At 35.8% G+C, this 144179-nt stretch overlaps 5 protein-coding genes across 12 annotated transcripts in view; 3 read left to right on the forward strand and 2 right to left on the reverse strand.

The window, feature by feature from the left end:
* The first annotated feature begins 11736 nt into the window (after positions 1-11736).
* Positions 11737-73674, forward strand: tnca (tenascin Ca). Of its 6 annotated transcripts, XM_026240546.1 has the most exons (29): positions 11737-12051; positions 23629-24175; positions 25237-26550; positions 28206-28469; positions 30215-30330; positions 32744-32897; positions 35197-35466; positions 35554-35739; positions 36102-36191; positions 37216-37482; positions 45466-45858; positions 48039-48470; positions 49607-49882; positions 57091-57363; positions 58416-58688; positions 59294-59566; positions 60830-61108; positions 62573-62845; positions 63654-63776; positions 63886-64029; positions 65372-65491; positions 65740-65883; positions 67216-67346; positions 67596-67728; positions 69852-70003; positions 71019-71115; positions 71204-71365; positions 71788-71951; positions 72920-73674. In XM_026240546.1, exons 2-29 carry the CDS (start codon positions 23701-23703, stop codon positions 73028-73030), a joined length of 7089 nt encoding a protein of 2362 aa, XP_026096331.1. In that variant the 5' UTR covers positions 11737-12051; positions 23629-23700; the 3' UTR covers positions 73031-73674. The 6 variants fall into 6 exon arrangements, with proteins under 6 accessions (XP_026096331.1, XP_026096332.1, XP_026096335.1 ...); XM_026240547.1 differs by lacking the exons at positions 45466-45858; positions 48039-48470 and having other exon boundaries at positions 11739-12051; XM_026240550.1 differs by lacking the exons at positions 58416-58688; positions 59294-59566; positions 60830-61108; positions 62573-62845 and having other exon boundaries at positions 11740-12051.
* Positions 73675-76334: 2660 nt separating this feature from the next.
* On the reverse strand, positions 76335-87236 carry LOC113068008 (TNF receptor-associated factor 2). Its single transcript, XM_026240553.1, has 11 exons — positions 87095-87236; positions 82400-82610; positions 81663-81741; positions 81472-81570; positions 81213-81374; positions 81062-81136; positions 80896-80970; positions 79529-80056; positions 78180-78357; positions 77937-78085; positions 76335-76921 (listed from the first exon to the last, which is right to left on the reverse strand). Exons 2-11 carry the CDS (start codon positions 82585-82587, stop codon positions 76703-76705), a joined length of 1752 nt encoding a protein of 583 aa, XP_026096338.1. The 5' UTR covers positions 82588-82610; positions 87095-87236; the 3' UTR covers positions 76335-76702.
* A 901-nt stretch (positions 87237-88137) lies between these two features.
* LOC113068009 (rab-like protein 6) lies at positions 88138-116693 on the forward strand. 3 transcript variants are annotated; one of them, XM_026240554.1, is made up of 17 exons: positions 88138-88544; positions 89813-90207; positions 91323-91457; positions 93356-93403; positions 93665-93694; positions 96225-96277; positions 97295-97386; positions 98307-98447; positions 99278-99383; positions 104956-105059; positions 106195-106508; positions 109585-109732; positions 109951-110154; positions 110577-110778; positions 111220-111406; positions 112078-112136; positions 115055-116693. In XM_026240554.1, exons 2-17 carry the CDS (start codon positions 90078-90080, stop codon positions 115253-115255), a joined length of 2154 nt encoding a protein of 717 aa, XP_026096339.1. In that variant the 5' UTR covers positions 88138-88544; positions 89813-90077; the 3' UTR covers positions 115256-116693. The 3 variants fall into 3 exon arrangements, with proteins under 3 accessions (XP_026096339.1, XP_026096340.1, XP_026096341.1); XM_026240555.1 differs by lacking the exon at positions 93665-93694 and having other exon boundaries at positions 96222-96277; XM_026240556.1 differs by lacking the exon at positions 93665-93694 and having other exon boundaries at positions 88139-88544.
* On the reverse strand, positions 100386-102875 carry LOC113068010 (zinc finger BED domain-containing protein 1-like). The gene is made up of 3 exons (XM_026240558.1): positions 102173-102875; positions 101333-101937; positions 100386-101242 (listed from the first exon to the last, which is right to left on the reverse strand). Exons 1-3 carry the CDS (start codon positions 102642-102644, stop codon positions 100811-100813), a joined length of 1509 nt encoding a protein of 502 aa, XP_026096343.1. The 5' UTR covers positions 102645-102875; the 3' UTR covers positions 100386-100810.
* Positions 116694-138845: 22152 nt separating the features above from the next.
* LOC113068011 (apical junction component 1 homolog) overlaps positions 138846-144179 on the forward strand; it is a 13945-nt gene continuing 8611 nt past the window's right edge. Inside the window, exon 1 of the mRNA XM_026240559.1 lies at positions 138846-139045. The gene's annotated coding sequence lies outside the window, so the exon portion shown is untranslated. The remainder of the gene's footprint in view (positions 139046-144179) is intronic.

The raw sequence follows: 144179 nt of genomic DNA on the forward strand, positions 1-144179 counted from the left end.
AAACGAGCATTTCACCCCCCCCCCCCCCCCTTTAAAAACCCATTCTACATAATCTACTACTGTTCAGTACATGCCTTCTGTTGTCTGACTGATAACATTTAGCAAGTAAAACACTTATTAACAAAAATCATATCAGATGACCAAACTGAACAAAGGATAGACCTTATTTTGGTGTCTTGATGAGGGTAGCACAGGTGAGGAGGGTTAAATAATAATGAAACAAATTAACTAAACAAAATGATAAACTAAACAAAACAGGAACTCAAATACCAAGTTTGATGCTGATTATAACATGCATTTATTTGGATAGTTTAACATCCTGCCTAACAGATTAAATTCTGTCTCATTTGGAATGTTAATGAGGCATATTTATTACATTATTTTAGCAAGACAATATTTCTTTCAGCTATTAGGGACTAATTAAACGAAACAACTTTTTAATGCTAGAAAGTTAATTTAGGTTTATTAATAGATATCCTGCAAATGTAAATGCATGTGGCCTGTAAATGCACAAATGTATGAGTGGAAAGTGAATATATTGACTTACGGTAGCAGAACAGATGTTGTTTAGACTGTGAAGCAGCTGCAGGCAGCGAGTGTTAACATACTTTAGCTTTACAAGCAACTCACATCTCTTTGGCGAACAAAGGTCTTCAGTGATCTTCCAAAGAAAAGCACTTGTTCAAATCACGATTACTATTGTTTATACTGGGGGGGGGGGGGGGGGTTAATTCCCTCACACTAAGTATTAAACTTTGTTTAACTTTCCTACACCACTCCAGACATGATTGATGACTTAAATCACTTGTCTTTTTGAAGAGAGTGTTCTGTTACTTTACTGAAAGTACAATCAATTCACTTTACTTGAACAAATAATAATAAAATGAGGGCCTTGAGGCATATACTGTAGAGGACAGAATATCACAAAGACTTTAGGGTGGACAAAAAAAAACAACAACAAAAAAAGATTTGTTCAAAATGATGTGGAAAATGGGTTGAATTTAGATTTCTTGTTGACTATATAAGTAGCTGTGGACTTTTACCTATCAACTAAGCAGAAAAACAGTTCAAAACAAAATGCTTTGAACATGACGGGAGGGTTAGTGCTGTTCATTTCATACATCAGCGCATGGATCACTGTACTGTTTTCATAAATATTTATGCTGACATCAGTGCCGTGTTTTCTGTCAAGACTTTCCTCAGTGAAGAGGTATGCAAATGACTGTCTAAATACAAAGCCATGTCTTTTGTCTGATAAACAGCTCAAGTCCAGCCAAAGATGTTGCATTTTCAGAGTTGTTTGTCTTAAAGGGAGATGAATCAAACAGGGACACAACGCTTCAGAGTTTACTCATCCCATAATCAAATGGAAAGAGATTACAAAGCCTTTTTTAGAGATCTCAATCAAATTAAGATTTATTATTATTAGTAGTAGTAGTAGTAGTAGTAGTAGTAGTAGTAGTAGTATTTACATTTGGAATAATACCAACTAAATAATATGCTTTAGAATTTATTTGTTGACAGTTAAAAATATTTCTGAAACAGAATTAAAAATCAAATTTCATAATTAAAAACTAGTTTTCAAAGGAAGTGAACTCTCATTCTGACGGCACCCATTCACTGCAGAGGATCCATTGATGAGCAAATGAGGTAATGCTACATTTCTCCAAATCTGTTCTGATGAAGAAATAAACTCATCTACATCATAAATAGATATAAATAGACTGAGGTTGAGTAGATCAGTAATGGTAATGAACTAATGTAATTTACATTGACAGAAGATGTAAATCTCTTTGAAGAAGCTTGATTTTAAAGTTAAGAGGCCATTTGAATCCTTATGAAATTGCAATGATGGAAACAACCACAGGACTTTTAGGATGTATATGCAAAATGATTCAAATGTGCAGGTGAATGTTTTCTCCAGGATGAGTTTGGCAAATTGGTAGGAATGAATCGTTTTTCTGCTCTATAAATCTCGATCTGTTTCTGGAAACGTACTGCTGGCAAGAGAAAGCTCTGTTTTGCTTTGCTTCTGGCTGTGCTACAATCAATCCCGCCGTTTTCCAGCATGTCCAAAAAAAGCAATAACATAAAAAAATCACACGTCAGAAATGCTGACATGTGAATGACTATGAATCTTTTTGAAAACACATAGACCCCAACTAGCCTACAGAGTCATATGAATACTGAAAGATATGGCTTATTTGATAAGTGTTTGTGATTTCTCAAAATGTATTTCAGAAAGAGTAAATGATGAAATTTTGCTGTTTTGTCACCAGTGTTTTTATATTGAGAAACACCAGTGTTTCAACAGTTGTTCAATATTGATGTTAAGATCTCATCCTTATTATGAATTTAAATATGAATGTTTGATTATTGTCAATGTTATTGATGTGAGTAGTGATTAGTTCTGCATACAAATGCTGCACATGTTATCTTCGTAATGCAAGATAGGAATATCGCTGCTGAGATACAGACACAATGCATGCTTTTTTGGTTAGTTGGTTAGACTGGATTAACAAAGAGGTAATGGAAAGACGAGACAAATGGTGCAGTAGGCATGGTACTGTTTGAAAAAAAAAAGTGTCATCATGGGTTATGCAGTAAACTGGCATGCCTTACATACATTGCTTATGAAAAGGGAGAGAGAGCTGACTTGAACTGTAGATTTAAAAATTAATTATTTATTAATAAATAAGTAATTAATAAGAAATAAATATTACCTATCTCTTCTATTACACGAGCGGAGGATACAAGTGTGTGTGTTCCTGAGGAAACGAGACGCTGTGTCTGTAAATTATTTGGGAACACCCCTGTGTGCCCACGCTCTGAATCACGTGTGAAATCATACACCTGACTTTATTTTATTTTACTTATGTTTGCAGACACAGGTGTGATTTCTCATGACACATATATATATATATTTTTTTTCTGCTTTATTGAGGCATATTTATGCCTACTGTTCCAAAGAAAACCCTTAAGTCATTTTTGTATGTATTTAAATGTATTTTAAATGAGTGGATTGCTGGCTGCTTGTATTTGGAAGCACCAGTGTTCGCTTTAGTCCACGGGCCACTGCTAGTTCCATTTAGGGTAGCATGACAGACAAATCTCTAAACCCCTGTCATGTGGGAATGACACAGAATGAATAGCCCTCTTACTGTTGCACGTAAACCAGATGCTTCAGATGACTGAGTATTATATCCTTGTATGACGAAAAGGAGCATTGGAAGCACAGCAGTATCTATGACAATAATAATAGTGTACGCAGCTCTTCACGGGCCTTTCGGGAACCGGGGATATTTTGGTGGAAAAAAGAAGTCGTTCTCAGTTATGCAATCTGAACTTAACGCCTTCAGGAAACTTCAAGGCTGTCTTTGGAGGAGATGTCCGAGAACTAGCCGTTCATTTCCATTGAATGCCAAGCATCCAAGTAATGACTCAGATCTGCCGCCAAATGTTTTTTTTAAAAAGCTGCCATTGAGCTTTTGGCTGTTTGGCTCGAGCCTTCTACAATCGGAAACCGCTCACATCTGTTTTTCCTGCTAGTATCATTAAATGACCCCAAAAAAGAAGTCAATGCAATATTTAAAAGGCTGGAAGAAGGTTTAGTATGGACATTACTGAAATACATAACCATATATCAATCAGCAATGGATTCAGCGGTACTTTTTCTTTGCGTTGTCCTCTCCATTTGGATAGGAGGTTGATGTGGATTAAAACTGCTTTTGAAATACTTTATTTTATAAGTCACGTACATTTTAGTGAGTAATTTAGATGCATATTGCACACAGAACCCAGGTAAAATCATTTCTCAGATTCAAGGGTAATCTGTTTACAGCTTGATTTGAGCATTTTGCACATTTCTTTAAAAACTTAGTGACATATATACTGTACAATCACCACCTGAACATCATCTGTGGGAATTTTAACATTCTTTTTTATCTTATCATTGATGTAACTAACAGCTGTAGCATTATTTGTCTGTATTTTCACAAGAAATTGTGTCTGTAATCACTGTCTTTCTTGTTTATTACATTTTTTGTAACTTAAAGAAACTGTGAGTGAAATAAGTTAAAATATTTGAAAAAGCTAGTTTAACTTGACGTACTAAACTAAAACTAAAATAAACATGAATAAAAAGAATGATTACGCTAATGAGGAAGAATACAGAACAAAATTACTTAAATTAATAAATTAATATTTCAAAATGAATAAAACTGAAATTAAAATTAAAATAAAAACAGTTTAAAATATCATTACAAAATAGTATCTCAATTATACCAAAATACACTGTCTATTTATCCACTTGCTATGCAAATATGCTATAAAATTGCATGCTACTGTTGAATGTGTTTCAGTATGTATGTGTGTTATATTCATAATCAAAATTACAATTTGACAATATATGCAAAACAAAACTAAAAAGGACTGTATTCGTTCAGTAGTTTGGCAAGAATTGGCCAGCGTTACCTCACTTAAAGCGTTTCTAAAGCATTTGTAATCATAACAGAGTTACTGTTTATCTTGTTTATGTGGTTTTTGCCAGATCCAGTGCGTTGAACCAGAAGTCATTCTCAGGAACCTCTTGGGTGGTGCTCCCGCTGATGTGATGGTGGTCCAGCACATGATGGCTGATTTAGGACCGCCACTTAGAAATACTGGACCACAGGGATGAGAGCAGTGACGTTATATACCATACAACGATAGGAATGTGTCAAACGGTAGAGATATTGCTGTTTTTAGTCATTTGGTCAAGTTTGGGGTCAGTATATATTTTTTTTAATAAGTCTCTTATGCTCATCAAGGCTGCATTTATTTAATCAGGAAATACAGTAAAAATAGTAGAATTGTGAACTTGTATTGAAATTTAAATTAATATATATATATATATATATATATATATATATATATATATATATATATATATATATATATATATATATATATATATATATACATATCACATGTGTGTGTGTGTGTGTGTGTGTGTGTTTGTTAAATGTATCATATTCCTTACATGTATCATATTCATGCAAAGCTGAATTTTCAGCATTATTACTCCAGTCTCTGGTGTCACATCATCTTTTAGAAATCATTCTAATTTTTTCCTTATTCCTTGATGAATAGAAAGTTCAGTAGATCAGCACCAAAATTTAAATGTTTTGTATCATTAGAAAGTTTTTACTGTCACATTAATTTAATACATTACTGCTGAATAAAAGTATTTATAAAGAAAAAAAATTATCTGACCCCAATATTACATTTGACAGGTGTTATAGTGCATGTATGACAAAAATAAAACTGACAAACTACTAAAATAAATAAATATTTCTAAATTAATTAAACTAAAATTAAATAACAACAGAAAATACAAAAAAAATAATACTTAACTAAAAATAAAAAATAAAATAGTAATTATAAAATATTTTTTTCCATATACAATTTAAATGTATACATTTATTTTAGTATTTTTGTTGTGTTTTTTTTTGTGAATTAAAACTAGAAAAAATAATATCTCGGTTATACAAATATATACTGTATATACATAGATAGAGAAAGGGGGGGGGGGGGGGGGCATAATTAATATAAAATGTAGCCTTTTTAACAGTGACATTGCCAGCAGAAATTTAATAGCATAAAATGACTCATAGTTTAATATTAGATCACAGTCTGCCCATCTCTACTCATCTCTGTTAGATCCAGTGTTTAAATTGAGTTTGGGAACCACATCTTTAACCACATATATGTATTTTTTCATAATTTTCTGAGTTATGAGTTTTCTGTGGAAGGATGGGTTATTTCGTTTGACTTCTGTCAAAGTGCATCCATGCTTCAACCGTCCAAAATCACATCTCTGTGAAATACATATGGCTTTCATGAATATCTCCAGTCACGCTCATGTTTTTGTAATGTGTGAAGAGCTCAGTGGACTCTTGGTCAATTGTCCTGTTTCAGTTTTTCAGCAAGGGCCTCAAGGCTGCGTAACCTTGCTTTGACCTTGTTTAATTTATCACTGTCTGGTGCCTTCTTTCCATACGATCCTTTCAAACCAGTCTCTCCATGGAGAAAACACAAAAAACATAACATAAATAAGTTATATTGCATATATTTCTGCATTTTTATGGTGTATCAACAAAGCAAGGCGTGCAATTCATATGATACATGACACACTTCATGTACTATGTATAGTTTTGGTTGTAATTTTGCATGGAGGACCTTCATCCCAATCATCCATTGAAAAAAAGTGGGCATTTATTTAATATCTCATTTGTTAGTTAGACTGCAATGAGGTCAGATTGACAGCAAATGACAAATGGAATTTTTTTTTTTTTAAATGCCTCAAACTGCTCAGGTTTGATACCAGCCTAAAAAGTCTGTATTTATTTCTCATCATGAATGACCCCACCTTCACCTCAGCTTCATACTCTTACTGTGTCAACTTTTGACTCGTTTGTGTCTGTTTTTCAGTGAAACATCTGAGATGCAAGAGACTGAAGGCTCTTTATTTAATCTCATTGCTATCTGAGAGAATTAAAAATCTCAGTCATGATTTATATTATTTTATTTAATAATTTTGGCGTGTTGCTCAAGTGTTGTTCATCATTGCTCCAGAAGATGTGAAATGAAGTTTTCATTTAAAGTATCATCATATTCTCATTGTCTCACTGTCAATAATTGATGAATAACAGGAGGATAGATGAATAAAAATCAACGAAGAACAGCTCAGATTAATTGTTTTTCCTGAAAAAATTTGCCTTGAAATTGAGTTCATATTGTGATCGATGGTTTTGATTTCTAACTTTGTGTATTGGCAAATCTGAGCACGGTTTGAGACATTATTGAGGTATTTTCTGAAACTAGTTTTGTGAGATAACTGGGCATTTTTTTCTTTTAAGAAAGACAGATATTCAAAAGATTTTGTTGGTGAGTTATTCATGAGAACCGTAAACCGTAAAAATTTGAAAAAATTGTTTCTCATGTTGAATCGAATGCAACAGTTTGCACATGAACAATATTATGAGCAATTTACACAAATGAATCCTGCTCGTCTTTCATGAATGAAGCACTTTGCCGTCTAGGAAGGACAAAATCAATATGTTAAGGAGATCTAGGAGATCTTTTCCTTTGCAATGGGCTTGAAACCATCTGCTCATGACAATCACACACACTCAGCTGTTTTAAATGTTCCTCAATTATGCAGACAACATTTGTGGATCTGGGTGTTTTCAAGCCTGGTTCACTAACTCAGACACCATCTCAGGCCAGCGAGCGTCACAGGGAGTGTTTAGATCCATCCCTCTCCATCGGAAGGTACCGTGGCTGAAATCCCATATTTGTTCATGTTTATGTTGAGTGTGACAGATCTGCTATATGTCTGAGGAGTGATGTTTGTTAATTCTCTAGCAGTTTCAGTGACTCTTTGTCTCGCTGAGGACTTTATTATAAGCAACATACACATTCTGTGTGTTTTAATGCCAAAATAAACTATTTCACACTGGATTCTTGATACTTGAATCATATTTTTGTACCTGGTGACTTGGTATACAAGCATGTGGTGACTTCATTCTCCATTATAAACTTTTTGGTTACGCTGTTGAAAGACATACAGACTTATATATCTGCCACGTATAAAGCCTTGTTTAAATTTGTTAAACCAAGTGATACACGTATTGCATTGTATTTATCTTGCAAAGAATCTACAATATGTCCTATTGTGAACTTCACCTGAGTGGTTGAGTTTAAAAAAAGAGTAACTTAAAGTCAACATGGAGTTTGAATCAACACTACTCTTAATACACGTTTCAGGTCTTTTTGTGAATGATTCACGCATCGGTGCATTGATGCATATTTTTTTAATAATCTTCCATTCAAATGTAATTGCTCAGCCTCTTAAATGACTTTAATTTTCGGCTGATGATTCCTTGGGAAATTAATGTTAACAAAGATCTGAATAAATGATTAGTTGTCATTTTAAGCTGTTGTTGTAGGTCATGTAGCCTTCCTAAAATTTGGAAGCAGTGGTTTTACTGCTATTTAAATGATGGATGGATGGATGGATAAGTTTGTGGCCAAAGTTATTTTTATTTAGCAAGAACACATTAAATTGATTAAAAGTGACAGTAAATACTTTTACAGATTTATATAAAAAATAATAATAATAATAATAATACATTTTATGCAACATTTCAACATTGATAATAATCAGAAATGTTTATTGGGCAGCAAATCAAAATATTATAATTATTTCTGAAAGAGGATGTGGTACTGGTGTAATGATTTAAATTGTAACAAAATTTAGCTTTGATCAAAGGAATAAATGACATTTTACAATATATTCAGAAAGAAAACACTTTTTTTAAATGAAAATGTTTTTTTTTTTTTTTTAAGCAAACAAATACAGCCTTGGTGACACATTTGATTTTCTCCTGTTACAGTTACATTACAAATATTGTGTGCCACAATTTTGAGCAGTCTGCTTTCTATCGTCGGGTTACAGGCTACATACGTGAAGCACATTTCCTTGAGCTTAGTTTCCGATCTCTCATCTAACCTATCAATGACCCACCATTTTCATCCGGAGCTCCTCGTGTCAGGGTGATTAATGGAAACCGTGTGTCATTTGTGTACAGATGGGCTCAACAGGTGCTTACTGAACACACATCACTGTTCTGATGTTCTCACTCTAATAAATATTTAGACTGCACCTAACTAGGCATATCTTCTTGCATTTCAGATTAAGCTTTTGTGTTTTTATTTCTGTAATGTGATGTGTTTCCCTAATGAAAAAGGAGCAAGTTGTTCCGTTTGATGAAATGTTTTATAATAGCATGCACTGATTTGTGCTTTATTAAGACAAATGTTGTTGACTTTCTTCGTCATGTTGACCTCAGCAGATATTTGTGGTTTTGTGTTCATAACACATGTTGTATTGGATTGGTTTGCCCATGACGGTCTCGTTGGAGAATTTCCATATTTAGTTTAGCTTCTTTAGCAACGATGATGTCACTTCCAGACGTTCAAGTGCTCCAGCTTTGAATGGTTATAGCAACTGATACGTTGATTAAAGATGGGTTTATGAGTGAGAAACCCAAGTGAGTCTTAATTTTGATATTGATATTAATCAGGCGTGTCTGTAGAATCAACTTTGTTATGAAGTCTGTGATTATAGTCACTATGACATTATTCTGGATCTTGAGTTGTGTACGATCTTGACTGTCTCCATCCTCATTCCCTTACTGTTGGAGTGCTTTTAATAACACTTTACAATAAGGTTCCATTCATTAACATGAACAAACAAACAAAAATCTTAGAACGTATTTAGTAATATTAGATAAAGTTTTTTTTTTTTTTTTTGTCATTTTTAAATGTTGCCATTTATTAATATGTAATGTATATTTAATACTTGTATTTAGTTTTTATTTAATTTAGTGTTATTACAATTTTTGTACTTCAACTTATTTCGCTACCAATTGAAACCAAAATAGTATAGAAACAATGAAAAATAAGTAAATTTCACAATTAATGACAAAAAACAGCAAGTAACACATTTTTAATTAGAAATACTGACTTAGTATTTTCTTGTAAAAATACTACAATAATATTTGTTTTATTTACAACATAATAATTAGCTTCTTGTATGTGTTTCTTCTAATATTAGTTTTATTTCAGCTTTACTTCAAAATGTTCTTTTTTTTTTTTTTTTTTTTTTTTTTTTTTTTGTAACAACACCATTCACCATCCTTTATGGAAAAGTAAGGTAATGCTGTTGTCATGCAGTTGTGGGCTTTTTTTGGGTTTTATTTGGTGAGACAATGTGATGTAATTGGCAAACAATGATAACAAGCTGAAACAGAACCAATCCAACTCAGCCTGTGCAGGTTTCTACACAGGCCTTCGTGACTTAACTTAACAAGGGCCCATATCATGGAGAAAAAAAAAAACCAAATAATTATTGACTCATGCTCATATTAACTCATTGACACTTTTCTTTTTTTTGTGAATAAATTGTACACAATGGAAAGGTTTTATTGGTGCTTTTAAAAAAATCAAATGTAGTATTATTATTATTTTTATTTTATTTTTTTCTAAATCAGCAGATGTTTTAATTAATTTTATGCCGGGCTGTGTTTAAAGTTGAGTTTCAAGTCCTATTTGTGGAAAGTAGAGTGCCATATTCTTTTAGCAAAACTCTTCATGCACTTTTGACTGGGATTAACACATCAAAATATCAACTTGAATTTGATTGAGTCTTGAATGAAGTTAACATGCAAATTAACCATATAGATTAAAAAAATGAAGAATGAAAAATGAGATCTTTCCTCTGCGAATGAGGAAAGATTTCAAGCTACATGTGTGAGTTTGACACACTTTCTGAAGAAACAGCACAGTAGATTATCATACTTTGGCAGGGATTTCACCTTGATTGTCACTTAGGCAAAGTGTAAATGGTGAAATGGAGAGCTGTTGATGTGATAATTGCAAACAGGTGGCTGATTGAGCAGAAAGAAGTGCTTGTTGATGTTATGTGTCAGTTATAAAGTCATGTGCAGTGGCATCTGTTCAGATAAATAGTAAACACACTGAAAATACAAGTAAATTATCTGTAAAATGTCTCTTTCTGTCATTTTCCAACCTGTTAGAACTGGAAGGGAAAGTGCTGGACTGCAGTTGATAATTACTGCTACACCAGTCGATAAAACCGTTTTCAACACAACTTCTTAATGCTCTTTGTGTTTCTGTGTCTGTTAGCTGTAACTGAGCTCGGAAAATATTCCTGCTTCTGGTGCCAAGATCTGGTTTGCATCTTCATGCATCTCAGTATCTGCTACGGTGGGAAGGAAATGTTTTGTCATGCATGGGCATCAAATCAAACATATCTGGCCAAGTTGGTTTTCAAAGAGTTAAAAATATCCCATTCTATTATTTAATTTTAAAGTTTGCATGTCATTTGCAAAGGTTTTTACTTTTGTAATCTCTATGATGTTGAATGTCTATAAAAAAAAGAAGAAGAAGTTGAAAAATGCACCAAGGCTGCATTTATTTTTCACCAAGAAATCTAGTAAATACTGTAATGTTGGGAAATATTATTACAATTTAAATAAACAGTTTTCTAAATTTTATATATTTAAAAATATCATTTATTCCGATGAATTTTCAGCATCACTACTCCAGTCTTCAGTGTCACATGATCCTCTAAACCTCTAAAACAGTTGTGCCGCATGTTACTCCCATATCCAGGTGTTCTTTCTTAAAAATAAAGGTGCTTCACAATGCCATAGAAAACCATTTTGTTTCACAAAAGCTTCTCTGTGTTGCAAAAAGGTTCTTTAGATTATAAAAAGGCAAGAAAGAGACTGCTCTTTAAGGACCTTTGACTGAATGGTTCTTTGTAGAACCAAAAATGGTAAAGTACCTTTATTTTTAAGAGTGCAGTTTCCGTTTTTAGTTAATCCTCTTTATGTTCCTGTGCATATCTTCATAGCACACTCATATTAAAATTGTAGGATTATTCAATATTCTGTTTGCTCTTATGTCTCTGTATAAACTCTCTTGAACTTGTACATATAGGCGTATGTTCTCGCTTCAGGGAGAAGAGAGCATGGGTAATATATGCTGAGTGTGTAGGCATCTCAACACCTCAAAGCAGTAGGAGGGATGAACAGGAGGAGAGAGAGAGAGAGAAGGAGAGAGAGAGAGAATGTGTATGAGTTCTTGGAAAGGCTATTTAAGGGCAGTCCTTGTAATTCACAGTGCTCTGACTGAAGTCTCTCATACTGAAGAGGTGTAGTGTTTTTATCCTCTCTCTCTCTCTCTCTCTCTCCTTCTCGCACACTTCAGCCCAGAGGCTCGGTGGGTGGACGGGTGTGTGGAATACATCTCAGACGCTCTCAGATCTTCCAGCACGTGGAGAGACGGAGACAGACGGAAGCTGGAGGTCTGGAGTGCTGGTCATCCTCATCTCATCGCTCTTGTTTGATTCTTGTCTTGTTTCTGCCTCTGATCTGCTCGGCTGCTGGGAGGCACTGGACGCTCCATTCATCATCACAGGTATCTTCATCCACTTTCTCTGATTTCTAATTTCACTTGTTTTTTTTCTTCTTCTTATGGGTGCAGTGCTGTTTTCTTCTTCTTCTTCTTCTTTGCATTCACTCTGCTGTTGGAGATTTTCTGTTGCTTAGAGATTTCTCTTTCATAGCTCAGTAGGTTGAGTTCTTAATTATGCTACTTTTGGTATCAACTTGATCTCAGATGTTTCTTCTACTAAGACTTTGATTTCTTGGCAGGTCTGAGCACAGTCTGAGACTTTAAGATCTCCTCTGAAACTACAGGAGATGCATGTAAAATGAATAGGTTATATGTGACCCTGGAGCACAAAGGCAGTCTTAAGTAGCACAGGTATTTATAGCAATAGCCAAAAGTACATTGTATGGGTCAAAATTACACATTTTTATTTTATGCCAAAAATCATTTGGATATAAAGTAATGATCATGTTCCATTTAATATATGTTGTAAATATCAAAACTTCATTTTTGATTGGTAATATGCATTGCTATGAACTTAATCTGGACAACTTTAAAGGGGATTTTCTTAATATTGAAAAGAAATATATATATTTTTTGCCCACTCGGATTCTACATTTTTAAATAGTTGTATCTCGGTCAAATATTGTCTATTCTAACATACCATACATCAATGGAAAGCTTAATTATGAGCTATTTATTCAGCTTCCAGATATTGTATAGTTCTCAAAAAAAAAAATACACTTAGGTTTTGTGGTCCAGGGTCACATATTTCTCAGGAGACTCATTTTACTCTTCATGCAGAGAAACAGCTGAGTCATTCAAGAGATCATTTTTATTTTCTTCCTAATGTAGTGGAACCAAGAAGAAAAAGTTCTTTATCAGAGGTTCTGTTAAAAAGAGTTCTAAGTTGTTTGAAGGATCAACTTTGTCTGAAATGTTTCTCATAATCAGGTAGTCTGAGGGCTTAAGATCTCTTCTGATATTATAGGAGAAGCAGCACACTCCATTTACTCTCCATTTAATCCCATTGCTCTGTTGGAAAAACAATTGAGACATTAAAGAGATAAGATTCTTTATGGAACCCAGAGGAAAAGGGTATTTCTCAGAGTTCTCTGTTATTTAAGGTATCAACTTTGTTTCAGAATTTTCTTATTTTACTTACAGTATAAGAAATTATAAATAGAAATTAAAATGAGACCCAAATGAGTTGACTGTTATATGAATGCAGATAGCATGCATCAATTGGTTTTTAGTTTTGGAAATGTACTGAGAACTTTTTGAGTTCATATCGAAACTTTATTTTGGCAAATCTGGTCTTGTTGAATATTTCAACAATGAATATGTGCTGTATATGTGTACAGTGCGACTTTGGGGGACTTTGGGGGAAGTGCGACTTTGGGGGAAGTCGTGGCCTAATGGTTAGAGAGTCGGTCTCCCAATTGAAAGGTTGTGGGTTCGAGTCTCGGGCCGGGAGGAATTGTGGGTGGGGGGAGTGCATGTACAGTTCTCTCTCCACCTTCAATACCACGACTTAGGTGCCCTTGAGCAAGGCATCGAACCCCCAACTGCTCCCCGGGCGCCGCAGCATAAATGGCTGCCCACTGCTCCGGGTGTGTGCTCACAGTGTGTGTGTGTGTTCACTGCTCTGTGTGTGTGCACTTCGGATGGGTTAAATGCAGAGCACAAATTCTGAGTATGGGTCACCATACTTGGCTGAATGTCACTTCACCTTCACATACAGAGATTAAATAGGTTGTGAAAGTGTCCATGTTCAAGTATATATGAGATATCAAGGCATCATCTTCATGCAGTGAGCATGTACATGTGTGTTCATGTGAGAGCAGAAAGACTGATGAAAGGCTTTGATATCACCTGGCAAAAGGCACATATCCTTCTGTCAGTCTGTGCATGTCTATATGACATGAGTGAACATCATGAAAATGACATGGTCCTGTGGAAAGGAGAGAATGATCTGTGGGAAGCAGCTGCTCGGTGTGTATGTATTTAAGGGGAAGGCTCCAGGCATTGTGGTTTCTGAGGTTCAGGTGCATGAACAGACCATTACTATTTCATGTGTGGCTCTCGCTTTAGCAAATCATTATTATTATAGCTCGGCCCCATATTCACTGATTTTTTTTTACTCCGTGTTTAACTGTAGTGTAAACTCCTCCTGTGCTGTTTGTTACGGATATGAGTGATTCTTCAAATTGTGTGGTCTGTTGATGAGAGGTTTGCTTGGTGATTTCTGCCCAAAAGACAATAAAATGGTTAAAAAAGAGTCTTAAAGAAATAGTTGGCCCAAAAATGAAAAATAGCTGAAAATGAACTCAGACCATTCAAGATTTAGATGAGTTTGTTTCCTCATGGGACCAGATTCTGAGAAATTTAGCATTCCGTCACTTGCTGACCAATGGATTCTCTGCAGTGAATGGGTGCCGTCAGAATGAGAGTACAAACAGCTGATTAAATCAACACAATAATCCACACCACACCACTCCAGTCCATCAATTAACATATTGTGAAGCCAAAAGCATCAACTTCTGGCCAAAATATGAGTCCATAATCAATAATAACACTTACCTACAGTGCAAAAGCCAATTTCCTGTTTCCTATCACATCAAAATCCACCAACTGTTTGACTTATAAGCAGTGCTTGATCTGTGCATATTTCTCTCCTGATTCAGACTAGATGAATTTTCACTTGAGAAATCAATATTATAGACACAGGACGATCATTCTGGTTTGCATTGTTGAGTTTTATCTATGTAGATAAATTAGTTACTTATAAGGTTTCAGAAAGTATTTGCCTGATTTCAGAGAGAAGCCTTTATCATTGATACAACACATGCTTTTATATGAGGAAAATGTGCAGTACTTTTGGAAAGCAGAAAGTGGAGAATGTTTTGATGACACTCAGTGGCCCCATAAATGACAGTACACAGTGTTTTGACTTCTACCACACTATTAAACACAAGTGTGGTCTTTTTGTGGTTTAGAAATCATCACTCTGTATGATAATGCAGAATGTATTGGGAAAGAATTACTGTAATTCATTTGAATGTTCTAAAGCTCTTGCTAAAAACCAGATGGTCTTTTTTTTCACCCTGGCAGTTTTATCTGCAGCTTTATGGGAGTGCATCAGGTGAGCACATTGAGACGTTTGAGGTTTAAGACCTGAGGAAAGAGTCAAGCCCCCTTCTCCATCCAGCTGAAATGAAAGGGCATAAATTGTCGGAGGTCAGCGGCTGACGGGGGTTTATGATGCCTCTGCTATGTGCGGTTCCTCCTGTGATGGTGTGAAAAGAATGATGGGAATGGAGAGAAAGAGAGAATGGAAGGTGTGTGGGTCTGTCAGGACAGCTGGAGTGAGACTGACCCATGGCCTCAGGGCTTCGTTTAAGAACAACCAAAATAACATTGTATGAGTGTGAAATTTGAGAATCTTTTTTTTTTCTTCTTTTTTTGGTAGACCAAAAAAGACTAAAAAGGCGAAAATGTATTAACTTCTGGCAGTTTTATCAAGTAATGAGTCAAGATAGAAGTTTTAACGATTGTGGTTGATGATCTGGTTCATCAGTTAAACATTGCATTTTGTCACACAGTATTCTGCAGTGTGCTCTGGGTGTATATACGGCATATTCTGCACTATATCATACATGCAAAATGTTGTATACTTTCCACAGTGTAAATGCTGCATACCGCTAAAACAATGTGAGACGTACACTGTTCTGAACATTTAAGATGTCAACAAGTCTTTCCATTTTATTCTAGCATAAAAAACGACATCGAGTCAAGTACATTCAGGTGTTGCTGAAGAAAATGGATGTCAACAGCGATCTGGTCTGAACAGCTGCACTGCACACCAGTAATACGGTGTGTTCTAGGGTCTGTGTTCCCATCAGTAAGCTTTGATACAAGCGCCCACTTCCCATAAATCTCAGAGAGTCTAGACAGACAGGTCTGAGTCGCATATGGACCCATAGTGCAGATGGCCTGGTGCTGATGGATCACTTCCAGGCCCCATTTTTTTTTTTTTTGTGAGAATCACTCATTCGCTTTGGTAAGCGGCCACTGAAGACGAGAGAATTCATGTCTGGTGTATCCGTTTCATCGTCAAACTTAAGGGAAAGTGTCACGTAGGGGCAGTGCTCTGATGGTATCCTCATCACTGAAAACGTTCTGGAAGGATTCAGCAGGTCATTGAAATTGGAGATTTCTCGAGGTTGCCTTAATGAGGAAAGCATTTATTCGCAGGAAAATAAAGTATATTTCCATCCAGAATTATTCAGATATAACTGCTTGCAAAAAAACACAGTATCAGTTCTATATCAAACAGTATTTTATTGTTATTATTATTATTATTATATTGGTTTAGAATTAGGTGCTTCTTCATTGATGGAATGCAACTGGTGTTTGTCTTTCAGGATTATGACTTCGAACATATTTTCTGTGTGCAAAATGCATTAAAGTGTGACTGCATTTTGTCATGCATTTCATGTCACATAATTCATTCAGTTCATGAAATTGGTTACACTTGGTGGCCCATACAGATCAGCTCTGCAGAAACCTCTCATTCCCATGAAGCAATGCAAATTCACTATTTTATATACAACATATATTTCTATGTCTAAACTTAAAATATTTTGCCTATACTTACACTGAGTGTCTACATTTTTTTAAATGTATTATTATTATTTGTTTGCTAATTATTAGATCATTTGCAATGCTTCATGGCATTAGTTGTTTATTCACTCTTAAATATAATGCAAAAATTAAGCACACGTCTAACTCTGCCTCTCTTTTCATTATATACATACATACACATGGTTTTAGATCCATATATAATACAATTTAAAGTGATTAGTAATTATACATTGTGGCTAGTGTGGTTCAAGACTTAACCAACAAGAACTAACCATCCATTCATCCCTGAAGTCTTTATTGAAAACTACTTGTGGAACTAAGCCTAATTAATGAATTAATTAATAGCACACAATTTAGAAAGTGATATTATCTCATAAATATTAAAAAGCCACCAGATGGATCTAGTTGAACAATGATTCAATGACAATGCTCTAATGATTTAAATAACTTTAGACTAGCTATAAGATGTATTTATTGCAGTTAGAATAATTCCATGATATTAATGATAACAATACTTTTTCATGCTTTTTCTATAGAAAGCTTTTATTTAGGAAAACAGCATATGGCAGTGTGCTTGGTGTAGACATCAATCAAAGGCTTGTAATTGCCCACTGGCAGTGGACTAAACATGTGAGAGTGTTCACATATACAGCATACAGTCTGCTCTATACTTCATCTAGAGTGTGGACTGATACTTCCTGCCATAGAGTTACAGTGGATAGTTTATCTTTAAGCTATAGACTCTGTATACCACTGAATTGTATATTTGTTAGAGGTGGAATCTACTGAACGCATAAAACTTTGATGGCCGGAGCTCTTCTAGTCTAAACGCGTATGACACACACATGCACAGAGTCTTTACTGTGGACCAGGCAAAACAGATGGCGGAAAACAGAGGCCAACATTCCTAGTCCCTGTTTCCAGGTGGGAAAGTTTCCTTTCTGTTGCCAGTACAGGGGAAACTAATAAAGATAAAGTAATTCTGGATTATAACTTAAAGAAAGTGCAGATTTGTGTAGCAGGAGGAGGATTTCCCTTTATAATAATCTTAAATAAATAGCCTATTTATTCCTCAATGTCTTTATAAAAGGTTTTTTTTTTTTTTTTTTTTTTTTTTTTATTAAGTGACAAGCAGTGGTTTACAGTTTAATGTTTTTATTTTATATGGAAGTTATTTCTGCCACAAAAGAAAAAAAAATAATGCTTTGGTAAATCATTATGAGAGAAGACAAGATACTTTGTATAATTATACATTTTGACATAAAAGCAGATATTGGCAAAATGTCAAAATTGTCAGAAAGTTGAGTTCCCAATTATGAGATAAAAAGTCAAAGTTGAGACACCTTCATCTCAAATTATGAAATGAAAAGTCTAAAAAATTTGATAAAAACAAAATATATTACGCCCCTTATTATGAGATAAAATGTCTAAATTATAAATTATAAATAGTAAGTTTAATTAATGTTATAAAAAAAATCGAAAATTATGACTGTCTAAATTATGTCAGTCAAAATTGAGATGCTAAGTCATAATTATGAGATAAAAATCTAAATTATGATAGCAGATCATAATTATGAGAGAAAATTTTATAATTATGAGATAAGTCAAATTTTTTATAAAATATAATCTGAATTTTGATAATTTATGAGATAATTCTAAAAAATGTCAGTCATAATTTAGAGATACTAAATCATATTCATAAGATTAAATGTCTAAATTATGATAGAAACTCATAATTATTAGATAAAATGTGTAAATTATGACGACAATTATGAAAACTCATAATTATGAAGTGTAAATTAAAAAGTCAAAGTTAAGACTATCATATTATGAGAAAAAAAAGTCTAAATTATCTCACTTAAAAATCTGTCAAAATTATGAGATATTGTCATAATTATAAGATACAAAATTCTAAATGATGTCAGTCAGAATTCTAATGATACTAAATCATACTTATTATTATTATTAAAAAGTCTAATGAGATAAAAAAGTATATTATGAGATGGAAAAAAAATCTAGGTAGGTCAAAATGCTGAGATAACTAATAATAATAATAATAATTCCTTACATTTATATAGCGCTTTTCTAGACACTAAAAGGGCTTACGTAGTCAGGGGGTATCTCCTCATCCACCACCAGTGTGCAGCATCCACCTGGATGATGCGACGGCAGCCATATTGCGCCAGAACACCCACCACACACCAGCTTACTGGTGGAGAGGAGACAGAATGATGAAGCCAATCAGCAGATATGGGGATTGTTAGGAGGCCATGATGGTCAGAGGCCAATGGGCGAATTTAGCCAGGATGCCAAGGTCACACCTCTACTCTTTTCGAAAGACATCCTGGGATTTTTAATGACCACAGAGAGTCATGACCTCGGTTTAACGTCTCATCCGAAGGACGGTGCTTGTTGACAGTATAGTGTCCCCATCACTACACTGGGGCGCTAGGACCCACACAGACCACAGGGTGAGCACCCCCTGCTGGCCTCACTAGCACCTCTTCCAGCAGCAACCTAGTTTTCTCAGGAGGTCTCCCATCCAGGTACTGACCAGGCTCAGCCCTGCTTAGCTTCAGTGGGAAACCGGTCTTGGGCTCCAGGGTGATATGGCTGCCGGCCATACTCATATTTATGAGATGTCAAAATAATGTCGAACAAAATTCTGAGATTTGTAAATTACAATTATAAGAAAAAGTCAAAGACAATACCATGATTATGAGAAGAAAGTCTAAATTATGGAATACAGTCATTATGACAAAAAGCCTAATTATTTATCATATTTCTAATTATATTTATTATAAAAAATATATGTATTATTATTGCTCAAGTGTAAATTATAAGACGACAACTTCTAATTGTGACAAAATGTAAATTATGTCAGTCAAAATTATGAGATACTAAGTCAGAATTATGAGATAAGTCTAATTATGATATAGAAACTCAATTATGACAAGTCTAAATAAGGATAGTCTAAGAAAAAAGAAAGAAGTTTGAGAAGTCAACATCGAGTAAGTCATAATTATGACATTGAGTTCGACTTCATTTATGGTATTGCAGATCATCTACAGCCTATTACAGATCATCTACAGATTTCTGTTATGTGGTGTATACACCACCCTACCAATCCTAGTCACAAGTAGCAAAGCAAATCTGCAGTGAACTGTAGCTATATTAGCATTAGCCACACCAGGTATTTTCCAGAAACTTTCTCCAGATGTAGGAGGGAAAGCCTGTGAAATTCAATCTCAGGTTAATAATGTTCACATCCTGATGTTTTAAAAGAACGTGGGAGGAACTGTAATAGATCTAAACTGAATTCATACCTTTGTTCCTGAACCTACCATAGCGATTCAGACACTGGCGGGTATCTCATAAACTCGGCTGTTAAGGTGAAGATCCTTTTTGCATTAGTCTCGAGTGTCATTTTCAGCTGAACTTTAAGGTTTGTAGGGTCACAGGGTTATGGTTTGAAGGAATGGGAGAAACGTTGAAGTGCTCCGTGGACACTTCAAAGTGTGAGGATGAGATGATGTGGCTAAAGGTCTTGACAGGGAACCTCAAGGTCACAGGTTAGAAGATCAATAAACTGGACGGTTTCTGTGTCAGCGTTGTAACCTTATTCAAAGCACTTAACACCAGGCTAGGCTGCTTTGTTTTTTTAGTAATTTTTATTTTGTAAAAATATTTACATGTATTTAGATGCATTCATTTGTATTCTAATATTTTATATTATATAGAAATATATATGAGATATAAACATATTTTGTACATGTACATGCATGTGTTTGTATCTATACATATAATAAATAAACTCTATACATAAATATTATGTAAACAAAACTTTTATTTTATAAATTATTTTTTTATTTTGTTTATATTTAAGACATCCTAAAAAATATTTACTAATGACAGCAACATGTTTCTTTCTTAATCTCACATTTTTGTCATTATATTTGCGTCAAACTCTAAATGCTTTTTATTGCATTTTTATGTCTGGTTATACTTTTCTGTCTGGCCATGAATACACTTTTAATGCATTTTAAAGGCTGTCATTGCACTGAGAATGTGATGACTATTGCATGCTTTTTATTCAAGCATTTTTATGAAGCTGGCAAAATGTAAAAAAAAAAAAAAATGTCACATGAAAAGGATTCATAAATGGATAGGTTGAATATTATCATGCTATCCACTAAAACTTCTGTTTTCAATTTACAGTACATAATGTAAAATGTTTGGGCGCGTCATTTGACACTGAAGTTTGTAGAATTAATGACGCTGAAAGTTCAGCTTGGAATCACCTTAATGAATTACACAATTCCTGCCTTCAATAAAAACGTTTTTCATGCTGAATTTCTAGACTGTTAGATGTTTAAGGTTATTAGTCCAGAGTCATTCTGGCTGACTTAATGATTAGAAAGGACAATTGCAGGGTGTTAATAATTACTACCTATTGTAGATTCCAACCAGCAGTTTGTCTGTCTTTTATGAGAAGCGTTTATGTGGACATTTATAAACCAGGGATTTGACCATTAAAATGAACCAATGACCAGAGTCAAGAAATGCCAATATCCTGCACTTCAGATTCTCATTCAGTTTGCATTCAGTCTTTAAGACTTGACTTCTATCTACTTGACATCTATGGGCACAAATGTTTATTCACACTTTGCACTGCACTATAATTTGCTATTTGTTATAAATTGTGCTACGATTGATTAAAGGGGTCATTTGATGCTTTTTTTAATGATCATTATTTTGTGTATTTGGTGTAACAGAATATGTTGACATGCTTTAATGTTCAAAAAACATTCTTTTTCAAATACTCTACATTACTGTAGGTCCTCTATGCCCCGTCTCTCTCAAATGAGTTGTTTTCTACAAAGTCCCTCCTTCCGACAAGTACAGTCTGCTCTGATTGGCCAACTGACCCAGTGCATTGTGATTGGCTGAACACCACAAGCATTCGTCGGAAATGTAATGCCCCTTTCCATAATTGTGAGCTTCATCTTTCAAAATAAATGTAAAGAAAGTTAATAATATCCTTAGTTTAAACATCAGTTCAAGCACGAAAGAGGAACAGAGTCTCGTGACAGACACAGTGATGAAGCTCGGATGTGTTTGCAGTACACAAGCCACGGACGGTTAAGACTGACTCCACTGTGTGATCAACATGTATAATAATCAGAAATGTTTTTTGAGCAGCAAATAAGCATATTACCATGATTTCTGAAGGATCATACTGTTTGAAATGATTCTCAGAAATGGATAACTCCAGAGAAATGACTGACAGGCAGAGAACTGATTGGCTAGTTTCCTAACTGCTCCCTTGAGTCTTGTGTGTGTGTGTGTGTGTGTGTGTGTGTGTGTGTGTGTGTGTGTGTGTGTGTGTGTCACAGATGCAGGTGTGATTCCCTGACAGATGGTATGTATGCTATTCCAAAAAATGTGACTATTCTATTCTATTCTATTCTATTCTATTCTATTCTATTCTATTCTATTCAGTTTTCTAGCTACAGGAAAGTGTGGCCATCATTGAAGTGAGCAGGTCTTGTCTGGTTACTCTTATTAACATGATAAACGTCCTTTGACTCCAAGCATCTCATTATAGGCTGCTCAAATTATGCAAATGCAAATGCAAAAAATAAAAACCTGGAAAGTCATTCATATGCTGATCACAGAGACGACCTGTTATTCTAGTTTTTAGCTAGTATTTCTCTTCTAGAAAATGCAGTGCATGTTTTACACACCCCAACTTGTGGCATAAAGCTTATCACTGAACAGCTGGGAAAATAAATGGCTTTTGCAATCAGTTTCCTCCACGCTTGGAAGTGCTGCTCACTCACGCGGCAGAGACAGGAAGTCCCTGCGGCCGCGGTCGAGTAGGTGGTGAAATCTCTTTTGAATCGCTCTGAGGTCCTGCAGTCGAGTTTTCCTCTCCAGAATCGCACACACTCAGACATCTGAGACATGTGGAGGCAGTGTGGACATCCAGAACCAGCTTCAGATGAGTGTTCCCACGCTGCGGAGGAGACCGAGACTCTGGAACCAATCCACCGTCCACAAATTACACAGCTCCATGTCCAGATATGAAGTCATCCCAGATCAAGTGCGCAGACGGGAAAGGCAGATTTTATTAATATGCTCAAAGACATAAAGGGGCTATATTTTTAGCAATCTGGCAGAGTGTCTTAGAGGAATAAAAAAATAACTTTATAAAAATAAATAATATGATTCAACAATAATAATATTGATGTAGTGGCAATACAATCAGTATTTTTTTTTAACAGCTAAGTCACTCTGCCCCTTACATAATCCTTAATCAGTTTGCTAAAAAAAAAAAAACGTCCAATGGCTTTCAAGCCCTTTATTTTTTAGCTTGACAGCCGGGCTGTCCATGTTAACAATGACATGGATTTTTGTGGGGTTTTTTTTATTTTTTGTCATTTTTGTGTCAGCTATCACTTTAAAGATTAAATGGCTGCAATTAAACACAGCATTAAAAAAGAATGACGTTCTTGTCATTTAATGCATTTTACTCTATTTAGAGTGTGTACGTAATTATTCTGTGCTTGTTTTAATTTCTGTGAAACTTTCTGTTTACAAGTTTAATGCAATTAATTCAAATCAAGGTTATAGTTAACTAAACCCATAAAAATACATACTTGAAATAAAATGTACCTTAAATAAATTAAATAAAATAAACTTATAGTGATGTACTAAAATGACTTAAATTAAAAAAATAAATAACATTTTTTTTACTGAAATTAAAATAAAATAAGAAATCAAAAATAAAAGCTAATTCTAAATCCAAATAATTACCACAATTGTTTCTGAAACAATGGTGCTTCGAATGGGTTTCCCAAAATGATTCTGCATTTTTTTTATTTATTCTCGCAATTACAGTGACATATTTCTTTCTTTCTTTTTATTATATGCCTTGTGTGTTTGCTTTTTCAGAGGCAGCAGCACTTTGTCCAGACTCAGTAGGCAGGCCTTCTTGCCAAGACAAGCATCCATTAGTGCAGAAACATGGGTTCAGGAGGCCTGACACTCAGCTGTTTGGTTTTGGCAACCCTGATGACTCTAAATCATGCCGGCCTGGTAAAGAAGATGATCCGACACCGACGGGAAGCTCTGACGATTCCCGGCATACACAACGTAACCCTTCCGACCTCTTCCCAACCGGTCGTTTTCAACCACGTCTACAACATCAAAGTTCCCGGTAGCTCTTTATGCTCAGTGGATCTGGATTCTCCTGCCAGTTCAGATCTTGAACAGAAGGATGCGCCATCTGGCTCAGAAGTAACAGACCACACACTGGACAGCAGTAATCAGATCGTCTTCACCCACCGCATCAACATCCCCAAGCAGGCGTGTGGCTGTACAGAGGGACTGCCGGACCTGAAGGAGCTCTTGAATCGGCTGGAGATGTTGGAGGGCGAGTTGTCGACGCTCAGAGAGCAATGCACCACAGAAACCACATGCTGCAGTGCTCAGGCCACAGGTACCAGCTCGCTTTCCACACACTTTTCACATCTTTATTGAGGGTGGAATGTTTCACAGTGTTACAGACAGTCAAATTTGAAAGGTCTTTCAATTCTAAAATAATTCAAGTTTAATATGTAGAGATAAAGAAATGCATATGTTGATTTCTACAACAACATTAATCGCATCCAAAATAAAAGTGTTTGTTTACATAATATATGTGTGTGTGCTGTGTATATTTATTATGTATATATAAATACAAACACATACAGTATATATTTTGAAAATAATATTTGCATGTATATATTTATATTCATATAATTTATGTATAAATATTTAATATACTGTGTGAACATAACATATTTTTTTAAAATATATACATGCATGTGCATGTATTTATATATACATAATAAATATTCACTGTAGATTCACTTGTGGATGCAATTAATCATGATTAATCGTTTGACAGGAAGAATTTCTTCACAAACTGTAAACACCATTAAAACATTGATCGTTTTGTGCATTACGATCGCAATAAAGCCCAATCAATGGCATTAGTTATGTAATGGCATTAAAATGCTAATGGTGCATAAATTACAATCTTCAATCATTGACCTTTTGATGTTAACCTTATTTTTGGGCAAAGGTCGGAAAATGATCTACTCAAACTAAAATGACTGCTGTTCACAAACCCTTAGTAGGCTTCTACTGACATATAACTGGTCTCTTGTTTGTTTGTTTGCTTGCTTGCTTGTTTTCAATTTAACCTAGACGAAAGAATTTGGTTCATAAAGAAAAATATTATTTTAACCAGATAAAATCTAAATTATAAAAGTGTTATTTTAGTTTTAGTTCATAATAGTTTGCTTTTTGTAATTCATTTTAAGAATGCTAGAAAAAAATAGTATGTTCTTAAATAAAATTAAAAAGCCACTTTGTACAGCTTGACCCTTTCATGACCCTTTCCTTAGCAAATGCCATTCGACTGGCTTGGTAATTGAGATATTTCCATAATTGTAAATTCCACTTTTTTAGCGAATAGCATGTTTAATTTCTTACATGTATCTCCTGATTGTGTAGGTCCTATAGGAACGAAGCCTTACTGCAGCGGTCGTGGAAACTACAGCACGGACACCTGCGGCTGCATCTGCGAGCCCGGATGGAAGGGCCCCAACTGCACCGTACCCGAATGTCCCGGAGACTGCAGCGACCAGGGCCGCTGTGTTAACGGAAAATGTGAGTGTTTTGATGGCTTCACGGGTGAGGACTGCAGCTTGGAGACCTGTCGGGTTGACTGTGGTGAGAATGGCCGTTGCATTAATGGAGTGTGCGTTTGCAATGAAGGCTTCTCCGGAGACGATTGTACAGAGACGGATTGCCTCAACAACTGTTTGGGACGCGGCCGCTGCATTGATAGCGAGTGTGTCTGTGATGAACCCTGGACTGGATTTGATTGCTCCGAGCTTATCTGTCCACATGACTGCTACGACCGCGGACGATGCGACAACGGGACTTGTTATTGTGATAAAGGCTTCACCGGAGAGGACTGCGGCACAATCGCTTGTCCGAATGACTGCTCGGGACGAGGTTTTTGCATTGACGGCCATTGTGTGTGCATTGCCGGCTACTCCGGCGAGGATTGTTCCACCTTGACCTGTCCGAACGACTGCAACCAAAGAGGGCGCTGTTTCAACGGCGTTTGCATTTGCGAAACGGGTTATTTCGGAGAGGACTGTGGGAAGCTCTCCTGTCCAAGTAACTGCAATGGTAGAGGGCGCTGCATCGATGGGCACTGCGAATGTGACATCGGATTCCAAGGCCATGATTGTTCGGAGTTTAGCTGCCCCAATAATTGCAACAACCGTGGGCGCTGCATTAACGGGCAGTGCGTTTGCGAAGAGGGATTCGGCGGTGAGGACTGCAGCATCAAAACCTGCCCGTCGGACTGCTATGGCCGAGGCCAGTGCGTGGACGGAAAGTGCATTTGCTTTGCGGACTTCACCGGCCTAGACTGCAGTGAACTGAGCTGCCCAAGCAACTGCCTGAACCGTGGACGCTGCATCGGGGGACAGTGCGTTTGTGAAGAAGGCTTTACCGGAGAGGACTGCAGTCAGAGGAAGTGTCCCAACGACTGTCTCGGCCACGGACGCTGCGTGGAGGGACAGTGCATTTGCCAGGAGGGTTTTGAGGGCCTGGATTGCTCCGTTCACACCTGTCCTGGGAACTGCAATAACCGTGGACGCTGCATCAATGGGAAATGTGTGTGCGACGAGGGATTTGCTGGAGACGCCTGTGGAGAAAGAAGCTGTCCAGATGACTGCAATGGTGCGGGGCAATGTGTGGACGGCCGCTGCGTGTGTGATGAAGGCCACATTGGCGAGGATTGCTCAGAAGGTAATTGTAATCATTATTATACTATTTTTTTATATACTACATATTAACATTTTGAATTTGTTTATATTTTCATATTTACTATTTTTAATTTAGTTTTAGCAAAAAAAATTGTGATTTTGTTTCTTTTAGATTAAAAAAAAAACATGTTGCCATTTTTTTCATTTTTATTCATTTTCATTTCAGTTTTACTTGTTAATTTCTGGATTTTTTATATTTAACTAAAAGTAAAATAAAAATAAAGTTTTCAAATATGTAAAAAGTTGTGAAATTTTATTTTTGAAATAAACATTAACTGGAATAAAATAAGATACAAAAAAAACTTAAACATTGTTGTCAATACAGCATTTCTCATTGTAATTTAGTTTAAATTTGTGTATTATAATAACTAAAACTCAGATAAAAATTCATAAAACCTATATATATATAACATTCTAATAAATATGGAAAATATGTATACATATATTAAAAACATTACAAATATCTCAGTGATACTAAAATAACATGAATGTTGGGGGTAATGCATTACAAGTTAATGAGTTACATAATCAGATTACAAGTAACTAGTAATGTGACAAATTACTTTCAATTTCAATTAAAAAATCTGAGTTACTTTTTCAAATAAGTAATGCAAGTTACTTTGTTTTATCAAGTACTGTTTATTTTATTTAATAAAACAATATTTTTTATGGTTTTAATTAACAAAAACAACCCTTTAAAGCATTAGGTCTTATTTAGTACTGGTGATGCGAACACTTTTCAAGTGTTAGCCAGATGATTGGCATTTCTTTGCTTTTATGGTTGCAAATTAGAGGGACAGTTCAACGAGAAATAAACTTCTTTTGGCCTCATGTTATTCCAAACATTTCTTCCAATGAATTACTAAATGAAATGTTACGCAGAATGTTTATACACTTTTCCATACAACTCAGGGTTGTCAGACATCAAAAGACTCAGTAAAGCACTATAAACGCTGCCCATACGAATCACAAATGACTTACTGTACTGATGATATACAGTACACTACTGTTCAAGTAGCTTGGTCAGTAAATTAAATTAAAGAAATGAATACAAATCAGCATATTAGAATGATTTCTGAAGAATCATGTGACACTGGAAGACTGGAAATTGAAAATTCAGCTTTGCATCACAGGGATAAATTACATTTTTAAATATATTCAAACACAAAACATTCAGTTTAAATTATAATAATATTTCTATTTTTACCGTATTTTTTTGATTAAGTAAATGCATCCTCTGTGAGCATGAAAGACTTCTAAAAGTCTACTATATACTATACACACTATTTTATCTTTTTGCACAGAAAAGTGCTGAACATGCTCAATTTTTGTTCTTTGACAGTAAACTCACACCATATGTGTGCCTGTGAAATCCATTAGTTTAATATAGAGGACCATTAGTGGTGAAGGTCAACGCAGACAACAATTAAACTCATGTCAAAAGGTCTAAAACCTGCCATTAATAAGAAACTAAAGTTAATTTAGTCATTGTAGCCTGCTTCTAACCTCTCATCAGTTTGACTGGCTCTTTCCCAGTCGCCACAGTGGAGACACAGACAATTTTCCAAGTACTTGGCACCAAAGACCGTTCGCTCTCTCAACATCTGTGACGTAAATGACCCTTGATATCTTTCCCAGTCTCACCACCGGAAGACCTGACCATCACGGATGTGACCACGGAGAAGGTGAACCTCACATGGAAGAACGAGATGCTGGTGACGGAGTATTTGATTACGTATGTCCCGACGTCACCAGGCGGCCTGCAGCTCGACTTCCGTGTTCCTGGAGATCGTACGTCTGCCACCGTCTCTGAGCTTGAGCCAGGAATTGAGTATCTCATCAATGTTTATGCCGTCCTCAACAACAAGAAGAGCGTTCCTGTCAGTGCCAGAGTGGCCACATGTATGTTCACATGTCCTGATCAACCTTACACAAATACACTCACAATTGCACTTCAGTTTCTGTCACTGGAGATCTGGTAATTATGTGACCATCATCTACCCAATAATACTAATATCTGCATGGCATAAAATCATATTCTTAAGGAGTTTTGTTGTTGTTGTTGTTTTTAAGTAAATGAATGAATGAATGAGTGAAGGAACAAGCGAGCGAGCAAATGAGCGAACGAACAAAAGAACGAATGTACGAAAGAACAAACGAATGAATTAGTGAATAAATGAATGAATAGCAGGATAAATTCAAAATTGCATGAGACAAAAATCTGAAGAAAAAATGTGTTTCAAGCTTTTCTTTGTCATTTCTGTTTTTCATTTATTTAAGGATAAATCTGAATCCTGTCAAGAAAATAAAATTTAAATTAAATTAAATTAAATTAAATTAAATTAAATAATGTGAGATTAGCCATTTTTGGATCGTTAAGATTTATTATTATTATTATTATTATTATTATTATTATTATTATTATTATTATTATTTCCTTTATTTAATTTATTCATTTTATTATCATGACAATTATGACAAATAAGCTTTTCCTATAGTTTTTATTACTATAATATCAAAATAGTCTCATTCTTATATTGTAATTACTATAGTTCAAATTTCTGTATAATTACTGTATAATTCTAAATTACAAATTATTAAATGTTTTAACATCATGGTAGTATTTATAATCCTGTCAGGAAAATGCCTTGGTCATGGTTTACTCTATCATCAAAAATAATTATTGAAGTAATTGGGAGATTAGCCAGTTTTGTTTAACCATTAAGATTTTTCACCATTATTATTATTTTGAAAGATTTTTTTTATTTTTTTTATTTGTTTTTTTTTTAGTTATCAGTTATCTTTATTACCGTGTTTTTCGGACTATAAATCGCATCTGAGTGTTAGTCGCATCAGTCCAAAAATACGTCATGATGAGGAAAAAAACATATATAAGTTGTTCTGGACTATAAGTCGCATTTATTTAGAACCAAGAACCAAGAGAAAACATTACCATCTACAGCCACCAGAGGGCGCTCTATGTCTTCAGTGGTAGGCTACAGGAGCACTGAGCAGCATAGAGCGCCCTCTGGCGGCTGTACACGGTAATGTTTTCTCTTGGTTCATTTCTCTTAGTTCATTTTTCTTGGTTCATGTCATTTTAATAATAATAACTTATAGTCCGGAAAATACGGTAGTTGTTTATTAGTCAAAGTTATAATTGTTAGTTCTCATCACTATAATATCAATATAGTCCTATTTTTATATTGTAATTACTGCATAATTATATATGTTTTGTTTTTATGCAATATTTTTGCATCATAACAGTATTTATTCTGCTGCCTTTAGTTTGTATTTTCAGTGTCATTAGTGTCACCAGACAGGTTTCCCGATACTCCCTTGTCTTTTATTGTCATGTAGCAGAATCTTTTATTCAAAGCAATTTAAAAGTTCACATATTACAAGGAATGTCTCGAACCATCTTGCATGAACTACTAAGCTACACCACTCCATCCTAAGAACTTGTTGATAAACCTATTAAATGTATTATTTTAAGTAACACAGACAATGATTGCATTTTTTAATGTGCTACAGTATCTTACATTGCATATGCAAATATTTCGAAAAAGCCTGAGAAACTAGTCCACCATGCCACTTCATATTCAGATTTCAGTGAATATGGTGCTACACTGTGCTCTTCCCTGCAGATCTCCCGCAGCCCGAGGGCCTGAAGTTTAAGTCCATCAGTGATACATCTGTGGAGGTTTTGTGGGACCAGCTGGACTTTCCGTTCGACGCCTGGGAGCTCATCTTCCGTAACACAGTAAGTTTCAAAGGAGACAATGCTGAAGGCTCTTATCTAGGCACAAAATGAGCGAATTCAGATGCATCTGTAGAAATCTCCTGCACATTGTCTATGAGATTTCATACACATCACGTCGCAAAAAAATATGATTTTATATGGATCTCAAATAAAATGTGAATATGATTGTCAAAATCTGATTTTATCAGCCAATAATCTAGTTTATGATGAAATAATTCATTCATTCTTAGTCTTTTGTCTCTGATACGAGAGCAAGATAATTTCACCTAAAATGACAATGTGAGACACACATTTTTTTTTCATGGTTTTCAACTGTTTTATGTAAAAATTATCATTATTCTTTCTTCGTTTTTTGTCATTTTATTTGTAGTTATATTATTTATTATTTAAGTAATACATTTTATAATTATTACTTTATCGAGAAAAAAAAATATATATATATATATATATATATATATATATATATATATATATGTGTGTATATAGCCCCTCAGACTCAAACAATTTGAGTCACAAAATAAACTATATTATATTAATAATTTACAATATAAGTAGCAATAATCTAATCAATTATTTGTTCTATTTGTTTTACGTGTAAATATGAACCTATCAAGAAAATGGTAAACAAAATATTTTTGAAGAAATAAAAATTAATGTTTAGAAAATTATGTTTGCATAAAAAGCCTATTTGGATGGTTAATTTGTTTTTATTATTTTTAGTTTATTATTTTTTAAAGTGTTTTAATTTATTCGAGTTTTTTTAATGTTTTATATATTTGAATAATTATGACCTTATTAGTATTGAATTATTTTTCAAGCATTTGAGACAGAAAATACAACAAAATATATTTTTAGTGCCTTACTAGGCATTGGAATTTAGGTCAGTTTCATTAACTTCATAAAATCCATCTTCCCGCGATGTGGAAGCAATCAGAGCCGTATTCATGAAGTGCTATAAAGCAAAGTGTTGAAATACCCTAGATGCTAAATACTTGAAATGCTTTCCTCAGTTTAATTACTGGCAGTAAAACTAATAGTAAAAATGTATCTCTGTAGCAGCTGCTCAACCTATAGGTCAATAGATTTACTGCAGTAAGATGTTCACACGGCGGTTTATTCCTAAAGGCTGTCCTAGGTGCCAGGGTTAGATGGTCATGCAGCTTGTTTCAGATCCTCTCTCTCATATTTAAAGCAGAGTAATGGATAATTTAATCACCGTTCATTATAATGATGCGAAGGGGCATTTTCTCCATTTGAGTCAGAGCTGCAGGCGGCCATGAGCTCATACACTCATTTAAAAAACCATTCTTGAACCATAAAGTCTCCATTAAGACTCACTTTAATGGAGCTCCAGCAATCCCAGATGTTTGAACTCACTGCTGTTGTTTCATGCCACCAGCATTTAGGAAACTAATAAAAATTTAGATGATTACAACATTTTCTCAGTCATATCATTACTTTCAGTAATGGGGGTATAAATATAGACTTTATTATATTTATAGTATATATTGAGGTCATCTAGATCGGTGGTGCTCAACCTTTTTTGACTCCAAGGATTTATTTTATTTTATTATTTATTTATTTATTTTTACTTAATTTCCTCTCAATAAAATTACACTATAAGTATGTCCATGGAGTTTTAAGATTTTATTTATTTAAAAATAGGAGACTATTTTTGAACCGTTAATATTTTTTATTCATATTTTTTAAATATTTTTATTGAATTCGATTGTTTATTGGTTTGTTTGTTTGTTTGTTTGTTTGTTTAACGATAATAATTTGGGTCAGAAATACAACAAACAAATATTTATTTATTTGTATTAAAATGTCTCTGAGATGTTTTGTAAGTTAACTCCAAGGTATTTAAAAAATAATATTATTATATTTATTATATTCGGTTTATCTACTCTATTTATTATTATATTTTTAAACAACAGTTTGATTATATTTTAGATATATTCATCTATAAATATTTTATAACTTGGCATAATTACAAAAATGCATACTCGTTATATAAAAGTTCACATGGGGCTATAGATTTTAATTAATTAAGATGCCTTTAAAGTCTAAAAATCACTTTTTAAAATTATATTAAAAAGTATATTTTCAGGTTATTGAGGGCAGTGAATTAAACAGGAAATATCTAGATCTAAACATCTAAATATCTAGAAATATCTAGATTGGTTGTTTTGGCTTATTTTAAATCATTTTAAGTTTCCAAAAATTAGTGAGGAATCAGAAATACATATTTACAAAATTATGTTTGCATATACGAATAGAGGCCTTTTCTGGACAATAAAAGTTTGCAAACTACTGATGTAATAATTTTCTTAGTTAAATGCATCACAAGTTTTGCAAAACTATCAATATTAAATGAAGCTTAATGCATGTTTTTCTATCTTCTAAATAACAGAAGGAAGAAAATGGGAAGATAGTGAACAATCTGACACCTCCCCAGACCAACTTTGAGCAGCCGGGACTCGGGCCGGGACAGGAGTATGAAGTGACTTTGTCGGTCATAAAGAACAACACCAGAGGACCCGGAACAAACTCAACTGTAGTAACAAGTAATGCACCTTCTCTAAAGTAAACCTTTCCTCTTGTTTATTGTCTGTGTCGTGATCCGAATTAAACTGAAGGCATTGCTTTTGATCCGTCCGGTTACTGACTGGAGCGTTTGGCTTAATCTACATCTGCTAAACGTCTCTAAAGTGTCGGAGGTTGAAGGTGAAAGTAGCTCCGCAGTAAAGAATGTGAAGGCCTGCTGTTAAGAAAGGCCAAGAAGAATAGGCGTCATCATTTAACCTTATGAAACATCCCACGTGGGCCGGCCAATAAAGCTTTAACAACCCAATTCAGACCTTAACCGTGAGAAAACTGGACAATCTGTGTGTCTGGCTTGACATTTACAGCCTCTGCACACATGAGGTCCTTGATAACAACCAATTAGGCATTTTTATTTTCTAAAGGCCCTTGATTTCTCACAGTAGTTAGTTTATGTCCCCATTTTACTGCCTGTAAAAGTGCTCAGATTTCTAGATTTGGAGATCTCCATCACAAATTTGTGCTTCTCAGTGCATTAAATCTTATTTACCACATGAAAGAATTCCCTAGACATCGACTGACTTGAAAAGACCTAATCACGTTTATAAGTGCTGTTTGCTAAGTCAAGCATCACTGGGGTTTTTGCACAGACTTAGAGGGCAAAAAAATTACGCTAATATTTAGTTAAAAAGCTTGTTATCTTTGCTCTTTACCTCACATTACGCTATGGAGGCTTACTTAATTTTCTTATTATTATTATTTTATTTGATTTCTCAGTGTTTGCTAAACATTATGTACTTTATTAATACAGCACATGGTGTATGCCATGCCTTATCTTATTCATTTTTGTTAATAAAGGTTATGTAAGCTAGTTTGTCAGTATAGTCTACTGTTTTATTGTAGTTGTGCTTTTGAATTAATAATAACAAAGAATCAATCTATTGTTTTAGTTTAAAAAAATGTGTAGATATAACCAAAACAGACAATTATCTTTTCTTGTAAAATGTGACTCCAAGATCGTGAACGCGTCCAAAGTCTGGCTTATAACACAGCAAAAGAGTAATTCCCGTTCGCAAAACTGAATTCACAAATAATACTGCTGATGAAAAAGAATGGGTTGAATGTTGAACACTTTCCTTACCATATAACTATAAACTATGATAATAGTTCATCAGCATACATTGATCAATCCCATGTTGTAGAAAAAATACATTTAAAAAAATGCGACCAAAGGATGTGCTCATGCAACCAACAGAGAAAGTTAGTCACAAAAGAGCGACTAGAGTCTAGAGCCCTGATTTATAAAAAATTAACATACAATCTTCATATTAGGCAGTTTTAAGGATGATTATTGGTTCCGCTCATATTATTATCAATGCTGAAAACAGTTTTTAATCAGTGTTTAATATTAGTCTTATCAGTTCTTAAGTGATGCATTTTTATTTCAAGATTCTTTGATTAATAGAAAATGTCAGAAGAAACAGCATTTATTTGAAATAGAAATCTAAATGTCTTTACTGTCAGACAATTGAATCAGTTTAATGTCTCTTTGCTGAACAAAAGTGTGAATTATTTTACAGTATATAAGTACTGTGTGCATATATGTGTGTGTGTGTGTGTGTGTGTGTGTGTTTGTGTATATATATTATAGGTTCAGTTTGCTCTTTTTATTCCTTGCAATTTTGCATTAGGTTCAATTATCTGATTTTAGTCCTAGAAGCTTTCACAGCCAGTAAATATATTACAGTTGGCTTGTGTTCAGATGAAGTTTCAGTTTGCAACTTAACTTGCTTTGCTTAAGAAAAAGAAAGCAGTATTTGCAGTGTGGAAACTGATTTTTGCATCAGCCTCAGCTCATGTTGTCTGATGACATTAACACAGATGGATGATTAGATTGATTCCATACAGGGTTTTTTTGTTGTTGTTTGTCATTGCTTTTAAATGCATGTCTACTGCACCCACTGTGTACTGTATTTTACATGAAAAAAAAAGGAAATAAAAAAGTTTTTATAATAATAGCTTAACATTTACAAACTGATGAGAAACATTTGATAAAAAAAATAAGCTATTTTGACTATGCAGTCACAGCAGAATTAATTATACATCCTCATATGACCCAAACGTATACTGTGCCATGCATACACTTTATTTTAAGGTGTCCTTGTCACAGTGTAATTATGCATTTAATTACTGAGTAATATTACTTGCATGTAATTATGCATACTTTATTGTTAAGTAAGTACATGTAACGTGTAACAAGGACACCTTAAAATAAATTGTTACCCTTAATTTTAACTGAATAGTATTATCCTCTTGCTGCAGGAATCGATTCTCCAGGGCGGATTGATGTTGGCGATGTGACAGACCGGTCTGCAGTGATCTCCTGGTCCAGGCCCGTGGCTGAGGTGGACGGGTTCAGGGTATCGTACGGACCGAGCACAGATCCGTTAATCCATCGAGATGTCGACCTCCCGGCCACAGACACGCAGTACAGCCTGGAAGACCTGAAACCAGACACTGAATACAGAGTGTCTCTCCATTCAAAGAGGGGAGACGTGACCAGCAAGCCCATCTTTGAGAGTTTCACCACGAGTATGAAAGCTTACAGACTACATATATATAACGATGAACTCAAACAAATGTTTTAATGATGCTGTGGTGGTTTTCTGTGTGTCTCAGGTCTGGATGCCCCCTCTGACCTCAAAGCTGTTGATCAGACTGACAACAGCATCACACTGGAATGGAAAAACAGCCGCTCATCCATCGATGGATACCGTATCAAATACGGTCCGATCGCAGGAGGTGCTCATGGTGAAGACATGTTCCCCAGAAGAGCTGGAGACACGACACGGGCCACGATCACAGGTAAAACCATGCTGCTGTAATTGAGCAAAATGTTAAGAATTATACTTTATCTGCTAGTTGCAGAGCAAAAATTAATTGAGATATTAAGTCTTGTTTTCTAAAAATAAAAAATAAAAAATCGAAATACATATTTATATCCAGGACATTTTTTTAAGAAAGTGACCTTTGTTTGCTGATGTGCTTTTGATGCATGCAACCACTTAAAAAAATCCTCTGATTTACATTCTATAAAAAGAAACTCACATGAGTAGTGAAAAGATTCACATAGAGATATAAAACCGAAATGTTCCCCTCGTTCCCTGCTTGAAAATGCATCAGTTTAGTGTTTCATCTGCTGGATTAACGGATTTGGTGTGCCGTAGGCCTGAAGCCTGGAACGGAGTACGGTATTGGAGTCACAGCCGTTCAGAATGAAAGAGAGAGTGAGCCAGCGACCACCAACGCACTGACCGGTGAGACCCAGCTACAGACGCTAACTGTGTCACAGTTTGAGATCACTGGGTTTCTTTTGTTGTTTTAAAGAAGTTAAGAATTTTTATTCAGCAGGGATGCATTAAATTGATTATTATTATTATTATTATTTATTAATGACAGTAGATACATTTCTATTACCAAATACTTATATTTTAAATAAATGTTGTTCCTTTTCTGTACATGGAATTATTTTTGGTATTGATAATAATCATAAATATTTATTGAGAAGCAATTCATCAGACTGGAAACTGGAGTAATGATGCTGAAAATGTAGATTTGATCACAGAAGTTACATTTTAAAATGTATTAAATTATAATTATTATCACCATTTAATAAAATTGAATAAATATTTTATTTCATAAAATGATTACATTATTATTTACTTTATGAAAAATAACTGAGTGAATATATATATATATACACCACCATTTTTGAAAGATGAAATGAAGGAAATATATATATATATATATATATATATATATATATATGTGTGTGTGTGTGTGTGTGTGTGTGTGTGTGTGTGTGTGCGTGCGTGTGTGTGTGTGTGTGTGTGTGTGTGTGTGTGTGTGTGTGTGTGTGTGTGTGTGCACATTACTCTCCATATACGTTCATACTGTTGTTTTTTTTCTTGTAAAGATGCCTACTAAAAGTGAAACTAACAACAATAATGTGTTTTGAAAGAGATAATTTTCCCAGATATGTCTTTCTAAACCAGTATTACTTTTAAAACTTTTTTTTCCTTTTCCTTTTTCTTTTCTTTTCTATTTTTTTTTTTTTTTTTTTTGTAGTTTGACAACATCTGACATTCATCATATGAAGCACCACAAAAATTATCCTAAAATCTCAAAAAAGACACAGGTTTGGAGCGACATGAATAGAGAGTGAATAGATGATGACAGACTAGTCTTTATCACTTCAGTCTTTTCGAATGCCGACGCCATCACAGTTTCCTGGCATCAATGTTTCTTTTGTGCTGTCATTTTGAACCTCCGCCCACACAGATCTGGATGCGCCACGAGACCTGGAAGTGCGAGACTCCACCGAAACCACCCTGGAACTGGTCTGGAAGAGGCCCAGGGCCAAGTTCTCCACCTACAGGCTAGCATTCGTCTCTGCCGACGGTCGACGGGAAGAAGTGGAGCTGCCTGCTACCACAGCTACACCCTACACCCTGAGCGGCTTGAGCCCTGGCATGCGCTACACCGTCACCCTTGTGGCAGAACGTGGGCGGAGGAGAAGTGCTCCTGCCACCGTCACCGCCTCCACAGGTGAGCGATTCCTAGAGTCAAGTTGATTTTGTTTGCTTTTGTCCATCGTGATAATGTCAATGTTCTGCTTTCAGGTGTGGACAACAAAGATTGTGTTGTGAAATTTATCATAACTAACTTTTATATGCATTTTTCCCCAAATATCTATTTAAAATAATCAGTTTTAGGTCTGAAACATACTCTGTGCAAGAACATTTTCTATTTGCATTAAATTTTTATGACGTCTGTCAGAATGCAGTGTGTTGCATTCTTAACATGAATGAATTGCACACTGCAAAAACAATTGTCTGAAATTGGCATGTTTTTACAGTACACCTTATTTTCAATGTACTTGAAGAATGCAAGGTTTTCGCTGTTTCAGCCACTTCCAGTTATTTTAACTGGACAAAAAAAAAACAGTGCATTCACAGGAAATTGCTTATATTATTTAAAAATAAGTTATAAAACATAAGGAATTGTATTTTCATCACCAGTGCAATGCATAAGATGAAAATGTCCTCACCCTCAGGCCATCCAGGATGTGGATGAGTTTGTTTCTTCATCAGAATAGATTTATTCTAGCATTACATCACTTGCTCATCAGTGGATGCTCTGCAGTGAATGGGTGCCATCAGAATGAGAGTCCAAACAGCTGATAAAACATCACAATAATCCACACCACTCCAGTCCATCAATTAACATCTTGTGAAGGGAAAACCTGCAAATTCATAAAAAAAAAACCTGCAAACAAGCCTTTATTAAATTTTTTTAATAATATTGGTTTCTCCAGTGAAAAGGCAACTCATTTGAATCAGGAGAAAAATATGCACAGATCAAGCACTATTTGCAAGTTGAAACAGTCCAAAATATTTTTTTAAACAAATAGGTTGGTGGATTTTGATGTGTGAGGAAAACAGGAGAAACACGTTTTCACTGGATGAAACGTCATTATGGATTATGGACATTTTGGCCAGAGGTGACATTTGAAGTAAAAAATGCTTTGATGGATATTTTCTTACAAACATGCAGCTTTTCACTTAACAAGAAGTTAATTGATGGACTGGATTACTTACTTGAGTGGATTATTGTGATGTTGTGACACCGCCACAAAATAAAGGAATAAGGTCAATTTCAGATGTTTAAATCAATTCAAACATTTCTAATAATGCAGTGATAAGTGTTTTGTTTTGTTAAGATAATTTACATCTGTCTATATTATTTGTTTTGTGGATGGGAAAAGGTGATATATTGAGTTGGAATATGAGGGACTTTTATTCTAAAAGGCCCGGTTGAAGGAAGAAGAGGTTTGGCCATTTTGGGTTTTTTAAGGGGTGATAGCACATGGAGTAAAGGAGGGAGCTTGGAGAGGCTGACAAACAAACAGGCTGGAAAGCGGCTTGCTCTGACGAGGACCACTGACAATGGCTCTAAGAGACATCGGGACAGTGTTTGGAGGATTACTTGGATTGAGGAATTGAGGCCTAAATCAAATCAATGATCAAGGATGTTTCCTCGGAATGGGATCATTTGTGGATCATTTTTCCCTTTTTCCTGGAACCTTGCAGGTGGGGTCTAGAGATCCTTAAGAAGATAACGTGGGTGAGACTGAACCAGTTTTTTGTCCTCTTTTACTCCTTCCTATTCGTGGGGATTATAATATCATTTTTGGACTATTGCTTTGTTGTGGACTCTGATTGATGGTATTTGGATATCTGCACCTTAATAAGACTCTTGGACTTATCTGCCTTTTTTGGATTCAAATCAATCATGTAGCTCTCATTGTAGTGCTTATTGGGCTATAAGGTTTAACAATGTTTCTGGGAGAATATATGCTGAGTAATACAGGCTTTGATCATCAGAAGTATTATGGTTTGCACATCCTTTATTGAATTGATTGTGATTAACTGTTTATATCAAGATTAACCCCAAAAAAGAATTCTTTGGTAACAATTGGACTTAAAGGAAGACAGGTTTAAGTTGTTACAGATGGTGGCCAGTACGGGGAAATCTTGTGAATTGTAAATTGATTTTCACCTGTATTATTTCATTAAGGGCATATTGTTTTATATTCACAATGGAAACTGATCCATCTAATCCAGAGGGCGAAGTACTTTCAGTAGATAATGTGGGTGTAGCAGAGTCCCTTCCTATTGAGCCTGCTCCATGTAGAGACACTTACCGACACCCAGACTCGGTAGTGGAGATAAGCTCCTTATTAAGTGGAATGTATATTGACAGCCCAGCCGAAGACAGTGAGGATGATGCTCAACCAGTTGTGACTCCTATAGTGAGTGAGATGGGAAGAAGGACTTCTGAAACATCAAGTCTAGTTCAGTCAGTCCAGGCATTATGCGCTGAAATGAATACCTTGAAAGATAATCTTCGCACATCTAATGAGAGTGCATTGAACCGTGAAGCTGTTTTCAGAGATGCAATGAATCAACGTTTTGAAGACATTGAAAATTTTATGCAAAGTTCTTTGGTTAAACTTGAACAAGGAGTTATAGAGTGTCTTCGAAGGCGGGATGAGAAGTGGGAAAAGGAAGTTGCTCGCATTATGAAAACCAGCACTCCCAAGGCCCGTTTTTCATTTGGAACGGTCAGTACAAATAGTGAGAGAATGACTGTAGCTGTACCAGCGGCTTCCTATAATAAACCTCCGATAAATTTAGAATTTCCTCGGTTTGGAGAAATTAGAGAAACGCGTGATGTAATGGAGTTTGTGGAGCGTTGTGAAAATTTTTTGACACTCAGACCCTTGTCAGACATTGAATTGGTTGCCACTTTAAATGCGGTTCTTACTGGTCCTGCCATGAGTTGGTGGCTGGCAGAAAGGAACAAGATCCATAATTGGGTTGAGTTTAAAAAAGCTTTTTTGGGGGCATTCCTTCCCACGGATTACCTCATTGAGGTGGAGGAACAGCTTAAAGATATGATCCAGGGTCCAGATCAATGCATTCGAGATTTTGCCTATGACTATAGGGCATTGTGCTTGAAGTGGAAAGCTGACCTTCAGGAAGAAGAGGTGGTTCGAAGAATTCTGAATAACTGCAACCCTTCTCTTGCGGGAAGTTTAAGAGGTGCTGTGCATACTGTGGAGCAGTTAGTTAAAGTTGGATCAATGGTAGAAAGAGATCTTAATTCCAAAAGAGAATATTGGGCCAAAGTAAATCAGCTTAAAGTCGGTGAGAAAGGGAAGAAAAATCTGACAGGCCGTCAGGCTAATGTCACCAAAGTTATGACAGGACAAACTCAGCATCTGGCTCTAGTCCAATCTCACACACCTCCATTGTTGCGAGTGGTTTTGAAAATTCATGGCATGCAAGTGGAAGTTATCGTAGATACTGGATCCACTTTTACCTTAATGCAGAGACAAGTGTGGGAAAGCTGATGGCAAGGTGCAAACCTCAGAAGGCAGAGTACCTGTAACTTATGAGTGGCATGGAATGTTTTGGACGATTGATACTTATGTGATGTCGGACCAACAGCTTGCCTTTCCCCTTATTTTGGGTCTGGATTTCTTAAGTCAAACTGGAGTCCGGTTGCAGGTTGGGGAACATAGTTACGAACTAGGTGTGAATGGACGAATGGCAGTGTTTCCCTTTCTACGCCAGCCACCAGGAGGGCAATTATGGAGCCAGCAGGAAGAAAAGGTAGTTAATGTGTATATGGCTTTACCCCTTGATTCAGAAGTGATTGAGCCACTAACTGGGTTGGGGTCATCAATCAAGGGGGAGGGGATACATAATTATCCTGAGGAGATACAACCCCTTTTGCAGGCATGGCCTAATCTCTGTTCTGATAAGTTGGGGAGAACCAATGTGGCCACTCATCAGATCATAACCACAGATATTATTCCAGCAAGGTGCAGAGCTTATAGAGTCTCTCCTCTAAAGAAGGAAGTCATGCGAGAAGAAATTGAAAGGATGCTCAAAGATGGAATTATTGAGCCTTCACAATCTCCTTGGGCTTCTCCAGTTGTGCTTGTGCCTAAACCTGATCAAAGCCTACGCTTTTGTGTTGATTATAGACGGTTAAATGCCAAAACACCTCAAGATGCATATCCTATGCCTCTTATTCACGATATTCTAGAATCTATGCATGGAACCCAATATTTTAGCACTCTGGATTTGAAATCGGGATATTGGCAAGTGGAAATGGAGAAGAGTAGCCGGGAAAAGACTGCATTTATTACCCCCTTTGGCCTATATCATTTTTGTACTATGCCTTTTGGCCTTAAAAATGCAGGAGCTACTTTCCAGAGGCTTATGGAGAGAGTATTGGGAGAGTTGAGAGGCAGTATATGTTTTGTGTACATTGATGATATCATTGTGTACTCACCATCTAAACAGCAACATCTGCAAGATCTTGAAACAGTCTTTTGTAGACTCCACAATGCCAACTTAACCCTGAATTTAAAGAAATGCAATTTTCTCAAGACTGAGTTATGATTCTTAGGCCATGTGGTTTCAGGAAAAGGGGTGGAGGTGGATCCAGAAAAGACAGCTGCTATTACCACCTATCCCATTCCTTGTGATCTTTCTTCATTACAGAGGTTCTTGGGCCTGATTGGATGGTACCATAAGTTCATTCCGCATTTGGCTGAGATTGCGGCTCCTTTGTATCATTTGCAAAGAAAAAATGTTGCCTGGGCCTGGACTGAAGATTGCCAGCAGAGTGTGGCGAGGCTGAAAAATGCTTTGCAGAGTGCCCCTGTGCTGGCCCAACCAGATCTCCGACATCCCTTTCAAGTACAAACTGATGCCAGTGCTACTGGGCTTGGAGCCGTACTTACGCAGAAGATTGACAGTGAAGAATTTGTTATTGCTTATGCCTCAAGATGTCTAAGGGGAGCAGAACTAAATTATTCGACATCAGAGAAGGAGTGCCTGGCTGTGGTATGGGCAGTTGAAAAATGGCATCACTACTTGGAGGGGGTACCCTTTGTAGTATATACTGACCACGCAGCATTATCTTGGGCCTTTAATGCTCCTAAGACAACGTCTAGACTCACCAGATGGACCTTGAGATTGCAACGGTTCCAATTCCAGGTGCAATACAGGAAGGGGAGAATGAATGTGGTGCCTGATGCCCTGTCAAGGTCTAGTCAGGATCCAGCAATTGTGGCAACGTGTGTAGCAAAAAAAAACTCCCTTTGGAACTGTGAGTTGCCCACCTCACTGGCAGAGATAGCAGCCTCTCAAGATCAAGAGGAGTATATAAAAGAATTGATGGCTAAAGTAGATATGAAGAATGAGTTAAATGATAGGATGAGATGGGAGATCCAGCAGGGCGTGTTATATCGAGTTATGCCATATGCTGGTGGTGACAAATACCAGTTGGTAGTGCCCAAGTCGCTTGTTCTCCTGTTTATAGATTATTTTCACAATAATCCTTTAGGGGCTCATCTTGGGAGGATGAAGACCCTATTGAAAATCTTGGAGGTGGCATGGTGGCCTGAAGTTCGGAAGGATGTGTGGAAACATGTTAAAGAATGTATGGTGTGTCAGCAATATAAGCCTTCCAATACCAAACCTTCAGGTTTTCTACAATCAACTGAAGTAAATGAGCCAGGTTATATGCTTGGCATCGATCTTATGGGACCCTTACCAAGAAGTAAGAGTGGCCATATTTTTCTTTTGGTGGTGGTTGACTACTTTACAAAATGGGTGGAACTTTTTCCTTTAAGAGACAGTAAAACACCACGCATCTGTAAAATCTTGAAGGATGAAATTTTTAATCGATGGGGAGTGCCCAAATACCTCCTTTCAGATCGAGGTCCACAGTTCCTCAGCCAGCTTTTGGTTGATTTGTGCAAGAACTGGGGGGTGACCCAGAAGTTAACCACCAGTTATCACCCTCAGACCAACCTTACAGAAAGAGTTAATAGGACCCTGAAAACCACACTGGCTTCTTATGTTGGGGAGAACCACAGAGAATGGGATAAATGGTTGGCAGAGTTTCGATTTGCATTAAACAGTGCTAAGCATGAAACTACCAAGATGACTCCTGCAGAGCTCACTCTGGGAAGACCCCTGCAAGGACCCCTAGAGAGATTAATTCATTATGCACCAAACCCCTCTCAACCTTCTTATTCCATAATTGAAAGACAACACCAACTTGTTGAAGAAGTCAGAAGATCTATAAGTAAGGCACAACTTCGACAAGCCAGGTATTATAATACCCACAGGAGAGAGGTTCAATTTCAGGTCGATGACCTGGTCTGGGTGAGGGCCCATCCTGTCTCTAAAGCTTCGGAATATTACTCCTCGAAATTAGCCCCACGTTGGTCAGGGCCAGCCAGGGTGGAGAGAAAGCTGGGGCCAGTCAATTACAGAGTCAGATGGATTCACCCAAATGATAAAGAAGAAACAGTTAATATTGTTAATTTAAAGCCTTTCTGGGGAAACCTCCCTTAGTAGCCGCTGGCGGAGGGGGGGGCTCTGTGACACCGCCACAAAATAAAGGAATAAGGTCAATTTCAGATGTTTAAATCAATTCAAACATTTCTAATAATGCAGTGATAAGTGTTTTGTTTTGTTAAGATAATTTACATCTGTCTATATTATTTGTTTTGTGGATGGGAAAAGGTGATATATTGAGTTGGAATATGAGGGACTTTTATTCTAAAAGGCCCGGTTGAAGGAAGAAGAGGTTTGGCCATTTTGGGTTTTTTAAGGGGTGATAGCACATGGAGTAAAGGAGGGAGCTTGGAGAGGCTGACAAAAAAACAGGCTGGAAAGCGGCTTGCTCTGACGAGGACCACTGACAATGGCTCTAAGAGACATCGGGACAGTGTTTGGAGGATTACTTGGATTGAGGAATTGAGGCCTAAATCAAATCAATGATCAAGGATGTTTCCTCGGAATGGGATCATTTGTGGATCATTTTTCCCTTTTTCCTGGAACCTTGCAGGTGGGGTCTAGAGATCCTTAAGAAGATAACGTGGGTGAGACTGAACCAGTTTTTTGTCCTCTTTTACTCCTTCCTATTCGTGGGGATTATAATATCATTTTTGGACTATTGCTTTGTTGTGGACTCTGATTGATGGTATTTGGATATCTGCACCTTAATAAGACTCTTGGACTTATCTGCCTTTTTTGGATTCAAATCAATCATGTAGCTCTCATTGTAGTGCTTATTGGGCTATAAGGTTTAACAATGTTTCTGGGAGAATATATGCTGAGTAATACAGGCTTTGATCATCAGAAGTATTATGGTTTGCACATCCTTTATTGAATTGATTGTGATTAACTGTTTATATCAAGATTAACCCCAAAAAAGAATTCTTTGGTAATAATTGGACTTAAAGGAAGACAGGTTTAAGTTGTTACAATGTTTTTATCTGCTGTTTGGACTCTCATTCTGACGGCACCCATTCACTCCAGAGCATTGGTTAGGAAGTGATGCACTGATAAATTACTCCAGATCTGTTCTGATGTACAAACAAACTCATCTACATCCTGCATGGCCTGATGTCGAGGACTTTTTCATTTAACATGCTTTAACATGTGCAGGCCTGACGGTGAGTACATTTTCAGCAAATGTTTCTCTTTGGGTGAACTATTAGTAGGTTCAAAAGATCGGCATACTTGTAGTGCATTGGCCAAGTATTCATGCCTGCGTTTGTGTACTTGAGTAAAGTATGTTTCTGGTCTTCATTTATGACACTGTGTCCAAACCAGCTGCAACACAATAAAGGACAGAAGCTCTTTTATGTAAATCTGAGTTTCTGGAAAGCTCCACCCACAATGCAATCTCACTGGTCAAAATTCTGCATGTTAAACATAAAGCATGTCCAAGTTAGCTGTAATTGTATACTTGTACACTGTAATAACTTGATCGGTTGCACCTGGTATGGGAACAGTGTAAGCCTTTTTGCTGATAAACCATGCAATCCATCTAGAAGACGATATTCAATCATAATCAGTTGTGAATTAAGGGATTTGCATGTGCTATCATATCATTTCCCAAGTGTCATATGTTTTTGTCTTTTTCTTGTAGCATCTTTCACTTTTTATCTAGCGAACACATTTCCTGAGCTCGGTTCAGCCAAAGGCACCGATGACAATGTCATTAGCTTTGTGTCTCTCGACAACTCAGAGATCCCGTTCTCTGGGAGCGGACACGAGGATCCCACTGGCACCTTGACCGTGTCTAATGTCACATCTGAAGGATTTGATCTTGCGTGGGAGTCACATAAACACACTGGCTATGATAGTTACACTGTAGAACTTAAAGATTTCTCAGGGAAATGGAAGGAGGAGGTTCATCTCCACAGGGAGGTGAATGACACTAAAATCCGTGGCCTAAAGGCTTCCACGGAGTACCAAGTAAGGCTTTATGGAATATCCAATAACCAAAGATCTTCACTGCTAGAAGCAGTTGCAGTTACAGGTATAAACTTTCTTTTGGGTTTCACGTCATCTGTTTGATTTAGTGCCATTACAACTTTAATGTACTGTAAAACTTTCTTTTGTGAAACTCATAGGTTTAAGAATGGAATGACACAAGTTTTGCATGACGTACAATATGCAACTGCTCCCATCTGTCATATGGTCGAGCACAAAGACGTGCATGATGATGCGTCAGGATATGGATGTGTATTTGGGCTGGGTGATACAAAAAAAAAAATAAAAAAAATTGGTATGCTTTTGCTTTTAGTCAAACAAAGTTTTTTATTTGTTTCGTTTTTCAATAAGAGGAGCCAACATTTTAACAATTATTGTATCCAATTCAAGTTGTTTGATGCAAGAAGTCGTTTTTTTAAATATATGAATACAAGAAAGAATGGTATTTAACATTTCCAAATGTACCAGTGCATAGAAGTAAACAGCAAAATTTTAATTAATTCATATTTATTTTAATATTTATTTATTAAAATATGTAATTGTGCATATATATATATATATATATATATATATATATATATATGTAAACATGTCATGCAGGAACTTCCATGAGACAAATATTGCTTGATTGATTAATTTAATTTTTTATTTAATTTAATTTATATTTCTTTTAAGTAATATTTATTACAGTATTTAAATAAATGTTACATTTCTAACCAAACATTTTAATGCCTAAAAATTACACACATATAGCCTACTATATAAAAATGCCACCTAGAGGCTTCCTTGACTTCCATAAGTCATATTGGTTCAGGCATTGCACTTTAATGCTGTTTTAGCCAATGAGATATTTTCAATTTTTTTGCCATATTACATTTTTTTTTTTTTTTTTTTTTTTTTTTTTGCTTAATTAATGTGAATATTTTGTGAGTATATAGCATATCACCCAGTCCAGTGCATATAGCAGCTCATTGGCTCAGACAAAGAGATCCACGATCAACAAGTTTTCGCAGTGGTTAAAATTATTAATCCTCATAACAAACTAAACTGTGTGGTAAAAATGCATGGAAGGCTGTTAAGCACAGAATATTGTTGGTGACTTGTTAAAACTCTCAGAATCGACTTCATGCATGTCCTTTCCTCAAAACATCTTGAAGTCTGCATGGATTATCCATCAGCCTGAAGCATCCCATGTACTTCCACGCTAGTGGACTACTTGGAAACTTCAGCAATTAATGGCTCATGGTCATTAATGTCAGATGTTTTCAGATACATGCATGTTGCTTGAAACAAGCGGTAACATTATTTGCATGTGAATTGAGTTATACTGCTTGCATTGCGAAACTGAGGGGCGGATTCACAAAGAAATGCTTTTTTTAAATACTCACTTCACAGTGCTATTGCTATGCATTTCATATATACCTTAAAATCATACCACAATGCATAAAATTTAATTGGTCCTGAATTTGGCTTAATTTTCTTTCTTTTTCTCTCTCTCTCTTTGAATTTTGGTGTACAATATGACAAATCAGTGAGATAATATTAGCCTATTTTTTTTATAAATGCGTCATATTTTACGTTAATTTTTATTTTTGTACGTAACATTTTCATTTTCATTTTCGTCAAAGTTGTAATAACTTGTTGTGTGTTTGTCTTTTTTATTAGTTTTTTTTTTTTTGTCTATATAGGATCTTTTCATTTTTATTTATTGTGTGTGTGTGTGTGTGAGTGTGTGTGTGTGTGTGTGCGTGTGTACAGTATGTATACATTTTAGTTTATAATTTTATTATAATTTATTTATTTATTTATTTATTTTTGTTTTTATTTTAAGTAACAGATTTTTGTATTTTATGGTTTTAGTTTTGGTTTTTGTAATAACCCTGACAGACATGAGGAAATACTCATGTTAAAGTGGTCTTTGGTGAATTCGCCCCTCATGGCACTACAGTTAGAGTATGATTAACCATCATAATAAATAAAAACCATTCGAAATGTACTTTTGATGTTTCAAAATAAATTTATTTGCTATTATTTATCATGCAATCAGCAAACCACTTCCCAGGATATACAGGAGATAAACGGTAGATTAAAATATATATAGTCATATTTTATTTGTGCAGTTAGTTAATGATCAATAACCTCTTGTTTTTTTACAGGCAAATCTCTGCTAATTTTGTCTTGTCTTAAATCTCTGACCTTAAACACACTGAATACTTTCCTCTATAGCACCAAAGTCTACCTCTCCTGATGTTGTTGCTTTGACCTTCAAAAGCGTTTCAACAACACTACCAAGCCTCCATAAGGAGGTCCAGCCATCAGTGTCTACCTCCACTCTTTTAACAGAGGATTTTAAAGCTGAAGCCTCAGGTGATGAACTCACGGGCCCGAATCAAGGGCCTCCGGGTGACCTAAACCTCACTGATGTGAGCAGGAATAGTTTGAGGCTGTCTTGGTCAGCTCCTGAAGGAGCCTTCGATAGCTTCATCGTTGAGTTGAACTCAACATCAAATAAGTCCAAAGACAGTGTTATTGAAATGTCTGGAGAAGCCAGGCAGGTCCAAGTAGATGGACTGAACCCTAATACGCTTTATGAGATTACATTGTATGGGATGAAGGAGGGCGAGAAATCCCAACCAGTCAATGTTCACATCAAGACAGGTACATGGACATGAGCTTCAGAAACCACAGACATCTGTCATCCGCTTTAACTCCAGTATCCATGATAATACAAATGTTACTCATTTATTCATTCATTCAAAGTCATTCTTAAAAAGTAAAAGCTATCCCATCATCTTGGGAGCAATTCTGCAGGCGTAGGACGGTTGGTGGAAAAATTGTGTTTCGATGCAAACCCAAGTCCTTTTGACGTCACAGTTCGGTTTATTTGGTTAGTTTATATGATTTTTTTGGTCCACACCAAGAAACCACACCTAGTTTGCTTGAAAAATGGCTGTGGGCTTTGGTTTGTGTGGACTACCAGGACTAAAATGAAAGCAGTCCAGTAGAACTGAAACGCTGTTGATAATTCTAGCTTGTCTGCTGTCACAGTTGCGAGCGTCATTTTGTGCATGTTATATATTTAGTTGAACACTACCATTAAAAATGTTGGGGTCATTAATATATATATATATATATATATATATATATATATATATATATATATATATATATATATATATATATATATATATATATATATATATATATACAAACACATACTGAAATAATGTTTTTTTTTAATGGTTTTAGTTTTTAACAACCCTAAAAAGTGTATACGGAAATCAGTTATTTCAAATTATAATATTACTGCTTTTAATGTATTTTTGATCAAATAAATGCATCCTTGCTGTGCAGAAGTGACTCATTTTAAAACATTTTAAAAATCTTACCTACCCCAAACATTCGAACTGTAGTATATATTATTGTTCAAAGTTCACTTTCTCCAATCAAACCCATATTCACTTAACGTTTTTGTTATTCCCCGAGATGTGATCTCAGTACCTCACTTGCAGAATTGTTTCTGAACTTTTCATGAGAAGCCTCCCCTTGGGATTATAGCATGATACAATTAATATAATGTTTTATCTGATCATCATGAATGATTATTTCTCAACATGAATGAACACCGTCTCTCTGTGCCTCATGTCTTTATCCATATCATTTCATTCCATCTATTAACTGTTTTATCTGTCATTACGTTAAGCCAGTGGCACTGGCAAGTTCAGCTCATTTCATTATGCAAATGTAATTAATTTCAGTGACAATAACTCATGTCTGATTTCTTTCTCCGTCAGAGGAGCAGAGGCCGCAGATTGGCAGTCTGAGTGTGTCTGATGTGTCTTGGGATAGCTTCAATGTGTCCTGGACCATTGATGATGGCTCTACCTTTGACAGTTTTGTGATTGAAGTGGCAAATTCAGCAGGTCCAGAAAGACAGAACCTTTCGGTATCTGGTGATGCACGTAGTTTATGGCTGTCTGGACTCAGTCCCGACACGTCCTATATAATTACGTTATACAGAGTGCATCAGGGCTCGATCCTGGGGTCGATCTACACTCAAGCAGCTACAGGTACCCATGCTTACTTGGATATCCCTGCTGAAAAAGAGGTGCACTTTAGCAGACTTTTAAAACATAGATTATTACACAAAAATATATTCCAGGGCAAACTGAATGTGCATTTACATTTTGGAATCATAGTTAGAATTTATATTAAATGCAATTAGTTGAAGTTATATATACAGACTGTAAAAAATTAACACTTATTAACAGTGTCCCTATACTTAATTATCATAAATATTATACTAATATTTCATTTGATATATTAAATGAATATATTTCAGAATATATATGTTACAAATATTTGCATGGTATAAAATTTTACAAATATACATTATTAATATAATGCTTCAATATGAATAATATATTTTATATTGTTTTACACATTAAATATACTCTTACACGTCATAATTATTATGGATATTTTATTACTATAATACTTCATATTAATCATTTTACATAATACAAATGTTTTGTTATATATTTCATTAGTTTATATACGTATGCTTTTAATTTGACACTTAGTAAAATAATGTATTATCCTAAATACATTAATATTCTATTAATATTAATAAAAGTACTTTTTTTTCTTTTTTTTAAATATATATAGTTTGAAACACTGACCCACACTACAAGTGCAAATTTAGTGCAATTAAGTGCACCTCTTTTTTTTTTTTTTTTTTTTTTTTTTTTTTTTTTTACAAAGCATGGGACATCCATTATCTATCATGCCTTTTTTCCCTTCATCTTTTCTCTCTTTCCAATCTTTCTTTTTTTCTAGTTGGGAGCTGTGGTGTCAAGCAGGTGCTTCTGTGCTTTAACGTTTCCTCTTAATTTTTCACAAAATCCATTGCATGGGTCCGTTGAGAATGATGAACAAACACTTAATCATAATTTGTTTATTTGAGAAATGACTTTTAACAAAGCTAACTGATTGTCACCTCTACTGTTCCAGCCACTGTGTCGGTCTGTCCTCATAGTTGATTGCATTGGGGCACAGAATATGTTGTGTTACCATTCATTTCCTTCCACTGAAATCAAAACCATTAAACTTCCATCCATTTCATCCAGCTGCCCAAATGCATGGCACTAGTACCCATCTCACACATTGACCTCATTGTGGTGAGTTTTGATGAGCTGCAGTGATTGCAACATATTTCATACTATTACATAGAATTGAATTCACTTTATTGTGATCTCATCAACAACTTTTGGTTTAATATAGAAACAATGTGCATTGACTAAGTAAGGTCCATTTAGATTTTTGTTTATTTTGAGGATTTTCTGTCAGGGCTTCCAATTTTTTTTTGTCAATCAAACCTTTGGTCTAAAATATTTAATATTTAATATTTCAATTATTTAGCAACATTTTTGCATTTTCACAGGTCTCTGATGCTGGTTAATCATCATATGATATGCAGGTAAACCACTGAAAATAAAATCATTTCAATAAAAATAAATATATTTATTTTTATTGTAAATATATTTTTTGAATATTTTCAACGCTTTAATTAGATTTTTATTTTTATTTTACAATTATTTATTTTAATTGTACATTTTCAATTCATTAAACAACTGAAAATATTTTAAGTAAAAGGGCTTTTTAACCTGTTAACTGTCACTCACGTTTTTGAAGATAGACTTGAATGTGCATGATACAAACATAAATTTTTATAATTCATGACTGAAAACATTTTGTAACATGATTTTGATGTACCATTTACATGGTAATGCAATGTCTGATTTTAAAATGGGTTTTGAAGGATGAATTTTGAGATTTTATGTTTTCAAGTGATATATAACTTCTGATGATTTCTAAAATGTGATAGAGAAAAAGGCAACGAGGAAGTCTTTTTTTTAAACAAAGGTCAAAGCTCCTTTTGTAATGTTGATTTCTGAGGGTGCACTCTTGTCATAAATTCATCTATTACTTTTCCTACATAATTTTTAACAAAAAATATTGGTAAAATATATATTTGGGAGTCTTAGACCTTTCCAACGATATATAGTTTGTCAAGATTAGATTAGATTTGATTGTAATATAGTATAGTCAATGTAGGCGTCCCGTATACGGGACGGGGTGACATTTAACAGGTTAAGAAACAAAATTGATTAAAATAAAAAAATCTAAAAACACTTATTAAAAATGATTCAGCCATCATTAAAAATCTTTAAGTAAAAAGTTTTTTTAAAGAAAAAATTTAATTAAAAGATAATTTAATAAAACACTTGTTAAAAATGATTCAGCAATTATTAGCTTCTTTTAAACAAATTACTTTCAAAGAAATAAATGTAAAAATTAAATTAGTTATTTACTGGCTTTTCATATTCTGTTGATAGCTAATCTTTAACATTATAACACCTATAGTTCCCTTTCAGTCGGTCACTCTCGACGCCACGTCGGTGAACGACGAATATGGGATATCTCTTCGATAGACCAATCTACTTCGAGTGTAAGTATAAGAGGGCAGCAGTGAGTATAAGAGGGCAGCAGGTGCAATGCATACCAGCTTTTCGCTTCGGAGCCGAGCGTTAGTATCGCTCTGCTCAACTGTGTCTGCTGTGAACTACGAGTTCAGCACGCTCTCGGAAGCTTCGTGTGTTGGCGAGACGGCGCTTCAGCGGCGGTCGTTCCTGTGTTGAGTGGATTGCACACTTCAGGCTGCACTACCCCTGTCGTGTTGCAAACGGCCAATTCCCCTGTGCGCCTCAGCACTAAAAGAGCATTTCCTAAAGAGCAAATTTCTCTAAAAGAGCTTCACGGGTGCGTCTTTGTAAAGACGACGGATCGTCCTTATAAGGATGCCATTTCGGATGCGTTTCTGGGTGCGGTCGTTACCTGGCAACGGGTGATGGTCACGATCCCTGCCTCACGTATCTGGGCGTCGAGCACGCTGAGGTGGCCTTTGTGGATGAGTCATGTTCTCACTGTGGGAATATGACCATCTCAGAGCTGCGAACCAGGCTTCGCTACCTTCAGGGGGTATTCAGGAATCCCATCGGTGGAGCGGGCGGGAGCGATGCAATTGTGTCAAACCCCCACCACTGGCTGGGGAGCCACGTACAATGGGCATGCAGTCTCAGGGGTTTGGACGGGCCCGCAGCTGCAGTGGCACATCAATTGCCTAGAGTTGTTAACACGCACCTTGCCTTGAACCGTCTCAAAGGTCTCTTACGAGGCAAGCATGTGCTGGTCCGAATGGACAACACTGTGACTGTTGCGTACATCAACCGACAAGGTGGTCTGCGCTCTCGTCGCATCTCGCAACTCGCCCGCCACCTCCTCCTTTGGAGTCAGAAGGTTCTGAGGTCACTTCGTGCCATTCACATTCCAGGCCTGCTCAGTCATACAGCCCACGAGCTGGCTCGAGCAATGCTCCCGGGAGAATGGCGACTCCATCCTCTGACGGTCCAGCTGATTTGGAGGCGGTTCAGAGCCGCTCAGGTAGACCTGTTTGCTGCTCCAGAAACCTCTCACTGCCAGTTGTTCTACTCCCTGCCCGAGGGAACTCTCGGCATGGACGTACTGGCACATAGCTGGCCGTGGGACCTACGCAAGTATACATTTCCCCCAGTGAGCCTTCTTGCACAGACACTGTGCAAAGTCCGGGAGGATGAGGAGCAAGTCTTGCTAGTAGTGCCATATTGGTCCACACGGACCTGGTTCCCTGAACTAGTGCTCCTTGCGACAGCCCCTCCTTGGCCAATTCCTCTGACGAAGGATCTACTGACTCAGAGATGGGGCACCATTTGGCACCCACATCCAGACCTTTGGAAAATCCATGTCTGGGCCCTGGACGGGACACGGAGGTTCTAGGTGACCTACCCCAAGAGGTAGCAAACACCATCACTTTGGCAAGAACATCGTCTACGAGACACGCTTATGCCTTGAAGTGGAACCTGTTCATCGAGTGGTGTTCTTCTCGCCGAGAAGACCCCCGAAGATTCCCGATTGAGGTCGTGCTGTCCTTTCTGCAGCAAGGGCTGGAGCGAAGGCTGTCTCCCTCCACCCTCAAAGTCAAGGTTGCTGCTACTGCTGCGTACCATGACCCCGTGAATGGGAAGTCTTTGGGTAAGCATGACCTCATCGTCAGGTTCCTTAGAGGGGCCAGGAGGTTAAATCGATCCCGGCCCCCCTCTATACCCTCTTGGGACCTGTCTCTAGTGCTTAAATCACTACAGCAGGGCCCATTCGAGCCTTTGCATTCAGTTGAGCTAAAGTTTCTTTCATTGAAAACTCTGCTCCTGCTTGCACTGGCCTCCATCAAGAGGGTAGGGGACCTGCATGCATTTTCGGTCGACGATTCGTGCCTAGAGTTCCGGCCGACTGACTCCCAGGTAATCCTGAGGCCCCGGCCTGGCTACGTGCCCAAGATTCCCACTACACCCTTCAAAGACCAAGTGGTGAACCTGCAAGCGCTGCCCCTGGAGGAGGCAGACCCAGCCCTGGCTTTGCTTTATCCCGTCCGAGCATTAAGGTGCTACGTAGACTGGACGCAAAGCTTCAGGACCTCATACCAGCTCTTTGTCTGGTGGCCCACTGGATTGTGGATGCCATAACCCTGGCTTATCAGGCTCAGGATGTGCCCTGCCCATTTAGGTTGCGAGCTCACTCAACTAGAAGTGTTGCATCCTCCTGGGCGCTGGCTCATGGCGCATCGCTGACAGATATTTGTAGAGCTGCGGGCTGGGCCACCCCTAACACGTTCGCTAGGTTCTATAGCCTTCGTGTAGAGCCGGTATCCTCCTGTGTTCTCACTTTAAACGGGTAGTGGCACTGAGAGGCCCCGGTTAGTGTCGGCTTGCTTAAACTACTCCAGAGTGTCCGTACTGTAGACCCTGTTGAGATCCTCCATCACCCTAAGCAGCTGGACGCGGTGGAACGTCCGGCGCCAGCCCTTCATGATGTATCCGTGAGAACCATTGTAGGGTAGGTTCCATATTGAGACCTAAGCAGTACTCGTATGTGTATACTCTACGGTATAGCCTTAGAGCTTGTGTTTCCCCGGCAGACTTCTGCCTTCCCAAGAGGGTTTTAATCACCTCAAATTTCTCCTTATACTCCTAAACGGATGTTATATGTGTATTTGCCTCCGAGACCTCCTTCGGGAAGGATGGGGCATCCGCAGCGTCCTGGCTCCAAGCGGACCGGGTACGTTTTCCCAGTGTAATCCAATCTCATCCAGCAACCTGTCCTCCAACCAATACGTTTGTATAGGTCGTTTGTCCAAATCCCTGAAATACGACCCAGCAGAGCGTATACTACAATTGCGCCCCTATAGGTAAAAGGTCGTTTTCATATTAATGTTTTGTACTCTTTTATTTGCCCTCTGGTTTGCGTTTCGTGTAGCTCAGTTAGTAGATTATTGCGTTATACCTTGATATGTAATCATGCTATCATGGGTTCGATCCCAGGGAACAGACGTGCGCGAAAATGTATATGCTCAAAAATCATAATTTAGCATGATTTCTGTGAGGGTTAGGTTTAGGGGTGGGGTTAGGTGTGGTCATTCGAACGAATAAGCCACCTACAGTAGTAAAATATGTAGGAAATACTGTGAGATCGGTGTAAAACGCCCACACATTGCATTTAAATAAACGTGCGTTTTGATTGGTAATGACGTTATACGTCAATTCATGATGACAGACGCAACGCGAGACTGTCATTATTTTTACTCCCGCCAGAGGGCGCTTAACTTTGAAACGTAAATATAGGTCGTAATAAATGCTTGCACAAACGACCTATATGGTCGTTTTTTGTTGGAGGACAGGCTGCATCCAGTGAGGTAGTGCTTTGACAACGGTGAGTGGAGCTACTTGTTCTGAGCCCCGGCCTACACCTAATGGGGCGCAGGCGGCTCGCACAGGGCACTGGAAGGGGCAGCACCCATGGCGCTTTGATAGGGATCCCATATTCGTCGGTCACCGACGTGGCGTCGAGAGTGACCGACTGAAATGGAACGTCTCGGTTACGTATGGTAACCCTCGTTCCCTGAAGGAGGGAACGGAGACGCCACTTCCCGTAGCCATGGTTGCTGTACCGCGGCTGAGCTGCTGGGTCCCCGGCTCTTCTCCTCAGCGAAAAACTGGTATGCATTGCACCTGCTGCCCTCTTATACTCACGCAGTGATCAGCGGCAGCTGGATGCAATAATTGGATGCCAATGTGCATTGGCTCGTTTAGTTTACACTCAAAATAGATTGGTCTATCGAAGCGATATCCCATATTCGTCGGTCACCGACATGGCGTTACCATACCTAACCGAGACGATCTTTTTCATTTTTTGTTTTAATTATCAATGCTTGAATGTAATAAAAGTAACAATATGATTTAGCGAACAATAAAAATTGATTAAACAATATTTTAATGAATTATAATAATATTTGTGATAAAATATACCACTTTAAATAATTGTTAATTAAATATGAACTTATAATTACATGCAATAATTAAATAATCAAATGATTAAAATAATTATTCAGACATACTGCTTTCTGGGCATCATCAAAGCATTAATTTATACTGCACTTAGGGCATTACTGTATGTTATTGTTTGGATTAGGAATAAATCAGAATAGAAACCAATCTTGATGCATCTTTTGTGTGAATTGCTTCATATGCACTAACCCAGTATTTTTGTTAACCTGTTTTGACACTACAGTGAACAAAAACAACAAAACAGCCTCAGAAATCATAACTAAAAAATACTTCTTTTGTTTTCCTATCCTTTTTTTTTTATTTGTTCTGCCTTTGCTTTCTGCCCAGCTTTCGTCTTTTCTTTCGTCTTTTCCATCCTGCATCTGCAGTGTGTAAGCAAAACATCTATACAGTATACAGAATACTAAGTGACTTCTGTTACTGTACCTGTTCTTTAATATCAAACAAATTATATTTTTTTTTATTGCCTTAATCTTTTTTTTATGATATTTATTACACAAGTTATCATCATGAAACCTAATTTACATAAGAAAGCATGTTATACTTGCATGCAAAAATAAATATGGGCTGTTTGCATGCTGTAGACGCAGGGTGTGGAAAACAGACCTAATCCGGCAAGCACACTTGAGGTGCATTATAAAACTTAATCCATAACACGAGTCAGTATTCATAGCATTTCTTAATATTTCCTCAGTTAGAAATAACAGGAATAATACATGCATATTATTCATATTGTAGAGGAAGTGCAACTGCGTTATTCCAATAACCGTTTCTCCCTTTAGATAGCTCTCCAGTGGTTGGCAATCTGTATGTTTCTAATATTACATCAGAGAGCTTCTCCATTTCATGGAACGGCACGAGAGGAGATATTGAGAGGTTTATCCTGGAGATTATAGACTCTAGCTGGCAGCGGGAGCCAGTCGAATATAATCTGTCACAAAGCACACAGTCGTATGAAATCACTGGGCTACGGCCGACTACTGACTATATAGCTTACCTCACTGGAGTCGTGAAGGGAAGGAGAACAGACTCCGTCAGTGCTGTCGCCTCCACAGGTAACTGCAATTCACTCGTTTCCTTGCTGTTTTCCCCCATAAGTTTATATTGGAAATTATAAATCAGGCCTTAAAGGAGTACAGTAGTTCAACCAAAAGATCGCATTTACTCATGCCATTTCAAACCTTCTGCTTGTGTACACTAAAATCTGGTGCCTCAAGATGTCGCTTCAGGTTCGACTTGTACATGACATTTTGCAAACATTATGGGAATGTTACTGTTGAATGTATTCTGAAACAAGTTACATTTAAAGGGGTCATACAGTATGATGCGATTTAAGTTTTTCCTTTCTCTTTGGAGTGTTACAAGCTCTTGGTACAATATGATACAATATGATCTCGATTTGCAACGCAACGTGTAAAAATACAGTATAAGTCATTATAATCACTAATTATGTTTAGTTTATGTGCCACTGCCTTGTTTGTAATGGGTTTTACTGGTTTTGACTGGTCGTGCCGGGAGACAGCATCACAGTAAGTTAAGGGGCACAACATTTCCGTCACGCGCTTGAGGTATTCGGCCAATCACAATGCACTGAATAGCTCGCCAATCAAAGCACACCTCGCTTTTCAGACCAATGAGCTTTGTAAAAGAAAAACGCATTTCAGAAAGGCAGGGCACAGAAGCAACAATAATGTACATTATATGGAAAATGTTTTTCAAACCTTAAACCGCATAAATACATTGCATTACACCAAATAATGTTCTTTTAAGCAGCATCACATGACCCCTTTAACAAACGTTGGATGACTGTCCAACTAAAATGTTTCAGAAAAAAAAAAAAATAATTCTAAAAATAATTTAGATTTTATTTGAGTACATTATTAAAGACCAGATAAAACGTTCATTTGAAAGAATCTGAATTAGCCAAGCTTCTGAACGTTCCCTGTTTGTTGGGTGGCATGAGGGTGAGTGAATGATTTTTGGCTGAACTATCCCTTTAACCAAGGCTGTCTGTCAGTTAGGCACCAAGTTAGCATGGACAGATCTCTAAACGAAAGAGAAAGAGACACTAAACGAATCGCCATGGCTGGCTTTTTTCCCCCTGTAGCGGCCGAGCCTGACTTGTCTGGGCTAGTTGTTTCAAACATTACCTCAGACACAGTGTCGCTCTCCTGGCGGACGGGAGAGAAGGCGTTTGATAATTTTATAGTCGAGGTGAGAGAGTCTGCTTTGCCCACGCAGGCGACGGGGCGCACCTTGCCCGGAGGTGTTCGCTCCACGGTACTGACCGGCCTCAGAGGAGACACACAATATCAGATCAAGCTGTACGCCACCTCTGGTGGCTCAAACACAGCTGCCCTGACGACTGTAGTGACCACAGGTACAGCAGCGCATGCTTTCAGCTCATCAATTCAGAATCAGCTTTTTGTCCAGAAAGCAGCATGCTTTCCTGAAAAAAAGACTATTTTTTGTTGTTTGCACAAGATTAGTCTGTTAGTCTTTTTAATAGTTTGTGTGTGTGTGTGTGTGTGTGTGTGTGTGTTCAAAATGTTATGTATAATGTTTTGTGTCTTCAATTAAGAAAAAAATCATTTAAATAGTTAGTTTTAGTTCACAACACTGATTTGGCTAAATCTGGTCCGTACTACAAATGTAGAAATAGCTATAAACTTAAAAGAAAAATGGTTACTTTTATTTATTACGCCAATGTGGCTTAGATTTTTTTTTTTTTTACTGTATATGTATTGTACAGTATAGGTGTGTATGTGTATACATGCAAATACACACACACATACATACATGTAATTATAATACTGGGTCCCTAGTTAAAATTGTTTGCTGTAGCAATTGACTGCAGACCACAGATGCTTTTCATTAAAGCAAATAATCCAGAATATACCTACTGTATTAAACCTCACATTTTCACTTGTTTTAGCTCTCGTTAAGTTTCGTACCAATACCAAATACTCTTTTTCATTCATCCAGAGCCAAAGCCTAAATTGGGCCCTGTTGTGGTGTCTGAAACACGGCCGAATAGCTTGACGCTGTCCTGGAGCACACTGTCAGGCCACTTGGATGGCTTTGCTGCTCGTGTCACTGACCGTGAGCAGCTGTATGATGTTGTTGAGCTCAGGCTGTCAGGTGCAGAGACGAACGTTACTGTCACGGGTCTTATGGACTCTACGGTTTATGATATAGTGTTTTATGGTCTGTCTCGTGGCCGTCAAACTCCAGCAGTTTCCTTCAATACCAGTACAGGTACTGTGCAAGTTTTTTACGCTTCTAACAAATCAGAAGTTCGACAGAACTAACAATGTTTGCATCCGGTTAGAACTAGTTGCAAGCAAATTTATGAAACTGCCTGTGACTATTTATTTATTTATTTATTTATTTATTTATTTATTCGCATACTTGCATGCATGTAATAATTTACATGGTTACTTTAATTACTGTAAAGGCCTTCTAACACTAAGTGAGATTTATTTTTATTCTTTTTTTTATTTTTATTTTTTTTAATGGTAAAAATATTAAACTGGATCCTCTTGAAAAAACAAAAACAGATTTAATTTGTATATACAATATACTGTATATTTCAGTGTATATATACCGTATTTTCCGGAATATAAGTCGCACTTTTTTTCATAGTTTGGCTGGTCCTGCGACTTATAGTCAGGTCTGACTTATTTATCAAAATTAATTTGACGTGAACCAAGAGAAATTAACCGAGAGAAATGAACCAAGAGAAAACATTACCGTCTACAGCCACCAGAGGGCGCTCTATGCTGCTCAGTGCTTCTGTAGCCTACACTGAAGACATAGAGCGCCCTCTCATGGCTGTAGAATGTTTTCTCTTGGTTCTTGGTTCTAAATAAATGCGACTTATAGTCCAGTGCGTCTTATATAAGTTTTTTCCCTCATCATGACGTACAGTATTTTTGGACTGATGCGACTCATAGTCCGAAAAATACGGTATATATATATATATATATATATATATATATATATATATACACATACACACACACACACACACAAACACACACACAAACACTGATATATACACACTTATTTATTGGTTTGTGATCATTTGTCGCATTGGTCTTGGTGTAAATTGACCTTTAAAAGCTCTTTTTTCCCTTGTGGTTTTGAGTTGTATTCAGTGACCTGAGATTTTAGTTTAAGGCTCTTTTGCTTGTGTTCAGATGCAGTTTCAGTTTGCAACTTAACTTGCCCTGCTCAAGGAAAAGAAAATAGTATTTGCAGTGTGGAAACACATTTTTGCATCAGCCTGAGCTAATGACATTAACGTTGCACCCACTGAATGCTCTATTATTTTACATTGAGAAATCTCATACAATCATAGCTTAATACTGACAAACTGATGAGCAACATTTGACAAATTACTAGTTATTTTGAATTTGCAATCACTGCAGAATCAATTATACATCCTCACCCTGTATTGTCCCCTCCTATAACACTTCAACCACGGGACCCAAATGAATGCTGTACCACGTAACCCAGCGTCATTACCTAGAGTGGAAAATCTCACCGTTTCGGATATTACCCCGTACGGATTTCGGGTGTCCTGGGTGGCAGATTCCTCCGAGGGCTTCAGGCATTTTCAGGTAAAGGTGTCAGACTCTGGTCAGCTGCTGGAGCCGCAAGAGTTCATAGTGCCGGGGAACCAGACCGTACTGGATGTTTTGGGCCTGATCACTGGCATTGGCTATGAGGTCAGTGTGACCGGGGTGTCAGGGGATGGGTTACAGTCTCGACCAATCACCACAGTGGCTGTTACAGGTACCGCTCTCTGCTTTTTTGTTTTATTAAACTGCACGTCACTCCTTCACATCAAATGTTTCACTTCCCAAAGCTTGATAGTTTTTAATTTTTGTTGAATAGCAAAATGTTTTAATGTGTAACACAAAATGTTTCAGGGGTTGTATGCAAAAGACATGTTGCAAGAGTGTGATGGTTGTAATGTTGCCATAACAAAAACATAGTTTCTACAGTAACAAAAAAAAAATAGTTTCTACAGTAAACCCTCAATATGATTTTGTGCAGTGAAGGCTGATACTTACAAACTATATATATATATCAAAGTGTAATAGATTTTTTCCAAAACTTTGATTACAGCATAAATACATTTGCATGTGTTGCTTTAGCTGCAGATTCCTTTGCAGTTTGCAAACAGATCTAGAAAAGGCACAAAATTAAATACTAACCACAAGTCAGTCATAGGACACATGCAGATAAAAAAAAAAAAAAAAAAAAAAAGCATAGATGAATATGTCCTGTGTTTACAAGTTCTTTTAGATGTCTTGTGTTTGATATAAGCTTTGGTTGGGAAACTCCTACACAACTCAACTACCTCCTCAACACTGTCCTTTGTTGATGTGCCAGGTCTCCTCCATCAGTAAAGCATTTGGCTTTGTTTCTAGAGCTGCTCGTAAGATCAGTACATGCTTGACTGGTCCCATTGCCTCAAAAATATGAGCATACACATCTGTGATGCCATATTTGAACTGTGTTTTCTTCTGAATGGCTGGACAAACTGTATATAACAAAACGTTGTTCTAAGAGGATCGTTCTAATGTTCGCATTAAGTCATTTTTTTTTTTTTTTATTATTAGTATTATTATTTAATGATTTATATTTTTTTTCATTGGTTACTTGTATTTTAGAGGAAACATTTAGGTAATGTTACATTTTGTTACAAAATGGTACTTTTGAATTTTCTCTGAAAAATATGATTATAGTAGCTATTGTGTATATATGTATTTTTTATATATATAAAACAAAATAAATAGTTTAGAATTTTCTCTGATCCAACTGAAACAAGTCAAAAGTTAATGTAAATAACATTTTGGTGCCAACATTTCAATAACATAGAATTAAACAAACGTTCTTTGAATGTTACTGGAGGAACATTAGCTGGGAACGTTTTTCACCAGCAGCTCATATGGAAACACAATCTTATATGAGGCTATAAACCACAGCCATGCATGACATCACTGTAATTTGGGAAAGTCTTATGTAAGTGGCATGCATGGTTTGCAATGCCATTTACAATATTAACTGGCATCAAAAGTCATAAAGGGACGTGTTTATGTTGCTGCTATGTGTCCGAAGTTTAACTAACAAGGGTAGTTATACTCATGCTTGATGCATGTGGAATGCGTGGAGACTGGAAGGCACACTCAAGTCTGTCTCAAACTCTTGTTAAAACGAGAAAAAGACACATGTCCCTTACTTGTCAATTAGAGGCAGAACCAGAGATCGAGCACCTTTTCGTGTCAGACGTCACCCCTGAGAGTTTCCGGCTGGCCTGGACGGCAGAAGACGACGTCTTTGATCGATTCGTTCTCAAAGTTAGAGATTCGAGAAAGCTCTCCCACCCTCGAGAGTTCGTTGTGCCGGGCGAAGAAAGAACCAAAGTTTTAACGCAGCTTTTGGGGGGAACTGAGTATGAAATTGAGCTTTACGGTGTCACGCTGGAACATCGCTCCCAACCCGTTACTGCTGTTGCCAGAACAGGTATTGTATTTGTCAAACTCGCTCATTTCTGGACTCGATGGGCTTTCTTGGCTGCAATGTGATGGAAGTGCGATCTTTAACAACCGAGTAACACTCTTCATCCTTAACAGGTATTGATCTGTGATGCACCGCGATTTGAAATGTATCTGTCATGATATATTTCAATCCAGGGTTAAAGTCAACAGCAAATACTGTTCGCAAGTCATTATACCTGATGCATTTCAAATCAGCAAGAATAAGATTGCTTGGTGCTTTAGACACTAAAAACAGCCATTTTGACAAATGTCAGAAAGTAAGGTCAGTTCATGTTGACTTTAACCTTGCATGCTCTCATGAAGGAACGTTGTGTGTGTTTATGCATCAAGAGGAAAGTGTCCCGATGTTCATTTCACTACTAAACCATCATCATTGTTGGGAAACCTGATGTTAATGTGTCCGCATGCACCGAGAACTAATGACTGTGTTGTCGGTTTATGGTCAAAATAACATGCCTTCTTTTTGTCATCGTCTCGCTCCAGGTTAAATCTGTGGAATGCAACTGAATGATTTTGGCATGATTGATCATGTTAAAAACGGTTTCTTGCACTATTATGACTAATGGATCTTTCTTTTAGGCCTTTTTTCATTGCACCAGGTAAAGGCCCGCTTCTCCTGCAGATCAGTGCTCTTTATTTGTCCATTTTCCGGTGGCTGTTTGAATTAACTTCATAACCTAATGGCCATAAGGACCCCGGGCGGATCATTTTCCCAGTTTTTTCAATGATTTTCTTTCTGTTGCTAAATATGCATCTGCATTGCTGTCTGGCAGGCCTTGGAGCTCTACGGGACCTTCGTTTCTCTGATATCACGGACACAACCGCTGTGGTTTCCTGGACTGTACCGCGATCCCAGCCGGACTCCTACAGAATCACTCACATCCCAGTCCAAGGAGGCGAGTGCCCGTTCTCTTAAACCCTGAAGAATGCTTCAATGCATTGCAAACAACAGAACCAGTGTTGAAAATAAAGACTAAAAATTGCTTCTCTTCTGTGTTTTAACAGGTACTCCCATGATCCTGACAGTGGACGGGTCACAGTCTCAGGTTTCCCTGACAAATCTGATCCCCGGAGAGGCATATCAAGTGTCGGTTGTTGCAGTGAAAGGCCTTGAGGAGAGCGAACCAGTGTCCGACACTTTTACAACAGGTTAGTTCAGTAACTTACCCACTGTTTTCTAAGATGAGCATCACAATTGCTCGAACTCAGTGTTAATGATCTGAAAACAAAACCCTTAAAGGGGAGGTGAAATGCTTGTTTTCACTCAATATCCTGTAAATCAAAAAGTCTTTAGTTTTATTATATTTATAAGAGAAAGATAGTCTGTACCGTTTTTTCCCGGAAAAACCCGAGCGGCTGGGGGCGTGACGTGTGGGTGGAGCTGAAGAATCACGAGCGCGAGTAAGCTTTTGCGTTGAGAGCGTTTGGAAGCTGTGACATTACCGTGAGGAAAAAAACATCATCCAAAACAAACCATGGCTTACAGTCAGATTCAGCGTATATTTATGATCCAGAATCAGATCCAGAGGCTGAAATTTAACAAGAGCAGCATCAGCAACAACGTCTCTATGTGGTATGTACTGAAACTGTATATATTTGCTTAGCGGTTTTGGAAAATGACTAAGTTCCACTTTATGTCGTCTTTTTTTTTTTTTTTTTTTTAGCTGTACATGTGGAAAGTGCAGTTTGATGACAACATCGCATGTTGTTTACTTGATGTGCTTACGCGCCGATAGCTAAGTTAACAACACAGAGATATTTGAAGCAGTTTTACTCACCGCCTGCGGTTCCAACACATGATCGTGACCCTTTTTCGTTGGGATTGCATTATCCTTAAGAAATAAACGATGTGCAAATCCGGCGTCAAACTGGGCCATGTTTGTAAAACAAGCATCTTCGAAATGCAGGGAACAAACACAAACACTTGCACAACTCCGTTGATGCTCTGTAAAAATAAACTCCATCCACTGGTCCCTTAATGCTGTTTTTTTTTTTTTTGGGTAATCTGTGCAGGGTTGTCTTGCCATGGCAACCAAAAACACACTTCTTTTGTGACATTCCGCTCTCTTGCTCTGGTCAGTGAATGTCTGTGCTCTGCTCTACGGGAGCGTGCGCTCTTCCGGCAGAAGTTCCCTTAGGACCCATATAAGGAAATTCCGCTCCATCTAACTTCACACAGACCCATACTCGAAAAAAAACTTTCCGAAACTTGTGACAAACTGGAAGGAGTATTTAATACTCCTTCAAACGTACAACTTAATTTTTGAAACTTTGTCCATGTTTAGCATGGGAATCCAACTCTTTAACAGTGTAAAAAACTCAGTATGCATGAAATAGCATTTCACCCCCCCTTTAACCTAAATATGTATTAGAAAGGTATTAAGTTACATACAATTATATATACAGTATAATTTAGTTTATACAAATAATACTGTAACAAAGTCACTGTTAATACTGTTTTTTAATGTATTATTTGATTATTTGCCTCCAGCCCTGGATATGCCACGCAGTCTGATTGCTGTCAATGTCACTGACACAAAGGCGCTGTTGCTGTGGCAACCTGCCGTGGCGACCGTGGATGGATATGTGATCACATACAGCGCAGACACTGGTGAGGAAACTCCTCTGTTGCTCTATTTCGGGTTTCTTTATTCATGTTTGACTCTGCTGCTGTTCACCCCGAGTAGAGCAGGGACAGTTTTAGATATCTCAGTATCGTGTGTCACACTGCAGGACACTGCTGTCACTGCCTGACACGTCAACAACCTGAAATAAACCCACACAACGTCGTTCGGTTGTTATTTTTCATCTATTTTAGTTTTATAGAATCATTTCTGATTCTTGTGTTTTTCTGCACAGTGCCACCCATATCAGAGCAGGTTTCTGGAAACACGGTGGACTTTGAGATGAGCTCACTGGCTCCAGGAACTCAGTACACTGTCAATGTTTACGCCATTAGAAACCGAGAGAAAAGTGCTCCAGCGACCACAGACTTCACCACAGGTGAGAGGAGCTTCAGCCATTACTGCTGCTCCAGCGACCCCTACAGGCCGCACACCTTTACTGAACACTTATCTGGATATCACTCGCATGAAACAGAGAGCATTTGGATATAAAATGTGACCCTGGACCACAAAACCAGTCTGAAGTGTCAAATTTTCTAAATTGAGATTCATGCATCACTTGAAAGCTGAATAAATAAGCTTTCCACTGATGTATGGTTTGTTAGGATCGGACAATATTTGACCGAGATACAACTATTTGAACATTCTCAAGGTTGCAAAAATAAATCTAAATATTAAGAAAATTGAGTTTAGATTTGTCCAAATGAAGTTCTTAGCAATGCATGTTATTAATCAAAAATTAAGTTTTGATATATTTATGGTAGGAAATTTACAAAATATCTTGATGGAACATGATCTTGACTTGTCCTAACGATTTTTGGCATAAAAGAAAATCGATCATTTTGACCATACAATGTATTTTTTGGCTATTGCTACAAATATACATGTGCTACTTAAGACTGGTTTTGTGCTCCAGGGTCACAAATAATAGTGAAATTCTCTTCATTTTTATTTTTTATTTTTTTGCATATATTTTTTTATGCAAAACACACCTTTATCTTTAATATATCAACATTAATATTAACATAAAATATTTAAAGATTTTTAAGAGATGTCGTCTTTTTTGTTGTGTCCTAATTGAAAATGACAACCATTTAATGTATCACATTTTTTTATATATAAATAATAGTAGTAGCAATAATGATATTTTATTAAAACCAGCTTTAATAAAGCTTTTAATGTTTTTTTAAGTTATGTCCTATTATTATTTTATTATTACCGTTATTATAAAAATTTCTAACATTAATAATAATAATAATAATAATAATAACAAAAGTAATAATAATGCTATGTTTTATTTTATTTTTTTAATTCTGTTATTTTATCATATGTACTGACTGAAAATGAAATACATTTAATCTTTCAGAAAAATACATAATAATAATAATAATAATAATAATAATAAATTTTTCGTTTAAAGAAATATACTATTCATTTCTCATGTGTCCAGATTGAAGATGAAAATAATTTAGTGCATCACAAATTATTATTACTATTATTATTAATACTATTAAAAATATTATAGATAGATAGATAGATAGATAGATAGATAGATTATAATGTACTCTGATAATGTAATGCTGAATTTATTAAACTTTAATGTTTGATTCTGATGAATAAATGCAGTTTTAATTGATTTCCTGCTCAGTCATAAGTCATCTTACTGTCTGAATAACCGTGGCTGTGATCTGATTTCTGTGCTGGTATGTAGATGTGGATGCTCCGCGTGATCTGGCTGCCAGTAATATTCAGACAGACAGTGCCGTTCTCACCTGGACGCCGCCGCGGGCCGCCATCACTGGATATATCCTGACCTTTCAAGCGTCTGACGGCGATGTCAGGGTCAGACATTTCTCACATACTACTAACCTTCAGATGTTTCTAGTTACCCACTTCTGCTACCGGCTGTTGTGCAGCTAGAAGAATACCGGCCGTATAAAAGGATTGTTCACCCAAAAATCAACTCATGTTTGTTTGTTTTTCTAACTATACTGTATACAATTCATGCAAACATTTTTTTTAAATATATATTTAAAAGATGAGTTTTTTTTTTCCTGCTATTCAGATCGTAAGTGCTGTTTGTTCCCATAGGAGCTGAATCTGGATCCGTCTGTGACCTCACACAGTCTGTCTGGTCTGAGCAGCAGCACTGAACACACAGTCAGACTGCAGGCCGTCGCTGAGCACAAGAGGAGCACACAGATCAGCACCGTCTTCACCACAGGTCACACACTGCTCAACCTCTACTCTAGCGCTCCTGCGAAAACTGTGTTCAAATCACCCGGAAAGTCACCATGAAATCAAAATCGACAATTCTTACGCCAATAATCCATTAAAAATAATAATAATAAGTTTCCAAGGCAACGTTTCTCGTTTTTGCTCAGTTTAAGTTGAAGTATTAAAATAAAAAAATAAAAAATAAAATAAACTGAAATGAAAACTAGAGTTTAAAGGGGGGGTGAAATGCTCATTTTCACTCAATATCCTGTTAATCTTGAGTACCTATAGAGTAGTACTGCATCCTTCATATCTCCAAAAAGTCTGTAGTTTTATTATATTTATAAGAGAAAAATAGTCTGTGCCGATTTTTTTTCGGAAAAACAAGAGCCACTGGAGGCGTGACGTGTGGGCGGAGCTAAAGAATCACGAGCGCCAGTAGGCTTTTGCGTTGAGAGCGTTTGGAAGTTGTGACATTACTGTGAGGAAAAAAACATCATCCAAAACAAAACATGGCTAACAGTCAGATTCAGCTGTTTATTTATGATCCAGAATCAGATCCCGAGGCTGAAACTGAACGAGAGCAGCAGCAGCAGCAACGACTCGCTCCGAGCGGGGCTCGAACCCGGGTCTCCGGCATGGGAGGGGGACGCACTAACAAGGTCCCTTAATGCTGTTTTTTTTTTTTGGGTAATCTGTGCAGGGTTGTCTTGCCCTGGCAACCAAAAACACACTTCTTTTGTGACAATTCGTGACGCTCTCGCTCTGATCAGTGAATGTCTCTGCTCAGCCTCTCATTGCTCTGCTCTACGGGAGCGCCACTCTTCCGGCAGAAGTGCCCTTAGGACCCATATAAGGAAATTCCGCTCCATCTAACGTCACACAGAGCCATACTCGAAAAAAAACTTTCCGAAACTTGTGACAAACCGGAAGGAGTATTTTTGGAACTTAATTTTTTGAAACTTTGTCCATGTTTAGCATGGGAATCCAACTCTTTAACAGTGTAAAAAACTCAGTATGCATGAAATAGCATTTCACCCCCACCTTTAATAAAAACTACTTAGACATATAAAAAAATTATAAAAATTAAAGAAACTCTTAAAATTGTAAAGACTAAAATTTAAATGAAAAAAGAAAGTGTAATAAATCTAAATCAAAACTAAGTCATAACATAAACTAACAAAATATATAATAGTATTTTCATTGTTCTAAAATAGCATTCTTTGTACATCATTGTTTTTGTTCTTGTAATATTTAATCAATAACATTAATGCTACAAAATAGGGAAAAAAGAGTAACACAGTTATGTTTTCATATATAATTATTGTTTCAAACTTGGACAATTAACTGAAATAAAATGTTTATATTTATATATCAGTTACTCTTTATTTTAAATAGTTAACAATAATAACCTTGCAATAATTAACTGGGTTTGTACAAAGTGCTTAAAGTACATGAAAACAGCCAAATTTATGAAAAGGTACTTGAAAAGCACTTGAATTTTTAAAAGACAGAATATATATTATTAGTGTTAATTTTAGTTTTCGATAAAAACAATATTTTCTTGCAAAATTAACGATGCAGCACATCTGATATAAATACAAAGCCTTTTTGCCTGGCAGCGCACGAGATCTCGTGATATTACTCCTTGCATTGAAAAGCCATCTCGCAATATCAGTAAAAAGTTGATTTTGTGGTAAATTTCTAAATAAAAGTCTCAACCATCGCTCTGAGTTTGGTTGTGTCCAAATATTACAATTAAATAGATTTAAACGTCGTTGAATCACTCTGTAAACCAGGCCGTTAGCGCCCTCTGCAGGTATTTCTTATAATACTGAATGTACTTAAATTGGTTATGTTGGTATTATTTATAGGCATATTACATTATGTATTCTAACAGTGTTGTTCAATAAAACCATGTGATTATTTGATTTTGATACTTTATTTGAACCAATACATTTTTTACTTTTAATTTAGCAGTTTCTGTACGAACCCTGAATTAAGGTTATTAACTGTTTTATTGTGCAGTAAAATGTCATTTTTTTATGCATAAAGTTATATTAAAATACATCCACTTCTTGACTGGGAGAAAATGCACTCACTGTTCTTGTGATCTATGTTTGTGTACAGTTGGCATGCGGTACAGGAACGCCAAGGATTGTTCCGAAGCTCTGCTGAACGGAGAGACGTCCTCCGGGCCGTACACCATTTACATCAGCGGAGACGAGAAGCAGCCCATCCAGGTTTACTGTGACATGAACACTGACGGTGGGGGCTGGATGGTGAGTCCAGATGAGCGCTTTACTCTGGCTACTTCTGACATAAAGACACACTGAGTTCAAGCTTACACACTACTAAATATGTTGGAACATACCTCTGTGAATAAACTGAATGTTTATGGAAGCATCCGACCAGGAATAACAGTAGGAATAAAACAACAGACTGGCTGAATTTAATCAGTTATCTAATTTTACCTGGAAGACTTCAGTCCTTAAGACTTCTCCCTCTTTAACATTTTGAGAAATAGAACATTACTGGGATATTTTATTTTATTTTATTTTTTTTTGGGGGGGGGGGGGGCACTTCTTGACAAACCCGATTAAGCATGGAAGCATGAGGAATGGAGCATGTGTATATATATATATATATATATATATATATAATTAATGTACATTTAAGATTTTTATATTTTGTTTTATTTCAGTTAATATTTATTTTATTTGAAATAATTAATGTTTCTGCCACAAAATAAATAAAGAGGTAAATGTAAATTTTTTTTCTTTTTTTTCTTGTGCAATTTTTTCACCCTGAACTGAGATATTAACTCAAAACTGACAGATGTAAACTTCTGAGAAGCAAAGTCAGAATTGAGAGATATAAACTCGTAACTCCAAGAAAAAAGTCAGAAATGTGAACTAAAAGTTTTTTTTTTTTTATTGTTATTATGTGGCAGAAACAAGCATCCATAGGCAAAAGATCATAGAATCAAGGGTAACCTGAAATGCACAGCATTTTAACACAACTTGTGCTATGTAAAGGCTACTTGCTATTGGATCATTGAGGGTAAATGTCATATTATGTGACTATGCATTACGTCATGGACAGCTTACAACCTACAAGCTATGTTCTGGCTTAAGAATATGCCAAGAACTAACAAAAAACTGGTGCAACAGTGCAAACAGCTCAAACAAGATCTCAATATGCAGAAAACAAAGTTATCAGAACACAAAACGTGAAACTAAAGTTACATTTGGGTGAAAAACTGACCCGCTCCAGCGATTGTGTTCATCTCCACAGGTGTTCCTGCGGCGTCAGAGCGGCAAAGTGGATTTCTACAGGAACTGGAGGAACTACTCTGCAGGATTCGGTGACACGAATGATGAGTTCTGGATCGGTGCGACTCAATTTTAACAGGCCAAAGTCATTATAACACTAAAATCTACTGGGTTTACTGACAGAGATGTCACGTCTTTGTCTTTCAGGGCTTTCAAATCTTCACAAAATCACCTCAGCCGGTCAGTACGAGCTGCGCGTGGACCTGCGTGACGGACAGGAGAGTGTGTTTGCTGCCTACGATAAATTTTACATCGCAGATCCTCGTTCCCGCTACAAGATCCAGATTGGTGCATACAGTGGTACCGCAGGTGAATTGCATATACAGTACATTATGCATTCGGCATACACTTTTATCCATTGTCTTACATATTACACAAAAAATGAGGTTTTTGCAGTGATGTCATAGAAGAACCATTTTTGGCTCCAAAACTGTGATGAACATTTTAGCAATATAAAGATTTTTTTTTTTTTTCACTACAAAGAACAAATGGAAAAGTTCAATGGATGTTAAAGGTTCTTCATGGAACCATCAATACCAATCAAAAACAAAAAAAACAAACAAAGAAAAAAAACGTAATTTTTAGGATTATCTCATGCAAATATTAGGATCGAAAGATAATTTATACATGCATTCATGATGCATAATTCTTGAATGATTTCGAATATTTCGAATATTTCATGCACAATGATGGTTTTTTTATTTTTAGCTTGTAATATTGTCTCTTTTTAGGTGATTCCTTGTCGTATCACCAGAACAGGCCCTTCTCCACCTATGACAATGACAATGACATTGCGGTCACCAACTGTGCCCTGTCCTACAAGGGAGCGTTCTGGTATAAAAACTGCCATCGAGTGAACCTGATGGGGAAATATGGAGACAGCAGTCACAGCAAAGTAAGTCATATTCTCCACTTGCAGAACAAAGTAAAGAGCTGTTTTAACCAGTTACATTTTACATCAAAATGTATTTCACTTGTTGTTTTAAATTAAAATTAAACACTAGAAACATGATCTCAGTAAAGATGACTTACTTCAGTAAAGACCATACAGAGGCGCACACAACTCTGTAAAGTTGTATCCATTTTCTTATTCAACCAGATGTGCCAATAAGCTCTTTGCGTTCAGGCAAATTTTCTGCTTGAGTTGAAATTTTGTAACTTTACGTGGAAGACGCGATTGAGACTAGTATCTCGCGTTCACGGCAAAAGCGTCATGCATTTCGCTTCATTCACGTCGCCTGGTGTGAATTCGCCTCTGTTCATGTCATTCCATTGACTTTGTATGCAAACTGCTCGCGCAAATAATTACATTTGCGTTTGGTGTGAATACACCATAAGATTGACAAAAGGTATTTTTCATTGTTAGTTCTGGGGTTAAGTCCTTCTGAATGTAAAACTGTTCAACACTTTTGTTAATTGAGATATGTTAATATTGAAAGAAAAATTTACTTATTTCAGTTTGTAATTTTTATTTAGCTTAAGTTTTTAAACTAAAATTACTGAACATAAATAAATGGAAAGATAACAAAACCTAAAACTGGAAAAAAATTTTAATATTTAACATTAAAAAAAAATAATGAAAAATGATAGGCGCACATAACATTTCTAAAAATGTAACAAATTAAATTTGTACTAGTAAATTTTGAAAGGACCATGAACTAAGATTAATAAACATGGTAGAAACATACAGTAGTATTTTTACCTTGGAAATATAATCCAAAAAAATAGTCCAAGTCTTTAGGTTCAGTAATGCTACAGATTCCCTCAAATAATATTTGAGCGAAGTACTTTACAGCCCTTCTTATACGACAGTGAAATGCTTTGTACCATATTTAAATTAAATGAAACTATTTCAATTCACAGGGCATCAACTGGTTCCACTGGAAAGGCCACGAGCATTCGATTCCTTTCGCGGAGATGAAGATCCGGCCAGTCAATTTCAGAAACTTTGAAGGCAGACGGAAAAGATCATAGACTTTAAATGTCCCTCTTTCTCTTTTCTCCAAAATCCCACACATCTCTCGTCACAGACAGATACAATTAGATCTCCTGAGTGAAACACTTCTAGCCATTTGAACTCTGCCTTCCATGTTCTAACGTTATTGGACTAGAGAATGCCACAGAATAGAGACAGAATATGTTATAAACAGTTGTGATTGGTGGAGGGTTTTCTATAAACTTTGTAAAAACAGGCACGTGAAATGTGATATTTGAATCATGGTACAACATCTTCCTATAACAAACCTCCATTTTCAGAATGATTAAAGGAAATATTCAGTGATCGTATACAGTTCTTGTTCAGAAGTGATGTCATTTCCTCAACTGATTCACTGCCACACTCAGGTCTGACATACAGTAGCCAGGATGGTGTTCATTTAGTCAGTTTTCAAAATTAAAGAAGCAAGTTTAAATGTGATTGTTTTCTGAAAGGATTGTATTATGTATTATTGATCATTTGTTTTAAAATTTATTTTTACAATATTTTCTTTTCCCTCATAGAGTTCTCAATAACTATAATCCCTAAAAGTGTTGATTTAACTCAATCTCTTCTCCTGGAATGTGTCTAAAATTGATCTTCAACAAAATAGGAAATAAAAATGTCATTTTTAGTGATGGGATTTTTATGTGTTGTCAATTTCTCTTGAATAAAAAAAAAAAAAAAATTTATATATATATATATATATATATATATATATATATATATATATATATATATAATTTGTTTTAATGAATAATATAATGAATATTATAAAATAATAATAGAAAATAATAGTATAATAATTATATTCATTGTTAAAAAGCACACACACACACACACACACACAAAGACTTAAATAGTATATAATAGATAATACAAATATATAATTATGTTATTATTAGTTGTTTTATATATATATATATATATACTTATTTGTTCTAAAACAGCCAGCAATGTTAATTATGCATAATAGCATAATGAATTTGTTTGTGACAGTGTAATTGTAGTCTTTATAAAACCAAGCGACTGAGCAGACCATGACCATGAGATTGTAAAACATCAACAGTAGCCAAGATCAAGGTATGTGAAATAATTTTTTTTTTTTTTATGTTTTATGACCATTTTTTGCATATTACATAGAAACATACTTTGATAAAATTAAAATAGATAAAGGTACAGGAAAAAATTTACACGAAATGAAGTTTTGGCATTAATTACTGTAGCTTATTGTTTGGTACATACAACATTTAGTAACGTTTGTTAGCCAGAATAACTATTCATTAAAAGTAATAAAATGCTTTGAATGAGCAGTCCATTGTTATGAATTTTACAAATCTGTAAGTTTATAATTTGCACGGTAATATGCTTGAAAAATTAGCTGGAAATTTCACCTGGCACAAAGAAAACAATAATAAAGTGAAATTAAATTTGAGTTTTTATAAAATTGCACATGTTAAGTTTGACATACATTCAATCAGTTTTCATTAAAGGACAGATCATCATCTAATAACTCTAACAGCACTTCACTATGCATATTTGGCACAAATAATGTCACAGAAACACAGTATAACATCTCTTTTTAACGTCTGGAATCATTAACTTCCTCCCTTTTAATAAACGCCTCATTAGTATTGCAGTTTATAGATTCTCAGCTTTAAGATGAACTATTTCTCCTATCAAGTGATCGGATTTAGGTTATCGCAAGGCATCTCATGTACAAATTAATCTGCATTTCTGACAATTTACTAAGAAGAAGTTAAAATTAGTTTTAAACCACCATGACTGCACATGTACAGCTATATAAATAATATGCATTAAATATAATAAAATAGATGTAAACTGTATATACATTTAACTGTATAAAGAGTTTATGGTTATATATAAAGATACATATCGATCACTTATACAGTATATTGATTTCTGCTTTCAGTTTTTAAGAATAGAAGCAGTGTATCATATTAAATAATAATCATTATGTTTAATATTTATTTTATCCATCTCTAGAGTATGTCAGCAGTGGTGTCGTCACTCACTGGATGAGTAAACTGTGTGTGATAATAAATATCATGTGCATTTGCAGATTGAGGCTCCCCATGCACAGAGAAGTTTCAATAGTTGTCATAACTGGTTTAAAATCTGGATTCTGGTTAACTAGTTACACACCCAATGCCAAATATAAAAGAGAATTGTATAGCAAACGTTTTCAAATGCTTGGTCCTGTGTAAACATCTCAATTTAGACTAGAAAATACACAAAAACTGCCTCGTACCTCGTTTGGCAGTGAGAAGAATCGAAAAGGAATAAAATACAAACTCGCACTCTATGAAGCCGGCAAGCACTACAAACTCAAGCTCGTAAACTGTAGAAATATTCTTATTTGCAAAAGTAATAAGACTCGTCTTGTTTCTTATAAATATACAAAATGCAATGTAATAACTTGAATATTCATATGCACAAGACTCAAGTTCCAGACACCTACGGTAAGATTTATACCATTTTTACCCTTAAACTTCAAACTATCTTCCACAGATGTATCCAAACACCGATTAAAGGAAATCCACCATCATGACCCTCACTATACTCACTGTGGGACAATAAAAAACACTACAGGAGCACAATTTATCCACTTCGACATGCAAATTGCAATTTATAAAAATGCTAAGCAGCGTGTTTGTTTATTAAATTATCTAATTAGAGGATGCATTGAGCTGCTGATAATATTAACACATTTTACTGTGATTAAATCCCATTTTCCACCTACAGTAATTAGTACAGTAAATGTTCTGCTGAAGAGTTTAAAAGAATAGTTCAAACTAAAATAATTTGCTGAAAATTTACTCCCTCTTAGGGCATCCAAGATGTAGATGAGTTTGTTTCATCATTGCAACAGATTTGTAGAAGTTTAGCATCATATCACTTTTTCACCAATGATCCTCTGGCAGTGAATGGGTGCCGTCAGAATGAGAGTCCAAACAGCGGATAAAAACATCACAAGTAATCCACAACACTCCAGTCCATCAATTAACATCTTGTGAAGCCAAAATAAAAAAAAATCCCTCAAGAGATTTTAACTTAATTTTAACTTGGGGCTGTTTTAGCTTGCGTTTGATCTGTGCATATTTCTCTCCTTATTCAGTCGAGAAGTCTTTCACTGGAGAAAGCAATAAATTGGATAGAGACCTCGTGTGCAGTTAAAAATGCCTTGATGGATTTGTTTCTTCCATACATTTTGTCTTCACAGGTCAACTGCTGGACTGGAGAGGTGTGGATTATTGTGATGTTTTTATCAGCTGTTTGAACTCTCATTCTGACGGCACCCATTCACTGCAGAGCATCCATTAGTGAGCAAGTGATGCAATTCTACATTTCTCTAAATCTGTCCTAATAAAGAAACAAACTCATCTACAATTTTTGGCTGAACTATTATACTTTCGATTTTGCATTGCAATCTATGTGACTGGACCGGACTTCACGTTCAATTCCAGTGTTTCAAGACAGTTTTTTCCTATTGCAGAGCTCAACCAACCATTTCTGGAACTATGCATCAGTGCAACATTTGTGACGGATTAGCACATGCAGGGAAACGTGTCAAAACAGACGTTGTGGAACAAATCTCCTGCTGTGGTGAAGCAGATCCTGCGTCACCATGCCGTACGAAAGTAGACCACCTAAAGGCCAGTGAGGTCCACGATGGCTTTGATGAAGATGGTGTCGTCGCGTATGTATGAGTTCTTGCCCTCCAGCTTGGACAGCGGGCAGAAGAGCGGGCAGCCGCTGGCGATGTTCATATCGCTTACAGGCCTCTGGAACGAGGAGGAAGTGATGTCGGGACGGAACGCGTCGATGATGTGCTCTCTGTTACTCTGATCCAGCAGCATCAGCGTCACCTGGAAGAAACAAACTAACTTCAGCTCACAAACACATAGCAATGCATGCATTTTGAATGCATTTAGGATAGGTTAGGGTTTGATAATTGGTTCATTTCATTTTCCTCACCTGCATTGCCTTGGTTAAAACACAGAACGTTAATACTATTCTTAATATTAAAATAGATAATCCAATATATAATTTAATAATGTAAAATATACTAATATATATTTATATTTATATATTTATATATATACTAATATATATTAATACACAAATTAATTTACTAAATGTATTTTTATGTATTATTTTGTATTATTTATTCACAAAAAAATAAATGTCTATGTTGACTTAAAATTGTATACATACATATATATATATATATAAATAAATTATTTAATCACTTAAAGTTTGTCCTATTTGAATTTTATGGAAGCCTGTTTCCGAGGTTATAGTGGCATTTTATCTCACAATTCTGACTTTTAGTTCATATTTTGTAATTCTGACTTTATAACACACAGTTGCGAGTCAGAATAAAGTCAGAATTGTGAGATATATACTCGCAATTGCAAGAAAAAACTCTAAATTTCATGCAACTTCATATCTCACAGTTCTGCCTTTTTCCTGGAATTGCGAGTTTATATCTCGCAATACTGACTTTATAACTCATAATTTTTACTTCATAACTCGCAATTGCCAAAAATATGGGTCAAAATTATTGGTTTTTCTTTTATGCGAAAAATCATTATGTTATTAAGTAAAGATCATGTTCCATGAAGATATTTTGTACATTTCCTTCCGTAAATGTATAAAGACAGAATCTTTAATAAGTAACATGTATTGCTAAGAACTTCATTTGGACAACTTTAAAACTGATTTTCTCAATATTTAGATTTTTTGGCACCTTCAATAGTTGTTTATCAGACAAATATTGTCTTATCCTAACAAACTATAAATAGAAAGCTTATTTATTTGTGGTAACTATTAGCATTAGTCTGAAGGCAAGCAGTCTAAAAAAAAAAAACTGTGATGTACCTTCTGATTGAAGGGCCATTTGAGCAGTGCGTCACTCGTTCCTCTCATCACCACAAAAAACAGCGAGAGATGCGTCCCACGACCCGTCCCGTCCCCGTTCAGGTAAATCCGCAGGCACATCTTATATCCATACTTGCTTGTGTAAAATGCTGAACAAAACCAAAGAGCATGTTGGTCCAAATATATAACTGACAAATCAAAAATAATTACAGTGTCTATTCTGACTAATGTGGTTGTTTTTACCGGGTGAAAACATGGCAGGCGCCCGTCCAGCAATGGCATCTTGTCTCTTTTTAGTGAAATCTGATATCCGCCAGATGAAGACGCCATCAAACGTGGTGGCAGACATCTCCCGCAATCTGCCCTCCATTTCAGCCACAGTCAGGTCTTTAACGCCCACCTGCCGCTCCAGCTGACGAACCTACACGAGACACAAGATGGAGAAATACGGACGTGGTGAGGCCGTTTGATTAGATTTAGAGCATAATTGAGTCTCACATGGCAAAGAAAGATGTGATCATGGATCACAATGTGAACCCTTTAAATCCTACTGTATTATATTCAATAAGAACCACAATATCTACAACAACTGAACTTTTCTGAAAACCCTCTACTAAATGCCTTCTGTTGTTTCACTGATAGTTTATATTTTTAAGCAAGGAAAGAGCATTTTATGTAATTGTACAAATGTTCACTTTCAGCTTGTGCTTCACTTATCTTTTTTGCTGTGAGATACTGTAAGAATAGCTCTTATATTGTTAGTAATAATTCCAGATGAACACTTGATTAGCTATACATATCTTTTTTAAATAATGTTCAAATGTGAGTATCAAATAAGACCATCTGCCTTTTGAGGAACGTTTTTTTTGTTCATCTCTCAATCATCATTGTATTGGGTTGCACATATGATTTGAAACTACAGAGCTTTGATTATAAAACTAATCAGTTTATAAATATAATCTTAATAAGTCTTATTAATGAGAGATTTACTGTAGTGGGACAACTTCACGAAAAAAAAAAAATCATATATTATGCAAAAAATTACCCTATTTGTATTTTTAAAAGCTTCCATTTTATTATTATTATTACTATTAATATGTGTCCTCTTAGTTTCATTTATATATTTGCATTCATGCATAGATGCATACAGATATTTATATATATAGAAAATATGCAATATTAGCCTATATGTAAAAAAAAATTTCTTCACAAAAATTTCTATTTGAATCCATCATCTTAAAAAGCTTCTAAGTTATGTTATTACTAAGTTATTACTATTGTTATTTTTAGAAGTAGTAGTAAATACAAACATTTTTACTGATTCACAATAATAAATAATCACTTCATGTTAAAATGTGAATATCAAATATAGCCATCAGTCTTTTAAAGGATCATTGTTGTATTTGCAATGCATTATATGTTTTTAAATGATAGAGCTTTGATCATTAAACTACGCATTTAAATATCATCTTACTGAGACGTATTATGGAAGTTATCTGATAGTATCTGCTATAGTGTTATACAAGTCTCATTAATTTACATTTAAAATAAATTCGGACTATTATTTCAAATATCAGTCTTAACAGGGTTACCTTGTTGCTTAGGGCCTCGATTTTGTCCTGATCGAGTCTGTGTTGGCGGTTGCTGGCCTCCATGGTGGTTGCGAAGCGCTCCACTTCTCGGTTTAGCACGCAGACCACGTCTTCAAATGTCCCCGCCTTCACCTCCAGCTCCTGGCAGCGACGGCCCAGATCTGCCACCTTGGTCTTCTCGCTGTGCAGCTGGAGCTCCAGCGCTGCACCCACCGAGCTGGGCAGAGGGGTGAAGGAGGTGGGCAGCGTGGTTGGAGGCGCAGAGGAGGACGAGGATGAGGATGAAGAGGAGGGGACCCCCTGCACGGGAGGTCCGGTCGGGCCGGGGATGGCGCTCAGCTGACTGACTCTGGTCTCCAGGTCTCGGAGCGCCTGGTGAAGCTCGTGTGCTTTGTGACCGGCCAGCTCCAGGCTTTGGGGCTGCAGACCCTCCAGACTGACCTTCATGCCCATGATGTAGTGCAACAGCAGGTTGAGATGTTCGTGAGCACAGGCACGCTCGTGATCGTGGATCTTCTCCTTCTCCACCTCAAAGAGAAACCAGCTGGATTAAACTTCAGTGTGTAACTCGTCCCATCTGATTTATTCTACAGATGTGAATGTAAACGTTTGCGTCCGTGCAACTGCATTGTGAGTTGAGTTCATCACAGGATATTTTTGTGATTTCACTTTATGTTTTTCTTTTTTTCTAGTTAGTTTGAATTTATTTTTGAATTATTGTTATTATTACTAAATTAAGCATTTATCAATATATTGAATCAGCATTTATTTTCATTAATTTTTGCCTAGGTTTACAAATACTTAGGTAATTTTTATTAAATTAATATTATTAAAATATTTATTAAATATGAATCAAATATTAATGTTTTTATATATCTATTTAGTTTTAATTTCTATTTATTTTAGTTTTAGAGATTTGTAGTTTTTATATCACTTTTTTGCAGTCATTAAGTTTTTTTTTTGTTGGTTTTTCATCTACTTTTTATTTTACTTTATTTCAGTTAAACATTTATAAAATACATTTTATTTGTTTGCTATTTCATTGCTATTTTCTTAACATTGTATATTGTATTCTTTATTATTTCTTTTCACTTTAATTTTGTAATTTTGTTGCGTTTTTATCCATGTTTTTGAATGTCTACAAAGTTTTCATCATTCATTTTGATTTATTAGTTTTAGTACTTCAAGTTAAACTAATATTTAGCATTTCGTTAATAAGTAATAACCCTGTGCTGTACGTACATTATGTTGTCCACTGAGTTTTGGGATGGAGAAGAAGAAAAGGGTATTTCATGACCATTTTTGGACTTCTACTGATTGTGGTTATTTTTGTAAAATTTAGTAAACTCCATGAAAACTGTACTTACTGACAAGTCGCAGCCAACCACATGATATCTGCACGGAGTCCTGAACTTGCTGCAGAACTTGATGTGGTCAACATACTAAAAAGAGCAGAGCAAAGAATCCATACCTGTTGCTTGTTCTGTTTTCTGAACTCAGTGTAACTGAGCGATATGTTTCTGATCAGCACACCTTTTCTCTGGGGATTTTCTTCTTCGCACATCCTTCACAAATCATAGGATATTTGGGACAGATCTCATCATGGGCCTGTGAAAACACAATATTTTGTGCCATAAAGAGCTTTTTTGAGATCTTCCGATCTTTTCTCCGAGCACTCACTTACCTTGATGTTTTTGAAGTGAAATGGCTCTTTGCAGTACTTGCAGTTGAGCGTTCTCTCAGGACACTCGCGTTCATTATGACGCTCCTGTTCGTTCAGTCTAATCAGCTCTTTGCACAAAGGACACGGCAGAATCATGAACTCACACTTCCCCTCATGGCTCAACTACAAAAAAACAGTGATATGACACATGTAGCCCACTGAATAATGACAAGCTGTCCATTTACACTAGATATTTACAGTATGCGCATGTAGTTGTTACCTCATAATCTTTAATACTGCCTTTCCAGGAGCAGCCTTCGTTGAAGCACACAGCTGGAAGATTTTCAACTTCTCTTCTGGCAGCATTGTCGGGAAACGCCTGCAAGAAAACACAGAGAATGTGCATGCTCTGCAATAAAAGCTTTGGCTTTTAAAACGCTCACAAGTCTGGATATTTGCATTTGCACTTACACATCCTTGTATGAGGATCGACGTGGGCTCTTCGAAGATGTCCTCCTTGATACAGGCATTGCATTTCTGCGGTCCAGACCTAAAATGGCAATGCAACACAGATGTACTATTTTGATATATACATATATTAGACACATGATGTATTAAATTGAAACAAGTGACAGCAAAGTCATTGATAACTGATGCTTTGGATGATTCAAATAAATGCTGTTGTTTCGAAGAATTTCTATTTTTATTCCTGAAAGAATCCTGAAGAAAGTGCATCTAGGTTTCCACAAAAAATATGAAGCAGCAAAACTGTTTTCAACATTGATAATAATTAGAAATGTTTTTTGAGCAGCAAATATATAAGTATATTAGAATGATTTCTGAAGGATCATGTGACACTGAAGACTGGAGGAATGATGCTGGAAATTCAGCTGCGCATCATTGGTATAAATTACATTTTAACATATATTCACATTGAAAATTGTTATTTTAAATTGTAATACTATTTCACATTTTTATTGTAATTTTGATATTAAAAAAAATGCTGCCTCCGTGAGCAGAAGAACAAAATCTTACAAACTTCAAACTTTTTAAAGTGATGCTCTCAAAAAGTATCATCATTCCAGTATTTTTGAGATTTATAAAATGTCATGTCATTTGCCTAAATGATCTTTGATTTAATGTTTTAAAGTCATCACATCAGAAGTGCACTTTATCGGCATCTGTTTTCGATCAGCAGACTGAATTACCCAACAGTCCGGTTGAAGCAGTAAAAACAAAAGCGATGACCGCACTGCGCTTGGAACGGTCTTCTCAAAATGTTCTGACAGCAGTTGCATAAATGTTTGTCTTCAAGTTTGTTGGCCAGAATCTTCTTTGGGAACCCAGGCTTATTGTTCTCCATGGAGGTCGGGGGGGAGGGTTCTTGAGCCGCCATGTCCTCCTCTAAACCTTCCTGATCTAAACAAAAGAGAATCCACAGTGGCAGAAAACTCCTATTAAACAGATAACAACAGGGACTTTCAATTAAGAATAAAGATTATTACACAGCTCTCTGGAATTCTTGATTCTGATTGGTCAATCTGTGGTCTAATTTGTATAATCATAATTAACTGCTCAGTCTCATGAAAATGCAAGTAAATAGTACGCCAAATAAAAATGCAAACTCGTGGTATTGATATGCAACAATGACCACTGGCGTGCATATGATACAAAATTTGTTAGCGTGCATATGTTATGGAGGTCAATGATCTACCCCACAATCCTAACCTACCCATCGCGTAGTATATGCATGCCAAAGTCCATTTTTGATATCAATACCACGAGTTTTCTTTTTTATTTGGCATACTATTTATACGCACTTTCATGAGATTGGGTTAGACTCTATCACTCTGCTATGGAAGCTTGTTTCTGCCAATGAATAAATTTTTTTAAAAAAAAATTTTTATACCAGTTTATATATATATAGCGATTCTGACATTTTACCTCTAAAATCTGAGCTTAAATTAAAATTAAATTAAATTAAATTCCTGCATTTAGCAGACGCTTTTATCCAAAGCGACTTACACTGCATTCAGGCTATCAATTTTTACCTATCATGTGTTCCCGGGGAATGAAACCCAAAACCTTGCGCTTGATATGGCAATGCTCTACCAGTTGAGCTACAGGAACACTTACACAGTTCACGTCTCACAATAAAAACTTTTTTCCTCATAATTGCAAGTTTGTAGCTCACAGTTCTGAGTTTACACAGTTCTCAATATTGTGAGTTTATATTTTGCAATTCTGAGCTCATATCTTATAGTTCTCGCAATTCTGACTTAAGATATAAATATATATAAATTCAGAATTGTGAAAAATAAAAAGTTGCAATTACAATTATTCCATGGCCAAAATGTCATGTCAATGTATTTATTTATTTGGTGAATCAGTGAGATAATGTAAAGTTAGGCAGACAATATTATAAAATAAACCCTTTTAAGGAGGATGCAAAACCCTCAAATATATTTAAACTGTATAATTGTATCACTGCTTTGGAAGGTTGTTTCGGCCACAAAAAAAAAAAAAAATGAATATTAATTGTGAATTTCATCTCAAAATTCTAACTTCAGAAAAAAAGTAAAAATTAAAAAGATTAAATATAGAATTCAGAATTGTCCCCTGCAATTCCAATTTCAAATATCACAGTTCTAAGTTTTTCTCAATTAAAAATTTTTTTAAATAAAAAAGCGAATTTTTATTTCACAATTCTTACTTTTTTTTATCACAATTGTAAATTTACTCCTCTCAAATCTGAGTTTATACCTCACAGTCCTGACTTTTTTGAGAGATATTTCTTGCCAGCTATTTACTTTATATATTTTTTATCCTGTGGCAGAAACAGGCTTCCATACTCTGCAATCATAATTCAACATTTCAAATCAATATTTCATGTGAATGTATTTGTTTATTTGGTGAATCAGTGAGATAATGCAAAGTCGGACTGACATTATCATGAAACTCGTTCAGGGTGATGCAAAACCCTCAGTTTTAAAATAAAGGGTTAGTTCATCCAAAAATGAAAATTATGTCATTAATGACTTACCCTCATGTCGTTCCAAACCCAGTCGTTCCAAATCTTCGGAACACAGTTTAAGATATTTTAGATTTAGTTCGAGAGCTCTCAGTCCCTCCACTGAAGCTGTGTGTACGGTCTACTGTCCATTAGGGCTGTCAAAATTGCTCAAAAATAACGTTAGAATATTCCCTCTAAAAAATACACGAATATTCGAACTATTCGAACATCTGTTTGCGCATGTTGTCAGTGACGCGCATTACGTTAATAACAGGACAAAATAATACAAAGAGACATAACTACTTGTATAGATAGTCTATTTAAGTTTAAACATATATGACAACGTAACACCTATACAAAAACAAGGAAATCAACTAATGGCCAAGACTGCAGACCTCAAGCTCTCTCACCCTCATGTTCTCTGCGCATAATGGTTTAAATGAACAAACAAATTTTTAGGCAAGCAATTTAAGGTCGCGACTGTTGTCCCAAATATAGAAGGCTCCATTCAGTGATTGAAACAAATATTATTAATATTAATTGAAGTTTTACAGCATATAGAACTGACATTGAATGCTCCGAGCTAGCTGTGCTGTGGTAAACATGGAACTTTTCCTTGACATAAACGATAAATAATCAAACCTCGGATCCATTGCTTGAAAGAACTACCCGAAGCGTGCCCCATCCGCGATACTGATCGGTCTCATGTCCTTACAAATTAACAAAATTAATTTATCCGTTATGGCCTCTAGTCGTTTTGCAGACAAAGAGCTTGTGGCGGGCAATGCAAAGCAATGTTAAGTGTCAAGACATGACTGTTTAGCTGGAGTTCGACACATTATGCCAAGCTCATTTGGGTGCACATTTTTGAGATGTGACCTCATGTTGCTAGTGGTCGAATGGTATGCTAACTGTATCTTAAATAGCTTACATACAACTTTATCTCGCGGGTCAACAATTTTACCTCACTTTCTCTGTGCGGTCGAGTTGGGCTCTGCACTTGCTGCCATCTTCCATGAAGACGCGTCAACTTTCAGCAGTGATGCTGTGCCAGACTGTGCGACTCCTGTGACCTGTCCCTGAACCCTCAGGCACGCTAGCGCGCCCAATCGCAAAGCAGACAACCACGCCTCTACTACCGCAGGCATTTTTTTCCACATTTTTTTTATTTATTTGAATATTAATTTTCACCTTTTTACTATTCGAATACATATTCGAATTTAGAATATTCTTTGACAGCCCTACTGTCCATATCCAGAAAGGTAAGAAAAACATCATCAAAGTAGTCCATGTGACATCAGAGGGTCAGTTAGAATTTTTTGAAGCATTGAAAATACATTTTTCTCCAAAAATATCAAAATCTACGACTTTATTCAGCACTGTATCTTTTCCGTGTCTGTTGTGAACCAGTTCAAAACACTTCAGTTTAGTGATATCCGGAATCACATGATGTAACCGGATCTTCTTGAACCAGTTCACCAAATCAAACTGAATCATTTTAAACGGTTCGCGTCTCCAATAAGCATTAATCCACAAATGACTTAAGCTGTTAACTTTTTTAATGTGACTGAGATTCCCTCTGAGTTCAAATAAACCAATATCCCAGAGTAATGCATGCACTCAAACAGTACACTGACTGAACTGCTGTGAAGAGAGAACTGAAGATGAACACCGAGCCGAGCCAGATAACGAACGAACGATTGACTTGTTCGATTTGGTGAACTGGTTCAAAAAGATCCGGTTACATCGAGTGATTCGTTCGCGAACCGGATATCACTAAACTGCTGTGTTTTGAACTCGCTTACAACAGACACAGAAGAGAAAACAATGCTGAATAGAGTCATAGTTTTTGCTATTTTTGGACCAAAATGTATTTTCGATGCTTCAAAAAATTCTAACTGACCCTCTGATGTCACATGGACTACTTTGAAGATGTTTTTCTTACCTTTCTGGACATGGACAGTATACCGTACACACATTTTTAATGGAGGGACTGAGAGCTCTCGGACTAAATCTAAAATATCTTAAACTGTGTTCTGAAGATGAACGGAGGTCTTACGGATTTGGAACGACATGAGGGTAAGTCATTAATGACATAATTTTCATCTTTGGGTGAACTATCCCTTTAAGATCCTCCTGATGATCTGACTGTGGTTTATTTCACTTTGAATGTTATTGTTACCTAGCTATTTAGCAAACAATATACTTTAAAGAACTAAATTAAATAATCACTAACATACAAAATGTAGAATTGCACCTAAAACATTTAGTGTGGTTTATTATACTTTTAAAAACATATTTCTTGCTGTTTGTAAGCACATTATGAACAATAAATAGCATTATTATTTGTGCATTTATACAATTTATTGCATTTGATAAGATTGACATTCTCTGCTAGCAATTGCACAGAGTGAAAAAAAAATGCTCTAATACACTTTTTTTTTTTTTTTTTAACTACGCTTTCAAGTGTGACAGACTCACGCACAGCAGGCCACATAATATGAAACCGTCATCCCTTTGTTTCTGTTTCAGTTTTGCTTGTATGTGTGGTTTGCATACAGACATCCACACAAACAATGTATATTATACTGTACATTGGTGGAAACGTCCACATGAAACACGCACAAGAACCCTTTATGCATATCTCAAAGCACTTTTGTCGACCATGCTGCCCGTCGATATACATCATATAGTCAGCTGACAAATGCACATCTCATCTTTTCCTCTGTTGCTAAGCAAATGCATCATCTCTCGGACGGTTGTTGCGTGCGTTATGTACCGCCACGCCTCTTTTACATGCATTAAAGGGATATGGCGATCCTGACAATAAACATGAATGCGACAAAATAAGAATCAAAGCGAGCATTACGAGACGAACGCCATGACTTACCGCTCAACGAAGAGATTTGGCTTTCATTTGCTCGGTTGTGCTCGTGTTCTGCTGGACGGAGGCGCGCGGCGCGGCTGCTGTGTTTTGGTGGTCGACATTGTTGAGAAGAGCGCGTGCTCTTTCACTGGATTACGTCATAATGTGAGCGTGCGCTGGGCTTTTGAATCTTAGAATTTTTTTTTTTTTTCTTTTTTTTTTTTTTACAGGAGGGCTATCTGTCTATCACGATAACCTCTACAAAATGTTTATTTGGTGCATAACGTAGATACATAATATACATTTAAATGTATGCTAGTCATTTTTTAAATGTATTTTTACTGTCAGTATTAGTTTGTTGTTGTGCATAATGTACATATAGTAAATAATATTCATACAAATGTGTCATATTCATATTGACTGACAGATCTACTGTACATGCACAGAATCGCGTGTAAAGCTAAATTAATGAATAATTATGATAATAGTTCGGGAAATAATATCGAGGAATTTAGGAAAAAACTGAAATATTATAGAATAATATTCTAAAATATAGGAGCAAATTATTTAAAAAAAATATGCATGTGCTCTATAGAAAGAGAGGGAGAGAGAGAGAGACAGACAAGACATATATATATAGATAGATAGATAGATAGATAGATAGATAGATAGCACATGCATATGTTCATATATTCATATTTGGTTTTCTAAATATTAGCCTTAAAATATAAAAGTATTATATTACATGCTGTTGGACATATGCATAATCACACACACACACACACACACACACACACACACACACACACACACACACACACACACACACAATAATAATGTATTATTGAATAATATAGAATATTGCTAAATTATTATATGCACATTTAGATTTTTTTGTTTTATGCATCAATATTATATTATATTATATTATATTATATTACATTATATTATATTATATTATATTATATTATATTATATTATATTATATTATATTATATTATATTATATTATATTATATTATATAAACTGTTAGTGTTGATATTTCGATTATTTCATCATCCCACCGCTAGAGGCGTTAAGCGCCATGGCGCCGCTATTCATCATCCCACCGCTAGAGGCGCTGCAGCACAAGCGACGCGCGCCCCTCTGTTCTCACGGCATTCCAAAGCTGACGGACTCTGAGGGATGAGCTGGGATGAGAGTGGGATGCTAAGGATAATGTTTTCCTTCAGCACAGAAAACGGGCTGCCGTGCACCCCAGCAGACGAGCGCAATAATTCACCTCACTAAACACACAAAGGAGTCAAGCAGCGCCTTCACAGGGACAGACTTCGCTCTTTCTCGTCGGAGGTCAGCCGTTTTTAGCAGCTTACAAGGTGTAATGTCTCAGTGAATATACACCTCTGCTGACTGAAGCTGCTAAAGAATATTTAACAGCCGGTTCATCCTGTGATTGTGGTCAAACAGTTGACAGGTGAGAGATATAGTGTAGTTAGAGCAGAACACTGTTGAATGTTACTTATTTAGGTTTAGAGTTAAACGATATTAAATGTTGTTATAATGTAGTTTATTGTGCTTGGCTATTATGCATATTATGTTAACTATAGATGCATTTTGTTTATATAACTAATTTGATCTATGAATCTGCTGCTTCTGTCTTAATCTGAGGTTGTGATGATGTTTATTCTGCTTTCGAGATTATATGATGTAAATGTAAAATATGACGTCAGTAATGTAAAATTATGTATACAGTTTAGATCTCTTTCTGCTTGCAGTACTTAGTTATAATGCAAGGTTAAAATATCATGCAAATTTAGTTCTGCTTCTTATGTGCATAGTTATCAATAATTTACCTCTATTCGATCTTTTCTAACTAATTCGTAATTGGATTGTAATCTTTGGTTGACAGACTAGCTTTATGTAAACAACAATAAAAAATATTAGTATGCAAATTATTATATTGTTATAATAATAATATGCCAATGTATTATATACTTATTTTATGCTAATGTACTAAAAAATTTAGTTGATTAATCACATGCAAAATAAAAGATTTTGTTTACATAATACATGTGTGTGTTTATACTGATATTAGTTCATACATTTAAATATTTGTATATAATATCAATTATATATATATAAATACATACATGGATATACATATAAATGCATGGAAACATTTTCAAAATATATACCGGTACATGCATGTATGTTTATTTATATATATATACATAATAAATATATACAGTATACACACATATATTATGTAAACAAAAACTTTTAATTTGTGTGTGTATATAATATATATATATATATATGTGTGTGTGTGTGTGTGTGTGGAATGATCATTTAGTTATCAAAAACACTTTTAAAAGTTAAAATTAAACTGCAATTTAATTGTATTATCAGTTATTAGACCTAAAATGTGTTTATATAGTGTGGTTTCTGCTGGTGAAGGCTTTTTCTGATTCTGAAATTTTGGGGCTCATGTTTATTCACCCAAATGTGAAAATTCATTATTTACTCAATAATATCACTGTCGTCCTGTCCTGGAGCTCAAAAACTTTCTTTCTTTTTTTTATTTTTATTTTTATCTTTTTTTATACTAACTTTTTGGTCTATTCCTGACACAACTTGTACTGCTTTGGAAGAATATACACTGGTGGGCAAAATGATCAGAAAATGAATACTTTCAGCAGCTAAAAAAGTGGTTTTAAGTTTCTATCTTTTGTTCTGTCGCAGGTGATGCCAGTAGAGCGGTATGGACAGTTATCAACGGTTACAGTGGCTAAATCTAGGATCGTAAACTGTTGAAACAGAAAATAAACATCTGCTAACTGCATCAATATATATATATTGAAGACGGACTCCACTCTTGACCTTCAGACCACGTCACACTTGCCATCAATAATGTCAGGTTAAGAAAGTCTGAAGTCTCCGATCTTTGACACCACAGTGAGTGTTTCCCCAGAAGAGCAGTCTTTAGTATTGCTGGACTTTCATCGAGATGTTCACCGCTCTGAAGAAGCTGGTGGGCTCTGAAGCAGGGCAGCTCAGGGATAGAAATATTCCTGCCGGCCTGCAGTCCATGAACCAGAGTCTACAGAGGCGTTTCGCCAAGGGCGTGCAGTATAACAGTAAGAGCTTCGCGTTTGATCTAACTTTGAGCAGAGCCACTCACAAATAGATTTCAGTTTGGTCGAACAATTTTGTCCATTATTTTCTTTAAGGCTTGTCCAGTGAGTTTTTCTGTGTGGTTTGTCTAAAGTATTATACTTCTTTAAGAGAACTCTGCAGTACTTGTTTTTCTAGGTAAAATTTTCTTTAACAACAAATTGAAACAAAAATCCTGAAATCTGTCAAGAACTTGCCTTGGTCATATTTCATCCACAAATCATAAAAAAAAAGAATAAAAAAAAAAAAAAAAATAATAATAAATACATATATATATATATATATGATACCACACTAGTCATATACTAGTAGTTTTTAATAAACTTATTTTAATAAACTTTATTTATGCTGATTTTAGAAGAGGAAAAAAAAACATTATAGTATTGCAAATCCGAAGACAATCACCATTATAAATAGCAATGAAAATGTTATTTATTTATTGCATTGCAGTAATATGAATTTGATTTCATTGTTATGAAAAAAAAATGTAAATGCAAAAACCTAAAAAATATAGCTTTATTTTTGTCTTTATTTTTCCTCAAAGCAATTCTGAAATGCAAGGTTAAAAATTACTTCACTGGAAATTTTGAGACATCATATAAATCGATATGAAATTCTGTGTCTCAAATGCACAATGAGACGTACAGTAACTGAATGTTTGTTGCTCTGTTTCAGAGTTTAGTTGAAGTAGTTTTGACATGTGATGCTGCATCAGTGAGCCAGTCGGTGTTTCTTCATTGATCTGACTCTGAATACTCGTCGTGCTGTTTCCACGGCTCTGTGTTAATTAAAAATGCATGAATGATACATGATCACCCACCTACTGGCCTATTTTTCCAGTCGCTTCTCCTTGGTAGAGGTTTCTTTTTTTAGACACGCAGATACCAAGCATTTCAGCTGTGAAAAACACGTTTTGGTAGATATAGCTGGCACTTTGTGCTGCATCAGTACAATACAAATACAGTCCACTGTGAAACTTTTGGTCTTGGTTTAGATCTTTCCATTTCCAATCAGTGACTTTTGTTAATGCATTGAAATTTAAATTGAATCATATTAATGTTCTTCTGGTTTCTCTCAGTGAAAATAGTCATCCGTGGGGACAGAAACACAGGTAAAAGTGCACTTTGGCACCGGCTTCAAGGGAAAAAGTTTCTGCAAGAGTACATCCCCACACAGGAGATCCAGGTCACCAGCATTCACTGGAACTACAAAAGTGAGTATCACTGAGTGCCTCATGCACTGTACCTCAATGTACCTCGTAAGTTCATCTTAGAATTTAGGTTAGTGATGCACTCACATTTCAGCGGCTAAAATAACCATTTTCAGTTTCAGGCCGAAATAGTCTTGGAGGGCTGAAATAATTGGCCAAAATAGTATGTGTTGACTGTGTGGGTTTCTGTTTCATTCACACAATGTGGATAACCTCAATAAGTAAACATTTCAGCAGTGTGAATGCTAGGATTGGGTTAACAATATTGTTAACTGTCACTGTTGATTAGACTTGCCATTACATGCTTTAATTGTAATATCTTAGTCTGAACCTAAAGTAATATATCACTGGAAAGCTTAAAGACTGTAGTTTTGATATTTGGTGACTTATTTTTTAAATATTTTACAGAGCAACTCTAATTTATTAATATGTAAGAAGAGCACTCATCAGAGTCAGAGAGTGTGTTCTGACCTTTACTTTGAAACAGTGATGCATAGATGAAATCAGGAAAAATCTGTATTAACTTTCATGGAGAGTGTTCAAAAGATAACATCCATTGTATTTTTTGAGAAAAAAAGGTCTAAACGTGTTTTGAATATGTAGAAAAATCAATAGATTATCCTTTTTTGATGCATTGTGAACTGTAACGCAAGTCCAGGGTTCTCTTAGCATGTCTTTTATGTGTTTTTTGAGGTTGAATTGAAATCAAATACTGCCATACTGACTCTTAATACTTCTGATTGTGATGTCTACTTCATAAAGATTTAGAGAAGTATGGAAAAACATGTTTCAGGTCACTCAAACCATTTATGGAAATGAAGGTGCCCTTAAATTGTTACTAATGGGGTTTGATGGTCATCTAGTGGAAGAGCTTGGTACTACACCCAAACTAAATCTCACTGAAAGCTCATTTTTTGAGATATCAACCTCAAATTTGAAACATAACTTGTTCAGAATTTAGATTTTCTAGCAGTTTTAGAGTAAAACATGTTTTATAAATATATATATATTATATAACATATAAATATGTAAAGTATGATATTTTATATTTTCATAAACTTAAACTTCCATAACGTTTTTGTTATATAATGTTTATAACTTGTTTCACTTCTACAATAATCTGACAAGTGTCTGCTTTAAAAAGAGACCAACTTTAAGTCTGTGGACCAAAGCATTCAAAATGTATAACAGTTTAAGTTGGAAATGTCATTTTCAGGCCTATGCTCAAAAAGTGGAACCGACAGTTAACAGGTTAAATAACAAAGACAAAAGGTTAATTAGAAATTTAATGTAGTGCATATATTTATTGCTTGTATTTTGTGATTGACAGAATTTGAAATCGGAGATTTCTCGATTATTGGATGGCAGGTGTGCTACAATAATGTTCAGTGAAGGTCATGTACAGTATTAACAGAAAACAGCATAGAATAAAATTATGATTTTGCTATTTAAGAATCCTGATTAACATATGTTTGATTTAAAAAAAACTAGTTTTAACAGCCAATTTTTAAACATATATATTTTATCTACAAATAAAAAATAAAAAAATTAAATAATGTTTTTTTTTTTTTATAATAAAAAAATATATATATATACAGGTGCAATAATATTAATACACTTAAACAAAAAAATATTATATTTAAAAATATTTTTAAGTCTTTTAAAAGTCTTTTAATTCATTTGTTTCTGGCCCAGAATTTTTTTTTTTTTTTTTTTTGGGTTGGTTTTATGAAGGCAAGTGATTTATTAAGGCAAATTTTTGCCAGTTATCTAAAATAATTTATACAAATAGACTACCCTATCAGAAAAGAGAAATACTAGGTCATCTTTTGTGAAGTATCAGAACCCGTTGACAATATTTCTGACTGTATTTTGTTCTTGTTTTTATTTTTGCCCCGCAGCAACAGATGATGTAGTGAAAGTTGAAGTCTGGGATGTTGTAGATAAAGGTGAGTCTTTAGGAAGCACTCTGGTACTAGTGACAAGGGGCTTTCCCCAGTGCTAGTTAGTACAAGTTAACCAGTGCAGCAATTCAGTGTGTGAACCCCAAACTAAATTCTTATTTGCTGAGAAATAAGCTCTTGAAAGACTTGCTCTTAAAAATGCTGACCTAATGAAATGTTAATTTCAGTATGTTTGCAGCTATCTGTAAAGGAAAAAAAGATGTAATGTATTTGACTTCTTTTCTTATGGTCTGCAAATACTCAAAGGGCAAAAGCTTCCTCTTCCAGAAGGTGTAGGTGAGAACAAGTAATGTGTCTAGTGAAACATTAAACAGTCTGTGTGTGTGTTGTGATCTTCATCTCTCTTCTTTTACTATGAAACCGTGCTCAGAATAGACCTTACTTTCAGTAGCGTGTGCTATTATTAGAACCTAGTGTGGACTTGCATTAAAATCAGATGACCACATTTTTCCCACAGTAGCCTACATTTATTTTAATAGGGGGCATGTGATATGTTTTGTTTATAATGGATCACATTTTGTATTAATTTTTGAAATTGTTGCCAGAATCATCTTCTATAATGTAAACATTACATTATAGAACAACCCTTTTAAAAGTTCGTAAATGATGCATGAATTGAAAATTCAGTTTAAATTATGCTCAACAACAATAATACTCTTAAACATACCTGCATTTTCTATTTACACTCTTTGCAAATTGGTAGTTGTTACCTGCAAACATTTACCATGGTAGCCATAGTTCTCATCAAAATACCAATTTCAGTACCATATTCAAGGTGTTGTTAAAAGTTTATCTTTAACCACCACCGTCAACAGTCGTGAGAAAGATTGGACATATTGCACTGAAGGAGAACCCGTATGAGTTTATGATGCTTTTATAGTAGTAACAACATTATAGTAACTATAGGAGTAAACTGTGGTTACCATGAAAGTATTTGCACAGGGAGCTGCTGCTGTTGATACAGGTTTGCTCTAATTACTTTCTATCTGCATGTGCCTTTTTTACTTTATACACATGTAAATATTTAAATAAGATATTGAATACTATTTTAAGGGAAAATACATCCGTGAATAGGTGGAAGGACAGTCCATATTTCTCAAAGATGTGTAATGTAATGTGTAACCTAAATGTACAAACCAGATTCCAAAAAAGTTGGGACACTGTACAAATTGTGAGTAAAAAAGGAATGAAATTATTTACAAATCTCATAATCTTATATTTTATTCTCAATAGAATATAGATAAGATATCAAATGTTGAAAGTGATACATTTTGAAATGCCATGCCAAATATTGGCTCATTTTGGATTTCATGAGAGCTACACATTCCAAAAAAGTTGGGGTAGGTAGCAATAAGAGGCCGGAAAAGTTCAATGTACATGTAAGGAACAGCTGGAGGACCAATTTGCAACTTATTAGGTCAATTGGCAAAAACTGCAAAGAATTTGAAGATATAATCATCTACAGTACATAATATCATCCAAAGATTCAGAGAATCTGGAACAATCTCTGTGCGTAAGGGTCAAGGCTGGAAAACCATACTGGATGCCCGTGATCTTCGGGCCCTTAGATGACACTGCATCACATACAGGAAGGCTGCTGTAATGGAAATCACAATATGGACTCAGAAATACTTCCAGAAAACATTGTCGGTGAAAATTTGTCGTTGCCGGCTAAAACTCCATATCTAAACATGATCCAGAAGCACAAGCGTTTTCTCTGGGCCATTTTAAAATGAACTGTAGCAAAGTGAAAAACTGTTCTGCGGTCAGACGAATCCAAATTTTAAGTTCTTTTTGGAAAACTGGGACACCATGTCATCCGGACTGAAGAGGACAAGCACAACACAAGTTGTGATCAGCGCTCAGTTCAGAGGCCTGTGTCTCTGATGGTATGGGGTTGCATGAGTCCGTACACATCTGGAAAGGCACCATTAATGCTGAAAGGTATATCCAAGTTCTAGAACAACATATGCTCCATCCAGACGTCGTCTCTTTCAGGGAAGACCTTGCATTTTCCAACATGACAATGCCAGACCACATACTGCATCATTTACAACATCAAGCCTGTGTAGAAGAAGGATCCGGGTACTGAAATGACCAGCCTGCAGTCCAGATCTTTCACCCATAGAAAACATTTGACACATCATAAAGAGGAAGATGTGACAAAGAAGACCCAAGACAGTTGAGCAGCTAGAAGCCTGTATTAGACAAGAATGGGACAACATTCCTATTCCTAAACTTGATCAACTTGTCTCCTCAGTCCCCAGACGTTTGCAGACTCTTATAAAAAGAAGAGGGGATGCCACACAGTGCTAAACATGGCCTTGTCCCAACTTTTTTTGAGATGTGTTGATGTTGTGAAATGTAAAATAAATTAATTTTTCTCTTAAAATTATGCATTTTCTCAGTTTAAACATTTGATATGTCATCTTTGTTGTATTCTGAATAAAATATTGAAATTTGAAACTTCCACATCATTGCATTCTGTTTTTATTCACAATTTGTACAGTGTCCCAACTTTTTTGGAATCGGGTTTGTAATTTATATTATAAAACTATTAGTACTAATAAGAGCAATGTTTCACTTATGGATTGCTGTGACTTTCAAGTTGTTTAGAACAGTTAAGGTTTCTAGCAGTCTTGTTAAAGTGTGTAAAGATTCAAGGCAAACTACGTAAGAGGACAGCTAAATGATAGTTTGTCTGCTTTGGTGGTACTGGATGGGGAAGCATATGAATATAACTCTACTCATATCTCAGACTTACAGTTACCTAATTGTCATATCCATGTTTCTCCAACTACTGCAGGGAAAGGGAAAAGACGCGGAGAGAATCTGAAAATGGAAAATGAACCTCAGGAGGTATTTGTTAAACAATAAATATTTGTAGGTACCGTATTTTTCGGACTATAAGTCGCACTGGACTATAAGTCGCATTTATTTAGAAGCAAGAACTAACAGAAAACATTACCGTCTACAGCCATGAGAGGGCGCTCTATGCTGCTTAGTGTAGACTACAGGAGAACTGAGCAGCATAGAGCGCCCTCTTGTGGCTGGAAACGGTAATGTTTTCTCTTGGTTCATTTCTATTGGTTCATGTCAAATTAATTTTGATAAATTAGTTGCAGCTGACTATAAGTCGCAGGACCAGCCAAACTATGAAAAAAAGTGTGACTTATAGTCCGGAAAATACGGTAGTTGCACTACTGTTGAAAAGTTTGTAAATGTTTTTAAAAGTCTCTTATGTTTAACAAGGCTGTGTTTATTTATTAAATGTAGTAAAAACTGTGAAATATTGTTACATTTTGAAATAACTCTTTTCTATTTGAGTATATTTTAAAATGTGTTTTATTCCCATGATCAGAGCTGGATTTTCAGCATCATTACTCCATTCTTTAATGTCATGTGGTCCTTCAGAAATCAGTTTAATATGCTGATTTGCTGCTCAAGAAACATTTCTGATTTCATATTTATGTAGAAACCGTGCTACTTAATTTTTTTTTTTTTTAGCAGTCTATGATGAATAGAAATCTCAAATGAACAATGTTTGTTATTTGAACATTATAAATATTTTTTACTGTCACTTTTGAACAATTTAATTATTTATTGAATAAAAGTATTCATTACTTTAAAAAAATAAATAAATAAAAACTTACTGACCACAAACTTATGAATTGAAGTGCCAGTCTGATGGACAATTACCATGCAAATAAATACTTCAAAGTTTTGTTTTGACTGAATCAAAAATGCATTATGATTTGTTAATCATTTGACCTCCAGTTTCTCATTATTCAGTCTGTAAGCTGATTTTAATGTTCATTCAGCTGGAAACAAGATGTCATTTTTAGTAATCTTGGTGTTGTTCTGCTCTCTGTGCAGTCGGAAACCGAGATGGCTCTCGACGCAGAGTTCCTGGATGTTTATAAGAACTGTAATGGCGTGATCCTGATGTTCGACATCACCAAACAGTGGTGAGGAACCTGCTTTTCCTTCTGATATTCCCCACGTTCACTCTCTCCAATCCCCTCATTCATTCTCCTTCTCTTTCTCCCTCTCCTGTTCTTCCATCACTCTTTCCCACCCCGTCGTCCATCTTTCTGATCATTGGTCAGGATCAGGTGCCAGAACTGGGCGTTGGGTTGCACTGGGTCATTGAGCGTCTCGTTCTCAGTAGAGTCAAGGAACAAAGAAAGCAATGAAACCAATACCTGCAGCCCAGAGTCTCGTAAAAGTTCTGACTCTGTTTATGTCTCTGCTCATTGGATCTGCCTTGCATTCTGCCAGTGGGTCTTTTTTTTCCTTTTTGACCCAAGCACACCTTCGTTTGCAAACCTGGGCTCTGCTTTATTGATAGGGCTGTGTTTTTGCCTTAACAACTGCTTTTGAGCTCAACAGAAGAAAGAAGCATACAGTTTCCTGTCTCTTTAACTTGGTTCCTCAAAATCATTTGCAAATTTGATTGGGATAGCTAGATTGAATTCACTATCTGTTCCAACTCGTTTATTAAAAGAACTCTCTCTCGGTCTCTCGCTCTCACACACACACACACACACACAAATATATATTATATAATTTTGTATCATATTTATACTTCATCATTACATATTATTATATTTTATTTATATTATCTTATATAGCAATTTTTGTTCTTTGATTTTTCTTTCTTTTTTAAATTCTTTATTATAAATTAGATTTTAATTATGTTAATGTATAATTGAAAAGAAACCATTTCATAATACTAAATGTACCAAAAATTGTGGCTCAGCTCACTAAATGAATTGGGTGTGCTCTTGGTCTACGCTTCTTGATTTTTCTTGTTGGAATCGTTTACCAGATAAAGGCAGAACAACACATTTACTGCTTTGCTTTTTAATTAAAATTTTTACTGTAGGACGTTTAGCTACATCCTGAGGGAGTTGCCAAAAGTGCCAACACACGTCCCAGTGTGTGTGCTGGGTAACCAGCGGGACATGGGCGAGCACAGGGTCATCTTACCCGACGACATCAGAGACTTCATCAACAGTCTGAACAGGTGGAGAGTTCAAGATTAACCCTCAAAACATGGGCCCTGTTGGGCCCTGTAAAATATTTGACATTATTTGTTCAATTTATTATTATTTTTTTTTCCTAAGTTCCATTTTTCCATTTTTCTGGATTCTGTTGGAGCGGTTAAATGCTAGTAATCAAAAAGTATTTCTAATTACTGTATTTTCCGGACTATAAGTCACACTTTTTTTTCATAGTTTGGCTGGTCCTGCGACTTATAGTCAGGTGGGACTTATTTTTCAACATTAATTTGACATGAACTAAGAGAAAAGAACCAAGAGAAAACATTATTGTCTCCAGCCGCAAGAGGGCGCTCTATGCTTATCAGTGCTCCTGTAGTCTACACTGAAAACATAGAGCGCCCTCTCGCGGCTGTAGACGGTAATGTTTTCTCTTGGTTCTTCTTACTTATATATGTTTTTTTCCTCATCATGACGTATTTTTGGACTGATGCGACTTATACTCAGGTGTGACTTATAGTCCGAAAAATACAGTAATTTAAATCCTGAAACGTGTACAGGTTAACATTTTATTAAACGTTTCACAAAAAATTAAGTTTCCATAGCTCTATGGAATCCATATTTTATTTATAATTTTTTTTGCAAATTTTTTTTTTTAGAATTCTCTCCAAATTGTGTGGTTCCAGTTTTAATTTCCCTAGAATAACCTACATAAAAAAAACTGTTACTAATAATCTTTTTTTCTTTTAAAAGTTAAAATGTCTCCAAATATTCCATGCAAAGCTCTTATGAATAATGTATGTCTGTCACGTATCAGCCAACTTTTCCCTAATCTCATAATCCTTTTTCATTTTAGACCGCCGGGCTCCTCCTACATCCACTATGCCGAGTCCTCCATGAAAAACGGCTTTGGTCTCAAATACCTCCATCGCTTCTTCAACATCCCATTCCTGCAGCTGCAGGTCAGAGGAAGCTCTCAAAGTCTGAGATGAACAATTGCTCTCGGGTCAGTGTTTGTCTAGTTTTAGCATCATCTCAAGTGGAATCCTCACGGACCTTACATGGGGATTTGATTTCATTCAGACAGTTTTTGGATCATGACAGGGGCTCTTTATGCTTCTCCTGGAGATCTGCTGTCGTGCTCTAACACATGCGGTGTAGATTTCAGGGCTACATTCTAATTCACAGAAATCTATATTTTTTTTTTTCAATGCAGTATGCAGAAATAGAATGAATGTCACCCAAATTATAGAGCATTGAAAATAGCTTTCTAAAGATGACTGGACATGTCTCTATTGCAAAAAATATATAAAGAGAGAGAGAGAGAGATATCCATGCATGGTTTGGGGATAAATAGTTTGCTTTTTGGTTTTATTTTTATTTATTTATTTTTTACAGGAAGTGGAAATTACAGTAATATGAAATTTCCTGATGCATTATTATTATTATTATTATTATTTTGTTAATACTGAGTAAAATCCCTTGAATTCACATCATAACTACAAGACTATTTTAAATTGTGATTTCCTGACCTGGAAAAGTCACAGGAATGAATGAAATCTTCAAAGTCTGTAATGAAAAAAAATCCATCAAATAAAATATTTTTCAGTTTTATGTGAATTGCTCTAAAATATTCCATTAGCTAGAAAGTGATATCAGTTTAGATTTAAAAAGTTAAATCTCTAAGCTTTTTTTTATTCATTTTTTTAAAGGATTTTAATTAAACCAGTGATATTTTTTTTTATTATTTTAATATTATATGGTATTTACTTATATTTTGAATTACTTTAATATTCATATTTTCATTTTTTATTATAATTAATATTTTTTATTGTAACATTTTAGTATTTTATAGTATTTAGCATTACTTATATATATATATATATATATATATATATATATATATATATATATATATATATATATATATATATATATATATTAGGGCTGTGCGATATTGAAGAAAAATGCGATATGCGATATCTTGCTAAATAATGCGATATTCGATATGCGATACGATATTTATTTTTTCTAAAATCAATTAAAATTGTATTAAGAGAAATTATATAACCAAAATTTCAAATTATTTAGGGGAAAGAAATCACTACAACTTTTGAAAGTGAACAACAGCAGTTTTTTTTATGTTGCATTAACACAAATTACATTTTAACATTACATTTAAATGTTAAAATTACGTTTTAAAAATGTAAACAAACAGAAAATAAAAATATCACTAATACTTTGCTCCACTATATAGTTAGGCCTACATCAACCTGAAAACATGAACATTCAAGTAAACAAAAACACTTGAGAAACAGTGGAGTTACTTCTTTGCTCTCTTTTTGTTTTGTTTTTGCCAAGTCAGATTTTAGCATTCATGCTAAAATTGTTAAAGATTTTTGGACAAGAAAACCAGCATGTCCACTTTGTTTGGTTTCAGGGATGCACGCTGACATGTAACTACATTGCCTGATGTGCTGAAAAGTCTTTCAGATGGTGTGCTAGTGGCAGGCACACAAAGATATTTTTCCGCCAGCTTGCTTAAGTGGGGGAAATTTACCTTGTGAATTCCCCACCATGCCAAAGGGTCCTGCTCACTGTGGATTTTGGGGATCAGAATGTAGCTGTTAAATTCTGCTTCAATGGTTGCATGGTCAGAGGATTCAGAGGGAGATGTGACTGAGGTCTGTAAGAGACTTCCTAAAGACTTCTTCATCCTCTTTGTACTTGTGGCTGTGGCACTTTGACATGGCTCAGCCTCAGCACCTGACACAGCAGCACCCACTGATGATGATGATATGGCAACAGCAGGTTGTGCCTCCTAGAAAAAAAAGAAAAGGAAAATAATGATTAGTACCTCCATATTTTATTAATGAGCTCAAATCATTCTTGCTATATAAAATATTCTTACCTTCATTTCTGATTTTATCCTTAAACTAATTTCTTCCCATTGTTCCTTAGGAATGTAGTCTTTTTTGAACCTTGGATCTAAAAAAGTGGCAATGTTCAAGAGAGTTTGGGTTGCAGGATCCTCATATTTTGCCTCCATGTAGCCCAGCACTTTGGTTTTAATTGAGCATGTCAGCTCTGTGTCTTCCTCGTCAGCAGCAAGGGTTTGTGTGTTCAGTAAACGAAGAACTGGAAGTAGATAGGAAATGCTCACGTATTCTTCCCCAGACAAAGCATCTGTAAAATCTTGAAGTGGCTTCAATGCCTTGTTTACGGACTCAAGGACCTCAATGTCCTGCCAAGATGGAACCAGATGTCTTGTACTCCGATTTTCAGAGAGAACTTGTGACAGAGCCCTCTGCTGTTCCAGGATCCTTTCCATCATTTGTTGCTTAGTGCCCCATCGTGTAGGGCACTCTGTGATCAGACCATGTTCTGGCAGGTTAAGCTCTCTCTGTGCTTTCTTTAGCGCTTCTTTCTTTTTCCAGCTATGGGAAAAATGTCCCACTAGCTTTTTGCACACTCCTAGAGCACGACTGATGCGTGTGTCACATTTGACTGCATTTTCTGGATAAATAGAAATAAAATAGTTTCAATCGTTTTAATTAAGTTCTGGTTTCATATTTTTTAAACATTAATTTGAATAAATCTTACATCTATAATTTAACGTATAATTCTTTATTAATTTAAATATCATCAACACTAAAATATCTGTGACAGTATACAATAAGATGTGTTTAATAAAGTTATTATATGTTAAGATAACTAATTAAATATTCTGATATAAAAAAGTAAGACTTACCAATAGCAAGGTGCAGTCTGTGCCCGAAGCACTGTAGTCGGGGCCAACCATTTATTTCCGCCGCTTTGATCATATTGGTTGCGTTGTCAGTGGTAAAACACACTAGACGCGCCTCATTCAAATTCCAGCCAGACAAAGCCTCTCGCAGTCCCAGCGCTATGTTTTCCCCACTGTGTTCACTGGGGAAATATGCTGTCTGTAAGCACAGACTTCTCATCTTAAAGGCTTTGTCAATAAAGTGAACCGTTAAACTAATGTACGGCTCTGTTGTCCTACTGGACCAGAGGTCCGTTGTACACGCAAAATGTTCGACATCTCTCAGTTCCAACATGACACGGTCGCGAGTATGCTCGTACATTTGGGGGATAGCAATGCGTGAAAAATAGGTTCGAGAGGGAATGTTGTACCGTTTGTCGATGGTATTCATCAGGTGCAAAAACCCTGGTTTCCCGACTGTGGCGATCGGAACCATATCCTTTGCCAGATAGCGTGTAATGGCCTCGGTTATCTCTCTATGACGGCGGGAACTTACAGGATATGGTGTTATGCTTTCGAAGCTTGATGATATGGATTGTTGCTTGGGTTGGTGAACGAGGGTTGATTCACCTGAGCTTGAAGATTTTTCTGCAGAGCATAGCTGATACAAATCGTTGTGCTTTGCTTTGAGGTGACTGAACAGATTTGAAGTGTTTCCCGTTTTCGTTGCTACACGAGTTTTACATGTTTTACATACAACTTCAGTCTGCATGTGGTCATCTCTTTTAAATCCAAAAAACTGCCATATCTTTGAGGTGCTTCTTCGTTTTGGCACTAAATCGTCGGCAGCAGCTGCGGATGTCTCAGGCTGGCTCATTTTATCATATTAGTTTGCTATGAGCGCGTCACTCACTGCGTGCTGGCTTGTTGATGGTCAGACGTCAGAGCAGTGAGCACGCGGGCGCTATGCGCACGCACACACACAACTAACGTCCGCGTGTCAGATGATCTGTGTCGTAAAACTATAAATAGCTTTGTATTACTTTATCATCTATCGCAAATCATTACGATATGCATATCGCGATATGCGAATTTGCGATATTTCAATATTTTCGATATATCGCACAGCCCTAATATATATATATATTTTTTTTTTTTTTTTTTTTGTCATTTATTTTTTAATAAAAATTTTAGTCTTAGTACTTAAACTTATTTTATTTTATCTAGGTGCCAGTGTTTTCATCTAATTTTTATATTTAATTTATTTCAGCTTTATTTCAGTTACATAAAGTGATGTTTACACATTTTAGATTTAGTTTTGTTTTCGTTAACAATAACAGCACCCTTATTAATCACAAATGTTTTGGAAATGAATTGGTCAAATGTTGCAGGAAGCCTAAAGTAAGGTCTTCTCGAGGGCACTCAGTAGGCAGCTGTGGACCACCAGGAGCAGATTTGAGCAGCCCTGCTTTAGCAGTAGAGTTAAAGTCCTCTCCTTTATTTGTATTCTTGTTATGCATCTCGAGAGACCGACTGAATGTCATTAATTAATAAGGAAGGTTGAATTAGCCCGGGGATCAATGGCGACTGCTGTGTCTTGTGTGTCAGCGTCTCAGGCTCTTCCTGAGGTTAAAGACTGATTTCAGTTTAATGTATTTTATTGATACAAATGAACCTCTATAGCTTTTAAAAGTATCAGATACCATATCAGGATGGTGTCGTGGGGTTCTGGTTCTGTTTTGGATATTTAATAAGTCTGTTTATGACTCTTTTGTCGTTTAGATCTTCTCCTGTAATACAGGAGTGTTTAATATTTGTCAATGGTGTTGTCGGTAGAACAGCCTGACTAAGATCTTCAGACTTTGCAGCAGTAAACGTGATGTAAATCCCGCTGCTCAGAATCAGTCCGCCGAGCACAGCATGTCAGTCTCATGAAATTTTCAGTGCTGTGCCGAGATCTGTTTTCCTCTCCTTGCTATCTTTTCTCTCAAAGTTTAAAGGTCACTTCTAACTTCCATGACTCTGAGAACTTCTAACCCCAAGTATCAATTCTGTCTGATTAAGAACAGTTATTGGCAGTGAGAGATCACCTGGAGATTTGGTTTGATGTGTCCCATTAAATATAACTATAATAAATAGTATTATTGCATTTTTTAAATGTAATAATAATAATAAACTTTGATAATATGATTATATTTAAAAATAAAAGTGAGTATTAAAGTATCGAGTATTAAATAAAGTATATGAGTATTGAATGAGAATTTTTTTTACTGTACGCTTAAATATACAATGCTAATATATAAATTTTCTGTTTCCTTTTTCTTTACTTTTTTTATGTTTATTTAACATTTTCAAACCTAAATTTAGCAAGCTTTTATTTTGGTGGGTTGCAATCGGGTGAAGAAATGTCACAGGCATTTGCTTTGTATGCAAGTAGTCTAAATGTATGCGTTCGGTTCGAATGGAAATCATCTACAGTATTACAGCTAGCTGATCTAAAACAGTGATTGTGCATTAAAAGCTGTCGCAAATGAGAGGTCTGGACATATTTACCCAAGGTATTTTTTATTTTGATTGTGTATACGCACCTGTGCACCACTTTTGTGCACCCCTTGTTATTGGTTGTCTGGGTATTTCAGAAAAAGTTGAGCTGACAGCTTGAAGGTTTGCATATTTCTCTACCCATTAATTTCCATTTCTCCTTCTTATTTAATAATAATAAGGCAAGGAAGTGCTTGCTTGAGTAAAATTGAGGTCAGTGTTGATGTGAGTTGACAGTATGTTTGATGTGGTGTTTGTGTGTGCAGAGGGAGACTCTGTTACGGCAACTGGAGACAAATCAGCTTGACATTGATGCCATGCTCGAAGAGCTCAGTGTCCAGCAGGAGACCGAGGACCAGAACTATGACATGTGAGTGTGTACCATATCACAAACACACACACACACACACACACACACACACATATATATATATATATATTAATTATAACTTACGACAGTAATATTTAGGGCCCTATAATACACCCGGCGCAATGCGACACAAGGCGAAGCTCAAGTGTGTTTGCTAGTTTCAGTCTGGCAACGTTCGCATTTTCCCGTCCAGCGCCACGTCGTTTAATTAGCAAGTGCATTTGCACACATTTTTGTGCCCATGGGAGTGCTGGTCTAAAAAAGAGGTGTGTTCAGGCGCATTGCTGGTGCAATGCTATTTTAAGGAGCTGAAAATAGACTGCACCATAGACCAACTCAAACCTGGTCTAAAGTCTGGCGCAATGTTTCTTCTTTGTCATTTAAAGAGCGTACACGCTGCTTATTAAACACAGGGACACACAGATGCATACAAACATGGCAAATAAAAAAAAAATTAGGATTGCAATGCATAAGATTTTTTTGTAGGCTAAATATATATATATGTAAAAATATATATGCCTACATGTCATAATGGAGAGTTATCACATGTATCAGAATTAGGCTATTTTAATCTATTTGCTCGCACACGAGCAGCTCCGTTTCGTCTCGTTTTGTCTTTGCGCTTGCCAAAATCCACCGTGTAAATAGCAAATCTGTCATGGCACGAGCACAACTGGCTCTTAAAGGGAATGGAAGATGAGACTCTGATTGGTTTATTGCACGTTACGCCCATTGTTGTCACTACTGTTAATAATATATATTATTCTATTTTATAAATGGATTAATAACAACAATAATAATAGCATTCTATAATATAGCAGAATAATATTTAATATTATAACATATTATAATATTATTAACAACAATTTTATATAGTGTATATATTTGTTTGCTTGTATACACACACACACACATGCACTATTAATAACAATGACACAATTATTGTATTTATTGTGTTGTTATTATTAATAATAATAATTATACACTAATATTGAAATATTGATATCGGGGTACTTCCCGTAAATATTTGACATATAAGGGATTTGGCTAAAAAATATTTTAAAAGAAGAGCCACCCATTAAGCCGAGAATGTCATCCAATCATAATTTTCCAAATTTCACTGCTGTTTTTCCAGTTTTCTTGAGATGATGGAGGCACGCAAAGCTTATGGCTCTCCGGCGCCATCTAATGGCCAGAGCCCATCATCGGGCTCCCAGTCCCCTGTGGTGCTGCCTGGAGCCGCCTCTCCCAGTAACTCCAGCCCCAGTACCCCTCAGGCCCCTGTCCCGCTCCAGACCCAATCCACCCCTCCACCACCTCCATCTATACCACAACCCCCCACCCATGTTCCCCAGACACCATCACAAACACCTCCTCCTGCTCAGAGACGTGGCTTCATCTCACGCCTGTTCGGACCGTCCACTGCAGAGGCAGAACCAGACAAACCAGGTCAGTACAGAACAGTCCTATTATTGTAGAGTTGATGTAATAGTTTTTAATCAATAAGAGGTTTTCAAACTTTGAAGTGTTACCAATTTAAGGTTTGCATTTACATCTAGAACAGAGTTTTTCCAAAAACTGGACCAAAGTGAGTTTTTGCATTTTTGATCAAGTTAATGTGATTTCTGAGGGATGTAAATGACTGTGATATGCACGTGTGAAAGCACGCATGTTAACTGAGGGAGAGAAAGAGCAGAGAGTGTCCACGTCTGCTAATGTCTGATTCGCGAGTCGCAACCTAACGACTCCTTTGAACCGATTCATTTGATTGAATGATCTGTTCCACACTGAACTCCTGATACCTCACTGTCTGAATCAGTGTACAGTATAAATCATTTACTCAGAACACCTCAGAAATTAGATCGGAAGTGTTACCCCATTTAGCAAGAGTGGTTAGTAAGATTTAGCCTTAGTAATCCACAGCAATATAGTATGTTCTTTATATTTACTGTACATTGACATTTATTCATTTAGCAGATGCTTTTATCCAAAGCGACTTACAAATGAGGACAATGGAAGCAATCAAAAACAAAAAAAAGAGCAATGATATATAAGTGCTATAACAGTTTCAGTTAGGTTAACACAGTACACATAGCAAGGACTTTTAAATAATATAATAAATAAAAAGAAAACAGATAGAATAGAAAAATAATAGAGCAAACTGGTGTTATAGGTAATATATACACACACACACACACACACACAATTGCAAAATAAATGAAAATAAAAATAGAGTACAAAAAGATTAGAAAGGTATATTTTTTAAGACTAGAATTAGAATAGTGAGTGTTAAAGTTAGAGGGTCAAATAAAGATGGAAGAAATGTGTTTTAAGCCGATTCTTGAAGATGGCTAAGGACTCAGCTGCTCGGATTGAGTTGGGCAGGTCAGTCCACCAGGAGGGAACATTTCATTTAAAAGTCCGTAAAAGTGACTTTGTGCTTCTTTGGGATGGCACAATCAAGTGACGTTCACTTTAGGGCTGTAGCTATCAAATATTTTAGTAATCGAGTATTCTTGCAAAAATTCCATTGATTTATCGAGTTATCGGATAAAATGTGTGTTTGCTTAATTAAAGTGCAATATTAATTATGCAGGAGAAAAAAAAGACTCCTGGGTCTCTTAAAATGAACAACTAAGTTTCCTTTTTAGATTTTTTTTTTTAAATGCATGGAATGCAATGCATACATCAAAAATAAACATTTAATTAGTACCCATTGTTTCTCTGTCTGTACTTGTACAATGTGAACAATGGCAATAAAGTTGACAGATGAATTAAGTGCATTTAAGTCCCATTTAATTGGGGTTTTAAATAAAGCATTTTCTGAGATGCACATTAAACATTAAACACATAAAACATTAATTTAATTATTATTAATTATTGAAAATTAAGCAAACTTAACTTTATGGTACTAACCCGCAATAACTAAATTAAACCAGACTTTTATTTTGACGGGTTGACGTACCGTTACAGTTCTGTGTATATGATGTGACACTAGTTTTACTCAAACCAAACGGTCAAATGCTCATGAAGTAACTGTCTTGAGATGTTGTTCATGTGTTCACGTCCTTCATTAGTGAGACAGCAGATGCTGAAATCGTTTTATCTGAAGTAACAAATTTATGTATATGGGTGCAGAGCCAGTGGTGGTTTTGTAGGCAAACATCAATGCCTTGAATTTTATGAGTGAGGTGAAACCAGAACAAAGCACAAAGCAAGTTTTGTTAACTGGCTGCTCATTTTATTAAATTGTATATTGTGAAAAAAAATAGACTTAAATACTTTTTTAATGCTACTTTTTTTAACGATACTTTGGGAATGGTGACGTTTACAAGTAAAATAGTTTTGAGCACTTTGACCCTGGAAATACCTTGTTAGAGACCATATCGATTACTTGAAGTATGAGTAATTGTTTTGGGTGTCTTCATCATTTTATTTATGTTTTAAAGTTTTGTACAAAGTTACTGCAAAGTTACTGTTACTAGTATATGAGGTTAAACTAAATGAAAATAGGAAATTATGCCTTGGCAATTTTTTTTTTTTTTTTTTTTTTGCTTTAAGTTTATGTTTATTTTATTTCATATAATGAGAAGTTGCAGTTGCATGTACTGTACAAAATATAATAGTACTGTACAATTATGATTAATAATGAATATATAAAACAATTTGATTTACAGCACCTTGATAAATTGAATAAAATCATGAAAAGGCAAAAACACCTCATGCACGTTCTTTATTTAGCATTTTGTAAACTAACTTCCCAGGAGAACTTGTATGTACCATTATATGCAATATGTACATTGAAGTGAGTCAAACTCAGCTGTAGGCCTTTACAACATTGCACAGTTGCCCTAGTGTGTTTTCAGTAGTGTGTGTGTGTGTGTGTGTGTGTAGGTGTGCTAATGTAACTATGAACTGTAATGAAAAGGAGCTGTCATCCAGGGACTATGTTCATTGGCTTGTATACTGAATAGCAATGAGACATTATCAGGCATTACTGATCTGCCGCTGCACAGTCATTACAGAGACACGCTCAGCTCTGCACCAGTGCATCTGCTGCTGCATTGCAGATCCTGGGGGAGGGAGCCAATCAGAAGGATGCTAATGCACTTCATGTTGTTACATTGTATATTCAAAAAATCATATGCAAATATTTGGATTTCTTAAATTAGTTTTTTGTTTGGTTTCATAAAATTTCCTTTTTTTTCTGGGGAATGCTGGACATTCCGGCATGGAATGCACATTTTCAAAGGAGAATCACTAACTAGCATTGTTTTTTTTTGTTTTTTTTTTCAGATAAACAAGTATGTTAACTTAGCATGTTTCTTAAATATCTGCAAACATATTATGATATGTTTATGCTTTAGTGGAGTCAAAAACTTACTAACGCAATTAATTTGATTTAAATGACCATGCATTTTGTTAAAACGCGTAAACATGCAAATCTTGCCATAAAGCTAGAAAAGCAGTTGGGTTATTGCATGCATTCATTTTAAACCCTTCTCTGGTCTTTTATCTTCTTCAGAATCTGTGGGCTCTGAAGAGCCAAAGCCCTCTGGAAAGGTGCAGCGTGTGGAGGACTTTGTGCCGGAGGTGGGCATGAAACGGACCGTTCTGGAAGATGGTAGAACAGCAGTTAAATCAGCATCAGCTCCCATCCTGGACAGTGATAGGTGAGCTGTTATACGATGCAGTTTGTTTCTAAAAACAAAAAACCCCTCCAGCTTGTCTGAGTATTACTGTAGTAATTTCAGCAGTTCATAATCATACTGGACTGGATTACAGATGGGACTGTCATTTTCTGCCTCAGAATGAGAGATGAAGAAGCATTTATTGAGTTTAAATTTGATCTCCTGTTAAACTCCTGAGAGCCCTCCTGTCTTTTCCTCAGTGATGGTGAGGGACGGGGAAATCCTCTGGTCTCCGGCTTCCAGGATGATTTAGATCCAGATGACAGAGCGCTGTCCCAGCCTGCCGTTAAAGCGGCGGTCCCGAGCATGAGCGTCACACTCACGAGTGATGAAGAGGAGGAAGATTCATCTCTGCCCTCTGCTGCCCAGCACAAAGGCATCGGCTCGGGCCCAAACTCAAAGAGGTAAGAAACCACATGCAGATGTGTCAAATGCATCATACTTTTAATAGAAAGACTTCAGCCAGATGCAGACATGTTGAGACCTGAACACAATTTCCTGAAGATTTGTTGCGTGTTTTTAATTAATTTCCCTCACTGTTGATGAGCTTCCGAAATAGAAATAATTCAATCAGCTGAGAGACTTTTCTAATTTACTTTAATGATATCACTCTTAATAAAGGCATAGCCCATTTTTATTTCTTGATATTATTTTTTCGATTAATGCTACCGTTGGAACAAGTGATTTCCACAGATAGATACATAAATAGATAGATAGAGATGGATGAGTGGGGATGGATAGACAGATGGATAGATCTCAGATTTAATGTGTAATTAATAGGAGTCGAGATTGTTTCCTCATATTTTCTGTGGAATCTGACTTTCAGTTCTAGATCTGCAGTGAATTCTGTCAAACAGCTGCAAACCAAGTCTAGACCAGCTGAGAGACCCCAAAGCCTGAAGACCCCAGCAGGAGCAGTGCAGCGACTGAAGACAGGAGGCGCTGTTGAGGCTCAGCAGATGCTGTCATTTGTCATGGACGACCCTGATTTTGAGAACGAAGAGTTTGATGGACCCAAGATCAAGAAGGTAGAAAACCATTTCTAGGTTCTTGATTATCGTTGCTTACGACTAGATAATCAACTGATGAAATCTTAAACCACAGCCTAATATCCCACAATTAATCTTATTTTAGTATGTTTTTGTTAATGTTGAATTTATATAATGAATTATATATAATGTTGAATTGATTTTTTCTAAGAAAGTTTTTTTATTTTTTTATTTTTTTGAGAAATGATAAGTGTTTCCTTGGAAAATAGCTGAATAAAGCTTTTCTGTTAGAATTGTGTTTTTCTATTATTTTACTTCAAGTAATAAAAATATTTTATGTTCGTAAAGAAATAGAAGCCATCTAATAAATGCACTCTATATGAAAAGCCCACAAAAGACTATTTAAATATGAAACAAGTATTTTGTCACCAAGTAATTCCTGCTCAGTCTCATATGTTATGCTTCATCTGTTTTGCGTAGGGCACTTTTTCTGCACGAGATGACTTATCTGACCGGTCGGATGATGGCTTTGTGTTAGCTGGACTCCCAGAGCCCTCCAAACCTGCTGCCCCCTCATTTAAGACCCTCAGCAGTGACATTGACCTGTTCAGCCTGGGGTTTGAAGAGACGACACCTAAGAGTAAAGACAGCAGTGAAGACCAGGAGGGTGTGTTCAGTAATTATGTGTGTGTGTGTGTGTGTGTGTGTGTATATATATATATATATATATATATATATGTGTGTGTGTGTGTGTGTATGTAGTACAAGATAAGTCAAGATTACATTATTTAATCAGTCACTGAAATACGTCCTACTTTTTTACAGTTAATTTAAGTGTCAATTTAATTAACACTTAAGATGAAAAAAGATTCCTTTGAATGGATCATTGAAAACATTGGTGCATATTTTTAAGATAGGATGAGGTGAGACTAACACTGAAATTCATTGCTTCAATATTTATAATATTCAAATAAATCTTTTTATTTATGACAGCCATCATTTTATTGTTTATATTTAAAAAAAAAACTAATTGGAGTAAAAAATATTATTATGTAATTGTTAATATAATTGTGTAAAATAACTTTATTAAAAAAACTTCATTGAGTGTAATTCAGGCATATGTATACAATATTATTATTTTATTTTTCTTTAGAAAATTTGTCATGTCCTGTACCTGATATGTTTCCAAAATAATCAATATTGAATCAAATAGAATCGAAAGCCAAAATCGAATCATATTGTGAAATTTCACTTTAAAGACTGAAATAATATTTTCTTGTAAAATGTACTCCAATAATCCAATAACAGCATAACTTCCAAGTGTGTATTATCTTGCAGATAATGAAAGCAGACACTCCACAAAGGACAAGAAAAAGAAGAAAAAGAAAAGCAAAGAGGTAACATACTAAAAACCTGACCAAATTTCTCATTGATTGTGACTGATATATAAAAAATTTTTGCAGTATCAGACATGTGTATCACTTCCAAAATCTACCAGCAAGCTTGTCAAATAGCTTATTTTTTTAAATGTTTTTGGCACATTTTGTCTTGTTTAGTTCTATAGTGCTTTATAAAACTTGTTTCAAAGCTATTTAAAATAATAATTGAACCGAACTAATGTCAAATACAGCTAAATCTATTCAATTAAAGAAAGTATTAATTTAATGGTGACAATTTTGTTTGCATATTATTTGTTTTATATATATATATATATATATATATATATATATATATATATATATATATTAGGGCTGTCAAAAATAGCGCGTTAACGACGTTAATTAGTTGTTTGTCTTTAATTACGTCAAATTTTTTTACGCATTTCACGCATGTGCAGTGTGACAAATTATTCAGGTCAGGAAAGTCTCGTCGATCTCTGAATTCTCAAGATAGTAAAAAACAGCGGCGAGCGCCGCGACGAAAACACAGACGAAGCTTAAGGTTTTACCCCAGTTACTCTCAAATACATTCATGCCAAGCTCGATAAACAGAGAAGACTTTGGTAGTTGATACGCTGGAGCTTCTTCCTGCAATGCAGCGAAAATTACAGCTGTTTGGGAAAGCATATGCATTTTTACTTGGTTTTACTGGCACTTGAAGCCTTCAGAACGTGAAAATATAGATCCTAAAGTATTGTTGCAGAGCAAATGAACACCTCCCAAAAACAAGAGTTCCCAGAGTGCAGAGGGCGCATGTTTGTGTTTCTGAGTTCATTCTTTCGAGTTTATCTATGCATAATTTCATAGATATGTGGCTATATTTAACCACTGGTTCACCTAAAACTCTTACACTATCTGTAGTTAATTGGCATGGTTTGATATAGTGCTCAGGTAAATTTGATTAAGTAAATGTTAAACTTTTGAAATTCAGAAAAAAAGAACCACATATTGATGAATCAATACATGAAAATTATGTATCTGTGTCCTGTTATTTATCTTTTGGTATGCATTTCAGAAAAAAAAATGGTTAGGATTCAGGTGTAATTGCAAATAGTGATTAATCCTGATTAATCCACTGAAAATTCTGATTAATTTGACTAAAATTTTTAATCATTTGACAGCCCTAATATATATATAGAATTACACTTGGATATCAGTCAACCTTCTCAATATCGGCATCAGCAATCAAAAAGCATATACTGGTTGATAATTTATTCTTATTGCAGTTGTTAAGGCCCTCCTGAAAAAGAGCAATCTTGATAACACCTTTTTGAGCAATTTTAGACCAATATCTAATCTTCCTTTTATAGGCAAAATTATAGAAAAGGTAGTTTTTAATCAGCTGAACAAATACTTAAACTCAAATGGATACCTGGACAATTTTCAATCTGGTTTTCGACCGCATCACAGCACAGAGACAGCACTCATTAAGATAATAAATGATATTCGCTTAAATTGTGACTCTGGCAAAATATCAGTGCTGGTATTGCTAGATCTCAGTGCTGCGTTTGACACTGTCGATCATAACGTACTACTAGAGAGACTGGAAAACTGGGTCGGGCTTTCTGGGATGGTACTCAAATGGTTCAGGTCATACTTTGAAGGGAGAGGCTATTATGTGAGTCTAGGAGAGCATAAGTCTAAGTGGACGTCCATGACATGTGGAGTCCCACAAGGCTCAATTCTTGCACCGCTCTTTTTTATCCTGTATATGCTATATCAAATAATATATGCTATATGCTGTATATGCTAAGTCAAATAATGAAAAAAAAAACAAATTGCCTACCACAGCTATGCTGATGATACCCAGATTTACCTAGCCTTATCTCCAAATGACTACAGCCCCATTTACTCCCTCTGCCAATGCATTGATGAAATTAATAGTTGGATGTGCCAGAACTATCTTCAGTTAAATAAGGAAAAAACTGAAGTCATTGCATTTGGAAACAAAGATGAAGTGTTCAAGGTGAATGCATACCTTGACTCTAGGGGTCAAACAACTAAAAATCAAGTCAGGAATCTTGGTGTGATTCTTGAGACAGACCTCATCAGTAGTCATGTCAAAGCAGTAACTAAATCAGCATACTATAATTTAAAAAACATTGCAAGAATTAGATGTTTTGTTTCCAATCAAGACTTGGAGAAACTTGTTCATGCCTTTATCACCAGCAGGGTGGACTATTGTAATGGACTCCAAGACCATTAGACAGCTGCAGCTCATCCAGAACGTTGCTGCCAGGATTCTAGAACCAGAAAATCTGAGCATATCACACCAGTCCTCAGGTCCTTACACTGGCTTCCAGTTACATTTAGGATTGATTTTAAAGTACTTTTACTCGTATATAAGTCACTAAATGACCTAGGACCAAAATATATTGCAGATATTCACTGAATATAAACCTAACAGACCACTCAGATCACTAGGATCGAGTCAGTTAGAAATACCAAGGGATCACACAAAACAAGGGGAGTCCTCCTTTAGTTACTATGCCGCCCGCAGTTGGAATCAGCTTCCAGAAGAGATCAGATGTGCTAAAACACACATTTAAATCTAGACTCAAAACCCATCTGTTTAATTGTGCATTTATTGAATGAGCACTGTGCAATGTCCGAACTGATTGCACTATATTTTCACTGTTTTTTTTTTTATTTTAAAGTAAATTTTTTAATCATTTTTTTTAGTTTTAAAATTGCTTGTTTTAATTGTGTTATTATTTTTCTTCATGATTATTTTACTTTCTTTTATGTAAAACACTTTGCATTACCATTGTGTACGAAATGTGTTATATAAATAAACTTGCCTTGCCTTGCCTTATTAAAAGATTCGGTTGCTTTTCTAGTGAAATAAAAATGGAAAAATCTTGTTTTTGGTTTAGGAGGATGAGAAAAGCAGCAAGAAACGACACAAACACAAGAAAAAGGTAAAGGATGAGGCGGGAACAGGAGACGAGAAAGAAAAGAAGAAGAAGAAATCTTCAAGGACCAAGAAAGCAGGAGCTGTGGACGATCTTGAGGCCTTCCTGGCAGGTGGAGACGGACCAGGAAACAGTGAGGGCGGAGACTATGAAGAGCTCTAACCAATCAGGGTTTGACATCCACGCCGTGTGACATCGCCAGGTCATTCTCCAATCCATTCCACCTGTTTCTCAGTGCCTAACCTTTTGAGTTTTCACAGTGTTTTTGTTCTTCCAGCATTGCAGCTTTATAAATTGGTACATGGCACCATTGTTCACCTCATGCTGTTTCAGTACTTTCAGACATATAACTTTTAGATGCATTTTCAAATGATCCAGCATTTATTTAGTTATTAGCTGATTAGAACTCAAAGTCCTTCCACAAATATTCGAAGTCATTTTAGCTTTGTTGGTTTTGTTTGTGTCTTTGTCAGTGTGTGTGTGTGTGTGTGTGTGTGTGTAAATATGTGTCCCTTAACATTATGGCAACTCTGTGTGTGCTTGCATTTTATTTAGCAAGTATATAGATGGATTAATCAGACGTACATTCAAATCTACGTAACATACATGAGAAGAGCCCATTTCTGTCAAACTTTCAAATAGCTATTCACATTTAATTGAACATTTAATACAAGAACGGATTTCATGAACAGTTTGCACAGAAATGCATTCCTCATTTGCTTCATGAATGAGACCTGACATGTTGTGACATTCATTGTCTTTCAGACGCTGCATCATAAATTAAACCTTCGGAAAAATAATCAGTCGTAACTAGATTTAATACCATAAGCCTCTTTCGCCATCAGTTTCTTTCCATTAATGCCTTAACATGTTTTACACCTAACAAAATGAAAGCCTTTATAGAGCAATCCTATAAAGTTAATTAATGACTGAGGCTCTGACAGACTGCTAACACTGACAGAATTACTTTGAGCTAAAGAGACACACTCATGCAGCAATCACAGTCACGTTTGCAACTATATCATTATAATTACAACAAAGTTAGTCAGATTGTCTTTTTGGCAATTATTTATGCAGTTATTAAACCAGTATTGTTATTTATGATCTTAAAATGTGTTAAAAGTTGATCACGGTCAAAATTCTTCCTCTCATGGTATGTTTGTGATGTCCTGTCTGCTAAAGGTATTCATTTCCTTTGCTGTATAGCTTTATTTTTGTTATGGCTTGTGTAAATGTTAGTAGTTGTGTATAGGTCTTGTGTTTTATTTGGTTCAGAAATGGACAACCAAGAACATTTGTATCTGGGATGTTGAGGGTCCTTGAACATCCTTTATGTATAACAGCAGCCTAAATTACTAAATGCAACTAAACAGATCTAAAAATCTTTTCCCTCATAGTTACGCTTGTTTTGGTGACCTAAAGCAAAGAAGGTTGAGTTTTAGTAAAATAAAAAAAAAAATCACATTTAAGACATACAAATGTAAGACATGATGTAAATGTATTAATTCTTGAGAATAGGATAGTGAAAGTAAAATCATATTTTGAATGCACACATTTATACTTTATAATATCAGCCTAAAATTTTGGCTTTCGATGATCCATTAATATTTGATGAATGAAAGTTATATAGACAAATGATTGTTTACACGCCATTCATGAATCTGGATCAGAATTGTTTTCTTTAATGCTTGCATCAAATTGAAAGTGAAATGACCGTTTACTGTACACAAACGATTCAGGCTACATTTACACGACAACGTTGTAGTCAAAAACGGAAACGTTTTTCCCTTGCGTTTTTAAAAAGTTTCACGTATACACAACAGCGTTTTTAAAAAGATTAGCTTTTACACATAATTGTGAAAGCGGTGTATTATGTATGCTAGGCCAGTAATTGGCACTGTCACCTTGTTAGTAAACAGTATCTGTAGGGAAGTGACGATTATATATTGTATCGTCTCCGCTGTTGGTTGTACTCAGGCGGCAAGGAAGTCGACCGGAAGTTGAAGTCGGCGGGGTGCCGCCATCTTGTAGCAGAACTTCACTTGCGTTAGCATTCCCATTGACTCCCATTCATTTTGGCGTCACTTTGACAGCGAATAACTTTACATCTGAGGCATTTAAAGACTCTGTTTGTCCATTATTTATTTCTAAAGATACACGACAATGTATAAAGGGCTCCATTACCTTCTATGTTACATCATGGCCCTGTAGAAACTGTTTTTGTAAAAATAGGCTAACGATTGTGTCATAACCACTCGACTCTCTGTCGCATTACCGTACAGACAGGAGGAGAAGCTCGCAGGCAATTAACTTAATATGGCGTACTGGCGTTACATTTTAAAATACTATACAAAATAATTAATCAGAATACTTACTCCTGCTCACTCATGCCAAAGAACTCCCCACTCAAGCTCGCCGTCTCTGCAAGATTAACGCACAGCTACTAAAAGATTTACATCTGTCAGACAGGTTGCTGACGTCGTCAAGCTTAGTTTGAGTCTGCGCGTCAGAAACGGAAGTGCTAAAAAAGCTAAAAATGGGCTTCACTTGTCTCAATTGAGTTCCAATGGGGTCGTTGTGTCCATTTCTTTTACTGTCTATGGTTGTACTATTGGTGAAGTAAATCCACACTTGCTGATGAAGCGTTAGCAAACTCTTGAGCAGCAACAACAGTACCATGTAATCTGCCATTGTTGTGTATGTTTGTTCGCACTTGCCTTTAAAATTGACATGTACTGTGCTTGTCGACATACCTAACACATACTATGCACGCACATGACGTTATCGTTTTCAAAGATTCCCGTTTTGGGTACGCTGTTGTCGTGTAAAAAGTTTCCAGTTTTGGGCTGAAAACGTTTTGTAAACGGCCGCTCATTCTCATCGTGTTTACTTCTCATATGCTTTTGTTTTCATCATGATTACCAAATAATTCGGAGTTCTTACTTCAACGGTTGCATCAAATTGAATGTGTAATGACTATTTACGTACAGTTTTACCAGTGATTCATTTTATTTGTATTTCATGAACGAATCCTAGTGTTTACTTGCAATGCCTCCTTTATGCTTTTTCATTAGCATTTATCACATACTGATAAATGATTAGTAAATAATTTCCAGTGTTTGTATTTCAATTGTAGCATCGAATTGAATGTGAAATGAGCTTTTATGCAAGAACGGATTTACCAATGATTCAATTCACTTGTGTGTCATAATTGAATCCCATTGTTTACTTGCAATGCCCCCCACCCCCTTTGTTTTTTTGTTTTGTTTTTTGCTTATGTTGTCATCATAGATTGATAAATAACAAAAAAAATTCAGGCTGGAATATGTTATTCTAATGAACTATAATGTCATGGAATCTGATTGGCTCCAGCTTTAGTGGAAGAATGACATCATCCATAGTGTTGTGCACTTCAGACCCTCATCATTTCAAATGGATTTTCTATTTTTCAATTTTTATTATTGGGACAAAATGACAAGGTACTTTCTGGCTAACATCAGAAGGACTTGTTTTTGGTTTGATGGTACTATAAGCATTCACCTTGGCATCCACCTTTGAACTTTTGGTTGTTTCGGTCAAAGATGTCCATCTGTCCATTTGTAGACTCTCCCGCTACGGCTTTCTCTCAGGATACACATTCACCCTGTTGACAACTGAATGTTGATTCCTGCTCGTAAAGATGTTTTCCCAGAATCCCCCAAGGAATTGAAGGACATCGCTGGGGCGAATATCCGGTAACTAACGGTACATTTAAAGAAGTGCAGATTCCCGTGTGGCTCTTGTGGCAGTCGTCTGCGTCTCTTAGGTGGCTGCAGATGGATCCACGCGCGCCACTGAGAGCATGTGATGCATCACGCTGTCACCATGGAAGCACACGCCTGGGAAAACCATCTCACGCTCACTGTGATAAATAGTCACGTGCTCCACTGTTAATACTCTCACCCCAAACCAGCAGAAGTGTGCAGCTCGTACACATGTCAGCTTCCTCTTTACTCTGGGCCCTTGATTTATTTATTTATTTATCTGTTTGTTTGGCATGCATATTTTTCCCACTGAATGAGAAAAGGAGACAGGAAATGAATGCATTGGTGCTGCACTATGGCACTTGCTGGCTGTTGAGCCGCATGCAATTACCAACATACTTCCTGCACAGCATTTCACAATGACTGCTTACATGGACCGGAAATGTTTGGGAACGCTGTTTTTATTTTATTCATACAGCATATTTGCATTCCAGAGCATTGGTTTGGGACCATAAATGATTGTGTTTCCCTATTTATTGTTTTTGTTACCCTGTTATATATTGGATTTATGTGTTTCAGTTGTGTAATAAATGCAAGAGAAATTTTACCATGTTTGTAGGAGTTGAGCTGCTCAGTGATTTATTTATCTCTTAATGATGAAAAATAATAATATATTTATATATATTTTAATATAATGCCATTAAGATGTTTGGGTTCAGTTATATTTTCAGTGTTTTTTTAAAGAAGTTTCTTTTTTTTATCAATAAATGTGTGTGTGTGTGTGTGTGTGTTTAATTATTACAATTTAAAATAACCGTTTTCTATTTTAATATTTTTTATATGATCCTTCAGGAATCAAACTTATATTCTAATTTATAATCCGTTTGGGAAACAGTTGTGCTGCGTAATATTTTTGGGGACTGGTAATGTTTTTTCAGGATTCTTTGATAAATAAAAAGTAAAAAACAAAACAAAACAGTGTTTATTCAAAATATAAATTTTGTGTTGCAATATACGCTACTATCCAAAAGTTTGGGGTAAGTATATTTTTTCTTTCTTTTATCTTTTTAAAGAAATTTACATTTTTATTCAGCAAGGATGCATTAAATGGATAAAAGGTGATAGGTATATTAAAAAAAAAAAAATTATTAAATGTTTTAAATAAATGCTGTTCTTTTTTTTTTACTTTTTACTCATCAAAGAATCAGGGTTAGGGTTAGGGGGTTATATATATAATATTTTATATATATATATATATATATATATTTAAAGCAGCACAACAGTTTCAAAACTGATAATAAATCAACATATTATGCTTACTGAAGGACCATGTGACACTGAAGACTGCAGTAATGGCTGTTGAAAATTCAATGCTACATCACAAATTATATTTGAAAGTATATTAAAATAGGAAACAAATATTAGAAATTGCAATAATATTTCACAATTAACAGGGTTTTTCTTCTTCTTTTTTTTCTAGATTTTTGATCAAATAAATACAGCCTTGAAGAGCATAAGATTAAAAAAAAATTTAAATCTTACTGGTCCCAAACATTTGAACGGCAGTGTCTGTGTATTTACATGGATATTTTTTTTACTTTAAATATATTATTATTTATTATTATTATTTTACTTTAAATATTACCTTTAACGTTTATGTGTATTAATAACACAAGAACTTTGGTTTCAGTGTTTTCAATGTTTTTTTTGTTGTTGTTGTTGTTGTTGTTGTTGTTTCAGTTTTTCTATTCTCAAAGTCTTTTTCTAGATCATTTTAGCAACCACTTCTATGCTAGTCTTGTTGCTGCCCTGTTGGAGCTGCTGTTTTTGTTCTGGAAATGTGAGTCTAGATTAGTTTTACAGCCCAATCCACAACGTGTTCACAACATGTTTTTGGTTGTGACGTTTTCTTGCCACTAGAAGGAGCAGTTTTGTCTTAACCATAAAGTTAGCAGAAGGTTCAAGGGACCAACAAGGTTAAAGGGATAGTTCACCCAAAAATGAAAATAATGTCATTAATAACTCACCCTCATGTCGTTCCAAACCTGTGAGACCTCCGTTCATCTTCAGAACACAGTTTAAGATATTTTAGATTTAGTCCGAGAGCTCTCAGTCCCTCCATTGAAGCTGTGTGTACGGTATACTGTCCATGTCCAGAAAGGTAAGAAAAACATCTTCAAAGTAGTCCATGTGACATCAGAGGGTCCGTTAGACACGGAAGAGAAGACAATGCCCAGTGAATGAGTAAAGTCGTAGTTTTTGTTATGTTTGGACCAAAATGTATTTTCGATGCTTCAAAATATTCTGACCCTCTGATGTCACATGGACTACGATTTCCAGTGCAGTTTGTTTTCTACTTAATTTAATCATTCACAGAATGGTGTTTCAATATTAAGTGCTGATGAAGCCTGTCATTAATGCCAACTTCTGTCATTTCAGGAAGTAGTAACTCTCATGTTTACTACCATAGTCTCTTTCCATGTCCTTCTCTGTCTTATAGCTCACATTAACTACGTGGCCTCCGTCCAGGAGAGCGCTAAAGGAATATCTGGGTTATTTTACCTTGATGTCTTTGGACCGCATCTGTGCTGCCTTGCTGTCGAGTACATGGACTGTCATTTATAAATTTGGCAGACTCCTAATGCATACAAATCAAATCCAAAGTGCTTACGTTGCATTCAACCTATACATTTTATCAGTACATGCATTCTGGGAATCGATCCCATGACCTTGGTGTTGCTAGTATTAAGGTGAATTACATTTACACAAATCCATAAATGTCCATCTATCTAGAATAACCTTAAAAGACCAATTTTTACACAACATTTAATGAGTAATTTTGAATCATTTGGATCTTGTTGGTTATTCTCAAGCACAGATGTGTGTGTATTAAATACAATACAGTCAGCTTTATAGGGTTAAGAAACTTTCTTCTGTGTAGTTTTCCTTTAAAAACCAAATGGAAATAAGTCATTCATAATTAAATGAGAAATGCTGATTATAAATATATTTAGATTCTTTTCAACACTATAAGTGACTAATTGCAAACGTTAAATTCTTATCAAATTATTAGCTTATCAAACTCCATAATAATGCAGGTGGAGTCTCTTATGCGCATCACCTGAAGAGAAATAATTTGTATGATGCATAGAGTTGCTGTCTGTGACTCTGTCCTAAATCACTTATTAGGTTACATCAGGATGCCTAAGTAGGCAGCAGACCGCGAGGCCATCCACGAGGTGTTGGAACGGAGCCTTGCGATCAGTTTAATGAGCGTTTTAATGGGCTGTCACACATGTGCAAGTGCTAAAAATGTGATTCACCAGAAGTCTCCCACTTTCCCAGAGAAGCACTAATGAGGATTTATTCTACAGGAATGTCATGGTTCAGTCTCTCTGCTTCTCTGTTGTAGCCCTGAGTTTTCTGTGCAACAATTTCTTATTCATCCCGGGCCATAGAGAAGAGTCTCTGGAGTGATGCCGATCACATAACTGCTGAACAGCATGGCGTGTGTGTGTGTGTGTGTGTGTGTGTGTGTGTGTGTGTACTCTCCAGAGTTAATGATGCTTCACGTCTGCAGGCGACACAGGCTGATGTAGAAACAAATGCCTACTGATTAGAGCAATAAGCCAACAGAGGCTGATTTTTTTATTTATTTATTTATTTATTTATTTATTTATTTATTTTTTACCAGTTTTAAAGGATGTTACAATGCCAGCAATGATGATATGAATTCTATTTATTGTTATAGTCCATGTTCGGTATGCATAATTCACATTATGTTCTTATTTTAGCCTGAATTATTAGCAGTTATTTTATTTTATTTTATTATTACTATTACTATATACTATTTTTCTGATATAATTTTATATCATATTTACATTTAATATTAATTATTTATAAATTTTGTGTGTGTGTGTATATATATTATTAATATTATTTATTTTTGTGTACTTTTAGAATTTTTTTAACATTTGTGTTTTTCTATTTTATATATAATTTTTATATATTATTTAAATTTTTATATATAATTTGTATCTTTATTTTTAAATATTTGTAACATTTTGTGTGTGTGGTTGTGTTTTCCTCTTTATATATATATATAATATATATTTTTTTTTTTTTAATCCATATCCAAAGAGAGAGAGATTTGATTTTCAGGTCAGTGTAACTGGCTGGGTTTCGACATTGCAGGATGTCCAACAAACCCAAACTGAAACATGTTTGGCATACTTGGTGTTGTTCTTTTTCCCCTGGTATAGCATTTAGCGGGACAGCAGTCAACACAGATTTGTGTAACGGATGTGTCATGACTTCACAGGTGTTCATGAGAAACAGCAGATGGTTTGAACCACAAATCTGTTTGTTCAGTATGTGAACTGGAAGAATCCAGAGCACGAGAGCCAGTGTGATCAATGAGAGATGTTACTGATCTTCCCCGGCTCTTGATACCTATCAGGAATCATTCAACAACTTCATTTTCTAATGTGCTTTGTTAAAATGTCAAAATTCTGAAGAGATCTAATTTTGCAACGAGAGACAAAGGCCATGTTTACATGCATAAGCATATTTCCGTTTTAATCCGTTTTAATATGGTTATTATAAGCATTATTTCAATACATTAACCTGATTGCAAAAATCCATTAAAGGCCAAACTAAAGTATATTGTAATGAAAATGCATAAAGGAATAATCAGATTTTTTTCTGAATGTTTTTTTTTTTCTCTTCTTCTTAAAATGTGTATGTTGTGCATGTAAACGTGGTCATGAAAATGTCTAACATCAGCTTCCACCGCACATTCGGAGAAGTAGTGGTGAGATGCTGTTTTGGCGCTCTTGCAGCCTCTGGAGGCTTTTATATTGAAGGCTTTTAGAGCCGTGCAGTAATTCTTCAGCTCACTGGGCATGATGATGAAGACACATGCAGTGCTCCCAGTCTTAGACAGAGTCCAAGTCATTCACTTCAGAAGTGTGTGTGTGTGTACATCCTGGAGATATTGAATACTATATACAGCAGCATGTATGGACTTAACATCTGTTTTAAACTTTATTGTCAACATAAAATGGCTTTTGCAACTGACAGGACATACAACGAGAATTAAAAATTTAATTTTTTTTTTTTGTATTTGATGGTGTAAAGGGTATGTTAAACCAGAGAGTATAGCAGTGTCATATTACTATTATTTTATACTGTTATTAATATTTTAAATTATTAGCTTTTATTAATTTAAGTTTGAGTTATTTTATATTACTTTCATTTTTAAACATTTCAATGAAGCTAGATAAAAGAAAAACTTTTATTTTTAGTATTTTTGCAAATAAATACATTTTAACTGCTATAGTATTTATTCATATTTTGAATTAGTTTTTGTGATTTTTAATGTTTCTGTTAGTTTAGATTTAGCTTTATTTTGTTTTTATTTCATTTTTAATTTTGGTACTTCAAAATAAAGTTATTTCAGTTTCTAAGATTTTAACTGTTACGGTATTTATTAACATTTTAAATGAGCTTTTGTTTTTAGATTTTAATTAATTAATTTAAAGTTCCTATTCATTTTACTTTTAGTAATTTGATATTTTAGGTCATTTTAAAATATTTCTATTCATAGCTACTTTTTTTCATATGTAGTGTATTTCAGGGCATAATTCTCACTTTCAAAACATTTTCCTAACATATGTTTTTTTTTTTTTTTTCTTCGTTTCAGTTAACAGTTTTTTGTTTTTTTTTTTGATTTTAGAAAGGCCGCATTATTATCTGCAACAGTAGCTCAAAACAGAGTCTCTATTTTGGATTTGACATTAACCATTAGCCTTTAATGTTTATAAGAGCAGGAATGTGTAAAAATGCAGGCATTAGCCAGTCGTAAGGGAGATCATGTACATAGATTGTTTTTGCTTCTGAACTTCTACTGTATGTTGTTTTAAGAGTCAAATGGAGAGTTAAAGTGGTTATGCAGAATTAAATGACCTGATTTTTTTAAGTTCATGAAACCTTGACTAGTATTTGAAGTAGGGTGTAGAGGGTGGCCCCTTTAATGAAGTGAGTGTGTGTGTGTGTCTCCAGACGGGGCGGCTGGTGCAGTGTGGGCCGTGGATTGAAGGCAGATGGCTGTGTCACTTCTTTCACTTTACTCTGTAATGACCGGCTGGAGAAGCCAGAGTTGCCATATGCAACACACAATTACCTGTAGGGACTTCATTGATCTGATAAAGCCACATCTGATGAGTCACTGCCACACCAGCAGTTGACAAGTGCTTGCATCACACAGTCTGATCTGCAGCACAGTGCAAGTCTCCTTCACACACTTCACTCAGAGAATGTGCCAGTGTTCCAATTTCAATTTATGAAATTTCTTAGAATATATTTTTTACAGTGTAGAAATCTCTCACAGAATGTCTGATATGGTGTTTAATGCATCGCAGTGAAATGTTACACGTATAAACACTGGCACAAAGACAGTGAAATGGGTGAAAAATCAGGCACCCCATTCAGTTTAATGATTCATTCGTTAACAACGTTTATAGCATTTATCAAACGACATTAATAATAATTCATTAATATGCTATTGTTCATTGCTAATGTTTATTTATAATGTTTCAATTGTACTTTAATATTAAATATACAAATGTACTTATTTATTTTTCCATTTATGTGTTTATTAATATAAAACCTATCAGTATCTGTAGAAATTAACATTAACCTCTATCAGGTTTTTTTTTTTTTTTTTTTCAGAACAGAGCTGAGAGCCGCTGGTTTGGAAGCAGTACTTCAGTGTTTCTTCACAGTGAGTAAAGTGATATCGAGTGGATTCTGTGAAGGGTACGAGTGAGTGAGCTGGAGAGACAGGGGACGTGGAGCCTGTGGGCCGCTGCTTCTCTCTGGAAGTCTATTTAAAGTCACTTGGCTGTCTATACTGACATGATCTCCAGCACTGCACTCATCTCTCTCACTCTGTTTATTTCTATTTCCATTTCTCTCCTTCCAAATACCTGGCTTATCTCTCCTAATACAAAATGTAGGCCTTGCAGGGTGAAGGGAAAGGAAATTAAATTCAGGAGAGATAGCGAACTGTGCAAAATACCCAGTGGCATTTAAAGAGAAAACAGAGGCTTATGCGACAAAAGATGGATGGTTTTGAACTTTGCTGATGTTGCAGTCCAGACTTAATACAAACGGCTTTAAAATTAAAAAAAGAAAAAAAAAAAGATTAAGTATTGCTATTAATATACACATTAAAACATTTAAAAGATAGCATACTATAAACAATTTTTTTTATATGTATATACACACATACTGTATAGGTGCTTGTCTTATTAGAATATCATCAAAAAGTTTATTTCACTAATTCCATTCAAAAAGTGAAACTTGTCTATTATATTCATTCATTACACACAGACTAATATATTTCAAATGTTTTTTTTTTCTTTTAATTTTGATGATTATAATGGAAAACTAAGGAAAATCCCAAATTCAGTATCTCAGAAAATTTGAATTTTGTGAAAAGGTTCAATATTGAAGACACCTGGTGCCACACTCTAATCAGCTAATTAACTCCAAACACCTGCAAAGCATTTTAATGGTCTCTCAGTCTAGTTCTGTAGGCTACACAATCATGGGGAAGACTGCTGACTTTACAGTTCTCCAAAAGACGACCATTGACACCTTGCACAAGGAGGACAAGACACAAAAGGTCATTGCAAAAGAGTCTGGCTGTTCACAGAACTTTGTGTCCAAGCACCTCAATAGAGAGGTGAAGGGAAGGAAAAGATGTGGTAGAAAAAAAGTGTACAAGCAATAGGAATAACTGCACCCTGGAGAGGATTATGAAACAAAACCCATTCAAAAATGTGGGGGAGATTCACAAAGAGTGGACTGCAGCTGGAGTCAGTGCTTCAAGAACCACTACACACAGACGTATGCAAGACATGGGTTTCAGCTGTTCCATTCCTTGTGTCAAGCCGCTCTTGAACAACAGACAGCGTCAGAAGCGTCTAAAGACAAAAAAGACTGGACTGCTGCTGAGTAGTCTAAAGTTATGTTCTCTGATGAACGTAAATTTTGCATTTCCTTTGGATGTTAGGGTCCCAGAGTCTGGAGGAAGAGTGGAGATGCACACAATCCATGTTGCTTGAGGTCCAGTGTAAAGTTTCCACAGTCAGTGATGGTTTGGGGTGCCATGTCATCTGCTGGTGTTGGTCCACTGTGTTTTCTGAGGTCCAAGGTCAACACAGCCATATACCAGGAAGTTTTAGAGCACTTCATGCTTCCTGCTGCTGACCAACTTTATGGAGATGCAGATTTAATTTTCCAACAGGACTTGGCACCTGCACACAGTGCCAAAGCTTCCAGTACCTGGTTTAAGGACCGAGGTATCCCTGTTCTTAATTGACCAGCAAACTCGCCTGATCTTAACCCCATAGAAAAATCTATGTGGTATTGTGAAGAGGAAGATGCCATATGCCAGACCCAACAATGCAGCTGAGCTGAAGGCCACTATCAGAGCAACCTGGTCTCTCATAACACCTGAGCAGTGCCACAGACTGATCGACTCCATGTCACGCCGCATTGCTGCAGTAATTCAGACAAAAGGAGCCCCAACTAAGTATTGAGTGCACATGCTCATACTTTTCATTTTCATACTTTTCAGTTGGCCAAGATTTCTAAAAATCCTTTCTTTGAATTGGTCTTAAGTTATATTCTAATTTTCTGAGATTCTGAGACTGAATTTGGGATTTTCCTTAGGTTTGAAAGTAAAAAGTGAAAGTGACGTGACATTCAGCCAAGTATGGTGACCCACACTCAGAATTCGTGCTCTGCATTTAACCCATCCGAAGTGTACACACACACAGCAGTGAACACACACACTGTGAACACACACCCAGAGTAGTGCCATTTATGCTTTGGCGCCCGAGGAGCAACTAGGGGTTCAGTGCTTTGCTCAAGGGCACCTAAGTCATGGTATTGAAGATGGAGAGAGAACTGTACATGCACACCCCCCACCTACAATTCCTGCCGGCCCGAGACTCCAACTCACAACCCTTTGATTGGGAGTCTGACTCTCTAACCATTAGGCCATGACTTCCCATAGTTATAATCATAACTTTTCAGTTTTCAGTTATAATCATCAAAATTAAAAGAAATAAACATTTTAAATATATCAGTCTGTGTGTAATGAATGAATATAATATACAAGTTTCACTTTTTGAATGGAATTAGTGAAAAAAATCAACTTTTTTGATGATATTCTATTTATATGACCAGCACCTGTATATATAGAGAGTTTATTTGCAAAAATTGATAACTTGAGATTAATTACAATCCACAATGAAAAAACATGATTTTTGAGAATTTGTTTTTGCAAATAAACTCTTCATGTACACACACACACACACACACACACGTGTATATATATATATAGTTATATTACATGAAAAAATAATATACAATTACAAAAACATTTATATTACATAAATATTAACTGTTAATAGATATTCAAGTCAGTGTGAAACCCATTTTAACCATAACATTTTAACCCATTCAATTTTAACCCATTTTGACTGTGCATTATTTGCATTGGGAATTAATTGGATGGAAAAAAAAACTAGTTTAAGCTCTACCTAAAAGGAATCAGGAGTTTGTGATGTCAGGTGAGAAGGAAAGTCATTTCATTTTGATAAAACACTAGTAAAATTAAGTTGAGGTTTTATGATTTATGATTTCTGCTTGCTGTCCAGTTATGAGAGTGGGCAGATCAAACCTCATCCGTTTATCTGGCAGCCATTTGGCTTTCGGTTTACCTAATAAAATAGTCAGTCAATGTAATATTTAGTCTTTTCTCTATATAATGCCTTCATTAGTTATTAGGAAAGATGACATATGGCATGCATTTGAATAATGATTTTCTAGCTATTGTGATAAAACTTGTTGATATTCTGTTTCTAAGTTGTTGCAACAGTGTTTGTGGTTTTTAAGGAGTTGCTATAAGAAGTAATCAGAGTTTTATTTTCTAGTTCCTAAGGTGATCTGGGTGTTTTCTAGTCTCTGTTCTTCTTGTCTCAGTAGATGGCTCGAGTCTCATATATGTGCACTCAGTACCTGTCAATGAACGTCCTTCCCTGTGTCTGTAATTACCTGCTGCTGCTGCAGAGCGTCTGCATTGCAGTGCTCCGTCTGTGGCTTTATCAGATCAATGAAGTCCCTACAGGTCAAAACACATTAAACACATAAACAATGTCCAGAGACATCGCCAGAGGAAATATGTGTGAACGCTTGTTTCATGACTGTTGAATATGACTGCGCTCTGATCTGTGTCATGGACTGTCGTTTCTAGTGTGGAAATCATTAGGGTCTTTATCTTTATATACAGTACAAAGAGATGTGCTCCATCTGCCTATTTAGACAGCATTAACCTGACATTTATGACTGTTAAAAAAATAATAAACCACATCCAGTGTGCAATTAACTACTTAATTTTTTTAATATTTTTTGAAAGAAATCACTTTCTTTTTTTTTTTTTTCTTTTTTTTTTTTTTTTTTTAGGACACGTTAAATTAGAAAGTGTTACATTCAGTGATTTTCAGTTCCCTTATTTGGTCATCTTCCTTTTCTTGTTTGGTTAATTGATTATTCCCCACCTGTCTCCATTCACCTGATTTCTCCCTCGTGTTTAAATACCCTGTCTTTTGAGTTCCTCCTGGTCCATGATTAATGTAGTAATGTTGTATGTAGTCTATGTTATCTCTATCGATGTTCATTAAACTCCTCTTTTGATTTATACCCTCCTCAAGCGCTTGATCTCTAAGCTAGCATACACACGACTGTAACAGATGGGACAGTAAATTAATTTATTATGTTGCATAAGATTTCTATTTCAAATACTGTTCTTTTCAACTTACTATTCATCAAGTAATCCTTGGGTGAATATGAATATGATTTTCAGAAAAATATTTTCAACTTACCTCCATTGATGATAATGTTTCATGAGCAGCAAGGGATGTAAAGAAAGAATGCCAGTGTAATGTAAAAATAATAATAAAGAAAATTATATATTTAGTAATATATAACAATAATATGTGCTAAACAGCTTAAACATTAGAAAATAAATAAAAATTATAAATATTCATATAATTGTAATATAAGATACTATATATAATAGGAAAATATTACATAATATATTCAAGAATTTGATTCTAAACAGCTTAACGTAAAGAAATAAGTAAAAAAAAAATGAAATAAACTAATTAAACAAAATAAGACAAATGTGATCTAAATATTTTAGGCTAATGTTTAACTCAATTTTAATTTTGTGATTTATTAAGTGATACATTTCTAAATGAAACAGAAGTGATTTGGTGCAAAAAAAAAATAGTTGTGAGTTTATTTTATGCATTGGGAATTATTTGGATGGACAAAAAACATACTGTACCATTAAAGGGGGGGTGAAATGCTCGTTTTCACTCAATATCCTGTTAATCTTGAGTACCTATAGAGTAGTACTGCATCCTTCATAACTCCAAAAAGTCTTTAGTTTTATTATATTCATAAGAGAAAGATAGTCTGTGCCGATTTTTTTCGGAAAAACAAGAGCCACTGGATGCGTGACGTGTGGGCGGAGCTAAAGAATCACGAGCGCCAGTAGGCTTTTGCGTTGAGAGCGTTTGGAAGTTGTGACATTACCGTGAGGAAAAAAAAAGTCATCCAAATCAAACCATTGCTAACAGTCAGATTCAGCCGTTTATTTATGATCCAGAATCAGATCCAGAGGCTGAAACTGAACGAGAGCAGCAGCAGCAACGACTCGCTCCGAGCGGGGCTCGAACCTGGGTCTCCGGCATGGGAGGCGGATGCACTAACAAGGAGGCAGAGATATTTTAAGCAGTTTTACTCACCGCCTGCGATTCCAACACACAATCGTGACCCTTTTTCGTTGGGATTGCATCATCCTTAAGAAATAAACGATACGCAAATCCGTCGTCAAACTGGGCCTTGTTTGTAAAACAAGCATCTTCGAAATGCAGGGAACAAACAAAAACACTTGCACAACTCCGTTGATGCTCTGTAAAAATAAACTCCATCCACTGGTCCCTTAATGCTATTTTTTTTGGTAATCTGTGCAGGGTTGTCTTGCCCTGGCAACCAAAAACACACTTCTTTTGTGACTTTTCGCGACGCTCTCGCTCTGATCAGTGAATGTCTGTGCTCTGCTCTACGGGAGCGCGCTCTTCCGGCAGACGTGCCTCAGGACCCATATAAGGAAATTCCGCTCCATCTAACGTCACACAGAGCCATACTCGAAAAAAACTTTCCGAAACTTGTGATAAACCGGAAGGAGTATTTTGGGAACAAAAATACTCCTTCAAACGTACAACTTAATTTTTTAAACTTTGTTCATGTTTAGCATAGGAATCCAACTCTTTAACAGTGTAAAAAAACTCAGTATGCATGAAATAGCATTTCACCCCCCCCTTTAAAAAAAAAATCTGGGCCCGTATTCATAAAGAATCTTAATGCAAAAAGTAGCTCCTAGTGACAAAATTCTAAGAAAATTCTTAGAAATGTGGGCGTTTACTCTTAAAATTAAAGAAAAAATCCTAGTAAAGAAAAAAGTAATTCAGAAAGCATCTTAACCCTTAAAAGAGGTCTTAAGGTCAAACTTGTTAGGAGCACAGACAAGGACTTTTAAGAGGCTTAAGAGTTTCTTTAGCAGAGGAGAAAATGGCAGAAAGATGAAGAGGCAGAAGAAATGTGTTGCAGACAATGGATGACAGTGAGTTAATAAGACGCTATAGATTATATAATAATTGACTATTTAATATATAAATTAATCACTACATCACTACACTACCTTTGGCAACTGGGAAAATGCAACAATACAATAGTGATGATTTGGGTTTGTCACAACCTTCTGTAAGCAGAGTGATCACACAAACAATTACAGCACTTTCAGAACATCTTATTGTGTCACAGTTCATTTCGTTTCCACTGGACATTCATTTTTTTCCTTCTTGGACAACCAACCAATCACAGTCTTCAAAAGATTGTGTCATACATAGCAACGGGGTCAACCCCGCCTCCTCACTAAGATGAACGTTATTGTCTTTTCCTTACTCAGAGTTGCTCTCAGATCGATCCCGAATCGCTCTTAAGCTAAGACTCCTACATAAAAGTTTTTAAGCTAAATTAAGAGTTTTCTTAGAGAATTCTTAGAATCTTTATGAATACGGGCCCTGGTTCATGGAGAGAAGTTGAAAAATGTTGAAATAAAACTCTTTTCAGCATTGATTATAAGAAACATTTTTAAGCAGCAAATCAGTTTATTAGCATGATTTCTGAAGCGTCATGTGACACTGAAGACTGCAGTAATGGTGCTGAAAGTACAGTTTTACATCACAAGAAAAACTTTTTACAGTATATTTAAATAGAAAATAGCTATTTTAAATTGCAGTAATATTTCACAATATTGTTCTTTTTACAGGATTATTAATCAAATAAATGCAGCCTTGGTTTGCAGAAGAGTCTTTCAGAAACATTACAAAAACACTGATTCTGTGGGAAGTGCTGAAGCTGTCTATACTGTTGCTATAGTTACATCCTCAGGCAAATGTGACTTCACTTAAACATCTAGATGGAAATAAATTCACTGAAGTTACTTATTTTTATTTTTATTTCATTTATTTTTTTAAACAGACATTTGCGTATCATTTTGCATGTTGATGTTAAAATAATAGGATGTAATTCAGTGGTTAATTGCAATCTGTAGTGCTTTTCCTTTGTAAGGTTCAAACCCCTGCCTCCTCATTTCACATCCTCACATTTTAGCACCACAAAGAAGAGTTATTCATTCATTTCATTCCAGTGATCTCTCGAGTGTCTGAATTCATAACTTAACAGACACGAGGGTGTCTTAGCCAGCGTCTCATCTTTCTTTGGTTGATGAGTCTGAAATCTCTTCAGTTCAGACAGCAGCAGACTCTCAAACGGAGCAACCACTTGATGTTATATAATATGTGTTTATGCTTAGTCCTCTGCACTTCTTAATATTTTTGATAACTGTCTTTATAATGTCTTCTGACAATTATTTATGAATATATACTGTTCAGAAGTTTAGGGACAGTAGGATTTTTTAACTGTTTTAAAGCCTCTTCTGGTCACCAAGGCTGCATTCAGTTGATAAAAATACAGTAAAATCAGTAATATTGTGAAATATTATTACAATTTCAAATAACTAATTTCTATGAGTATATAAGTTATAATGTAATTTATTCCTGTCATCACAGCTGTATTTTCAGCATCATTACACCAGTCTTCAGTGTCATGATCCTTCAGAAATCATTCTAATATGCTGATTTCCTGCTTAGGAAACATTATTATTATTATTATTATTACTATCAATATTGCTTCTTATTTTTGTGGAAACAGTGATTGGTTTTATTTTTCATGATTCTTTGAGTAAACAGTTAAAAAGAGCAACAGTCAATATTTTGTAACATTATAAATGTCACTTTTGCTGAGTAAAAGTATTAATTTATTTTAAACAGACACACACACACATATATATAGACACCATTTTTTTGTTATTATTATTAGCTGATTCTAATTATAGAATCCACTCAAGGTAAAAACCCATTTAACCATGTTAAAATTATTGTAATGCTTTGACCTATTGCTTTTATGAAAACATTCAAAGTGCAACAAGAATTCAGAGCTAGAACAAAAAAAAAATACTTATAAAGCACATATCAATGCCTTATTCTGCATGACCATGTTATACATCCCTTGATCTTAAACTCAACTACTACTTTACTAAAAGCAACAAATTAAGAGTTTAAGGGAAAAGTTGTATTTAAAAGTTAAGTTATACTTGGTCCCTAGACTAAAGTGTGAGCAAAAAAAAAAGATGATCGTTGCACTGTAGAAGATGCAACAGAGTTCATAATTCTATTTTTAAAGAGAATAATATAGTGAATATCTGAATTCTGGGGTCGATGGACTCTTTACTGCAGTAGCTCAGAGATATGAATTTATTTTTTCCATTCTCTTTCTATTCCAGCATGCCTAAAAACCCCCTTCATAAGAGTCTTACTGCTCCAAGCTGATCTGAGACTCTAGCGCTTTGATGTGAGCTTCAGACTGGCTCATCAGATACTGACGCCAGTTTGAGGCTCTGACTCACAAAACCAGCTGCTGAAGCAAGAGCAAACCAGCCAACAATCAGAGAGAGAAACATCAGTGCACAGTGAGAATGGAGTAAGGTGTCCAAACTCAGTCAGTCACTGTAGAGTTGAGCTCCTGCCCTAATTAAACACACCTGAAGCAGCTAATCAAGATCTTAGACAAACTACGAGACAGGTGTTCTGAGGCAAGCTGACATCATAGTGAAGGATGGAAACGAGGCTGTGAGGGACAGACTTACAGACTTTATACTGTATTAAAGTCCTAATTAACAGTTTTGGCTTCTGGGGTTTTCTGGGTGGTTGCTTATTGAATGAAATATGACATTTGGTACAATTTCTGATATTTATATGGCCAAAGTAAGATGGAATTCTGATAGTTTGTAATGTAATATAAAATGCATATAAATACGAGTTGTCACTTATTAATGAATTAAATTTAAATGTATGCATTCAGCAGACGCTTTTATCCAAAGCGACTTACAGTGCATTCAGGCTATCAATTTTTACCTATCATGTGTTCCCGGGGAATCAAACCCCAAAACCCCCATAACGCAATGCTCTACCACTTGAACTAGAGGAACACTGTAAACTTAAATAGCTGTGCGATCAAAACTGTAGTTTCTAAACATATAATGCAATACAATGATGATTGAGAGATGAACAAATTAATGTTTGCTTAAATATGTGTTAAAACATTTATGTAAATATGGTTTCAAGCAATATAATTTGACCATTTTACTCAGTGCCTTGTTACTATTAAATCTTTTTTAATCTATTTTTGATCTTTAATTGGCTGTATTTGCATTTTTCCAAAAAGCTAGGCTGCTGTAAGACTGTAAGTAAGATTCATTTTATTTTATTTTGCATATCAAATATGAGACGACAGGCTTTTAAGGGTTAATTAAAATCATGTGCATTGAAATGGCTCTGTAAATCTTTTTAAGAACAGTTCATTTAGACTTATACATGGATTTGATGTAGTTTAAGGGAAAAACAATTCCGTAAGCTATGTTCATTCTAGACCCAGAGTATAAAAAGCATCAACGACAGCTCCAGAATGATTTTGCATTGTACAAAAACGTTGTATCATCCTGCATCAGTATCATGAGATTTGTTGTATGAGCTCATTCAATGAGTCTGTTCTTATTCACAGGCTCATGTGCTGAGAAAGCACTTGATTAACAGGCAAACATTCCCACGGCGCGGTCCTGAGCGCTGAACAGGGCAGCAGCAGATCTGAAGAACAGGAGCTGTAAATAATGCATGAGCAGCATGTGTGCCTGGCGTCAGGGAAGCTTGTCACGTAATGAGAGAGGAAACACTTTAAAGTGCAGTGTGGAGAACCATAAGTGGACGTTCTCAGTAAGCATTGGGGAATTTTGACCTGAATTTTGAAGATTTATAATAAAGCAGTACTCAGCTGGTGGGTCATGACCCAGAAATGTCACTGACATGCAGAATTAATAACTGTTAAATTCAGGATAGCAATATAAATGCAAGTAGAAAACAGTATCCAAATCTGCTGTTCATATAATGCCAAATTCATTTGATCAGTTAACTAAATTAAATTAAATTTTGATTTAATTATGTAACAATAATTGGTCAAATTAATGACAAATATACAGTATTTAATTAATTTGTACATTTGATCAAATTAGTTAAGGGCATTAGATTATATTCATTTTGCACCTTTCCTCAGCAAATATTGCAGTGTATATAAAATAAAAAGTAATTTATTTAGTTAGTATAAGTGTGGGTAGTGTCAGTGTAATTTATGCATTTAATACAGTCATTTTAATGTAATTAAATAATATTAATTGTGCCATTTTCTTCAGCAAATATTAAATTATACTGTATATAAAAATATATATTTTTTATTTCCATAGTTGATTCATTAGTATAACTTACACATTTGACAATTTAATGCAATGGAATATTTATTTTGCAGCTGTCTTCACTAAATATTAAAGTGTACTGTATATTAAAAAATATATATTTATATATTTAGTTTGTTGTTAGCATATTTGACACAATAATTTAATATAATTGAATATATTTTTTACAGCTTTCATCAGAAAATAATACAGTATATGCATATAAAATAAAATCTATATTGATTTATTCAGTCATTTATGCATTTGACACAATATTATAATGTAATTGAAAATAAGATAAAATAAACATTATTATTTATTTATTAAATTATTTGTTTGATATACAATACTGTTATATTTGCATGAAGATAATTCAGTGTCTTTAAATTATTATGCCAAATGTGTAAGTTATTAAATAGGAAATAAAATAAAAAAAAAATGTCTTTGCAAGTACTGTACAATAATGGTTTTATTTGCAAATCGTTATACGTATACGTATACGTTCCTAGTTACTTATTTCACAGGTCGACTATGACAATTGTTCAAAGGTAAGGTTTTAAGGGGACATTAACAGATCATACAGTATATTCATGTATTCTACGTATCTGCATTATTTTCTGGTCTGTTTGCATGCATAAGCATGTATGATAAACAGTTTTGTGAGTGTGTAGCCACTTGATGAGGAGTTGAGAAGCATTGTGCTGAAGTTGCTCAGGACATGTGTGTGTGTTTTTGTGTGCATATGTGTGTGTGCTGCCTGCGTGCATGCGTGTGTGTGTGTGTGTGTGTGTGTGCATTGTGCTGACTGCGGCTGGGTTTCATATGTGGAGGATCAGTCTATGAAGCTCGTCTGCCAGTGTCCAGTGATCGGCCAGCAGGTGTTTGTGTCCTGTTCAGCACATTTCTTCCCTTCCTGGAGTCAAATCAATACAGAGAGCTGGAAGCCAGACTCAGTCTGCTGAGGATTGAATGTCCTCGTGTGAGCTGCGTGATGCTAGAGGGGCTTCAGCAGCAAGGTCAAGAGTAAACCCCATCGTTCTAACCATTGTTCTTTTTTTCTGTCAATTGTTCTGCTTACCATTCTTTCATTTTATCCATTCATCCATCCATCCATTGTTTTATCTATCCATCACTTCATCTATCTGTTGTTCTGTCTCACATTCTCTCTCTCTCTCTCTCTCTCTCTCTCTCTCACTCCCTCTCATCTCAGTGTACAGTGTACAGCAGCAGCTCACAAGGTTTTGGAAACGAGCCATAAAGAGGATTTCTAATGAATAAAATGAAAGCGCTGATTCATCTTGAAGCCATCAGTCACAGAAGCCTGAATGAACACACCATAATTACAGCGTTTTCCTCTAATGGATGCGAGTTGTTGTGTTTTTAATCGCTTTTTACAGCAGGCGACGTGTTATCAACACACAATGCCGGCTCATTTGCATTCTTGTACTTTTTTCACCAGTGTAAGGTCGTTTGTAGTGAGATGACAAGCCGTCCTGAATAAATACTGTAGGGCGAGGAGGATGGTGTGTTTATAAGCTGCTTTCACAGCTGTGTGTTTGATTACATGTGTTCTTCAGGTTCTTTGTTGATCTTATTAACCCACATCGCTCAGCGACTGATTGTCCCCACGGAGGTCCTTTAGTAGAATTTGTGAGTATTGATCTGCTCCCCATCAAACACTTTAACTGCCTGCCGAGACGAAGCTCAAAGCCCTTTAATTGCAATGGATTCAAGCAGCATTCAAACAAACATTCTTGTGCTTTTCTGAATAACAATAGAAGAGTATACAGTGCTTTTAAAGTTGTCATAATTGCTTCAATATGTGATTTTTCAAACATCTAAAACTGATACACAAATGCATTTTATAGTTTTTATTTATTTATTTATTTATTATTATTGTGGTATGTTTAATAATTGTATAAAGCTTGAATTATGTCTGGATGTATATGTGACATATTTCACAAAGTCGTCATGTGTTCCCCTTTTACAAATCTAGTAATTTGCATGTTGAAATGTAGGTTTGCCTAATAATAATAACAACAACATCAACAATAATTAGTAGTAGTAGTAGTAGTAGTAGTGTTGACTCAATAAACCACTAATTTGCTGCTTATTAATAGTTAGTAAGGTAGTTATTTAGTTTAGGTATTGGCTAGGGTTCAGGGATGTATATGGTCATGCAGAATGCAATGCCTTATAACTTAAGTACTAATAAACAAACTAATAAATAAACTATTATCAATAGGCATCTAATAAGCAACTAGTGAGAAATAGTGCCTATACTAAAGTGTTACCTTATCAATAATACAATTGCATAATACAAATATATTATATATAATTCTACACTAATAATAATATACTTATTTATGGTTCATATATATCATATATATATAATTGTTATTGAATTTTGTTAAATGTTATTATATAATAATATTATAATATATAATAAGAATAATTATAATAAAAGTCACATTTTAGCGGAATGGGGCTGTTATTAATAATAATAATAACAATAATAATTGGTATTATTATTGTCATGTATTTTCCCCAGTTATAGCTTATTGTAATGTCCAGATTGCAAAGTGGAGTTAGCTCACAAAACACTGTGGAGGGAAGTACTTTGATCTTAGTTCTTTGATAATACTTTGATCTTGTGTTATTTAGATGGTACACCAAGGCATTTCAAGGAATGGTAATACTGCAGTAGCTACAAATCTTGAAAAATAAAAAGTGGTTACACCATAGTATTGGCATTTGGTATCATTACTGTACCATGGCAGCCCCACAGTACTGTTTTGTCAGGACAGACAAGGAATATACAAACTTTCAGAGGTTTAATGTTCTTACATTTTACATTTTAGCCAGAGGCGTTTGCCCCGCCCCTTAAACGCGTACCAGTCGCGTTCGCTGCGCTCTTTTGACGCGTACTTGCCGCGTCCGCCCCGCCCCTTTTGAACGCATATTAGACGCATTAGTCGCCGGTGCTGAGGAGACGCGCGCGGATAGTAACGCCACAGATGCGCTCATCAACTAAGGCGTGAGGACGACAGGAGTCTCCGATACTACAGCCTCTTTCACGCCAAAATGCAACTCTCAGCACATTATAAAGCGTAAGCGCTGCGTATGATGGATATTTATGCTATTGGCGGATGGATTAACACGGTAAGAGCTTCGCGCGATCTGTGTGTGCAGTGCGCGTGAGAGATGAGCGCAGCTTTTCTGACATTGAAATTGAAAACACGCGCATTGATATTTGACAGATGACACTATCGAATTGCAAGCGATCAGTGCGGATGCTTGCAACGATCTGTCGGTATGGAAACGGTTTGATGTTGTAGGGAATCAGAGTTGCGCATGATGCTGTAGGTAATGAAGGCATTGCTCTTATACGTGAGGAATAACCTATGAAACCTCCAGCTGTATGCATCGCGTTTTAATGCTCATTTAGCGACAGTCTGCGACGTGCGTTCGAACAGCAGTTTAACCGCACTGAAAACTATGATCTTGCGCTTGCAACTTAAATTTAGGCCTATTGCATGCAACAGACGTGTTTCCCTAGTGTTCATTTGTCATGTGTGCTGATGTCATTAGTATTATGAAGGTTATGTAATGCAGTCGTGGATTTTTCGAAGTCAGGAGATGCATGGCCATGGCTGGGGATCCTACTAGTGAAAGTGAACTAACCTCTAATGATGCCTGATGAAATGGTATACTTGTGTCACGTGATGTGGGATGCTTTGGGGCTATACGTCATCGTACGATGGTGCCTAGAGACTGTAATGTGCATCGTTCATGCTGAAGCTGCAGTGTGCACCAGAGGTTTGCATGACACAAAACCTTTTTAGACACATCTAAAGGAATAATTTGGCATGCAGTGGATATTCTGTCATTAATTACTCATTCCACTCATTGGGATTTTTTTTTTTTTTTTCTGTAGAAAAAAACAACAAAAAAGATCATTTTTATTTTTTATTTTTTTAAAGGGCCTTCACACATCTCTTATCCATTAAAAGGACAGTTCATATAGTGACCATGGTTGTCAATGTGCAAATGATGTTTGGCCATCTCTTAAATACTTGTAACTTTATTTATCCCATCCTTGCAAAAAACAAGTGCACTTTAGCATACTTTTTGAGAATAGCATTTGTTACAGACATACTGTAATAAATGCAAAGTCGATAAAATAGTTTTTAGACACTTAATTGCATATTTTTGCAAACAAATTGATTGATTATGGTCATTCCTATTGATACTTGTATGTCATGGTTTTAAATATATTTGTAAATTCAATTATGATTTTGAAATGTAGTACTTTTAAGTATTTTAGTCAGTACATCAGAATAAGTGTAAACAACGATTTAAAATGCACTCTAAAGTAAACATGTAATAGTTTTATTTTTATTCATTTTTATTAAAGGTCCCATTTTTCCGCTTTTTTGAATCTTTGATTATGTTTACAGTGTGCAATATAACATGTGTTCATGTTTCGCATTTAAAAAACACAGTATTTTTCACACCTATCTGTATACCTATCTGTCATAAAAACAGGCTGATGACTTCCTTGTTCTATAAAGTCCCTCCTTCAGAAATACGTAACGAGTTCTGATTGGGCCAGCGGTTCCTGTGTTGTGATTCGACAGCAGCTGATCGTGCACTGCCCTCCTTGTAACGTGATTGGGCTAGAACACACGTGCTGGAGATGTATTTATAGTCACAGGAGCGTTTTAACTGACGAAATGTGCATGAAAATCATTTCGTTTTTTTGCACAGCCCTAACATCTAGTTAACAAAGCTAAACAGTGTTGCCCTTTGTGTAATAAGTTACAGAAACTGTTAAACGCACCAACTTAAATAATAAAATACACTTACCAGTTGTGGTCCATAAACAACGACTTCTCCAGACAAAGAGGGAACTGCTCCATCTTTCAAGAATAATCTTTGTGAGAATCTGACATTAAACTGATTGAGATTGAGGAAGCTGTCCTCAGCAAAATGTGCTGCACATAGTTTTACAATGTGCTTTATAATTTTCCGGAACCGAGTTAAACATAAATTGTAACCATTCATTTCCAAGTACAGCATCTCGGAGAAGCCCAAACAAAGATGATTGGACTCCGAAATGAAAATAACAGCGTTTCAACGACATGGCAAACAAAAACGCAGCTCTTCCTTCTTCTCCGTCGGAGCACAACAAAACCACGCCCCCTTTTTGTGAATTCATGTGGGCGGAGGTTAGTCAAAAAACTGTTTTAGTGATGTCATTACTGCAGGAACTAGAGGGATGTAGTCCAAATGGGTCGTTTTTTGTAGGCGAATTCTGTTAAATCAAATATCTCGCTTGTCATTGAACTTTGAGCTTTAGCATTTTACAGATATTATTTATACTCTAACAACAACATTACAAACTAACTAAAGTTTAAAACATAGGATCACGAAGAAGGGGACCTTTAAAAGTGTATCTAAGAGTGTTAAGAAACATAGTCATGAAAGTGGACTTTCTTTAATACATTTTAATTCAGTAGAATAATTATCTTGAATTTAATTGAATGATTTACATTTTAACCAGACTAACCAGCGTGGCATAAAAATATCTGTGTAAAGCCTTTTATTTGCTGCTTCTTCCATCCAGAGTAAAATTATTTTAGATCACAATTAATGATAATGTAATCACATTAAGTGTTTTGAAGTCAAATGAAAGCTTTGTGTGGGAACAGATGAAAAATAATTCACTCATAATGTGAAGTTGTGAAATTTTATTCACACTCACAGATTCAAATAGCACGTTGATGTTTCTGATACCAAGCATCATTGCTTCTCATGACAAAAGTGCAGGAGGATGAGATTTCAGAGCTGCAGCTCAGGGGACGGTTTTCAGTGAATAATAACTGAAATGTCACACAAAGCTGTCATGCTTCAAAAGACTGAATATACTGTAGTGCACAAGTCACATGGACTATATACTTTTATAATTATTTTGCTTGACAGTTGTGGCTACTGTGAAGTGTCATTATTTTATAAAATGCATAAATGTAAATATAGAAAAAACTGAATTCACCTATTGTTTTCCACAGAAACAAATAAATAAATTTGACAGAATATTCATTTGGATAAAGTATTTCCTAGTCAGTGTTGCATTGATAATAGTAACTGTTCACAGGAAGCACTGTTTCCTTCGCTCTCACTGGAACCTCATTAAGCTCAGTCAGAATTGCATTATGTATATCACTCCCTCTCTCTCTGTCTTTCATGCATGTGCACGGGTCGTCTCTTATAAATTACATGCACGCTCAACTGACTCATATGTTTCTATTTTTACACCCCGTCCAAAAGCATCCATTGCATTATTTGTGCAGCTTGCAAAAAGCAGAGAAAGGACAGAGTTTCAAGAGGACAGGTCATCAGAAATCACGTTCTGTGTAACTGTGAAAACCTGCTGTAACTTTTAAAAATCAAGACTTTCTTGCCAGCCTCAAAAGATAATATGAAGTAGTATAGAATATTATTATTCCAGTTTTAGGCACTTGTGTAAAAAGGCTGTGAAATGAGGAAGCTATCAAAAATATTGTCATAAATAGATTTTCTGTATCAATTAACTTCTATTAACGAAATAAAAATCAACATTTGGTGTGAGCATCCTTTGCGTTTTGAGTTTTTCTGGCTGATTTGCAGGAAGGTTTCTTTATGGCATCTTGGAGACGTTGCTATAGCTCTTCTGGATTGAGTTTGTTCTGTTTTTTTCGTGTAATCTCAGACTGATTGCATGATGATCAGATCAGATCTCTGTGTGGAGAAAACAAAAATCGCACTCGATTATTACAATTAATGACACAATGCACGTTTGGAAATGTAAACTTATAGTTCCTACTGACACACTAAAGCAAAAGATAGAAATAATTGACTTAAAACCATTTTTAGCTGCTGAAAATAGTGTTTGGCCACCACTGTATCTTGCCAAGTAAAATATGATGCAACTCTGAGAGGATCTCAGTGAAAAATAAATGAAACTATAAAAACGGTTTGCTGTGACCCTGTAATTAGTGCGTGATCTTATAGTGTCTTATAGTGTTATCTCTGAACTTCTCTTGCACTGAAGTCCTAATGTTGTGTTATTTTTAGCTTGTTTTATAAATGCCCTGGCATACTGCGATGTGAAAAGCGGTGTTATCTCCGCTCTGCCGATCGCATCTTTCTGGTTGCTCATATGGGTCAAGGAGCTTCAACAATGCGTGATTCAGTCAAAAGCGTTTAATTGAAGGGGTCTTTCTCACACACCAGCAGCAAGGTCAGCGGCTGCTTTCCCTGTGGTTATGAGTGCTTTGTGGTTACATGTTACAGTAGATGATGCACATGAAGTTAGCATTTCCCGCTTTTAGTGTGTCTACATATTGTCCTACAGATAGATTACTTGTGGATGAACGCCTGGGTCATATTTCACCTCAAAAACTGCTTTTTAAACCACTGTCATGAACATTTCTTTTTTTTTTGTTAGTTTTTTTGGCAAAAATGTCAAATTTTTTGAGATGCACAGGTCTCATGTCTCAAAATTCTTGTGGATCAGAAATCATGTTCTGGCTTGCAAACTGCTTTTTATGTTAATTACACACTAAAAATAACAAAGGAGCATTTATAAACGATTATCATCACAGTTTCTCTTTTGGGGTTAAATATGCCATTTTTTTGTGAGATGCACAAGAGCAGAGTCTATTGTTCAGATCATCTCAGACTGGTTTCTTGAACATGACAGTGAGTTCACTTTCCTCAAATGGCCTCCACAGTCACCAGATCTCAATCTATTAGAGCAGCTGTGGGATGTGGTGGAACGGGAGATTCTCATCATGGATGTGCAGCCGACTGAGTGATGCTGTCATGTCAATATGGACCAAAGTCTCTGAGGAATGTTTCCAACTCCTTGTTGAATCTGTGCCATGATTAAGGCAGTTCTGAAGACCAAAGGGGAATCACCCCGGTACTAGCAAGGTGTACCTAATAAAGTGGCCAGTGAGTGTATATATATATATTTATTTATTTTATTTTATCTATTTATTTAAGCAAAATTTGACATTCTATTAAGATGTGCAAGACTGCATTTGAAAGCAGAACCTCTTGTGGATCAAAAAATCAGGTTCAGGCTTGCAGGATATCTTCAGATGAATGATTGTGTGGAGCGTGTAGATTGAAGCTTTCATGACCTGCCTGTAGTGCGTCCCCAGGCGCTTGGTGGTCTGTGCTTGACTTGGCCTGATTCCGATTTTATGAGACACACTCCTGTCATGTTCATGAGTGAAAGTGGATTACA

This window comes from Carassius auratus, linkage group LG30F (genome assembly GCF_003368295.1).
Source record: "Carassius auratus strain Wakin linkage group LG30F, ASM336829v1, whole genome shotgun sequence".
In the NCBI taxonomy this organism is placed as follows: Eukaryota; Metazoa; Chordata; class Actinopteri; order Cypriniformes; family Cyprinidae; genus Carassius; species Carassius auratus.

What these genes read in the sequence shown, in the direction of transcription:
- LOC113068010 (XM_026240558.1), bottom strand. Translation starts at nt 102,644, where the DNA reads ATGGTTCCGATCGCCACAGTCGGGAAACCAGGGTTTTTGCACCTGATG. An exon ending in CAGACTGCACCTTGCTATTG is followed by an intron (nt 101,938 to 102,172) that starts GTAAGTCTTACT and finishes CTATTTATCCAG; the next exon opens with AAAATGCAGTCAAATGTGAC. An exon ending in GGATAAAATCAGAAATGAAG is followed by an intron (nt 101,243 to 101,332) that starts GTAAGAATATTT and finishes TTTTTTTTCTAG; the next exon opens with GAGGCACAACCTGCTGTTGC.
- tnca (XM_026240546.1), top strand. Translation starts at nt 23,701, where the DNA reads ATGGGTTCAGGAGGCCTGACACTCAGCTGTTTGGTTTTGGCAACCCTG. An exon ending in TGGCGAGGATTGCTCAGAAG is followed by an intron (nt 26,551 to 28,205) that starts GTAATTGTAATC and finishes TATCTTTCCCAG; the next exon opens with TCTCACCACCGGAAGACCTG. An exon ending in GACCACAGACTTCACCACAG is followed by an intron (nt 65,884 to 67,215) that starts GTGAGAGGAGCT and finishes GCTGGTATGTAG; the next exon opens with ATGTGGATGCTCCGCGTGAT.
- LOC113068008 (XM_026240553.1), bottom strand. Translation starts at nt 82,587, where the DNA reads ATGGCGGCTCAAGAACCCTCCCCCCCGACCTCCATGGAGAACAATAAG. An exon ending in TGGTTGGCTGCGACTTGTCA is followed by an intron (nt 80,057 to 80,895) that starts GTAAGTACAGTT and finishes TTTCTCTTTGAG; the next exon opens with GTGGAGAAGGAGAAGATCCA. An exon ending in AATGGCCCTTCAATCAGAAG is followed by an intron (nt 76,922 to 77,936) that starts GTACATCACAGT and finishes TGTTTCTTCCAG; the next exon opens with GTGACGCTGATGCTGCTGGA.
- LOC113068009 (XM_026240554.1), top strand. Translation starts at nt 90,078, where the DNA reads ATGTTCACCGCTCTGAAGAAGCTGGTGGGCTCTGAAGCAGGGCAGCTC. An exon ending in TCGGGCCCAAACTCAAAGAG is followed by an intron (nt 110,155 to 110,576) that starts GTAAGAAACCAC and finishes TCTGACTTTCAG; the next exon opens with TTCTAGATCTGCAGTGAATT. An exon ending in ATGGACCCAAGATCAAGAAG is followed by an intron (nt 110,779 to 111,219) that starts GTAGAAAACCAT and finishes TGTTTTGCGTAG; the next exon opens with GGCACTTTTTCTGCACGAGA.